This window comes from Odontesthes bonariensis, chromosome 8 (genome assembly GCF_027942865.1).
Source record: "Odontesthes bonariensis isolate fOdoBon6 chromosome 8, fOdoBon6.hap1, whole genome shotgun sequence".
Lineage (NCBI taxonomy): Eukaryota > Metazoa > Chordata > Actinopteri > Atheriniformes > Atherinopsidae > Odontesthes > Odontesthes bonariensis.
The window spans coordinates 10,449,577-10,577,005 of NC_134513.1; the positions used below are offsets into that span (position 1 = coordinate 10,449,577).

General features: G+C 39.0%; 9 protein-coding genes across 14 annotated transcripts; 3 read left to right on the top strand and 6 right to left on the bottom strand.

Annotated features, from left to right (window-relative positions):
• Nucleotides 1–734: 734 nt before the first annotated feature.
• On the top strand, nt 735–6,916 carry depdc4 (DEP domain containing 4). Its single transcript, XM_075472506.1, has 9 exons — nt 735–1,111; nt 2,169–2,592; nt 2,862–3,013; nt 3,237–3,432; nt 3,601–3,851; nt 4,008–4,150; nt 4,363–4,488; nt 4,703–4,781; nt 5,116–6,916. Exons 1-9 carry the CDS (start codon nt 1,033–1,035, stop codon nt 5,313–5,315), a joined length of 1,650 nt encoding a protein of 549 aa, XP_075328621.1. The 5' UTR covers nt 735–1,032; the 3' UTR covers nt 5,316–6,916.
• Nucleotides 6,917–7,723: 807 nt separating this feature from the next.
• Nucleotides 7,724–17,643, top strand: scyl2 (SCY1 like pseudokinase 2). Of its 2 annotated transcripts, XM_075471675.1 has the most exons (19): nt 7,724–7,866; nt 9,412–9,608; nt 9,753–9,910; nt 10,212–10,356; nt 10,599–10,748; nt 10,833–11,054; nt 11,501–11,617; nt 11,743–11,868; nt 12,157–12,333; nt 12,541–12,552; nt 12,763–12,885; nt 13,300–13,413; nt 13,609–13,741; nt 13,842–13,960; nt 14,072–14,172; nt 14,343–14,412; nt 14,538–14,615; nt 14,713–14,835; nt 14,919–17,643. In XM_075471675.1, the coding sequence occupies exons 2-19, from the start codon at nt 9,432–9,434 to the stop codon at nt 15,549–15,551; spliced, it is 2,778 nt and encodes a 925-aa protein (XP_075327790.1). In that variant the 5' UTR covers nt 7,724–7,866; nt 9,412–9,431; the 3' UTR covers nt 15,552–17,643. The 2 variants fall into 2 exon arrangements, with proteins under 2 accessions (XP_075327790.1, XP_075327791.1); XM_075471676.1 differs by lacking the exon at nt 12,541–12,552.
• Nucleotides 17,644–18,217: 574 nt separating this feature from the next.
• LOC142385287 (uncharacterized) lies at nt 18,218–21,722 on the bottom strand. Of its 3 annotated transcripts, none has more exons than XM_075471678.1 (13): nt 21,673–21,722; nt 21,549–21,568; nt 21,401–21,461; nt 21,144–21,273; nt 20,679–20,823; nt 20,483–20,603; nt 20,321–20,399; nt 20,009–20,120; nt 19,641–19,746; nt 19,465–19,546; nt 19,190–19,295; nt 18,900–19,011; nt 18,218–18,751 (listed from the first exon to the last, which is right to left on the bottom strand). In XM_075471678.1, exons 2-13 carry the CDS (start codon nt 21,549–21,551, stop codon nt 18,690–18,692), a joined length of 1,119 nt encoding a protein of 372 aa, XP_075327793.1. In that variant the 5' UTR covers nt 21,552–21,568; nt 21,673–21,722; the 3' UTR covers nt 18,218–18,689. The 3 variants fall into 3 exon arrangements, with proteins under 3 accessions (XP_075327793.1, XP_075327792.1, XP_075327794.1); XM_075471677.1 differs by having other exon boundaries at nt 21,667–21,712; XM_075471679.1 differs by having other exon boundaries at nt 19,190–19,253; nt 21,549–21,705.
• A 2,445-nt stretch (nt 21,723–24,167) lies between these two features.
• Nucleotides 24,168–28,633, bottom strand: LOC142385790 (zinc finger CCCH-type antiviral protein 1). The gene is made up of 10 exons (XM_075472507.1): nt 28,461–28,633; nt 27,643–27,740; nt 27,324–27,522; nt 26,967–27,111; nt 26,693–26,828; nt 26,444–26,564; nt 26,266–26,341; nt 25,555–25,657; nt 25,324–25,444; nt 24,168–25,099 (listed from the first exon to the last, which is right to left on the bottom strand). Exons 1-10 carry the CDS (start codon nt 28,474–28,476, stop codon nt 25,038–25,040), a joined length of 1,077 nt encoding a protein of 358 aa, XP_075328622.1. The 5' UTR covers nt 28,477–28,633; the 3' UTR covers nt 24,168–25,037.
• Nucleotides 28,634–29,467: 834 nt separating this feature from the next.
• On the top strand, nt 29,468–32,138 carry LOC142385288 (uncharacterized). 3 transcript variants are annotated; one of them, XM_075471682.1, is made up of 5 exons: nt 29,468–29,639; nt 29,988–30,081; nt 30,702–30,789; nt 30,864–30,957; nt 31,081–32,138. In XM_075471682.1, exons 1-5 carry the CDS (start codon nt 29,558–29,560, stop codon nt 31,566–31,568), a joined length of 846 nt encoding a protein of 281 aa, XP_075327797.1. In that variant the 5' UTR covers nt 29,468–29,557; the 3' UTR covers nt 31,569–32,138. The 3 variants fall into 3 exon arrangements, with proteins under 3 accessions (XP_075327797.1, XP_075327798.1, XP_075327795.1); XM_075471683.1 differs by having other exon boundaries at nt 29,468–29,803; nt 30,864–32,138; XM_075471680.1 differs by having other exon boundaries at nt 30,864–32,137.
• Nucleotides 31,872–50,115, bottom strand: epyc (epiphycan). The gene is made up of 10 exons (XM_075471684.1): nt 49,909–50,115; nt 45,888–46,041; nt 39,513–39,684; nt 38,682–39,143; nt 38,165–38,374; nt 35,633–35,761; nt 35,229–35,387; nt 34,864–35,066; nt 34,120–34,215; nt 31,872–32,961 (listed from the first exon to the last, which is right to left on the bottom strand). The coding sequence occupies exons 2-10, from the start codon at nt 46,032–46,034 to the stop codon at nt 32,791–32,793; spliced, it is 1,749 nt and encodes a 582-aa protein (XP_075327799.1). The 5' UTR covers nt 46,035–46,041; nt 49,909–50,115; the 3' UTR covers nt 31,872–32,790.
• Nucleotides 50,116–53,425: 3,310 nt separating this feature from the next.
• Nucleotides 53,426–59,086, bottom strand: kera (keratocan). Its single transcript, XM_075472508.1, has 3 exons — nt 59,002–59,086; nt 54,430–55,309; nt 53,426–54,307 (listed from the first exon to the last, which is right to left on the bottom strand). The coding sequence occupies exons 2-3, from the start codon at nt 55,289–55,291 to the stop codon at nt 54,138–54,140; spliced, it is 1,032 nt and encodes a 343-aa protein (XP_075328623.1). The 5' UTR covers nt 55,292–55,309; nt 59,002–59,086; the 3' UTR covers nt 53,426–54,137.
• Nucleotides 59,087–63,905: 4,819 nt separating this feature from the next.
• Nucleotides 63,906–68,458, bottom strand: lum (lumican). Its single transcript, XM_075471686.1, has 3 exons — nt 68,356–68,458; nt 66,584–67,462; nt 63,906–65,541 (listed from the first exon to the last, which is right to left on the bottom strand). Exons 2-3 carry the CDS (start codon nt 67,455–67,457, stop codon nt 65,387–65,389), a joined length of 1,029 nt encoding a protein of 342 aa, XP_075327801.1. The 5' UTR covers nt 67,458–67,462; nt 68,356–68,458; the 3' UTR covers nt 63,906–65,386.
• Nucleotides 68,459–80,231: 11,773 nt separating this feature from the next.
• Nucleotides 80,232–98,883, bottom strand: dcn (decorin). The gene is made up of 8 exons (XM_075471685.1): nt 98,399–98,883; nt 90,999–91,231; nt 87,524–87,636; nt 85,631–85,844; nt 84,640–84,753; nt 84,187–84,280; nt 82,659–82,797; nt 80,232–81,310 (listed from the first exon to the last, which is right to left on the bottom strand). Exons 2-8 carry the CDS (start codon nt 91,210–91,212, stop codon nt 81,110–81,112), a joined length of 1,089 nt encoding a protein of 362 aa, XP_075327800.1. The 5' UTR covers nt 91,213–91,231; nt 98,399–98,883; the 3' UTR covers nt 80,232–81,109.
• Nucleotides 98,884–127,429: the final 28,546 nt, after the last annotated feature.

The following is a 127,429-nucleotide window of genomic DNA, read 5'->3' on the forward strand; positions in this document are numbered from 1 at the left end:
AACAAATCTGGAGGAAGTAAAAACACAAATCCTGGAGAAATTGTTTTATGTAACTTATCACGAAACAAGTCTAATTCAGAACTTCCATGTTAATTTTCCTCACTAAAATATATTTTGCTCAATATTATTCTTAAGATATGATACACTTGTTAACCTTTCCTCACTTTCTTTTAAATCCTGACAAATAACAAGAGAGTAATAGCTTAAATATATTTGTTGAATACTCTTAAATGTTGTCTACCCTCAATTCAGTGTCTTTCTCTTGATAGTTATCCCCAGAGCCTTATTCTTTTTACACCACTCTGGTTATCCCTACCTGACTTTACAGGCAACATAGCTATGTGAGGCTGGGAGAGGCTATTGTTATGAGAGTGCTGCTAATCTGGTGGTGAACGTCTGGTCAGGCAGTGGCAGCAAGAGGAAGAGCAGCTCATTCAAAGTCTCCAAGAAAGAAACCATTTCTCAGCAGCTACTAACATGAACCCTGCTTGCTAAAACCTCCAACTACTGAAGCTGCACTGTTGTTGCTCTGTATACTGTGTATACTGTGTATTGTTGTACACACCTTGTACATTTTATATTCATATATTTTTATTTTTTATTTTTATCATTATATTCCTCTGTTACATGTTTGCACCTTACGCCGCAGCAAATTCCTAGTTAGTGAACACTGTTCACTAACAATGGCAATAAAATGAATTCTGATTCTGATTCTGATTTCCCACATAGTTACCAAATACCTTTCAAATAAATTTGCAGTGTAAGTAAAGAGGGGATTGAATAAACCCCAGTTTTCTATCAAAAGCTTGTATGATATTTTACCACTTACAACAGATTGGGACAGTACTGCACACTCTCCTATGAAACATAATGATAACACATTAACTAGAAAAGGATTCCTTGGGGGTTTTCATGATAAAATGAAATGGTTAGAGGAATGCTTCATGTCGCCTGTTGGAGGCAGCAGTGAGCCTCATCTCAGTTGGAGAAGGAGAACAAGAGAGCACGATGATGACATCACACTGAGACGTCATGATGGCGGTTGATTTGACTCCACGGTTTCGAAGGTTGAACAGCCAAACTAGAAGCTTTCGTAACAATATACAGCATGGTAAGACTTAATTAGATAGACATTATTGTTAAGTTTTATGTTATTTGATGTCGATTTAATCCAAATATGATCACAAAAATAAACCACAGCCTTGTTTAAAAAGAAAAAAAAAATGTAACTGCGTAATTGACAGATACGTTGGTTATCGTGCTCTCGTGAACCTTTTATAGGTGTTTAAGTACTGAAAACTCTTTACCTATCTGTGAGATGATCTAAATATCCTACAAGAGTCTCATATAGGAAACTCTTCAGGGTTATTCCTTTAAAAGTTCACTGTGTGTACAAGAGTGTATTCTGACCCTGTCGTGATTTCTTCTTTTCTGCACATTTTTCAACTCCAAATCATTTAAACTCGTCACATGGCTGCATTTGTTTTAATGGGGAAAGATGTGTCCTTACTTGATAAACAAAAATTTAAATTAAAATGAACTCCCAAATCTTTTACAAGATTCTGGAAGATACTTTGTGGCACTGAAAGAAGCATGGAGATTTCAACAAGGCCAGGATTTGTATGTAGCTCCATCACATGCATCCAAGTATTCCACTCCTTGGTTACCCAGCAAAGATGATTTGGTTCCCTTCCACTTAAATTCTCCTCAGAGCTTTTATGAGCTTATCAAACATTAAACTTACACCGAAGAAGAAAGAATAAGCACATCCTTGAGCGGTGTTTGTGACTCTTTGCCACAAAATCATGAACAGAATCAAGAAACTGTCAGTTTCTATGGATTGAGGTTTCTTGCAAGTAAAAGATTCACTGCTATACTGGTCACCAAATATTGAAAAGCCAAACTGAGTTTTTTAATTGGCTTACTTATTCTGTAGACCTTTACTAAACACTGAGAGTAAACAAGCCAGATGGGAAGAAATAAATCAATTGGCAACAAAGGGTAGGACACATTTCTGCATTTCACAGAATGACAAAACTCACGTTACCTGTGCTGATCTTTGAGGTTATGTAAACTAGTTTAAAAGCCACTTAACTTGGAGTAAGTAAATCTTAGAATTTTAACTAAGTTTAATTAGCCTTATTTGAATCCCTTTCTTCTTCAAATAGGTTTCTCAGGGCCCTTTGGAGCCACCCAGCTTTGGCACAACATCATTCTTGCCCTGCAGACTCAGGTGGAGGTGCGTCGCTGCAGGAGACACCTCCGTGTTCACGCAGAATGCTTCACAGGTTCAGACGCTGTGGATGCCGTTCTCAGTTACCTGATGCAGAACGTGGTGTTTTGCACGAGTGAGGTGTCTCGCCTCAAAGCTGCTCGACTCTGCCAGGCTCTGATGGAGGCCAAGGTGTTTGAGCCAGTGGGCACAAAACTGTTTCGCAGAGACAAGGAGGTGACCTTTGAGGACAGCAGCTGCAGCCTCTACCGCTTTCTGGAATATAAAGTAATGTACAGTTCTGCCGCAAAGGTGGGCAGTGGTGACACAGAACACATACCACAAGAAGAACTGGAGACAAAAAGGAAAAAGAGCTCAAGGTTGGTTTAATAAACTAATTTTCTTCAAGACCAAAGCCTTATTGCAGAAATAAAGCGGCACTGTAAATGACAGCAAACATTGATGATCCATGAATGTGCATGAGTTAATATTGACTTTGGTGCTATTAACTACTGTAAACTGCGTTAATTAAATGTTAGGAATAACTATTAGGTTAGCTAGGAAATAACTAGGAATAAGTAATGATGTGTAGTAACTTTTTACCCACCAAAATGCTAAATTCTGAGAGCGCTTCTTGTTTTTTGTGGAGGCTGAGTGAACTGAGGACAATATCCAATCCTCTTGCTGTCGGACCATCAGACAGGAGGGTCGAAAGGCTTCTGAAAACCATCAACCTGCAACCGTCATTCTCTGCCGCTCTGAATACATCCACCACGACTCCTGGCTTCCTGGCTAAAGCTGGTAATAAGCTCATTTAAAGAATCGTGGGAGTGGGAATAATTTTGCTGAAGACTGTATGAGAATTGTTCCGTTTGTTGTGGCTTTGTGAGACAAAACAGTCTTTGTTAGGCAAGGCAAGTTTGTTTGTAGAGCACAATTCGTACACAAGGCAATTCAAAGTTAAGTGTGGACAGATTTTAATCTCGGATATTTTTCTTTGTCGTTGTCTATCCTCTTCACTTAGTGGTGGATGAGGTGTGGGAGCGGGAGACCCTGTTGCAGCTCCTGCAGATAATAGAGCTGCCCATGTTGGACAGCATCCTGACCTCTCCTCAAAGGACTCGGCCTCAGACCTGCAGACTTCTTCCGGCCAACCAGGACTTGGTTATCTCTAACATGTGCCTGGAAAGAGAGCTGCCTGACACCCTCAACCTTCCCCAGTCAGTGCTATGATAAACCACTTTATACATTTTCCTGCAATGGGTAGAAACTGATCTTATTAAAAGCAGTTTCCTGAATTACAGAACTCGTTGCAGAAGACAAACTCTGCACCACTACAGTAAAAGAAAAGTAATATTTTGCTCTATTTCATCCCTTTTTTCCGCCAGATTGGATGCATGGCTGTCAGCTGCTGCAGATCTCTTGGAGCTGTTTCCCGATCAGCTGATAGTGGTCGCAGGGGAACAGCTCAGCCAGCAAGATTGCGATGCCTCTTTAGATGATTGCAATGCAGAGCAGATAACAAGTCAGAGGAGACTGCTCTTTGATACTATTGCCAAGTACTACAGTGGATCTGAAAAAGCCCCACTTCTCTCAGGACGCTACCTGGATATACATGCTGCTATACTGCATTTACTGGGTGAGATTTGAAAACCCAGTCTTTCACACTTGAATTTAGTTGACAAGTATGAGAACGTGCAAAACATTAAGTGGGCAGCATCTGACTGTTTCTATAAAGGTTGTTTTTTTTTTTAATATCAATCCCCACTCCCTCCCCCGGCTTGTTTATTTCCAGATGATAGGAAGACACAGGAGGCCATCAAAGCATCTCAGCTGTGTTTGCGGCTTCTGGAGACGAGCACAAGAGATGAGCTGCGGAGACTGCTGACCTTCATGGCCACAGCCGCTCAGTCAGATGCCTGTCGGCTGCAGAAGCAGGTAACACACACACACACACACACACACACACACCCCACCCCCAAAACCATGCTGCCAGTTTCAGGATCTTTGCACAATAAAATGTTCTTTTCTTTTTTTCAGCTCTATTTCTACAATTGAGCTTTATTTAGCATTTTATTCATCTTGTCTCCAATGCTGCCTCAGCAGTTTATACAGTACATCAATCTCTTGTGTTTTTGTCTTCCTCTCAGACTGACAACAGGTCTCTAGTCTGTCGCACTTTTCAGAGGGCTCTTGTTCAGAACCACGAGCTTACTCGACCGCAAACTGAAACTCTGGTACTCTTTCTTGTGGACAATCACACCGAGCTCTTCAAGGTACGCTTCTGTCCTCTTGGAATTGTTTTGCAATTTCAGTTTCACAAACATGCGTTTCTAAAGGTAGTTCATAAGTTACATACATACATTTATTAGGCCACTCTTTCTTATGGTCACTGTTATGCAAAGAGAGGCCAAACCCTATAGACCTTCTGGAATATGATTCCCTGCTTTAAATGTTTGCTTTTCCTCTCTTTTCCTGCCATGATGTCAGACTCCTACAAGCCTTATTGAAGCTGTGAGGAGAACCCTGAGGACTTTGCAGCAGGGCAAAGACCCAGACTCGATTGCTAGTAAGTTAAAGCAGCTGCGGTAAATTATTCACACACATGCTAACATCACACTGTACACAATCAGGCGAAATCCCAGCTCAGACAGCGTAAATGTACCTTCAGACATGCATAAGACTCTCTACAAATAAACATTTCTAATTATTCGCACTGCATCCTGGTTAAAAGCATAATTTAATATAGAAGTTATCTTTTACAGGCAATCTAGTCCCAACATTTAGAGAGCTAACTAAATACGCTTTAGCTGATTCATCCTCTAATTTGTTTTCTGGAGCATTGTGCATTTTTTTCCCCGTCCAGTTTCAGCCTATGAAATCCTGTTTCTTCTGTGTTGCAGCCTTCACGTTCTGCCAGCAGGTGACTCCGCAGCAGTACGAGGACCAGCGGGAGGCCACCACCCTGGAAAGCCTCAAACAACTTCTCTGTGACATTTCATCAAGTAAGAGCATGCCTGTCAAAGAGAAGAGGAAGCTGCTCAAAGAGTTTGAAAAACATCACCCCGTGGTGTTCCTCCAGCATTTTTCCAGTATTTTCTGAGACGAACTGGTACTTATCTGATTTCATAGATGCACTTCACAAAGTCGGTATGCAGCTGCAGCATTAAGAAATATATATGAAATATTAATGCTTATCTGGGCTCTAATAAAACATGCTGTTTTTGCATAAGTAATAACTGGAATACAGTCACACGTCTAATGTCTAGTATGTAGAAGGGGAATGCTGATATATGTAACCTCTCCAAATCCTGTTAAACCACACTAAGGTAATGACGGCTATGATTTTATTAGTTTATTTATGGTTAAATAAACATTTTAGTGAAGCAGCTTTAAAAACCTTTCCAAACAGACACTGAAGAGTATTGAATCTTTTTGATTGAGGCATTAATTCAGCTACAAATGTCAATGACTTTGCACTAGTTTGTAAACTTGTAATTCTACTATCTTTCATCCTGTGTCCCTTTAATGAGGGTTGCTGGAAAAAAAACAGCAGTGCTTTGGATTTTGTTGTGTTTTTTTCCCCCTCTAATTCTACATGTTTGGCTGTTTATGTTGTACATATCAATAGTAGTTGAATAGTGCCTTTTGTGTGCCATATTTTTGAAGCATTACTGTAAGAAAAGAAGCTAGAAAAAGAAGGTAAAAGGGATTACTTTTATAAAATGCGGATCTTGCTGTTTGCCTGCGGTTTAGCAGCAGCAGTTAATGAGCCGCTTGTTTACTAATCAGTTAACTTCTTCCAGTTGTAGGTGCTGTACTCAGATAAACCTAACTTGTTATGATAAAGTGGTTTTGATTGAGGTTACAATAGGGTGCTGTGCACTTTGATAAACCATTGATGAGACCAAATACCAGCTGATGGTTTTCTGCCTTGCTTTGGCAGCATCCTGTATTCAAGGAAAAGTAATGCACTAATTTGACTGACGTTTGTTGCATTAAAGGGATAGTTCGCCTCTTTTGACATGAAGCTGTACGAAGTCCCATACTTGTAATATTATTTATGAACATTTTTTTTACCCCCCGCTGCATCCTGTGAGCTGTGTTACAGCTTCTTTTAGGCAGTGATGTAAGTAGTCCGGCTAGTTGGCTGGGGCTTTTAAAATAAAGCGTTTTGCTTCTGAAAAGAATATGCATTCAAAAGAGTAATACATTTGCATCACAAAATCGTATTTTCCGAAAAAGTTACACCTCACAATAGCTTGGCACTAGGTTGCAGTATCATTGCGCACTGCCGCCTGCCGACAGCCAGAACATACAGATGCCGAACTTCACCAGATGTCAAAAGAGGCGAACTATCCCTTTAATCGCATTTCTTATGAAGACTTTCACCTTAGTTTTAATTGGAAATGTAAGTATACATTAGTATGTTAGGTTTAATGTAGCTCAGGGTTTTTGTTCTAAATTTTTACTTGAAATGGAGGCTTTGTGACTTGATTGAAAAGGTCGTAAATTTTACTGCTTGCTCTTGTTTTTGGCTACTAATTTAATCTTTGGTCAAATGTGACACCTCACCGAAATTTTGGTCGTTTTATTATCATAAAAGCACGATCATGAAAAAAATTCTTCTTTCACAATTGTCACTTTTCTCACATTTCCTATATCTTGATTGCAAACACTGAAATCATGGATTAGAATGCACTTTATGATGGTGAAAATGTAACATTGCATGTAATAAAAGTTGTTTTCTCAAACGAGGCCTTGCTATAATGTTTTAATGAATCCCAGTCCTGCTTTTCTTACCTCTTTTATGTCTTCCCCTACCCGAACCAGGGTTTGCATCCCCACCCCGCTGTGACTGCTGTGCAGTTGGTGAGAGGCTGGTTGGTTATCGCACTTACTCTAGCACTAGTTATGCTCTTAGCTGTTTGGTATTAGAAGGAAATGCACTTATGATTTCTTGTGACCTGAAGTTCTTTTGCCTACCGATGTTGAACGCACTTATTGTAAGTCGCTTTGGTTAAAAGCGTCTGCAAAATGACCGTAATGTAATGTAATGAATATATCCACAGTCCCTCAGTGGAATTTTCACGGCACACAACAACAGATGTGGGTAATGACACCAAAGAATGACAGTGGCATATTTATTTATTCCAGCTCTACTATCATTCCACATGAGTTCATCGTAGCTCTGCCAAATATTATAATAATACATTTTATTTAAAAAGTGCTTTTCTAAATACTCAAAGACACTTTACATAAAAACAACATAAAATCAACAAAACAATTTATAACAAAATAACAAAAAAAAACAATAACAAAAATATTGCCTCAATAAAAAATGTTGCTAATTGATAAATTAGTTAAAATAACTATTTAACCGATTCTTTCTGTTATTGTGTCTCATTTACGATGAGATAATGATTCTGTTGGAGAAAAAAACAACACACACATTGGAAATGAGATGACGTAGATGCACCTGACTCGATGAAAAACCCGGAAGTTGGACTTGAATTTCACTAGCGTGCTAAGCTAACTCATTTCGTATGCTACTGGAAGACATGGGGGCTGTGTTTCACAGCCTGTACTGACAGCGGTGGTACCGACAGTCTTCTTATAACAAACCTGAAAGCGAGAGCCCTTTCCGTATTAAGGTAAGTAGCGAGGATTTTTAAAATGACAGCTTTTGGAATAAAGCAATCGGTCTTTTTCGTGACACGCCGCTGTTTACTTGCGCGTTGCTGGCTAGTTAGCTTGGGTAGGTGAATACCTACCTCGTAATAAAATAGCCTTCCACTGTAGACAACATTTTGAAACAATGATGTCAGCTACATTGACAGATGACAGATTAAACGAAGATTTGAAATGGATAAATAATTGATAATTATACTCCCAGAGGTGAGCTAGTTTTGATGTTTTCGTTTAGGCTAAACAGGACGGTTAACTTAGCTAACATTAACATATTTCGCCATCAAGCATTCCAGCCAAGTTATAACGGTTAATATTTCAAACGAATGCCAATATGCGGTGCGATCCTCTTGCAGTAATCCCTTAATTTAGCATAACATGGTTAATAACCTGTTTGTAATAAGCTCTCTGAGGTCTTACGGCTAACGTGTTAACGATTGTTTTAAGCTAGGGAGGTTCCATGCAGGTGGTTTAGGTGAGCTTAATGTCTTAAAACTTATTTCTTTCAGTCGAGCACTTACCCTGAAATGTGCGTCATCATATATTCATCATATTATATGAATATTTGCTACTACTACCAAGATCTGCATCTTATGAACAGACATGTAAATTGAGTATTTATGTCGTCAGAAGACTGTACTGCTGTCAGTAACTGACAGAGGGAATATATTATTCAGTATTTCTTCAACCTGTGGATAAGATTAAAAGTTTTGCATTTGTTTTCATTGACAGCTTTTTTATTTATTTATTTTTTATTTATTTTTAGCCCTGGCCACTTTTTCAGGACATTAAGTAAACTGCAAGCAGAGATGGTGACTCAGTGTGCCACCGAGTTTCTGCTGGTTCAGTGCACCCAGCTGATTCCCTTTAGGCCAGCTGTCTGATGGTGTTCCTCCAAGCACTTCTATTTCCTTAAGTCTGGCTTTTGGAATTTATTCCATAATATACAATTTAAAACCAATTGGGGGGAAAAAAGAAGGGGATTGGGCAATGTTTGTCATCAGTTTGACAGCAAAGGGAAATGCTTCAATATGTTGTCATAGGATACATCAGCTTTACTAGCAAGAGGATTGCACAGCTTGATTTACACTCAGAGTGATTTGAATAAGGTATGCTTCATATTTATTTGCAGAACACTATGGAGAATTAGATGTTAAAAGTCTACAGCATGTGTGGTATTGTTTATTTTAGCATAATTTCAAGAGTGTGCTCGGAGTCATTTTATATTTCAACAGACGGCTTATTCTGTTTATACAGTTTTTATTCTCCTCGTCTACAATAGCGCAGACATGATGATGACAGTCACTTTGATGTGCAAATTGTCATGCGGGTGCATTAGAGTGCATGTTAAATGGATCGAAGGCTTTTGCTTTGCCAGAAGAATAAAAACTGTCTCTTTTAGGGCTTGTAAAAGCCGTTGTGTTGACATACTTGATTGACTGTGGCTCACCTCTACACATTCTTTAAACTTCTTATGTGTCCTTGTTGCTCTTCATCAATTTCTTACCTAGCTGCCAGGTTAAACCTTAACATGGAGTCCATGCTGAACAAGCTAAAAAGCACCGTCACTAAGGTGACAGCAGATGTCACCAGTGCTGTTATGGGTAACCCAGTCACGCGGGAGTTTGAAGTTGGGCGACATATTGCAAGTGGGGGTCCTGGATTGTGCTGGAGGATCTACAATGGCACCAAGAAGTCCACCAAGCAGGTGTGTGTGTTTATAACCTTCCTCTGCCCACACTGTGTCATTGTCATACGAGTTTAGACTTAAATTTAACGAGTAAATGATTTACAGCTCTGGGACTGAATACTGCTAATCTCAGCACCTTCTTGTTTGTCTGTGACTCTTCAGGAAGTGGCAGTGTTTGTGTTTGATAAGAAGATGATCGACAAATATCAGAAATTCGACAAAGACCAAACCATTGACTCGCTGAAAAGAGGGGTGCAACAGCTGACCAGACTGCGTCACCCCCGTCTCTTGACGGTGCAGCATCCTCTGGAAGAGTCGCGGTGATTAACACACACAGACACACACGTTTTCACGCCGTACCAACGACAAGACGATGAGTCACAGCTCAATGTAAAGATTTCCATTTGAGGGAGAAAGATTGCTTCATGAATCTGTGTGTGTGTGTGTGGGTGTGCATATTTGAACAAAGACGTGTCATGTTTTTTAACTCCACAGTTCTTTTTTTTAAATTTTTGTCCAAAATTCCTCAACATTCAAAGTACTTTTAAGTCTGTTGGTGTCTATGCTCACGTCTTTGATCTGTCTGTTCACTCATGTGATTTCATTATCTCTGTCCTTCAGTGACTGCTTGGCATTCTGCACAGAGCCAGTGTTTGCCAGTCTGTCCAATGTGTTGGGTCAGTGGGACAACCTGCCCGGTCCTGTGCCCAATGACATCAAAGAGTACAAACTCTATGATGTGGAGACCAAGTATGGCTTGCTACAGGTGAGAGTGCACACATCTGTGTGAGGGCTGCAGCTAAAGATTGATTTTAGTCTGTAAAATGTCTGCTAATTAGAACTGGAATTTACCTGTAGTCTATCCAACCAACAATCCCACACCCAAGTTATCATGTTTAGTGCCTGTTTAGTGAATATTGAGTTTAGTGCCAAAGTATTTGCCGTTTAATGCAGGAGATGGCCTGCATTTTTGTTCAAATTGCCGTTTTGATGTTTCTCTCTCTTCAGATCTCGGAGGGTTTGTCTTTTCTTCACAGCGGGGTTAAAATGGTCCATGGCAACCTGTGTCCAGAGAATATCATCCTCAACAAGAGTGGAGCCTGGAAGATCATGGGCTTTGACTTCAGCATCTCCTCTAACAATCCCTCTGAAGCTCAGGTAGGTACATGGTTTTTGTCAGACATTAGTATTTTCATTGTATCGTATACCTTTCACATCCTTATCTTCTTTCATTACCTTTAGCCCAAGTACACATGTAAAGAGTGGGACCCCAACCTTCCTCCTCTCTGCCTCCCCAACCCCGAGTACCTGGCCCCTGAGTACATACTGTCCGTCAGCTGTGACGCTGCCTCTGACATGTACTCTCTCGGTGTGGTCATGCATGCTGTATTCAATGAGGGCAAGCCTGTGTTCCAAGTGAACAAGCATGACATTTTTAAGAGTTTCAGCAGGCAGCTGGACCAGGTGAGTGGAAGTGTGGCTCGTGTGAAAGATGATGAGTGACTGGATAGACATAAAGGATGGTAAATCTGTCTGAAATATTAACATTTGTATGCAATTAAATGTAAATGGAGATTTGCTGTTTAGGATATTGTAATTTTAGGAATAGACTGCCGCATGCAATTGAGCAAGAGGACGTTATCGTTTCCATCCATGCCTAATTGTCTCTGTCGCCCATTCATATTTGAGTTATTTACTCTCTCAAAATGGAGGCAGAAGTCTGTATTGCCTTGATTTTAGAGGAAAATAGAAACCTCACTGAATTATTCTTGACTCCACATACTCCAGGATCAGCTGCCCTAAGCCAGTGTGGACCTATTGTTAAATATTATTATTTTTAAAGCTTCAAGTAGGTCACTAATACAAGTGTAAATGATTATATTTTTTCTTTCAATCGTCTGCAATTGTAGCTGAGCAGCATGAGTCCTGCACTGCTAAACAAGATTCCTGAAGGGGTGCGGGAACACATCAAGATGCTGCTCAGTGTCACACCAAATGTCCGGCCCGATGCGGATCAGATGACTAAGGTTCGCCGTTACGTGCATGAATACTCAAAAATATCTCGGCTCTCAAAGCGTTTTTTCAGTGTATGTGCTTGTGTTGCTCATGTCTGATAGATGACACGTTTGTTGTGTTTTTGTGTGGCATCTAGATCCCATTTTTTGACGACGTCGGTGCAGTAACCCTGCAGTACTTTGACTCCCTCTTCCAAAGGGACAACTTGCAGAAATCCCAGTTCTACAAAGGCCTTCCCAAAGTGCTGCCCCAGCTACCAAAGGTACATTCTTGGTTCCAAACTGAAATGTAGAACAGGCGAAATACATGAGTTAAGCAGTTAAAAGGAAGTTATAGCACACACATGATTGTTTTCCAGATTTGTTTACACTGAAGTGAAAAAATCTGGGATACTTAATGAGCTCGTTTTAGCTTATGTTTAGTTTAATCTAATGTTAATCAGAACATGAAATGTGCTATATTAAAAATTTGATTTGATTTTGATTTAAGGATGTCAGATATATATCTATTCTTTTTTGCCTTTAACCCATCTTTTTATCTCTTCTCACAGAGAGTTGTGGTGTATCGCATCTTGCCGGCGTTGACCTCTGAGTTTGTCAACCCCGACATGGTTCCCTTCATTTTGCCCAATGTGCTGCTGATTGCAGAGGAGTGCACCAAGGAGGAGTACATTCGCCTCATCTTGCCTGACCTCACGCCTGTTTTCAAACAGCAGGAGCCGGTCCAGGTAGAAACGCGTTGAGGCTCACCTTTACACATGCTGCACATCTCAGACAACTGGTCGTTTAAGGGAGCGAAATGTTCTACTTTAGCATGTTTTGCCATGATAGCAATACGATCAAAAGGTGTAGCCCACTGACATTGCTCAGTTGTATATAACCTGTTTTTTGTGGCTCAAATCTTCTCTGTATTTTTTCTTTCCATGCCTCTTCAGGCTAGTAATATGGTGAGTGGTCTCTCTGCTGTGAATATGCTCCAATTAAATGTCCTAGTGTATGTGTTGTGGTGTTAGTAGCATTACAAGCTGCACTAAAACCACTTGAATCATAGTCTCAGCTCACTTACCCTTTACCACCATCCCTTTTCTTAAAGATAGGCCAGTATTTTGTTGCTTTTGTTGCGTTTTTTTTGCTTATTGGGTCTCCGTGCTGTGCAGATCCTGCTGATATTCCTGCAAAAGATGGACCTGCTTCTGACGAAGACGCCGTCGGAGGACATCAAGAACAGCGTGCTGCCCATGGTCTACAGAGCTCTGGAAGCTCCTTCAGTACAGATCCAGGTATTAAGGGGAACTTTGGGATGCTGTCTGCACAAATGCTGCTTATGATGGCAGAAGTGTCATGAAATAGCTCATGAATAAACCCATGATACTACAAGATTTGTGAAAAACACAGATGCTGTTTCAAAAGCTTCTTGCATTTTAAAACCATTTTTAGTTGCTCTGTTGCTTTAGACACCCTCTGTTTGAGATTCAAACCTTCAGAGAGCAGTTGACATTTTTTTTTTTTTTTTTTTTTTTACTCCTTCTGTATATATTTAGTATTCACATGGAAACCTTGGAACTTTATTTTAACACCATCTGGTACTCTCAGTTTTAGTTTTTTTTCCGTGTTATCTTGAGACCACAGCGAGACTGGATGCTGTTCTCAGCATTGTAAAACTGTTCCATAAAATCTTATCCCTGGCTGAGCAGGAGCTGTGCCTGAACATCATTCCAACATTTGCCAACCTGATTGATTACCCATCCATGAAGAATTCCCTCATTCCCCGGATCAAATCGGCCTGCCTGCAGACCTCCTCCCTTGCTGTGAGTCTTCCATTCGTCACTTTCTGCTTTCCGGCAGGTTAAGTTTAAAGTTTAAAGTTTCCTTGCTTTTCTTTTAGTCCATCTTAAACAACTCTTCATTAATTCTTATTTTTACACCTGTAAGCCACCAACTGAATTTTCTATAATGACAATATCGTCTCAGTCTGAAATGCTTTATTTTGTATCGCTGTGTAGGTACGAGTGAACTCTCTAGTGTGTCTGGGAAAAATTTTAGAATATCTAGACAAGTGGTTTGTCATCGATGAGATCCTGCCCTTTCTACAAAAGATCCCCTCCAGAGAACCAGCAGTACTTATGGGCATTTTAGGTAAAACAAGCATTGTCCTCCAAACACTTTAAGATTTACTCAGAAAACGTTTTAGTTTACTTCAAGATTTGTTATTTGACTTGTTTCCTGCATATTTTAGGAATCTATAAGTGCACCTTCAGCCACAAGAAGCTTGGCATCCCTAAGGAGCACCTTGCCTCCAAGAGCTTGCCCCACCTAGTCTCTCTTAGTATAGACAACAACCTCAATCTTAACCAGGTACCGCACAGCCAAACGCGTGCATGTCTAACACGCTGTAATACAACACATGATAGTTTTTAATGTAAGTTTTCACTTTTCTAATCTTAGTTGCTCTATTCCCTTTTTCAGTTTAACTCTTTCATGATGGTTATCCGTGACATGCTGAGCCGCATGGAGGCTGAACACAAGGCCAAGCTGGAGCAGCTGCACATCATGCAAGAGCAGCAGAGGTTTCGGTCTAAATTTAGTTCACTCATTTTTAATTAGACAGTCGTGAACATTCATTTTTAATATCGATACAGATCACCTTGGATCTTCAGGATAATTCTAACCTCTCATAGGACTTTGAGAGGACTTGAATTATGTGTCTGATTTTGTTCACTGTTGTCTCCTATAACAGGAGTCTAAACATCTCAAATCCAGGGAACCAATCAGAGGAGACGAAGAGTCCACCTGGCTCTGATAACCAGGTAAGACCTTGATTCCACGACTGCCTTGTCTGAGATGATGTGTATGCTGACTGTACAAAACATATTCACTGAATGCATTGAAATATTCCAAGAAAGACTTTAAATCTGTCTTTTTTTGCTGTCAGATTGATGACATCTTTGGCAGCACAAGCGTTAATGGGAAAGAAACTGGATCCACTGCAACATTCTCTCAGCCTAATAGGGTGTGCTTTGTTATATCACACCTCAGTTACACACAGTTTCTTATGAAGTATGTAGTCCAGTTCATTTACACTCTCCCTGCCTTTGCACGGCTCCTAGATGTCTCTGACTTTAGAGGAGAAACAGCGATTGGCCAAGGAGCAGGAGCAGGCAGCCAAACTGAGGAGCCAACAGCCGTTGGCGCCACTGACGATCAAACCAGCCGCCAGCGCCAATGCACAGGTAAAGCCTGAAAATGTCTCCCAAAAACACATTTCATGCTCAAACGCTGTTGTATTGTGATGATGAATCTCTTAATGCTTCAGGCTAAGGATCTGACCAGCAGCCTACTCAACAACATGACATCTCTAAACAGCCTGTCATTGGCCAACACGGTACGACCAGCCCCAGTTCAAGGCACCACCATGTCTGCCTTCCCCTCCTCTGGTCCTATGGTTGGCACCATGGGCGCCCCAATGTCAAACGGTTTTAACCCAGCTATGGGCTTTCAGACAGGTGGTAGTGGGATGGGCATGAGGCCCGCAGGCCCTGGCCTCTACAGCGGAATGGCCAGCACCACCAGCACCCCGAACTTCGGAGCCCTCATACAGAATCAAGGACCAACAGGGCAGACGAGTAAAGCTCCAGACCTGTCAGCCTTGGATAATCTTTTTACACCCAGCAAGCCCAAAGTCCCTCTCAACCAAATGGGTCCCCAGCCTACACCTGGAACCAACACCCCTTGGGTCAGTCAGTTTGGTTCAGCCCAGAACACTCAGACTCAGATGCAGGGTGTGTCAGTAGGTATGGGAGGGGTGCCCTCTGGGTTTGGGATGCAAGCAAACCCTTTTTTCAACCCACAGAACTTCTCTCAACCAGCTGCTGCCCCTAGTATGAACCCAAGTGGGGTTAAACACAGCGCATCTGCGAACAACGATCTGAATGACTTATTTGGTTAAACAATTAAATAAAAAAAAGATGCCAGGTTAGTTATATTATTTTACCCACTATGGACAGAAGAGCTTTGAATTGTCACAGAAAAAGACGCTGATTGCGGAGTTCTTTCAAGGGTTTTTCTGTTTCTATTTTTTATCTCACTTGGATTTAGAGTCTTGACTTGCTCACATTCTGCTGGCAAATTAACCTGCACCTGAATTCCATTTCTACGTGACCAGAAGGACAAATGTTTAGGGTGGGAACCTCTTCTTCTATGCTGTGGTCTTTAAATGCTGGGGGTTTCCTACTGTTTTGTACTTGACATTCTTGGGAGTCCAAATGTGATCGGTTGAGTTGAAGGTCCAGCTCAGTTTTTCCTCATAAAAGGTATTGTGTTCTCATCATGAAAGGTTGAGTGGATGGAGTATTTCGCACTTCATGAACAAGATGCTTAAGTCATCCCTTAAAAATTGACAGAAAAAGCAGCTTCTATGCTTCATATCTGCTCACTTTCAGGCTTTTGTACCTTTACTGCTTTTCCAGACTATTTTAGGATTTGCTGCATGACTAGAGTGATCAGAGGCTTGGCTTAGAAACAAGTTCCACATCCACCATAGTGTCTGACTCCAGTGGGGGGGTGGGGGACTGGGACTGAGAAGACTGCAGTCACTGATTTGCATCCAGAAGGCTACTCTGGGGAGATGGACCAAAAGCGTGTATAGAAATTTAACATCCCAGCAGTTGCAGTTTAGATGGGCCAACCATGCTGCCTCTCTGAGGTACAGCTCCATGGCAACTCTTCCTCTGCAGCATTACTGACCTCCATCTTTTGTTACAAATTGAACAACCTAGTCTAGTCTTTGTTTTCCCTTTTTGGTTATGGCAAAGCTTGATTTCTTCATTACTCAGTTACTGTAAATGCAGTATGAAAAGCTTACCTGTGCAGGATCATATTGGAGTGTCATCTGTAAAGTGGCTGTTACAACAGTCCTTTCAGCAAGATGCTAAAGGCAGTGCAGAAGTCGCACATGCACTGCTTTTGCTACTGTGCCTTATGAGGGTACATATTTAAAATAAGACGGCACTCATTTGTTACACAAGAACTCATATTTCCCTCCTCACAATGAGCTTTCTGGCATCTTCTTCCCAAAGGCCTTGGTTTGTTGCATGTTACTGACCTCATCCAAAAAATATATTAGGACTTTTTTTTTCTTTTACTACTATTCCTGCTGTCCAGTCACATTTATTTCACAAGATACTACAAGGGTCTCAGAATCCTCCAGTCAGCCATTTGTTGATCAGTCTATGAGATGAGGATTACCACTATACTTTAATTCCAGAACTTTTCAGCTGAGGACCTGTACTGGTGACATACGGTAATATGAAGAGTAAATATTAAGTTATTTAAAAGTGGATCGCTCTGTCATGGTCCCGGCATTCTTTTATGTTGTTGTAATAATGGTTAAGAGGCCTTAGATAAGTCAAGTGCAATAATCCGTTTTGGTTGTTTGGGGTGCATATTGATTGGCGTCAGGTTTTCTTAATAGCAGAACATTAATGTGTACTCATTCTAAATCTTACATTTTAGAGTAGAGTAAAATCAGACCATTTGGGGGTTTTTAGATGCACCTTGCTCACATTGTATTTCTGCTGCTGCTGATTGTTAAACATGCTCAAATGTAATGTCTTTTGTCTGCATTTCTTTCTGTTTTTGTGTTGGAAAGAAAATGCCACCACGAGGTGAACCTTTCCTCTCGTCACATTGCAGTGTTACTCATTCATCTGATTCATCAGGTTCTCCCCTCCCCCCCTTTTTTGTCTTTGTTTTACATAAAAAAACTCCAAATCTGTTTGTGAATGGATGTTTTTCACTTGTTGATTGATGTGTGCATGGGGTACTCTTGATTTTGTCACTAACTGGGTTTGGTTGTGTGGAACATATCCTTGCAGAACCCCAAAGCAAATAACAAAAGCTTATTCTTCTACAAAATCATTTGTATACTACTGCTGTCGCATATATGATGTGTGAGCTGTTTTACTGTATGTGTCAAGGTGCTGGTCTCTGAGGTGGTTGAGTGAAGATCTGTAGATATATAAAAGATACAGTACACAATCGACTGTTCTCAACTGGTGGTCATTGGTTTTGTGCTCACATGATCCTGTATTATTTTGTCTTTGGATACCATTTGCAACACGGAAAGTTAACTTTAATCGATAGAAAACAGGTAGGAAGCAGCAGAATGAAATCTTTGTAAATGCATTTTAATAAACTGCATCACAGAAGACCTAAGTTACTTTACATTTTACTGAAGGAGAAGGTAACTCGCCTAAATGTCAACATTAAGTGCATAGCTTACACATCATTGCATCAACATTTCAGGATTTTGGGTGGTCGGGTGGTTGGAGCATGGACCATATTACAAATGCTGATTGCAGTGATCGCTGGTTTCAAGTCCTGACCGTCTCTCTCTATCCCGTCCATTTAAGGTTATAAAAATGCCCCAAAAAAATCACTAAGATTTCTTTTCAAACTCTTATATGCCCCCTGGTTATTTATCTTAAAAAGTAGGGAATTACTAGCCCCTAAACTAACCTGTTTTGAATCTTTACTGTAGTTCGTAGACATTAATGTCTTTAAGTTCTTTTTAGTATTTATTTTTTCAGTCGTAGGAAAAGTAATGCTAATGGCTTTTCTTTTTTTTTTTTAATGAAGCCGAAAACGGATGTCAGCTGATTACCCTACATAAACCAGGCACTTGCATCAATGGGATTCTTTCCTCATGGCATGTGCATATTCCAAAAGGATTCTGTCATCAGTGAAGCATAATAACCGCATCATGAACATGGCCCAACAAAATATTGCACAGTGTGATATTTCTTTTTTTTTTTTTTTTTTGCTCCCAGGCCGTGTACTTCAGCATAAGTGACAGAAACCTAAATTTAAAGGTAAAATGCACTGAAAACATAACATCAGCACCTTTTGTTGTTTGATAGTGAAATAACTGTCCTGTAAACCCACCAAACAGTAAAAAGAAGACGCTGCAAGTGAGAAAAAGTGCTAAATCTATCCAACATGATAGACATAATGAGAAATGCAATGATGCTACAGGTAGGATCAACATTAAGTTAACTCCCATCTTCCCAATCTGTTCGCATCTCAGTCACTGTAGAAGTCGTTTCACTGGCCTGGTGGTGTTTTTATCCAGGTTCCTCTGAGTCATGGCTACAAAAAGACACATGATATGTCAGTTTGGACCACATAGAATGATCCAATTGTACACTTAAAGTACGAGCTCCACAGATATTATGGAAAATACTTGCATAGGCTTAAATACAGATATGTTACTTGTACATCTATGTTTGCATCTCACCTGAGAAGTTAATTTCATAGCGATAGCTCATGGTGTTAAATGGCAAAGTGCCTGATGGGTTTTGTTGGTACTGGAGTTCAATGTCCTGACTGGAGATGTCGCAATGAGGTCCCTGCATGACACAGAACAACACACGTTTAAGGAAAGGCTAACTTTTGTTTGATGTGAGCATTTTACAAGGTAGGGAAGTTGGAGACTTATTTACAGATGTAGACATACGGATAATTTTACATGATTTTTCATATTTTCTCACACATGGAGAAAAAAAAAAAAAGAAAGCTGCCTCTCACTTTGGAGTAATCTTTCCATATTCCACCGATGTCTTGAAACTGCCAGTGTGGAGTCCTTCCGGAGCTGGAGAAGAGAGGATTTAAGGGTGTTACAGAAGATCCCACCCTAAAATACAATTAAGTTGTGGTCAGGGATTTCAAATTGTTATTTGAATTAAGGGGGAAAAAAAGTCAGCCTCTTGCGTAAATTGCTACTTAAGGTCTTTGAAATGTGTTTTATAGGTTCTATTTTCACCTTTTTAAATCAAAAGACAAATGAAGGACCCCCTCCGTACCTGCTGCTCTGTTGACTCCCATTGTCAGGAGTCCTCCTCACCGCCCTTGTTGTCCCGATGTCATTGTTGACTTGACGCATTGCTGTGGAAAAACAGGGTCGACAGTGTTTAAGCTTTTGGCTTCATGAGAAACGTGAACTGCGGAGCAGTCGTGTCGTTGCATGCGTGTGCGTTACTTGAAAAATCCAGCGTGTAGGAGAATTTCTTGGTCCTGAAGTGTAGTTGGCCTTGTTGGTTCAGCTGGTATTGTCTCTCAATGGCATCGCTGTCAAATGAACATATCTGCACACATGCAAACAGGCACAAATAAACCCACTTGTACACGTTGTACTTTATCTGCGGCACAGATGCTGCGCAAAATAAACATTTAAACAACCCAATACTTTTTTTTCTTTCATAGTTTGACCACTGGATGTCACTGCAGATTCTTCCTGGTTATTTGATAGGAAAATATCAACAGTGAAGATTTATTATACATTTTTGGGAGATTTTATGTAATGTTTCTGCTAAGGTGTGAACCTGCTGGATGGGCTTCAGTACTTACTTGGGACTGGTATTCTGTCCACTGCCCCTCATCTCCCATGAACTCCCATTTGTAGTGTCCATCAGAGAGCAGGAGTGGGGACGCTGCTGGCACGCCTGGGGTGGAGGGAAGGCTGCAGAGACATGGAGCGACTGTCATGCATGCTGAAACCTACATACAGAGACTTCTCATTTCACAAAGCTTTTTCTGAGGGAGGCTCTAGAAGGTTTCATTTTCTTTACTGACATTTACTTCCACTAATGTTGATCAATTTGCCTAACATGCAAACATTTAGAACTCTGAAAGCAGGAACTGCAGCATGAAAAGTCTTACCTTGCAGTGTTAAAATTGAATTTTGGACGTCTGCGTACATTCCTGCGCAAGTTTGTGTTGTGGTTTGTTTGGGTCATGGCTACAGAGAAAAACACATCAGTTAGATTGAACTAAATACAACTTTTATTGTGATTAACAACAGCTGAAATCAATAACACATACTGGAAAAATCAAGCGTGTAGCCTGTAGAGCCCACTGTGAAGCTGAGGGTTCCCCTTGGGTGCAGAGTGAAGTGTTGCTCAATGTCTTTACTACTGATCGATGAGGTCATCACGTTGGAACTCTGAGGAAGAGGACGAGAAAGGAGTTTAAAATACATTCGGGTTAAAACAAACTTACAGCGTTGCATTTTGCCCACCTGGGATCCATATTCGCGCCACAGTTGATCATCTCTGAAATACCAGCCGATGTCTTCTGTCTGGCCCTGAGGCAGGAAGCTTAGTCTCTGCACCTTCACCGCTGCATTACGAGTCTCTAACTTATCAAAGTCTATGAACACCTGCCTGTGGAGACACATTTGGATGCAGTCCGATATGTTTCATGCACTTCTTTGCATGTGCTTCCTCTAAATAAACAGCCAAACTCGTACTATGGCGGCTCAAAAAATATGGAACCACTTTACGCTTATCTATGTTTTGTTCACATCAGGCAGTTCCCATATAAATACCTACAGCTTACAAGTTAACAATCATAACATAAAGTAAGCAACTTGAATTGTAAGAAAAACTCTATATGATTAATAAACACAAGAAAAATCTCTTCAGAAACCCCCACTTTGAGTTCACAGAGGCTGAAGATAAGATAAAAATCCATCTACACTGACCCTTGGCTTGTGTTTATGGAGATTTCTTTAGCTCCGGGATGGCAGTAATGAGTCTCGATCACATGATCGTTTTCAATTCGCCGCCACTGATTGCCAAACAACATCTGCCACTCGTAGTGCTTCCCATTGACTGTGAAATACAAGGAAATGCATTTATGTATTATAATAAGTTTTTGAAGTAGTTCCTTAAAATTTTATTAAATGAGAGATGCAGTCAAACACATAATTCAGTACTGAACTTAAAACGTTATACAGACCCCCAGTGTCCTGAAAACCATACTTCGTTGAAAAAATGGATGAAATTAGAACTGCATTTTCCTGCCAACAACAAACAGAAATGCTGAACAAGTCAGAACGTCCAGCAGACAAACAATGAAGTAGCTTCATGTAGCTCGACAGACTTACCATTATCTGTGGGAAATACACTGCGACAGCAACAAACAGGAAGATTCAGATATGAAAGGTTACAGTCGGTATACTTCAGGTTCTTTCTAAAAGAAAATAGGTTGTTTAGTTCACTTACACGTACCGGATTATTAGAGATGATACTTTCAGTTTCTTTTTGTTATAACACAAGACAGAAGGGGAGGAGGAAAGGCGGGGAGACAGAGGGCACACCAAAGCAGCTGTTGTAGTTCCATATAAATCAGGATTATCTGCTTTATTATAGACTTATCATCACTTCTAGAAGGTACAGAGGCTGTTTTCTGTGCAAAAACAAATGTTTTCTACATGATTTCCGGAAATCTTCCTCAAAACAGTTTTACATGCGTGTTATATATGCCTATTTGTATGTGCAATACATTCTGAAGACATGAAAACAGGAATCTTGCTTTCACGCATGTGAGCTACTGGTCCAATAATTTACAATTAAAGTTATTCCAAACATTAACAAAGAAGATGCTGATAACATGAAAAACTGGCCTAACAGAACGTAAACATCTGAAAGTGTCACAGAAAGTCTGAGATATTAAGTGTGTTATACTTCATTACCTAGTGCCTGGCAGTGGTGTCAAAAGTACACACATTTGTTACTTAAGTAGAAGTATAGATACTGCAGTTTAAAAACACTCTGGTAAAAGTTGAAGTATCAACTTGACCTTTTTACTCAAGTAAAAGTGAAAAAGTATGTGCTCCAAAACCTACTTAAAGTATAAAAGTATAAAGTAACCTTTAAATAAAAAAAAATAAAAAATTTTTTTTTAAAAACCCACACACAAAAAGGTAGATGCCACTATATGAATTGCAAGCTTAATTTGAAAACTGATTAGTTCCACATGTGGCCCGAGACAACAATCATAAAACCATTACTGTCAAAGACAAATTCACTTAAGGAGCATGTTCTTTCTCAAACTTTATTGGAATTACACGTGAGGTAGTATTCAAGAGGTAGGTCGTGAGGTATTCATGTTCGTTCCATCAAAAAAACAAAAAAAAGTCTTACTGCCTGAAAAATTCAAAGAAAAAAGATATACACACGCACTTCCCCCCTTTCTCATAGCTGACAGTCAAGACAAAAACGTTATATGATTCATCCAATTACACTCGTTCTAACTAGGTGTGGATGGCGCCACTGATCTGTATTGGATGGTGCACATGACGTGAAATACATAAACATTAAACTGAAGCCAAGAGTTAAAAAAAACAAAAAAACTGAAGCCAAGAGTAACGAGGCTGTTTGTTTTGAAAATGTAAGGAATAGAAAGTACAGATACTTGTGTGAAAATGTAATGAGTAGAAGTAGGCAGAAAAATAAGTAATGGAGTAAAGTACAGATACCTAAAAAGTGTACTTAAAGGGGAACTCCGGGGCATTTGAAGCGCAATCCCATTGCTAGAGGTTGTCAAATACTGACAGTAGGACACAGACTGGTGCAAATCGGCGCTCCCTGTGCGGCGATTGCGCTGTTCGCTCAGCCTGTCATGCTAGCCAAATACGTGGTGGCCAAGGGGCAAATTCTAAACCTTCCACGTAAAACAACAACTTGCACACTGCAGAAACGTCACACCACTTTATAAACCATCCGACAATAAAGTCACAAGCCTTACCATCAAAACCATATGCATGGTTCTTACATTACTGGCATGGGGACGTTACAAAACTACTTTATAAACAGCATGTCACTTACCTCTTTTCGGTAGGCTCGCGGATGTGAAAGCCCAAAAGAGTCAATGGACGATACTCCCATATACAAAACAAGTATCTTCTCTAGAAAAACTGCGTTCAAGTATTTAAAACATTACAACAATATTACTGGGCATGTATTGTTGTAATGTTTTAAATACTTGAACGCAGTTTTTCTAGAGAAGATAATTGTTTTGTATATGGGAGTATCGTCCATTGACTCTTTTGGGCTTTCACATGCACGCGCATACCAACAACCGGTAAGTGACATGCTGTTTATAAAGTTGTTTTGTAACGTCCCCATGCCAGTAATGTAAGAACCATGCATATGGTTTTGATGGTAAGGCTTGTGACTTTATTGTCGGATGGTTTATAAAGTGGTGTGACGTTTCTGCAGTGTGCAAGTTGTTGTTTTACGTGGAAGGTTTAGAATTTGCCCCTTGGCCACCACGTATTTGGCTAGCATGACAGGCTGAGCGAACAGCGCAATCGCCGCACAGGGAGCGCCGATTTGCACCAGTCTGTGTCCTACTGTCAGTATTTGACAACCTCTAGCAATGAGATTGCGCTTCAAATGCCCCGGAGTTCCCCTTTAAGTACAGTAACGAAGTATTTGTTTGACACCTCTGGTGCCCTGATTTAGTTTTCAATCACACAAAAACATCAACAGAAGTTAACAAAAAAAATGTACCTAATAATTCACCCAAATGCAAGATTTGAAGGTTTTAGTCTGTTTCTGAGGGAGGACCATCAGACTTCTCAATTAATCAGTGTCCATGCCAAGCAAGGCAGCTTGAAACACTTCAGACACTGTGGTAGTGCTGAATTGATTTAAATAAAATAATTACATAGTTACAGGCCCTCTGAAGTCCAACCACTTAAGAAAACACAGTACCAAGATAACAATGTGAGGCTTTTTTTAATCCGTTAAAACAAGTATCTGGGTTAAAATACATTGCCAATGCATGTTGACTGTATTTTCTACGTTGACAGTCTGATAATATGTATGTTTTTATATTTTGGCCCCAGGCAGCCTGTATATGCCACTTGTGCACATCAAAGAAAACCACAACAGTGGTTCTTCAAATCTGCCATTTTTAATTTGGTGCATGACAGTTGTAGAATCAGTTGTAGAGTCAGCTGACGTATTATTCATACACATGATTGCAGGCATTGCTGATATACACTGGTTACAATTTTCTTTTGAATTTCATTTTTTAAATTCCCATCAAAGAAAATTGAATGAGCTACGACGCTTTACCCCCCATGTCTCAGTGCAGATCACTTTCATAGATGAGCACCAAGTAGAATATTTAAAAATGAAGGTTAAACCATTTAACACATTGTGGCACAATGTAAAAGGCATGAAATCAACATGAATCTCATATCAAATAGTAATTTAACATTCATTTTCCTTAATACATTTGCATCCTCCTGGTATGGCAGTGTGACATTAGTTGCGTGTCACTTTAAATCAAAACCAGAATTATAACTTAACCTGATAAAATGATGGAGTGCAACAATAATTCTACCATTATTATTCTATCTGGTTGAGTTCCAGATAGTCGGGCAGCAATTAGTTATGTGCTTGCTAACCCCAAAGCCTTCACCAATATCAAATATACCCTGATATTTAGAATTCAAACACAACATCAAATCAAGAGACTACCCCTAATGTAAACCAGGATTCAAATCATCCTGAGTCAGTGCAGCGAGTACGTTATTTCACAGTCCTCTGCCGTCTTCAGACTGTGAAATTATCTTTAATGCTCACACCAGCACACGTCTGATCCTGCTTGTGTGCTTGTTTTTGAGGTTGGTCTGGATCCTTCCTGCAACAAACAAGCACATGTTCCATGTTAAACAGTGTTAAACTACATCATTTGAATACATTATGAGATTCTCCCTGAGTTATGGGATAAGTTTTCTCTGTAACACACTATTTTACAGGTCAATATATTTCTAATTTCCCTCCAATAATAGCTGGTATTTTTAGCTGGTATACATTCAGTTAATTCATTTATTTTCTTATCAAAGTATTTAAAAGAAATTTAACCTCCCAAGTCCAACGTGTAGGAGTTTCCATTCACTTTGAACGTCATAGTGTCTCTTGGGTTTTGCTGGTACTTCCTCTCAATGTCATCACTGGTTATTGAGCACTCAGTCGGCGTTCCACTCTGGTGAAACAACATCATTTCATTTGTCTACATTTATCCTTGTAACTCATAAAACAAAGTTTCTGAGATAACTGTAGCACAATATAACATTCAGTCCACAGATGACCTACCCTGTGTTTGAACTCGTACCATGCTCCCCTGTTTCCTTCAAACTGCCACTGTGGTTTGGAGCCCAAAGAAACTCTCTGTAAAGCTGAGGCTGCCTGAACAGCTCTGAAACCACAACACCAAAATGTGTTTTTTAGAATGTGCCAATTCCTGTAGCGTTAGGTGTCGCTGTAATAAAGCTAGCCCATAAAGTTAGTATACATTTATAGTAGATTAGCTTAGCATGAAAATATGAGGAAACAGCTAGACTCAATGGACCGAAATCACCTGCTTTTCACTTACTTATAGAGAAATAGTTCTTTCAGTAGTGGGCAGGTATAAGTACCAGATGTGCTCGAGCTGCCAGACCAGTGTGATGGCTATTATAGTGAAAAGCATGTATTCATAAAACTGGAATTATGTTACTACAAGGTTTTCTCATTTAAACAAGTTAACTGATTTATAAAAGTTTGCTGTATTTCAGACTTATACTCAATTTCCCTCTGTGGGTTGAATGTGGAGTTCATCGTTTAAACCTTTCATATTAATTCGAAGCAGCCAGTGTCTCAGACTGTAACAGTATGGTCGACACCCAATTTTATGAATTTTACATTGCTGTGATTTTTGATTAGACTGCCCAAATAGGATTTTTACATTACAAAAACTGCCTACATTCCTGTTTATTTCTACGAGTTCAACCAGTTAACATCAAGCCTCCCGACTCCAAAACTCACCCTGTACCTGCTTGTTGCTGTCTATACAGCGGCCGTCGAGTGACTCTCCTTTTCTTTTTACCGACCTGTTGCATTGCTAACAAAAGATAAAAAGAAACAACTAGGTTAAAGAGGATGTTGAGAATGACCTCATTCTAAATTGGACATGAAAAAATTATCCTTTTTATATAATCTTCACCTGTGAATTTAATCTCAAAGGTTTCACCACCAGCGCTGAAAATAAAAGAGCTTGTTGGGTCACTCTGGTACTTCCTCTCTATGTCAGAGCTCTTTACAGGACTGGCATTTCCCTTCAAATCCTGTCAATAAAGGTTGAAAATGATTAATAAACTGACAAATAAATCTACATATAACCAGAATTTCAGTTTGTGACTGGTCGTCAGTCCAACTGGGCGTATTTGTTAACACAAAAACAAAGGCCACCTACCTTGTCCCCATACTTGATCCACTTACGCCGCAAGGTGCAGTACCAGATCCACTCAGTGTTTCCGTCATCCAAACGCCTCACTTTCAGCCGTCTCTTTCTATACACTGTGATCCTGCTAAAATCTATACTCACTGCCCTGCAGAGATAACGACAGGCAAACCAGCCTCTTTTATTTTGCTTTAGTATTTGATCAGATGCTTTTTATAATATTTTTCTGTAACCGTTCAAAGTACCATATTGGTAAAGCTTCTTGTACTCGTAGTTCAGCTCTTACCCATGTTCTGTGTTGTAGATTTTCATGCTTTTGGTGTGGGGCAGTGAGTACTGGGCCTCAATGATATGATCATTTTCAATATCTTTCCAGCCTTTTCCATCATTTAACTGCCACTGATAGTAACGGCCATCAGTAAGCTTTGGGTCTAGATGAACAAAAAAACACGTGCAACGACAGAAACACTACTCTTAGATCATTGAAGAGAATATGGACATCGGTTCAACGGGAAAATAGGAGGAAATCGCAATGCACAAACTGAATTGTGTAAAGAAAGAACTAAGACTGGTACAATTACACTATCAACAGATATCTAAATTCAACACCAGAAATACATAAAATAAAATCGAAGCTCCTCACTGCTCTCTCTTGATTGGTCCGGAGCCCTGCTGCTCGCCCCAGGTGACGCCACTTCACTGACAGAGTGACTTCGCTTACACCTGGATCCATAGCGGCAGTTTCCTTTCAGAAAATACTTGCAGGTGTGCAGGTAAGTGCAGTTCTGTCCATTCTTACAACCACCGCTGTTGTAATATTTGCAGGGCTGCGACCCGAAAACCTTAAAATAGAAATAAACATTTTTTTTCCATCATTAGAGGGGTAAATATAGGTGAATGTATTAACTGGATGTATGCAAGTTTTCTCGTGGCTTTAGTTGTCGTTGTGTAGGGAAACAAACCTCATTGTCTGACTCTAAATCAACATCCGATTGATGGTCACTGTCTGACACATAAGATAAACTAGATTCACTGTCAGAAGAGTTTTCCTCATTAGACTCTGGAAATAAAGATGAAAAACATACATAATTATTTCTTTACATATTCATGTTAGTGGGGGATGTCATCTGACAAGAACTGCATTTACACCCTGTTTTTGTTCCGCTGCTGTTTGGCTGCTTCTGTGTTGTTGTCATGAGTCTGTCACTGTGGAACCACTTTTATTGATTTATAATGCAATACCTTTCTGCGGGGATATGCTCAATGACTAATAAACAGATCATTTGATTTAGATGTTCTTACAGTACCATATAATATTTGCATGGGACCTTTAGAAACACTTCTTAAGTGAAAATTTAAACGCAAAGACCTAACTTTATGTACGCCTCTGCTGCCCCCTGCCGGTAATATAAAGTACAAACTGTTGATGAAGTGAAAATCAATCTCAAGCTTCGGCGAGGGGCAACAAAAAGAAACGAAACTGAAACAAGTTTGACCCTTTCCCACTTAAGTCGCGTCTGTGATTGAGAATTAAAATCTGAATCATCTCCATCGTTGCCCCAACATAACAGAAAAGCATTTTGGTTGGGTTGTTTCCTTATAATTATCTAAATTAATTTAGAAACACGTATTCCACAGATAAGGGTGTAAACCAGCTCAAAAGTTACAGGTGATGTAGGAAAGTAAGGCGTAAAGTCAGTAAAGAAATGACCAATGAATAAAAAGTACATTTTACCCCTAACTAGAACATAAAATGAGATTCTGTGTAAAGGTTACTTACGATGAGACGACGCCATGATCCATTTGTGCAAATAATTACTTTCGCTTTACCATCTACTTACTATTTATACACACCAGGGAATAAACTACCCTCAGAGAAGTCACGCCCTATGGCGCATTAATGTGATTTACTAAGAAACAAGAGCTACCGAGGGCCCTTAGTGCCAAACTGCTGCACGTTCAGAAAATCCGACTGACAGCTAAAAGCTCGAAGAAATTAAGTCTGAGCACATGAGGATTCAAATCCAGGTGATACCCATCAAAATCAGTGTGAAAGTGAACCATTTTTAATTATTTTATTTGGGGAAAGCAGAGCCAGTAAGTAAAAACAATTATTTAGTTTATTTCTTGATGGTTTCTTTTTATTTGGTTTGTTTTTAACTCTATTTTGCTTCGGTTTATTATACAGTACTAAGCAAAACTCTTGAGCCACCCCTCGTTTCTTTACATATTGTCAGGAAAATAGGAAACGTGTGCAAGCAAATAAATGAGAAAAAAAAACTGTACACAGCAAGGCAAAAACAAGGGTGTGCTGTTCTAATGATCTTGAAAGTCAGTATTTGATATTACCAACTTTATTCTTCAACACAGCCTGAACCTTCTTAGACGAGCTTTCTGTCATTTCTTTGCAGTCTTCAGGAATAGTGCTCCAGGCTTCTTAAAGAACATTTCAAAGCTCTTTTTTGGATGTTGGCTGCCTTTCGTTCCGTCCTCTGTCAATGATCCCACACTGCTTCAGTAATGTTGAGGTCCGGGCTTTGGGCAGGACTGGGTCAAGTCTGATGCATCTCTCTCATCTCTCCAAATAAAAAAAAACTCCCGCTAAGAGACTCAAAATCACTCAAAATACAAACAAATAAAATGAACGGACTTTTGTTTTTGGTGTAATTAGTTTAGTGGTGAAGTTTTTAGTATATTCCAAGCCAAAACACTGCATGGCGTAGGAGGCTTGTGCTGTCACTCCGTGGCCGCTGGGGGCGGTAGAGGGCTGTATTTAAAGATGGGAAGAAGAAAGTAGGGACCGTCGGAGGGAGCAAATAACAACAACCGAGCAATCTTTTCCTACGGAGGGCACTTGGCTCTCATTCTAGCGAAGAAATGGAAGTAATGGAACATCAAGATCACGCGTACACCAACGCCACTTTTCATAAAGCCAACCCCATGGAGTTCACTTATAAAAGTGAGTACAGGCGTCATAAAGTGTTTTATGAAGCCAACAACACGTTTGGAGTTATTTAGTTTAGGGTCCAAAAGAGGGCTCTTCAGAGAAAGTTCGGCAAGCAGGCTGGTGTCTTCATTCAACATTAAAAGTGACTCTTCCAGCATTTTAACCAACCTCATCTGGTAATATTGTTCATTTGTTTAAAGACTGCAAAACGTCTAAAACAAGATATTGATTGATACACATTTCACATAAAGCTTAATTCAACGCGCTTTCAGAGTCTGTCATTGTTTTTACCTTCAGAGGCTACAATTCATATCTAACCTTTTAAAAAAAAAATTATTATTAATTTTTCCACTCTTTTAGTGAGTCGTAAAGAAGTTGAAGACTTTGTGAAGCTGAGAATTTCAAACAATAACCTGTTCTCTGGAAGGAGAAACACCTCTAAGTGGGCTTGGAGGTATGTACATATGGCCGTTTCTCAATATGCGTACTTGTCTGTACTTGCGTACTCGTGTACTTCTGAAACGTCATCACTGAAGGACCAAGTACTGTTCCAATTCAAAGTACGCATCCAGACAAGTACGCTCCACATTCCCGGATGTGTGCTTTGTGGTGACTTGCTTGTGTAGACTTCAGACAGCTTGCTATCCCAGAAAGCAGTGCGGCACGAGCTTCCGTTCCAAATGCACAATGAGCGTACTTGTGTGCTTGTGTACTCAGAAGTCCGTACTTCTGTCAAGTCCATACTTGTAAGCACACGAGTACGGTCTTGCGTACTTGGGTATTGAGAATGTTTCGGGATGTGACGCTTCTTCCGCACAAGCTGCTCCGATTACGTTCCGCCTTTATCAGTCGGAGGGTCAAGTTGTTATTATAGAAAACTATGAAGAAATCAACAAAGAATTGGGGCAAAACACAGACTCCTGCTGCAGATATATTAGGAAAGGTTTATCGACCAATATAATCCCCCCCCCGGCCCCCCAAATGTTATACATATTCCAAGTTCAGACTTTCCTCGTGAGAATCACAAGTTTCTTTTTGCATTTTTTGATATCACTAAAATGATTCTGTTTTCAGAGCCATTCTGAAACATATGGGCTTCCAGCAAAAGATGACTCACTGTCAGGCATCTAAAAAATGGGAAAATATGAAGAACAGATATAAGGTACAGATTTTCTTCATGTGGAAACTAATTTCACAAAAATGTCCGTTTACTCTTTGCACTCTGTTTCCCCTCAGGAGCTAAAGAATCCTCAAGATGGGAAAAAAGTGTTTCCTGAGCTGTGGCCTTATTTCTCTCTGATGGATGATGCCATGGAGGGTCGGCTGCAAGGTAATGCCCCCATCCTCAAAGCCCTCTCCAACAATAGCAGCAATGGGGATTTCTTACCAATTTCCAGGCCTAAAAAGAGAAAGGTATCCACCATGGAGATGTCTTCTGCTTTGGATTTGATAGCTTCTGGGCCTGAGATTGAGCTTACGCTAAATGGAGTTCATGATGGAGAGGAGGTGGCGTGGCTGGACGGAAGTGAGGAGATCACACAAGAGGTGGAGGGTAAGAATATTGGGAAAGACAGTGAACCACAGTTGACGGAAAGGGAGCAGCTGTTAATGCAGAGGGAGAGGGCGGTGCTGGACAGGGAAGTCACTGCTCTGGAGCGGGACCGGGCTTTGCTGGAGAGGGAGAGGGCAATGATGGAGAGGGAGAGGGCGGCGATGGAGAGGGAAAGAGCGGTGATGGAGAGGGAGAAATTGATGATGGAGAAGGATAGAGACACTGTGCGCACTGAGCGTCTAACTCTGGAGCAGGAGAAAGCAAGGCTGGAGAGACAATTTCCACAAAAAGAAGGGACTGAGGACGGCAGCAATGTGAAGGACTCGGATGTTATGGATAGGAAAGAACGGCTCCTTTATTTGTTTGAAAAACTTGTTCAGAATTTTTAAGAAAATCAGCCATACATTCAAATGCGGTTTAATTTTTCGTTCAGCTGCAGGTACTGTCATCGTGTTGGGTTTTGGATCAAAAAGATGACCCAAAACCCATTCTAGCGGTTTGTCTTTTTGATCCCTTTCTGTTCTATCTCAGTTCTGGTTTACATGGAAGTTTTGTGGACAAAAACTGTGGGCAGTTTCCACCATGACTGCATCGTCATGGAAATCAAAGTCCACAATATCCACCACCTTTAGGTTTGTCAATAAAAACGTTGAGCCACTCCAAGTTTGGAGAGGTCTTCAAAACGACTTTATTCACTTGTGGTTATTCCATACAGAGCACACAATAGGGAGCTATTAGCATTATTCTTAACCCCATCCACAATCATAAACAACAACCCCCCCACCCAAATCAAACAATAGTCTTTAGTTGATCGACTCAGAGTTCTTGGTGTAGGCTCTTGTGCATGATTAAAACATCACTTTTGGAAGTGTATTATACCAATTATTGCAGTTCATGTAGAAAAAAAATAAAATTAAAAAAACCTTTTCAAATATATATTTTATATTACAGTACAGACTTTACAACCAATGATTGTGTTTAAATGCGTCTTTTATTGCATTAGATACTCAATTTACCTCCATTAAGCTCCAGCTTCAATAAATTTATGCCAGTATACATAACCAAAAGTGTTAGATTAGTCTTTAATATTAATATTATTTTTTATTTTTACAAAACAAACATATTCAAACAGTATATTGGTTTGCTTTTGTTACCAGTCATGGGAAGACATGTAACAGAAACATACATGCCATTTAAGGGTATTTAATAAACTGACTTGGAACCACTTGGCTTTTGAGAAAGTTCCCGTAGTCTGTGAGCGAATTTCTATGTGTGTGCACCTGCATCTGAGTGATAGTTTCAGTGTGTGTGTGTGCTGTTGTGTTGCTGGTAAAAAAATCGGATCTAGTTGAAGAAGGTAAAGTAGTGCATATGTGCTTGGTCTTCAGAATCTCCATTGTATTGTATTTGGTTTTTGGGTGACGATGAAACAAAGATTTCCACACAGTTTTGCATATGTGTCAGCAGCATGTATGACAGCTTATTGATAACACACTATTGCAACTGATGGTTTGTTTGAGTAGTGAATACGTTGTGATTCTGGATGTCAGTATGTACAAATATGTGTGCATGTGGTTGTACTTGTGTGCAAGAGTGTGGGTACATGTGTGGCTAAATGAGATCCCCGATTGGTATACGGGGCAGGCAAACGTAAGCCTGTGGGGTCCTGCTGAGGTTGATTGGGTTGCCGTCCAGACGGATGTCCTCCAGTGCATTCCTGATGTAGTTGAAATCGTTCAGGTTGCAGAACGTGTCCTCATGCATCATTTGAATGTTGTTGCGCTGCAACAGAAGAGAGAAGGATACTCAAGGAAACCTAATTATTAACTTTCATTAAAAAAAACAAGACACAACAGAAACATCGTGGAGACACTGAATCAATCCGGTTTGCAATCCCTGGCAAAAATGATGGAAGCACCACTTTTGGATGATGTTGATATAGTTTCTTTTTTTTTTTAAATGAGAAATAAGAAATACGTAACACAAATATGACACAAAACCATTTCAATTGACACCTAAACATTCTCGCTCTGTAAAAATTTGTTTATATTTTCTTGTCAGATCAAATAGAGGAAATAAATGTAATTTTTATGTAATATTTTTTTTTAAAGAAAGCCAGAATGCTCAACTATTCGATGGAAATAGCTTTGTCATATCTATGATTTGGTTATTTATTCGCTATGAATAAACCAGACTGAACGAAAACCCTCTAAACTGGGTGATTCCATCATTTTTGTGAGAGGCTGTTAAATAGAGCATGTAGAGAATGTCAGCAAATCAAAGCTTTCAGGTGATCATTTCTGGCACCTCAGGGTAACATGTGGAGCTAATAAATCTGACTGATTTATAAAAAAAAAAAAAAAAAAAAAAAAAAAAAAATCAAAATAATTGGTGTATTTTTTTTGCTCGTTCCAAATGTTTTCGTCTGACTTCAGATGAAAGTGCACCGCATACGTTGTTAATCTTCTTATTGTTCCAGTTATGTGTGTTAACAGCCAGATATAAGAGCATGAGTCTTTCTGTGTGTGTCATCACAGCAAACTGTGATCCTGGTTACATCTGCTGTAGGATTACTTATCACAAATGCAGCTTTGACAATCGAAACTGATGTGAGTCTTCTGCTGCCAAATTTAGTCAATTCAATCGTGTTGCAAATGTGTGAGAGGCAGTCAAAAATACCAGGTGTTAAACTGAGATCAAAATAAAGGTTCATTTGGAAAGCAGGCGGTAATTGAGTCAAGAGCTTCAGCCATCTGTATCTGGTGTGTAGATAGAACATTTTTGACAATAGGTGTTGTCTTTCACAATAAGGTGGCTGGTGTGATCCTGCCACAAGATGCTTTCAAAAGAAGTTTTAATCTTAAGAGAGAAAAGAACACTTTCCTTTCAGTGTTGAACAGGTTCTGGGAGTGCTAAAACAGGAGGCCAAAGTAGACGTACCTGTAGGTGTAGAGATCGCAGGCTGTGTGGTAGAGGCACTGGGATGTAATCAATGTTGTTGTCTGTTAGGTACAGGTACAGCAGGCCAGTCATATCCTGTAATGCAGTCAGGAAAAACACAGAAGTCATTAGTGGCGTTTCGATCGTACTTTTGTTACAGAATTTTTAAAATCATCTTGTCAACACAAGATCTCAGAAGACTGAGTTGGAAGTTTGTTGTCTGCTCTGCTCAGCAGCATTCTTATCCTAACTTTTGAACCTCTCACTTCTCCTAACAACATTATCTCGTTCATTCATCAGCAATAGATGAAAAGCAAAGTACTGTTATACATCTGGTAAAGGATGCAAAAAAAACCTTTGGTTCGATGAACAAGACCACTTTATGTTAATAACATTAGTATACAATTTACACAACATCAGCATTTCAGCAACAGGTACTATAATGTGTAAAGACTTCTGTAATGTTTGTGCAATAATTCTAAGCATTTAATACAGATCTTGATCTTTGAGAATTACAAAATTTCAATTATAGTTTGTTGGCTGATGTTGAATAAGGTAGTTTTGGTGTGGATCTGTTACATTTCAAACACATTTCTAGTGTGTGGAAAACTTCCATTGCGTCTTTTCCTATTATTTCAGTTCTATTATGCAATTTAATTTAATTTATTGGTAACTACACAGTTTATACCCTTCACGGTAAAGCTCTGGTGTAACTACAGCTGTCAGTAAAGAAGGTGTGCGTACCTTAAATGCCTCTTTATGAATACCCTTTGAACCAATGTTGTTGTAGCTGGCATCAATCAAGGTCATGGTCTCCGGTAGAGCTGGCAGCTGCGAGATGTGATTTTCTCTGATCACCAGTTCCTCCAGCTCAGGTAGACCCATAAATGTTCTGTCCTCAATAGACATTATCTCATTAGCAGTCAAGTCAATCTTCTTCAGCTTGTCTGGAAGGTGAGAAAACAGAATCTGAGATGCTGTGAACTTTCACGGATAGCTCACTCTAACATTACAGATAAGTTTGTGATCAAATTTTCGACATTCACCTTCATCTTTGCTTCTGAACATACCTGGTCTAATATTAATTTTCATTTAAACAGGAAACATACTCATGAAGGCGAAGTCTGACTTGTTGATCTTGGTGATTTTGTTGTAGCGAGCGTAGAAGTGAGTGGTGTCTTTGGGCAGAGGTGGTACACTATCCAGCTTCATGTCGTCACAATAGACAGAACCACCGAGGCATGTGCACAGCAAACAAGTGGGCATACCTGAAACACACGGTTAAGAAGAAGAAGAAGGAGAAGAGAAGTTGGAAGCGTTGAAATCTGAAAACAATAGAATAAAATAGTTAAGAGCCAAAATGCATGATAGTTCTTGATAAGTCTCAACCCCCCTCAAGGACAGAGTGTGCAATAAACAGGGTCATTAAAAGACAGGATCCAGGATATCAGGCTTTCCAAAGGGAAGTGTGATTTAACATCCTGCTCTATATTCAGCGCTTCTCAGTACTGACCTCGTCTGTCAACCACAGGCTCATCAGGCTCCTCTGGCTGTTCAGGCTCTGGCAACCCAGAGCTCACAGTCTCTTCTACACTGCTAGTCCCCTCCTGAGGGGTTTCTGGTGTGGTTCGAAACAGCTCCTCTTGTTAGAGACAAGATTAGGTGTTAAAAGAACAGGTTAGATCAGCATGGACACGGAACAGGAAGTCTGGCAATCAGTAGCCCACTGTTTGCCGGAGCAAGTTATTTTAGCAGTGTTAAACAAAGATTTCTGCATTTATGAATGTAGGTTAAATGAAATGGGCTTTCTGGCGTTAATGACATTAGGTGTGATTTCCAAAATAGTTACAAACAACATGATTGTTAGAACAAAAAACACAAAGAACCAAGTTAAATGGGTTTGTTGTTGTGCAGCTAGGCTACATAAAAACTGTTGACTTTTTGCAGTGAATCTTTCCTCACGTATAGCTGCTATTGTAACAGTCTGAAATCGCTGTCCAATCCATTCACACTCTCTCTGTTTTAGGCATTTACTAACTTTCTGGGCATTTCAGACCCATTGTCTCCCACCTACCCTGTTTGCTAGATAGTTCTACATTACGGGCCTGTTCCATAAATTATGTTGATAAAAAGCAGGAGTGAAAGTCCAATGCCTGACTTAACAGAACCAAAATAGTTCCATAAAGGTCAACTAAAGTTCAACCAGTTACACTCTTTCAAAACAGGCTCAAGTGATCAACCTTAATGTGTGTGAATGCTGACTTCAGCCAGCACAAGGGGTCAAAGACAGATCCAATTCAACATGGTAAACAGCAGTGGTGAAGCAACCCCGTAACCACAGGTTAACATAACGGATGCATATAATCTGAACATAACTCACGTTGCTACTTTACATTTTCTGAATCTGCTCCTGCACTATGAACAAGAAAACAAACACATTTGGAAACTGAAGGTGTGGAAACTGGATCTCATCTTACTCGCTATGATAAAATGAAATCGAGGGGACGATCAGAAAAGGACAAAAAAATTCAAAGCAACTAAAACAGATTAAAGCTTCAACATGAAGACAAAAAAAACAATGCAGAACAAAATAATTATTTGCACGAATGTCTCATATATTCGAAAAGAGAGAAATCAACCCGGCGCTCAGGTGTATCACGAACAGTCCAAAGTGGTGCTCTTGGGGTAGGGAAATCCACGATATGAAAAGAAATAAGTCCCAGGCACTCAAAAGTAGAAAAGGAAGAAGGTATAAATAAAAAGCCTTTAATGACTTTGGCTAATCATAATAAAATACCAACATGTTTCAACCACCACCGTGGTCTTCATCAGGGCAAAGCAGAAGTAGACTTCTGCTTTGCCCTGATGAAGACCACGGTGGTGGCAAAGCAGAAGTAGACTTCTGCTTTGCCCTGATGAAGACCACGGTGGTGGTTGAAACATGTTGGTATTTTATTATGATTAGCCAAAGTCATTAAAGGCTTTTTATTTATACCTTCTTTCTTTTCTACTTTTGAGTGCCTGGGACTTATTTCTTTTCATGTCTCATATATTCCTCATAATCTATTTCCTTTGAGAAATTGCTCAAAGGTGCTGTCCTCCTATGAAGATCCTTTGCAGTCTCTCTCTTCTAAGGAAATCATTGTTATAATCGCAATGTCACACGACCACTGTCATACATAACCTGCTCACGCTCTCAAACCTTGAATAAGACTTATTGTGAATTTCAAAAGCTTTGATATTGCTTACAATGTAGCCTAATCAAACATAAATGAAGGTCTATCACCAAGTTGAAATAAATATATTTTTTGTGAATTTTAATTTCTGGAGGGATAGTCTTAGTGAGAGTTACTGGTAATGTCATTGCTTTCTCTTGGTCCAAGCCTTACTCTGGTTAAGTTAAAACCTAGGCTTGGCCCAACATTTAGCATGCCCAGTATAAGTTGTCATAGAAACAGAGCTGGTCCTATGGTTTACTAGTTTTATTGAAACAAAAAGGGAAAAAAAACCAGTCTGACTAACTGAATCAAATCTGACTTATCTGGAAAACCTTATCATGGAACAGACTCCTGATCTTTCCCAGATATCTGTTCATCAACCGCCCTGATCAGACCTCTCTGTATCTTTACTACTGGTCCACCACTCACTTTTTGCCAGATTGTCTTGGAGCGCTTTGTACTTATTGTCTCATGGACTTGAACCTCACTTTTACCTGCCTCGATTAATTACCTTTTTTCTGAGCCTTGAGTGTAAGCCATTACAATTTTTCCAGACAAGGTGCTAAAGATAGAGAATTCACTGGCAATGAATATCAAACTTTGTTTCCATTTCCAAAAATCTCTACTAAATCAGTTGTCCTCTAAGTTAAGTTCTCCTTACATAAGGTGTGGGAATAACTGGTGAACAAAAGCAAGACAAGAGGGGTCCTTAGCACCTTCTTCAAGTAAAGTATTTGTTCTTTAGCATACATTTTGGTGTCTCAGATACAGACTTCAGTTAATCCTGCCTTTAAAATATCTCACAAAAGTCTAGATTGAATACTGACCTCCATCAGGTGTAGGCACAAGAGTTATCTCAGGGACCTCACTGTCTCCAGAGCCAGAGACACCAGAAGCCCCAGAGGTTCCAGAAACCTCTAAATCTCCAGAGGAAATATCCCCTGAGGCCCCTGAGATTCCTGAAGCTCCTGAGAACTCCCCAGAAGCACCAGATGCCTCTTGAGGAATAATGTCGGGAATGAGAGGCAGCTCCTCCTCTTGTTAGAGCCAAGGGTTGGGGTTAGGTGGTGAAAGTTAAGAGGGACAATCAATCAACCCATTGACCAGTCAATCATACTCACATTTTAGATAAGATAGGGTGTTAGAAAGACATGATTATGGGCAACATAAACACAATGACAGTCTGTAGCACAAATAATTAACATCAACATTTAACCACATTTAAAATAAAATCAGTTAAATGGAATTTAAGACAGGTAAACAACATGAATCACAAAGAGAATGATTATTGGCAGGTGAAAAAACAGCCACAAGCTTTACTGACTGCTCTGTAAAGGTACTAACCTCCAGATAGTAAAGTTATCCCTACTCCAGACTCATCAGAGTCCCCAGAAACCCCAGAGCTCCCAGAAGCCCCTGAGAAAGGATCTCCGGAGAACCCGGAGCCAGACTGGTCCCCAGATCCTCCAGAGCCTAGGGGCAGCTCAATGGGAATCCCAGAACCTCCGGAGGTAAAGTCCCCAGAGGCTCCGGAAGTAGCAGATCCCATGGTATCTCCAGATCCTGAGAGATCCCCTGATATCAACAGATCCCCAGAAAACAAGAACTCCCCGGATCCTTCGGAGCTGAAAAGCTCTTCTGAGGCTCCAGATATTAGAATAATGTCATCGAATTCCCCAGAGGCACTGGAGACCAGTATGTCTCCCGAGCCTCCAGATCCAGAGGCTCCAGATGCTCCAGAGATGGAGCCCTCAAAATCCCCGGACATATGAAGAATATCAGTGGGTGTCAGACGCAGCTCCACCTCTTGTTAGAGACAAGATTAGGTATCATTAAACAGATAGATGAGAATGAAACAGATCATTAATCAGCTCTGGAGATCTCAGTGACGATTAGGTTGAATAGTTGATGACAAACAGACACAGTGAACACAACACATTTAACCATTTACTGCTAGTTAAATGGATAACATGCACATGGAAAAGATGAAAATATATGACGCAGATGATGAGTTTAGAGGACAAATGATGGTTGTTTTTGGTAAATTTGAGTGAAGCTGCTTTCACAACTGTATAAGCTAAAGTAAGTGCAAGGCCCTAAAACTGAGTGCGCTCACTTATCAACTAACTTGATGCGTTTGGAAGTGCAAATCTAAATTTGCTTGCTTTTTCAGACCTTTCTGTGTCTCTGGGCCCATAAGAACGCCCGATCCCCCAGAACCCTGAGGGACAAGTTGGGGTCTTAGAGGCAGCTCTTCTTCCTCCTCCTCTTCCTCTTGCTTAATTTCTTCCAGTGAGTCCTCTGCTACAGGATAGTTATAGTCAGTTGGAGGCATTTCAATCTCTTCCTAGGAAAAATACAACAACAAGTCAGAAATATACAATATTTGGCATAAAAAAAACAATCTTAGTAATTTTTGTCACCCAGATCGACTAACTTTGACCCAGTAATAACCTGGTCAAAAACGCACTGCTCTGTTCCAAAACTGAATGAATGACTTATTTCAGTGTATTATCAGATTCCACTTGAAAGAAGTAAATTATAGACATTAATCTATTTTAATCGACATTAAGTTTTTGCACAGAGGAAAGTAAGAAAACGATAGTTGAGAGTACACAGGCTTCATAAAGTAGGGCAACATAAAATCTACAAAAGTCTCGAGAGTTAAACGTGTATCAACATTGAGTAAACCATTAAAAAACACTAACAGGACATTACATCTCAATGCAATGTAGGCTGGCAATATCAGCTGACGTGTAACATGACTTCTGCATCAAAGGGTACAAGAGCTTCAGCCTTTTATGAGACAAACACTGACAATAAAGTAGGGTATTTAATGTGATTCAAATTCCAGGAAATTACAAAACATACGATACAGCAGTTTGTTTCTTTATTGTTATATTTTTACTCAACACTTTAGTGGTACAATGATATTTCCTATGCATTGTCAGCTTCAGGATTTACCTCACAGACTAGGGCTTTTTATTTTTTTCCTTTTAAGACAGATAGTTAGAACTTAAAAGATGAGCATCTGGGACAGACTAGTGATTTGTGATTTTACAATTTCCCCTGTATCTTTTTAGTGTGTGATACATTCTCCCACTCTTTATTGTTTGTCTTTCATTTTTTTTTACTGTGCTTGAATTGATAAAAAAAAGCAAAAAGGCACATTTTTATAAGCAAAAAATGACATTTCAAGAACCAGAACCAATGGAATTCAAGACTAGTGCAAACCTTAAAACATTTCACCACTAGATGGCAGCAAACTGTCAACGATTGAAGTCGTTAAAAAGACATTCACCTGAGCTCTGATGCGATGAACACTGGGGAAGTTTTTGTTGGGGGGAAACACAAGCTGATGATCACAGAGATAGTAGTGACTAACTTATTCTCTTGCTACCATTCATTCTCATTTCCTGGATGTATATATTTATATAGAAAATCCGCCAATTTATACCAAAATACGTGTTAGAATAAAATGTGCCACAGGTAAAATCACTTGCACTTCAGACTTCTTGGGATTCAACTGGAAACTCCAGCTTAAGACTTGCTTGGTTATGAACTGAACAGTAAAGAGGAAAAACGGTTATCAACTTCATCCGAACATCCAAAGACAAAAATGATTCATACGCCTCATCTGGTCTCAAAATGTCAGATTGTGAGCAAAGGCAGAAGGCAAGCAGATGAGCATTTTCTCAAATGTTATGTTGGGAAATATATTTAGAAACAACACTACAAAACTTGATGAATTAAAGCATATAACTCCATTAAAAGCTTTAAGTATATCCATTTGATACCATATTTTTTTCCCTTTGGTGTTTTAGTGTTTGTTGAAAAATGCAGTTCTATCATCCTCCAGAGGAGGGCAATGAGCTTCCACATACTGCCACAGGTAGTACCTGACGCTCCAGATCACTCAACCCTCCAAATGAGGAATGGTCCTTGTGGAACCAAGACACACATGGTAGCTCCAAGGATCATATCTGAGTCTTTACAACTGACTTCTTCCAAAGTAAACAGATGTCCTCAAACCAAGAAGTGTCACAATAAAAGTGTATAATGATCAAAGTTAAACTAAATTGTGTATTTAGGAGTACAGAAATGTAACTGATTAAATGAACCAATGAAGCAATATTCAGCACCAAATTCTAAAGCTTTGCTGAGATACAGTTTCGGATACAACAAGGTAAGCCTTTGAAAAGTCATGCACAGAGTCAGTTCACTGCAGCTCTCCCCTTCATTTCCCCCTTTCCCCAAAAGCAAACATACATACCCGAGAGGGAAGAAGAGGTGAAAGGCTGGCAATCAAACACACAGAAAAAAAACAACAACTCTGGAAACAGCATGGGAATGTAGAATCCACAGGGACACAAGGAGAGATGCTGTATGGGAACCAAATGTTATTTTGTTGCTGTAATGTATAGTATAATAATCAGTGCATGGATTCAGCTACTAAAAGTGCTACGGCCAGATTGATGTGTGCAATAAGACCTCACACTTGCTCTTTAACTGTATCGTTTTGAAAAAATTCTCTGCAACAGTATAAATAACCCCACAGACATCACCATAATTCATTACCACGTTCAGTACAGCATGTACCCCGTTGAAGTTTTAAACTGTATTAAAGGCCGTGAGACCGTTTTGAGCTTTTTCAGCTCAGAGTGAATACTAATAAATAAAGAAATAATATAACATTTTGGAAAGTCGATTATTCTCTCTCTCCATGAAGATAAATGAAGCTTTCTACAACTTAGAGGCTATTCTTTAAATCATTGTTTTAAATAGAGAGCACTCTTTGACGATTGAAAATGTGTGTTTATGACTATTCACACACAATGATCATGGAGGGGTCTTTGTCAACATGAAGCAGATGGCTGGTAGCGAAATGATCACAGCCTGAATGTAAACAATGCAACGTCATGGACGTTCATGAAACTGCCATGAAATGTGAACTTTTAATTAATGTTCTGGGACATGATTTTCCTTTCATGCACGAGGACACAATAATAAATGCAACTAGGAATATAAACCAAAGTTCCTTCGTGACGCTGATTAAAGAGGAGGGATGATCAACTTTAACAGGTAAAAACAGTCTGTGTTTGGAGGATTAGTGTTGAAGCTGGATATGATCGTCAGCCAAGACAAACTTGAGATGCTTGCTGTTTACTCCTGTTTTCATTCATGGTAAGAGTAATTGGTAAGGTTTAGGCATATAACACCAAATCCTTAGCTTTAGGTATTAGAAACTATGTGCTAAAAATGATGTGAAAAACATTATGGCTTGCCTTTAAACAGGCACTCATATAGTCTCTACCACTAACCCAATCTCATGGCAAACTTTGAAACAGTTACATAAGCATAAGGTGAGGTGAAAGATGGCACACACCTGTCTGCCAGAGACAAGATCAAGTCCCATTCTGACCACTTTCTGTCCATACAAAACTTTATTTTGAAATGTTGTTTTTGCATTCAGCATTTCTTTATTTTTTTTGTATTCAGTTGCTGTCTCCTTATGCTTTCACTCATTGTTTTCACTGTTTTAAATGCTGGTTGGAGGATTTTGTAGTAAGCAGTTACCCCCTTACTCCACTCTGTGCTAAAACAGGGCAGATGACGCTGTGCAATATTAACCTAAGCTTACAAGCTGTGGGGTGTTCCTTCATATTTAATGAGCAGACATGTGTGTTGCATTGATCTACTCATCTGACTCTACAAAAGAGCAAAAATGGATATTTTTTCAAAAGTGCCCAACTATTTCTCTAAAGTATGCCAACAAATTCAAAGTCATCCAAATCCAATGTTATGATTGATCAATGCTACTCCGTGTTTTTTTTCCGACTGTTGCAATGACTGTTGATATATCAGATACCTTTTTTTAAAAGTGATTTTTATGGTTTTGGAGTCACTGACCGTCTTGGCTGGGACGGTCTTTGAAAAAGATTTTAAATCTCAAGAGTTTTGAGTATTCCTGTTATCTTTTTACTCAGTAAGAATATTTTAAATCTATATACAAACATTATGACAATCCCGTTTTTGGATTATGTTTGACATTTAAATATGGTATTTTTTCAAGAGACATACATGAAGGGCAATAGAAGGCACTTTAAAATATACAATAGTGACAAATTCCAGTACAATAGCAGTTTGAACAATGCAAACTGATGTGAACTTTGAACTTCTGTGTGGAAGTCACAACAGTTAGATTTAATTAAAATGTACGAGTAGAGTTAAAACTTAAAGTTCATATTAGCAGCTTTAAGTAAACCAACTTGCTCTGAAACAGATCATTTAAGCCAAGAGAAAACTGCAAGAAACACACTGAACATCTCGGTTGGACTGAAGTGTCAGAGAATCCAAAGATAGCGATTAAAGTATTGAAAAGCAGCAGACTGAAGATGATTTGTTTGGATAACAAAATGGATATGCCTTTATTTCTCTCAAAAGAAGCAAGCCCCTAAAAGAAAGAAGAGGAATACCAAACAAGAGCTGGACATGAAAAGTAATGACTCAGCATTCCAGAGGCTTGGAGCTCATTGCCGCTTCATTTCTCCCCAGAGATTTGTGTGCATGTGTGAAAAAAAAATCCATTCAATCTTCATTCCTATAAAGATTTGTCCCCTAACCTTCTTAACAAAACTAGATGCCAGTCCTTGCAAAATTATGTTTCTCAACCCTACAGTTATAAGTCATAACTGTGTTTATTTGGAGTGGATAACCTGACGAAAAGAGAAACAGATTTAAGAGAAACAGAATAAACTCCCTTAAAATCTTAGGGCAACATGCCATGTCATATAAACATGGCACCCCTCTGATAAACATTATCAAAACCATTCCTGTGCACAAAATCTTTCCCACATTGGGAAACAATATGTGTAACGTTCAGCTAAACAGCTTTACGGTGCTCTGTCATGTTGATCATGGCTTTAAAGTGGAAGTGTTTCTTGCTCTCAGTCGCTGTTCAGTTAGATTTTGGGAACAAGATGTCCTGATTCTAATATGAACAGAGAGTGATTTTAGTATTTTTTAAATCTGCTCTGAATTGTGGGATGGATCTTGGGTAACAGTGATATTGTGTGTGCAATCCACATCAGTTTTAACTTAAGATGCTGGCTCGAAGGGTACCAGCTGATAAGCTTGCGTGGATGTTTAACCCTGTGCCATCTGGACCATGCCCTGATCTAATTTCCTTGTTTGGTAACGTGAGTTTGGTTAAAGCCAGTGATTCCTGTTTACCCTGCAGGCTCACCATATCAAAGTAAACTTGAACCAGACTTAAAGGGCACTGCTGGTATCTATTTTTCATGTAAGCAAGTAAGCTTTTACATTAGTATTCTCCGTTCATCTTTGAAAAACTTCCTCGCCAAAGAGAACTTTAGAAGAATGATGGAACAAATCTCAGATTGCACTGCTGTGCTTGTATTTTCCTCATGACAGATGCCAGTTATTCATTCTGGGCCACAAGAAACACCATGATTGTGACACATGTGGAGTCACATACAGAAAACTGATTCCACAGCAGCATTGGAGGTTTCAGATGACTGACATGCTCTTGTCAAATTCCTTGGAAAAAATACACACAAATAATGCTCAGTGGTAGCTGTAGCTTTTTCTCTTTACGATCAGAACTCTGCAAAAATCAAAAAAGATTAATGTAGAAATTGATTGTAAAAATTCAGTGGCTGTGATTAACAGTCATTAATCTTGAGTTTTTTTCAACGCAGAGGAAAACAAGTCCATCTTATGGCCTTAATATTGATTGATTTCACAGCTAAAACAGCTCCAGGTGCTTGCAGGATTCTAAGGCATGGAACTTATAATGGTGGCTTGCCAAGGTAGAAAGCTGAAATATTTTGGACACGATTGCGAACAAAGCTGGAAAGCAATTTGTCTTGCTTCCAAGTTCAACTGTTGCCATCAGCAGGATCCCTCTCTGCTCAAGGACCTCAGCTCAAAACCCCACCGTTAACAGATATAACACCATCAAATGTTTGATTTGAAATACATCTGAAAAATGTGAAAAATCTGGATTTTTATGCACCATTCTTATCTGGAATTGTAGACGTGGAATATAAATGTTGATGTGATATAATTCATAGTCTCTGTCTCCACAGGTTTACAGCAGTCATTCTTTATTAAATGTGTAGCATGAAATGAACTCAAAATCTATAGTGGACATTATTCTCATAAATGTTTTGTGTAAGTGTAATGTAGCAATAAATTAAACTCTTAACCATGTGAATTTATTCAAGAGATACTTAAATACTACCCTTGGTTAAACCTACTGTAACAGTTTTGTGGCCACAATGAAACAGTTTAAAATGTAACATGTCAAAGCGTATTACATCGGAAATATACTCACAGCAATTCCCCCCGATAGTGCATTTCAGAACCACCAAAAACAAATGATCTTAAAACATTTAATTCACTTGACCTGCGAGTAAAAGCTGGCTAAATCATTTAATTGCATTATTAAAGGCTGCTGTGTTTCCAGGGAGTTTTAAAGCCTCTGGAAAGCACTTTCTCAAGTATGTGCAAACAAAATGTTCCTACCTGAGGCTCATAAATGGTCAGTTCGTCTTCATAGTCATAGTTAGCATTGTCATATGTGTCCGGGTCCACTTGTCGGGAAAACCTGGGGCTGGCCACTGCTGCTTTGAGGACAAAGAGTCCGAATACGAGCCGCACAAACATCCTCATAGTCCACCTTGACAAGAGCAGACAGTTGGAAAGTCAGAAGGAGAACTTTCATCAAAACATTTATTATTCTACATACAGTTCATACAATCGATATTGCAGGGTAATTGAACAACCTCAAGGTGAGATTCTTATTTGTAATTTTCTCATGCAACCAATAAAATACTATACTGTAAAAGTAGCAAACCTGTAAAAACTGATAAAAGTAAAATATAGAGTGTGAGAAAAGCATCTTTACGGTTGTAGCTTATTATAGTTAAGTAAAATATGTTGTCAGTGCACATCAGGGGATGCTTTCATGTCAACAGTATTGTAAGCATAACCCATTCATAGTACTGCAGACCAACTGCAGATGACTTTGGGTCCCATAACTGAGGTCATTCAACTCATTATCAAGGTGTGGACAGCTCAAAGGGATCAAAATACGAGGGCCTCTTCCATCTCTGTAGGGAGAGGCTCACTGCTCCAATGAGGAGCCATCTTAGCTCAAATCAGTGCTCCCTGTAGTGTAGTGTAGAGAGTAAAAAGTCAGAGATTACCTGATCAAGAACCAGGAGAATATTTTATTTTTATAAAAATGATATGGTGTAAAAGTTAAAGTGTGTTAAAGCTGGTCTCACTGGAATTTCTGAAATGATCACAACCAAAGCAAAGGTTCCAGGCTACAAAACATCTCTGGCTAATCAGGATCACTCCAATACATTCTTATTCTGAACTTGTTACCTACCTACTCTTATTGAAGAGCCCTTAAAGTCAGTTTTCAATGGACATAATATACCTAAACTGTCACTTTCCAACACACAGGGAATGCTGCATGTTGCCAGCTGTCTTTCCATGGTGGTAACTGAAACACAAACTGAGCTAAAAGTAAATGATAACAGGAAAACTTCATTCTGTAATGTTTGCTTATCAACAAAAATTGCACGAGGATGTTGGAGGGGAGGAGGGTAATAGACACCTGGCTTCCAAGCAAGAAACTTGTAATGAAGTCCAAGCTTCTCCATGTTGTATACTCCTTTTTTTTTTTTAGTTCCAGTCTTTGTTTTAACTTCCTTTGATATACAATTGTACTACTATGTCAAAAATGAAAATTTGCCAAAATGTTCCATGTTACCATAGTGCCATGTCTTGAGACTATCACATTACCAGCTTTGAAAACCATGCATGTACAAAAATGGATGCCTTGGGGGTACCTGCTGGATTCAAAACTGATGCAATGGTTCCTGACCAAGTGTGACAATATAACATTTTGGGTAGTGAGAACAAAATAACCTTTTTGTCCACTATTTCAGTCCAAACATATCAAAATGTCCAAATGCCAACTCAAGGTTTCAAAATATCAGCTCAACAGTGAGTTTCAAAATGGAGTCTCGATCTTTTACTTTCAATAATCTATCGATTCCTGTTCTTGGACAGGTGTGGGACTACTGTCTCATGTCATTTTGTGAAGCTGCCACAAAAACAGAGCTTACGATAACAGGCAAAAAAGGCCGTAAGTAGATAGAAGAATGGAGGGCGGATGCAAACATTGCATTCACAAGGCCTAACTTCTTGTCCAACATAGTTGTTTTTACTCTTTGTTTTTTAGGTGCAGGCACACAAATGATGTAAATTGTGTAAATGAAGGTCACGTGAAATATCAGACCTTCTTACAGTGGTGATGATGGGGCAAGACTGGCATGGTAACCAAGATAAGAAGCTTGCTGTGCTCCATCATGCCTGCATGATATCAACTTTCAGGCTGTGCTCCTTTCACATAAACATTTCTATCAAACTGGGCCGATTAAAGCAATATTTGAATTTCTGTGTTTTTGGCATTGCAGGGCTTTGATTATTTTCCTTATTAGACCAAAAACAGCCTTTGGAAAAAGCCAAATTCTTGGCAAAAAAACTAAAACCCAGACAGGAAAATCTTTCTACTTGGGTCTAAAATTAGCATGTATGATTCTCATTATGTACAAATCTACTTTACACTGCCCTGACCTAGCTGCTATTCATAATCTTGTGAATTTCGTCTGCAGCACAGTCTTCATGAGTTTAACTATTTAGTTCACGGATGTTATTCCATTGTGGGAAATGCTTTAAGCATTAGCACGTGTTAATTTTTACATATTTTTAGCAGGCTATTACATATACTGGATCTGGGGATTAATCATCTGACAGCGTCAGTGTGTCAGTATTCAAAGCAAACTAATAGCAGGTGTGGTCATGTTGCAGCTGGCCTCAGATAGAGTATCTGAAACCCAAAAAAGGGCAGAAGAGTTGAATGAGAGTCCTCTAGGCCAGGGCAGAGAAATGGAGAGCAAGGGAGCAGAAGAAGAAATGAAGAGAAAGATAGGTAGTGAGACGGAGACTAGATGTTGGCCCTCAGGGTTAGATGGAGAGAGTGAGGAGAAGGGGGAGAGCAAGTAAGTGAGAAAGAGAGAGACAGCTTTCTAAGCTAACCCGACCTCTGGGTCTTTACAGAGGGCCTTTATGAGGCCCGCTCGCTGCCTGTCTCAGCACTCAAACTCCAAATTCCACCGAGGTTTGTGGACAGGATGGCAGCGAGTTACTGCTGCAAGGAAAAGCTTCATTTAGCAACGTCAGTGCTCAAACACACACACACACACACACGCACACACACACGCACGCACGCACGCACGCACGCACGCACGCACGCACGCACGCACACACACACACACACACACACACACACACACACATCACACAATTTTGCACACACACAAAAAAACACACACACACACACACTTGGACAGATGCAATCCTCTCACAGATGAACACTTAGTCTCAACACACCTATCTTTCAGAGAGAGAAATTTGACAAACATCTGCTGCTATTTTGGGATGAGGACAGATACCGCCCCCCCTCCACAAAAAAGAGCACATTTTCAGTTTTTGTAAGCCATGAATATATCCCTGTTGATATGAGGAGGGAAGGAGTTTTTATGTCAACCAGTCCTTTCATTGTCTGCAGCGTGAACTCAGTGCACTGTGTTGGGAAGCTTGCAACTGAAATAGAATTAGACGAGGCATCCAGCAAGCTAGACTGAAAGAAGAACCATTCTGAAGACAGCACAGAGGTGTGCTTTTATACAGGCCATCACAATGTACAGTGTGTGGAAGCTGTGTATGTGTGTTGCCTCTAGACTACCTCCTTGTTATGTTTGGCTTTACGCTGGACATTCCTTATATCCAATGATTCTGGCTTTTCCTCTAAAAACTCACAGGCAAACTAGATCATGTCCCTTTGCAGCAGTTTGCAGAACAATCTAGTTAATTTGCAGCATAAAGAAGGTGTTGTGAAATTCCTCCATTAAAACAGGGAACGCAACAGTGTGACAAACAATTTGTGCATGAGATTATTCTTTAAGGGAAAACATAGGTAAAAAATGTTCAACACATGAAATCATCATCAGAGTTTCTGAAATGAGAAGAGCTTTGCTGCAAAAGTTCCCTGAAAAGCATGATAATCCTTATCATTGAAATGACTTGGAAATAAACCAAAATAAGTTTTAAAAGATACTAGATAGGTTACCACAGGTGTTACTCAACACCTGTTTGACGCTCACACCAGAATTGGACCACTAGAAGCTTACAAAATTACAAGTAATATATATATATATATATATATTTTTTTTTTCTATTAAAAAGCAAAATACAAAAACACTAAAGTACAACAAATGCATCCACATTTTAGACACCTGCAAAACTCAGCAATCCGAGGAGCTGAAATAAAACTAGTTGGAGGAACAGCTCCTTTTTAATCCCTTAGAAGCAGTAGCTTTGAATGGGCTAATCATGCACCTCTGCCTGCCTAATCCCTTGGACCACAGAGCAGCTCAGCCAGCATGAACATAGCACCAAGAATGCTTACCTCTGTCTCCTGCTTTCCCGAATGGTCCCTTCAGCCGTGATGGAGATGCTGAGGGCTCCGGGACTTGGCCAATGGTGAGAGGTCGCACAGGGTGCCTTGAAGAGGGAGGGTGTGTGCGTGAAATGTGTGAAAGGTGTGTGTATGTGTGTGAATGTGACAAGTGTCAAGGTGTGTGTGTATGTGTAGGTCTGTGCGCTCTGGCGGACCCGAGTGCCCTGCCGCTTATGTGTGAAGGTAGGCACTGAGGCTGATTGGACCAGAGCAGATTACTTTTGGTCACTCTGAGAGCACCCACCCCACACTGTACACCAGCATGCACAAACCTCCCAAACACCACACACACACACACGCACACACACACACACACACACACACACACACGCACACACACACACACACACACACACACGCACACACACACACACACACACACACACACACACACACACACACACACACACACACACGCACGCACACACACGCACACATGGACACAAACGCACACACATGGACACAAACACGCACATATGGACACAAACACGCACATATGACAGAGAACAAATGCCCCAAAATGGTAAAACCTTTTATCCATTTATTACATGACTATCCTTTACTCTTTTAAGAGTCAATTCAGACTGAAAAATTTGTCCTTCTTTTCCTGAGGTGAAACTCTGGCATGTGTTACTTTCATGTATGGGGGGGATAAACGGGACCCTTGTACACAATGGGACCTCTGTAAGGAGCCCCTGTTAGCATGGTGCTGAGAGGAAGTCCCAGCTTGGAGGAAGGCCTCTACCCTTCTTTTTGAATGAAGCAGCTTTCTCTTTGCGTCGTCATTTGCTCAATAATGTGCTAAAACTATGGATCTGGGTTCAGCCATGCTAGAAGTTTGCAGGTCTAACTTGCAGGGAAAATGATCAGATCTTGGTTATAAAACTAAGACATTCTGGGCAAGTTGTTGTTTCTTAGTTACGTTCAGATCCAGACATGCTTTCAAACAGATGCGTCAGACAGACTGACACTTTGGCATTAGTGTCCATTGTTAAAAGAAGAAAATCAGCACACACACAGGTGGCCACTCAGCTTTATTTAGCCAGGATTGTGTCTCAACCTGCCCTTCGCTTCCACTCACTCATCCTGTGGTAACTCTAGACCCTTTGATGAATGAAAGGCAAAGGACGTGGTAGAAAAGCCAGAAATCCTTCTGCACCTTCCATATAAGCCGGGATTTTCTATCCAGAGCTTTTCTCCTGCTGAGAAAAAATGGGAAAGAACTGAACCAAATTTCACTCAAAATATCATATCATCGGACAATGATTGATGGATACAAAAAGATGACAAAGAGCATTATACAGTACCTGAAAAGCCCTGCACAGCTGATCCCTTCTGTAGATGTATTCGTGTGATAACTCACCCTGAGGTTAGAAGATCTATAAGAAAAAATAATTATATGATTAAAAACCATGTTTTTGTTGTCTAATCACTTTGCTAAATGTATTATTATATTCTTTTCTCCTTAAAATGAAAGATTTCTGTCTGTTTGCCCAAAGGGTTCTTTTACACTTGAATATAAAAATGTTATCACCATGAAAGACACATAAAAGTGGAGTACAGTTTAGTGGGTGGCAAAGAAGACGAAAGTGGAGGAATTAGTGGATGCTCTTTTGTTTGTGGAAGTTGAAGTGTAGACATTTGTAAAAGAGAGGATCATACTTATCATGTAACAAAAGAACAAGCAACGACACATGAATAATCTCAGTCGAAGAAACAGACATGCAGAGGCAAACCAAATTTAAAATGGGCAAAAATTGAAAAGAAAAATATACTTTGGGGTGACTTTTCCCTGATGGAAATTGGAATGATCCTGACGTTGCCAGTTTTCTCAGGTTACAAAGTCCAGAGATATAGATGGTCTTTCTAATTGAGGCATTTGAGATGGTGCTATCTCCAATTTGACCACTACATGTCAAAAATAGTTCCACACTGTTACAATAAAACGGTTTACATACCGTAAATAGTACATAGTAGCAATAAAACCCATCCATCCATTTTCTATACCCGCTGAATCCGTCGGTCGGGTCGTAGGGGGGCTGGAGCCTATCCCAGCAGTCATTGGGTGAGAAGCAGGGTACAGCCTGGACAGGCTGCTATCACAGGGACACACAACTACACACAGGCTCACACTTACTCCTGAGGACAATTTTTTAGAGAAACCATTAACCTAACATGCATGTTTTTGGACAGTGGGAGGAAGCGGAGTACCTGGAGAGAACCCACACATACACGGGGAGAACATGCAAACTCCACACAGAAAGGCCCCAGCCGGGAGTTGAACCTGAAACCCTCTCACTGTGAGGCAACGCTGCTAACCACCACTGCTAACCACCACACCACCGTGCAGCGATGACCTGATCTTTGTATATAATTATGTGCCAGAATTTTCCAACTGGTGACAAATTAGGATGTTATTTAAGTATCCAGACTTTTTCTGCAATGCCTTGGGTGTTGTAATGCTTGTAAAGTATGGTTTGACATTGATTTGCTGAATTAGGCAAAGCCTTAATTAAAAAAAAAAGGATGGCAGAGTACATATTGGTTAGCATTAATGATGTCTCCACAGTCTTTCAAGTAACCAGTGCTGAGTCCCATGCATACAGAATTATTTTTCAGAATCTTTCCATTTCTGATATTCACTATTTACTGTAGATCTCAGTTCTCAGGTGTGATGGTGAACCACTCCAATTCTTAACTTCTGAAAGACTTAAACTATGTGGAATGCTCTCTTTTTATACCCAGTCATGTCACTGATCTGTTGCTGATTTGACACGGTGTCTTAGTGCTATTTTGAATTCAATATAGGGTTTAAATGATTCTTTGAAATCTATCTTTGTGTCAGTATAGGATGGTGCTGTAGTGGTGTTGATAAAAGTTACTGTAAATGAGCTAAAAGCCAGCAGATTTTTTAAAAATCTTTACTTAATTTTAACTTAAATTTCTTGCTTGCTGTTTACATTAAAAAAAACATGACTCAAGATAGAAAGGGTGTGTCCCCCATCTTTGCCCAGTGATAGCTGGGATAGGCTCCAGCCTCACCACAACCCTGAATTGGATTAAGTGAGTATAGAAAATGGATGAATGGGAAAGAAAATGAAAATCCAGAGCCTGATTGGGAACATGAGGGGTAAATCAATGCATGTTAATAATTTCATAACATACATTGATTCTGTCTTAACTATACAGTCCACTTAATGCGACTTCACTGTTGCTGTCAGTGTTATGTATTTGATGATAATAGACAAAAGGTTGTTATAAATAAATTGTTATAAAACACTATATCCTGGGTGATTGATTTATTATTATAGTTATTTTTAGTACCATTTTCTTTTCTTTCTACTATTTTACGATCTAAAATGCTGGATAAAAAAGACACAAAATTACATGTGAAGACATGTTCATTCTGAGAAATGTTTATTCACATTGAAGACATTTTTGAGCAATGAAATCACCTGTCCAGTTAATTCAGAAAAACAATGACCAGAATTAAAAGGTGTCTTGGCATTTTTAAACAAGAATTCACATTTCTTTTGCGTACAAAACATTAAGGAATGTTGGCCATGAATATTCACAGGATTCAACTAATTTTCCCCCAATATTAAATAAAAATAAGTTACCTACAGTAAATATGCATATTTGTAAACTAGAGAAATTTTCTTCATGTAAATAAGAACATAGACCTAGAACATGTGACCATGACTTTGGCTTCAAGCCTACAAATATAAAGTAGTCAAAGAAAAAATGAAAAATTACTTTGCATATGCATTCAAAAGATTCTGCTCCTGCTCAGTGTGGCAAATTCACACTGAGTCCTCAAAGCTCTCCACATAACATAAATACACATTATCGCTATATTCGTATTCTCTCATGCTAAATTGTTGTACATTTTTGCTCAAAACTCTACATAACTTTACATATTTCTATATCAACATAAGGCACAACTATCAGACAGGAGATTTCCACAATTAAAACATCAACCCATCAGTATAATTTCTTTTTGATTTGAATCACATTAAAAGATGTTTTCTGGATGCAATAATAAAATAAGTTGATAATTAGCATCAGATTGTTTCACAAACACAAAAATATGTATTCTTTCACAGGTCCCATCAGCATCCAAGTCTATTAATTGAGGGGAATTAGAATTTGCATGCAAAATATTGTTGATTTTCTATTCAGATGACGATAGACCTGAGGAGACGGAAGCACGTGATGACATCTCTGGGAATTGGTGGGCTAATTTCGTTGCCATCCAAACGGAGGTAACGCAGCCGAGGCACGCTTTCGTTGAGTGACTCATCCAGAGCATCGACGGAGACAGGACAGACAGTGGAACCACTCACGCCTGTAAATGAGCAAAGGGAATTAATGTTATAAGACTTGCCTCTTTGATCAAGACCCCATCCATAGAGCTACTTAAACAAGATTTCCCTCAATACATCTACACAAAACAACACTAAGACTCACTTGTAATCTTGTTGTGGTCGAGGTGAAGGTGCTCAAGGCCTGAAGAAATAATGGGAACCTCAGTCAGCTGATTGTGGGACAACTGCAAGTCCAAAATACTGGAGACATTAAACACATCTTTGGGAACTCCACCGCTGCCAAGCTTGTTGTGATTGAGCCTCAGAAACGCCATTTTGGGCAAATCTTTGAAATAACCAGCTGGGATCTGCTCAATGCTGTTGCTATCAAGGAAAAGCTGGGTGATTGTGGGTGATAATCCAAGAGGCATGCTACTCAGATGATTCTTGGCGAGATTTAACTGTACCAGACTGCTGAGACCCTTTAGGCTCACTTCGGTCACAGCATCATCCATCAGCTTATTCCCCTGAAGATCCAGGAGGGTAAGCTTATCAAGACCAGCAAAGACACCAGCAGGGATCTTGGAGATACGATTGCGAGAGAGACGTAGATGCTCCAGACTGGCTGGTAGGGGAGATGGCACAGAAGACAGGAGGTTGTCATCCATGAACAGGTGCGCCAGGTGTGTCAGTGGACTCAGGACGCTTTCTTCCACTCCTTCGCTTGGGATTTTGTTGCGGTTTAGGTTCAGCCAGCGCAGCTGTGTTGCATTCTGCAGGGCATCTGATGGAAGAGTTTCGATCAGATTGTTCTGCAAATAGAGGTACCATGTGTAAGGAGGGATTTTGGGGATGCTCTTCAGGCCTCTATTGTCACAGTAGACAGCACGAGGGAAGTTTGGGGGGCAGCGGCATTCTTTAGGGCAGGCTTGGATCTGGGCCACAAGTTCCTCATAAGGCATGTCCTGGCTGACAGCTAGTCCTACCAGGCACAAGATGCAGAGAAGGTTCTGGAGAAGGGCCATTTTACCGCTTAATCTTGGCTGGAAAGAAGGAGTAAAAGGAATTATAATGTAGTCAAACACAGCAGAATAGAACAGTACAAAATTGGTAAGAAATCCAGTGTAAAGTAATTTTGACAAGATGTTAGGTCCACAATCAAGTGACCCATAGATTGCTTTTCAGGTTCTGAGTCTGATGTGCAACTTGAGATTACTAACAGTAAACAAGTGAGGCATTGTCTGCTGTATAACTCTACATATTGTCTTTAACAGTGTACAAGTTTCATAGCAAGCATCAAATACAACTAAATCAACGAAGGGTTACTGAATGGAAACTGTGTCCCAAGTTAGCCTACGGTACCATAAGTAACCTACACTACCTCTAATGCCATTATCATTCATCTCCAGGGTCAGCTGCCAGAATGAGGTTGTCAAGTCTTCCCTCTCCTTACTTTACGTGTCAAAGGCAGGTAAAAGCTCAAGAGACAGGATGCAGAGTTGGTTCGAGTATAATTGCATTAGGCCAATCTTCAAGTTGAGTCATGAACTTTGCATGTCAACTGTTGGGAGTTGTTAAAGTGGCAAAGCCTGCCACATGTCTTTTCCCACTTGTTTTGGTTTACACAGCTGATGCAATGATGCATGCAAATAACCGTATGTGCAATTAGTAGGGATCACAGATCAAAGAAAGAGCAATTGAATTTAAAATGATCAATGAAAAATTATTAATACAAGAACTTATGTGACAAAGAGGCATAAAAAGAGGACTGAAATCCGGAGTAAGCTCTGACATCTTCTTTCCATCCATTTCTTAAGCTTCTGCTTGATTTCTGTCAGTTGCCATCTGGTGCTTATTTAAATTCTTGATGCGCTCCATGTCTGTCTGGAACTCATTCCCTGCTTTTCCTTAGATGGGAGCACTTCAAAGACAATCCCAGATCACTTCTTTGCAGAGATGTGCCTCTGGTTACAGAGGCCAAAGCTTCATGACCCTGCTTTAGAGTGCAAGATGTGCCGCAAATGCAAGTAATATAATTCCATAGAGCTTTATCACTATCATTAAAGTTGTAAGATGAACAGCAGCTACCTCCCCTGCCATTAAGACACATCAGTGTCAGCATTTATAATTAGCATTTATCTAATAAGAAACGGATGATTGTAATAAAAAAAGTTTGAATGAACTTCCTCATTGGAAAATTTCTGAAGACATGACTGACATCTCTTTTTTCCAGCAGTTTTTCTTACCTTCAGCTCTCGGAAGTTTCCCTTTGCAGTGATCTTCTTCAGCGAGTTATCAAGCGTGGTCTCAAATGACAAGGATGCAAGTGTCGCCTCCCTGTATTTGTACCACTGGCTGTTTCATTCAACGTGTGCCAGCCTATCACTTAGGATGACACCAAAGCTCCTCTTGGCCAATCAGATTCCTCTAGCCACAGAGGTCCTAATCTTCAGGAGGTGTGTAAGTTGCTAAGCCTTTTCAGCACTTGAGACATGGCCCACTTAATGCAGGTGTACCTGTTCTTATTTTGCTGATTTCCACATGTACAACCCTTCCTCTCTTTATGGCAAGATTTATCTCCACCTGCAAATCCGATGTCCTTTGGCAACCTTTGTGCTAATTCCATGCCTCTGTTGTCAACAATGTCATCAGGATTAATTACTGTAATCTACTTAGACTGACAATGTTTGCCATTGTTATGAGCATAACGCATGCAAACACAAGTCAGTATAACTGTGATATAAACTCGGTGATTATATCCGAATATACAAATGCGCTGACTTGAGTTTGAAGTAGTTCCAGCAAGAGGCCATGTCTGCCGAAACTGTAAGCAAATAATCACATGATTAATGTGGAAGGGCAAAACTTGCTCTGATTATTTTGAATAGTACAATTGTTAAATGTACTTTCATGAATTTAGCAATGTCTTTTTAATGTCAATTTACATTTAACTGATACAGAGCATCAGTACTTGGTTGAAAAATCTTCAAGAAATATAGAGTAGGGACACAGAAGGTGTTTTCAGAATAGTCCTGAGTATTTGTAACCTGTTGGTATAATTGTATGTAGTAACTTTATTTAAATCTGTTTCTATTTATTTTTGAAGGGCATCTGAGCTCAGTGTTTCAGGAGGAAGGCCAGTTGTTCAGCACTTTAGGTAGAGCATTAAGCACAAAGATGACATAGTTTAAGGTACAAGATATTTCCTGCAGACATAAGAGGTAATGGTTTTATGGGAGAGAGGTCAGACTTAAGCTGAGGAGATTTTACTGCAGGTCGGCCACGCAAATTGTTTTTGCAGGAGCTGGCTAGCGCCAGGAATAGTGACCTTTAAAGTTGCGAGCATGAGCCTGCACCAATATCTTGTGATGACGGCAAAGACTTGAGTGCAACCGGATGATCCCAGCTCACTTTAGAGGATAGGAGCCACACTTATCTGTGATCAGCCATGCAAGCCCATTAGAGCTCCTCTGGTGTATCCCTTGGTATATTTGTGTACAGTAATAATTACTCTACACATGTTTGTAATCTTGTATGATCAATTACACATCCAGATACTGGATTTGTACAAAGACAAAGATTTTTTTAGATGAATGGAGACATATTACATGTCCATTTTTTGGTCCACAAACTTTGCTGCTTAGATTTGCTCAAAATGACTCTTATTCTTAGCCAACAATCTTTTTTTTTTTCTACTGATATCCTTAATGTAAATCATGTTGTTGAATTTGATATCATAGTATTGCCTTTTTTAGCCCAAGGAAATGTTTTTTGGCATGATGCAAGTCTCTGTCTGACTGCAGATCTGTCTGCAACACAGCCAACAGCATGAATTCAACAGTGAGAATATGTTTTAACTTGGACTTCCTACCAATAAATCAGCTAAATCAGCTGCCTCATAAGCGATTTGCTGATGATATCAAGAATGAGTCAATATTTTTTTGTTTTTTAATGCCAAAAAAGAAATCCAAAGATTTCCGAAGAGCTCATTCAATCGTAATGTTTCTTTGTTTTGGTGCAAGTGAAACTGTCTCACACTAACTCGCTCATAACAAAATGATGAATCTTTCCAACCTTATTCCAAAACAAAAAGATTAAGATAAGTAAGATTTGCTGCTGAAAATGGTGAGTCAGGGCTTCACTGACTATTGACTGAAAACAAATGCTGAGTAGTATCTGCCCAACAGACTAAAATAAAACACATGCAGATGTATATGCTAGCGCTAATTTCCTGCCAGGGTCTTTTATTCTGAGTCAGCTAGTTCAGTTATACAACAGCTTGTATTTGTAGTGCATGTGTTTGCAGGATTGTTTCCAGTTATTGGCTTCCGGTTAAGCTACTTCGTGACTTTGAAACTTGTTTTGGAAGAGTGCCTTACTTTATGCAGAACAAAGGAGTGATTCAATGTTTATGGATCATTATCATGTTTTTATAGAGGGTTTGTTGTGTGGAAACAAATGATTGAAAATGATGAAAATCATTGATTTCAATGTGTAATCCTGCTGTTAGAGTGGTTTCAAACTGACTATAAAAGGTGGCTATCATGAGAAAAATATCCAAACACATGATATTTGCATTCAGCTTAATGTGTTTTCAGTCTGTTTTGGAGCAGGCAAAGGGAAAGCACATCAAAAGTATGATCAATCCAGTCAGATGTCATCTTGAAAAATGAACAGCACCTCATTTTTCAAGCAAACATAATTATTATAAAACAAAAGACCAAACCATCTTTACCTGTTTCTCTCAGCTGTGTGAGTGGTCAGTTTGCAGCCAGATGAGCGTGGGTCCACTCTGACGTGTGTCCACAGTCTCTTTTGGCCTTAGTCAGTGCAGCAACTTAGCCAGGTTAGACTTATAGTCTTGTCGGTTTGATACTTCCAAGGCTGCACCTTGTACATGGGTTGAAAAGAGAAGATGGAGCCTTTGTTGTTGGTGGGAGGACGATTGTGTGTGAGTTGGGATGTCCCTTCAGAGATTGTGTCACATGCCTTTCTGCCAGCACAGCATTTTTTCCCCCACGTCTGTTGTTTTTTCTGCTCCTTTTTTTGTTGCTGAAACTGAAGTAATCGGTTTGCTGCAACCTGCTGCCAGCCATCTTACTTAGCCATTTCACCCATGACTTTGGGGGATGGGTGCATGACCAGTTTACGGTTCGTGTCAGCTCACAGGCCTTGGGGTGTGTTATTTGGCTCACAGGTGAGAATCATGAGAGCTTTTTACTAACACACCCGCCCCACATTTCATTGAAAGCATTCCATGTTTTTACAACCAAAGGCTCTGGAGCATTTCTAAATGCAAGTAAATGCTAAAAGAATTGTTAAAATGCACTGCTTTCTTTGCAGGAGTTTCAGACTGCAGTTGATAAACAAAGGTAAGGAAGTCAGATAGAATCATGGAAAAATATAACATGAGCAAATCTGCTATGACTGCTATTACATCCGCCAAGCACAAGCATGTTTATTTGCTTATGTCAGCCAACATTCATCAAAAGCCATTGAAACACAAATATCTATACAAAGACATAAATCAAAATAGCAAGTAGACATTATTATGCTCAGTACAGTTGGTCTGAATCTGTACTTTGGTTCAGATTCTGGACCAAACTATCTGCAACACCAAATCATTGCATAGGGTATGAACCCAATTTGATACATATATTTATATATTTTTTTTTACAACAACTTAATTAAACTTTGGACCTGCAGCACACTACAAAAAAGTTTGGGCAGTGAAGCTTATACCACTTTCTTCAGACAACACTTAAAAGGCATTTTGACATGCAATTTTGTTAGGAAAAATGGTATCCAAATAAGACTTTATCATTGTTCTTATTATTAGGCATTTTGGTTGTCCCATTCTTCCAGCAGACAAGTCTTAAGGGTGGCAACAGGTCAAAGGTTATCATCCCCAAGGGATAATTTGCTGCACAGCTGGCACGTGAAAACAAATCTCACATAACCAAAATAAAAGACATCAGCAAATATCTCACAGAGCTATTCAAAGGGCTGATGGGAGTGGGAACAAAAGAGATTTTTATTCTGTTAGTCCTACATTTATCTGCAGCCAAAAAGGGGTTGGTGCAGAATTGACTGGGCCTTTTTAAGAATGCCGAGTCTGTCAGGTCACTCAGGAGAGTACTTGCAATTTCATAGCACGTTTTGACCAAGCCCAAAATTTTTTTTTATAAATGAAATCGTATGTGACATTAGCATCATTCACATCCCTTTTAGACCGGTACACAAACTGAAGTGGGTGTACTTAAACTTGATACTATTCTCAAAAGATTTCATCACCAAGAAAGTGAGTACAATGGACCTAAAATCATTAAGTGTCTTTGGTGTGGTAATGTTGGGGATGGTTACGATAATAGAATCCTTAGTGTTTCAGGATAGTGCATTCTGAAGACTGCTGATCCCCTTACTTTTCTTGTAGTGCCACTATGGGGTTAACAATAGACATGTCTTTCAGAAACAAGGGAGAGACAAAGAGAAAACAAAACAGATGCTAAAAGATATATGAGACAACGTAATGAGAAATGGAAATATCTAGGATGGATATAGCCTAAGAGAGAAGTACAAATTGTGAACTGAGAGGAAATCTGCAGTGAGAAGTTAGAAAACAGATCAGGGTGATGATGGATGAGCACAGAATGTGCACACAAATAAAGAGAGCAGCTGGAGATGGTCTAGACTGAAAGGAGATTGGAGTTGCGCTGCCAGGCTGCAACAGCTGATTGTACTTTCACTCATCGTCTCAAGCGAGTAGATTTGAGGCTTATGGCTTTATGAAGGACTTTATTGTCTAGACACAGGCAGCAAGAGCTCTACTCTGAGGATTTAAATCAGGGCAACACCAGAGGAAGAGGAGGAAATTGTTCTAATTTGGGAATCGGTATAACTTACTGTATAAAAACAAGTGAAATGTTAAAATAGCTGTTAAAGCAAACATGTTATGAGTTGTAATGGAGGTGGCAGTGAGTAGACTGCTGAATCTTTTGCATCCCGGTTGGTATCAAGTTTACAACAGTGACAGTTAAAACTGACCTTTAGATTACTCCAGGGCTTGAAGGTAGAAGGAAGTGTGATTACAGCACCTCAGAACAGATCAACGGGTATTGGCTTTATTTTCCATAAGTGGGACAAACGTAGGTTTAACTGACTTTTACTGCTGGCTCTAATTACAAACACATAGCAGGAATGAAGCAAGACATCTGGAATCAATTAGTATGAAATCTATAAAAGCCACTAATGATCATCTATGTAAATGTGTTGAAATAGAGTCTGATCAACAAACATTCATGCTCACACTCACTCTTGTGGTCAATTGTTAGGTCACCGATTCACCTATCATTAATGTTTTTAGACGGTGGCAGAGGGACGAAAAACCTTCTGCTTTTGTGAACTCTGGGTCATTATCAAAGTTTACTGGAGCACCACAGAGAACTTGTCCATCATTGAAGTTATTTAATAGACCTATACATTTCATGCTATGAAGTCTAAATGTCTGCATCTGTGTGAGAATATATTTAAGATCACAATAACAAAAAAAAACGTTTTAAATCACCCTTGTGAAAAGGTGGATGAACAAGTTTGCATTGCAATTGTCAAGGGTTTGGTGGGTTTATTTTATGGTGTCCTCTCCTATTGATGAATTATATCACATTTACTTTCTGCCTCTCCCATAATTTTTCATATTCGAAAGCTGTGACCACAACAGCAGACACATGGCAGCAACTTCTGCAGATGCACAGCTTTGTTTCAGTGTAGTTAGATTGTATTTTCACAGTTGTTGTTTTCTTAAATTCTAGTGAATTCTCCTTCACATGTTTTCTTGACCATTATTTTCTTTTGTATTTCCTTTATTTTTATTTTTGTTCAACCACAGCCAACATCTCCGTGACCCGTGCTGCTCCCTGAGCAGCTCTCCACAAGTTAAATCGTGGGCGTGGAAACAGGTGTGCTAGATCAGATCACCAGCTGCAACGAATTCCAATCAAGACCCTCAGAAATGCTTAAACGTTCCACTTTAACTCTTTCAGAAGATACACACTTTCAGTGAGCTATGCCTTGGGCCAAATCATCTATCTATTTTTGCTTTTCAGTATTTTATTCTTGCTGGTCAACCCTTTTCCTGACTCTTCCTGAGTTGAGTCTTTCTTAAGTGCAGTCAGTTCCAGCTATTTGCTCCCCCAAGAAACCCTGTAGACATCTAGCTGAATAACTCAAGTCCGTTCCCTGTTTTCTCCATTGCTCTCTTTCCCTTTAACAAACCCTCTATTTAACAAGGCTAATTTCTTCCTCACTCTAGCCCCAGCTCTACAGAATATGCAATCACAATAACCTACTTTTGTCTTCCACTTGCCCTCTATGTCTACTTTGGTTTCAAGTTACGATTGTAGCATAATTTTTATTTGAGACATCAACAGCCAGGTGAAAGCACCAAAAACAATAACCTTTTGAAATCAAAGATAACCTTAACCTTGAATGCTACAATGTGTTAAATCAACCATGTAAATGCCAAAACAGACATGCTGCATTGCACTTTTGCCAATTAGCACGAAAGTACAGTTAAACCTGAAGGAATTAAGTATTTTTGTGGTTATTTAGACAAAAACTAATAATAATTTTGATAGAAATTATGACCAGATGACAGGATCATCATGAGATGGATGAGTGATAACATTTATAAAATTTCAAGACCAATCCTTCTAAAGATTGTCAAGGATATTTACTTAAAAGAACAAATGCCACTCTTATAGTTGTGTTACTTAGATGATCACAACCAATAGGGTTTACCCTCTGTGAATAATGCATACAAACTGTGGCAAACTACGTAGTAGTGCAGTGGATATTAAATTAGATAAATGAAAATTTCCATTTGCTGTTGCCTCTAAATGAAAAAACAGTAACCCTATGGGTAACATATGTACCAGCTGCAGATATTTTTCCATTAGAACAAGGATAACCAAAGTCAAGAATTATTATCTGGGCTCTATAGATAAATTCATAAATACTAATAATAATAATAAAAAAAAAACATCCAGTAATATTTCATTTCAATTTGAATTATCACATTTTGAGATGACTTTTTACGACTTCCAGAGTTTTATGAGCACGAGTAAATCTTAAGAAAACTTTCCCTCATAATTAAAAGCAGACTACTCTGGCCCAATGTCCAGAGTGTGCCTGGTGATTTTGGTACGTCTAATCCAGTTAAGAGACTTTCATAAGAACACAAGCTTGTGTTGAGCTTCAGTTTAACCTGCTAACAAAAGTGGAGACACAAAGTGGTGGAGAAGAAAAGGTTAAGCAATGGTTTAAGAACCTTACATTTGACCACAACTGGAAGCAACAAGTACACGTTCTATCCAAACTGTCAGGGAATCTTGACTGAAAAGTAGGTCTTTCTGAGATTCCTATTATAGGCTGTTATCTAAGCTGTGGTATTAGGAAAACCCCAGCAGCCCCTGCATCCATCCAAGACCAGGGGTTTTGGTTTGACTGCACAAGCTTTCCTGAAATATGGATGTCTTAAAATGGCAACTGCAAGGATCCAATTTCTCGAGATAAAAAAAAGTGACATGCGGGGGAAACAACATGACAACAACAAAGCAGAGAGCAGATTGTTTTTTAACAGCCTGTTATTTATTTAAAATGAATATTTTGTTTATTGTTATAACCTCACATTACATCATGTGGTCTACTCTTGTCATGCTACTCCATCTGACACAAAAGCAAATGATTGTGGACATTTTGAGTTGATATAATACATCAAGTTTCTGTAATCTAATCTCCAGGAAGATAATGTTTTATACGTTGCAACTAGGAGCGTTATTACAGAATCCAGAAAAGCCACTGTTGTCAGGTTAATTATTAAAATATTTACTGACATTAATGAGGTATTAATTACAAATCATTATTTTCAAGTGTGTTTGGAAAAAAAAAGTAAGGCACCCATTTATAGGCTTCAGTAATTTTCCTGGGTACCAGGAATTAATTATATATGCATGCTTAAAAAGTGACATCATACAAATATGTTGGAAACATAGTTTATTCAGCTGTGTTTGGCTTTCTCACAGTGAATCAAAGAACAGTTACCATGTAAAAACATCACAAATTAAAAATGACCCAAACTAAATATGATAATCTAATATCATGGATAAACAATTCAATCAACATGACAATGGAGCCAAGTTGATGTAATGCTGGCATGAAGCATTTATCACTCATGGAAAACAGCGTTACAACGAAAGCACCTTAACTGCAAAAGCTGTACATTATTATCAAAAAATGGAAGCACTGGGTGCATGCAAGGGACTGTGTACAAATCAGTAATGTGGATGACAACTCGGAATTAATATTGAAACAAACTTACTCACAATGCTTCAAACGAGTTATCTCAAGGTGTAACTGAGCGGATTAAGTAATTTCAATCACAACAGTGATATCTGAAACTTCCTGCTTTAAAAAAACTGGAAAGATATTTTCACTGATTTCATCATGTGCTTTTTATCTTATTCAAAATTTTAGTCAGCGAGTCATCACGAGAGACACCAATGAATTCAAAATTGTCAGGCATGAGTTCACAACATAAAATATCTGTTCTGTTGTCATACATTTTGCTCAGGTTACACACTGAAATCTGTTTCCGTTTCCTGCTGGACCTTTGCACAGCTTAGGTTAATAACTGTCATGAAGCATGCTATACACTGGGACATACAAGACAAACAACAAAATGACTCTACTATACTGGAGAGCTCAAGCTATTGTTAACACCATTGTGCATGTATTCGGTAAATTCTAATGCAAGTTTGGAATGTTTAAAGTGTTTGGTTTTTAATTTTCATTCTTTTTGATATAAGCATGTACATTTTTATGAACAGAACTTTCTATTTACTTTTTGTATAACCTTTTTCTCTTTTCCTTTTTCATCTCCTTGCTTCTTCAACAAAAACAATATTCAGTCAGACTTTCAAATATAAGGAACAAGTATTTGGAGTGCTCATTTGAATGTGTCAATTTTATATTGTGATGAATACATTTCAGAGAAATCCAGAAGGCTTTGGGCTGAGCTGTGTTATGGCAGTAGAAAGCAGAGTTACGGATCTGATGGAAGTCCTTTATTCAAACATGACATCCACAGCTTGACGCAGGCAGTTGGAAGACTCAGGAGGCATGCTGCTGTGTGTGATGTTGTTGGCATCCAGACGCAGATGCTTCAGACGTGAGTAGTTGAGGGGTCCAATGAACTTGCAGAAACTTGCTAGGTCAAACTCTGCAGATTATCAAAAAGAGGTTGCTCATTACAAGAGTTAGTAGACAACATTATACTGCAAAATGTGAATAACTATCAGTTCCAATATGTTGGGAACATTTCAAATCATTACAGAGCAATGTATTTACATGTTGCATTCCCGAGTCCTGACATGTTAAACATTCTTGGGGAGTGACATTACTGCTCTGATAAATGGAGGCAGTTAAACCAGCGTGCCAGTAGGCTGAGCGACATCTTTGGACCAAAGTGGAAAGTGTGTTTTTTTTTCATCTGACAAACGTCTAATCAGCTTTAATTATGTCCCCCTATCCCCCTCCTCCTGATCCAGCAATGAGAGGTAGGAATAATAAGAAAATAGCACAACAGTATGGAGGTTTGTATCCTTAAGGCCTTGTAGAGCTCATTATTGTATATTTGAAAAGCCACGCCCACTTTTCAGGATTGCAATCAAATTTCAGTAAAGTAAAACCTAATTTCTAGACATTGCCCATACAGATTTTTTTTTTATAATATTATTTATTCTATCGTAGCCATTAAGGGAGCCTGCAATTATTACTTTGAGCTCTTAAAGGCCCACCTCCCTAAAAACCCAAGTTCCTCTGATTGGCTGGCTTGGTGGAAGCCAAGTTGCTTGTGAGCATTGCCTCATCCTGTTGCTGGTGAGGTTCTGACAGCAAAGTGTTGAACAACTTCTTGAATCCATCTCGACATGATATTGATCCTTATTAGAGCAGCACTAACATCAACAACCACAAATATGACAGCAGAACGTCGCTATTGGTAAATTACTTGCTAATTGTGTAAAATAGTCAGTTCGTCTGTTAATTGCAAACTTAAATCATTGTTATTTTTTTGTCTGTACCCTCCATTTTTTGAGAATATGGGACATTAACATCTGGATATCAACTATGTGTAAGAATTGGAAAAGTTGAACTCTATTTGTCCTCATTTTGTATGAAAATTTGATGCAACATATTGAAATTTATAAAAAGCACTCCCTTTTAAAGGGCACTTTTTCAAGAAAGGAAAAAATGCCACTCACTGTTGATCTCATTGGCCTGTAGGTAAAGTTGCTCTAGCTGCTCATTGATTTCGGGGATAGACTGAAGCTTGTTGAAAGAGAGGTCCAGCTCCAAAAGTGACGTCACATTGAACACTCCAGCAGGGATCCCGGAGTCCACCAGCTTGTTGTGAGAGACCCTCAGGTACCGAAGTGCAGGCAGTTTGTTCAGGTATCCTGTACTGATGCTGTCTATCTCATTGTAGTCAGCATAGAGGATTTCCAGTGAACTCGGGACTCCGGCTGGCAGCTTCTTCAGCTTGTTGTGACTTACGTCCAGGGACAGCAATTTCTTTGGTCCTTTGAAAGCTCCTGCGACAGAATCGGATGTTAATTCATTGTGCTGAAGGTTGATAGAGGTCAAATTCTCCTTGTCATTCAAGAGTCCAGAGGGAAACTTGGACAACTTGTTGTGCATCATCTTCAGCTCTTCAAGGACCTTTGAGGGAGGAACAATTGGCTCTGTAAGGTTGTTAGAGCTGAAGTGTAGCTTCTCCAGTCCTGTTAGTTTGTCAATTGTGCCTTTTTCTATCTTGCCATTTGTGATGTGGTTTTTGTCAAGTATCAGCCAGCGCAGGGTATCAGTAACATTATCAAACACTCCTGCCTTGATCTCTTCAATCAAGTTGTTCTGCAGGTACAGGTACTTGATCCCTGTTGGAACTACAGGAACAAATTTAAGCTTGCGGCTATCACAATACATGGCGCTAGGGAAAGTGATCGGGCAATCGCACTCTTGATTACAGTTTGGCCCTGATGGTCCCAGCATGGAAACAGGCCGGTAGTCATAGTCATCATACTGGCACAAGGCCAGGGTGACCAGTGTAGCCAAGAGGGGTACACGGAGAGGAATCATGGCTTCTGTGGAGCAGGGAGGGTGAGAGAAAGAAGGCAGGGAATAAGACAAAATAAGATGACCAGAACAACTAAATTTAAACTCATAACCTTTAACAGAAAAAGCAACTTCACTATCATTGAAACCACTGTTATAGTTGGAGGTCTAATGACAATGGGCATTTTGACAATGCTAGATCAGGTTCAGATAGATGCAATTCAAGTATTAATTGATTAAAATGGGCAAATAAAAGAAAAATAATCAAAGGTGCAAACTGATGGTTGAAAAAGTTGTTAAGGTTGCCCGCCAACACATCCACACTTGAGTGTATTGTATAATCAGTCAAGAGTTCATGTCAATCAAGTGGAGACGAATGAGTCCAATATTTAGTAATCAGACTTGAACCATATCATTACAGCTGCAGTATTAACCAAACTGCTTTACAGATCTTTAAATACCAAAGAAGCATTAACATAGATGTTCCTATAGTATAGTAAATATATGCATCCTGCTTGGGTTTCATCTTTTTTCGGTTAATGAATCGATCTATAAAAAGACTGCAACCTGAACTATTGTTAGATCAGTATAATGACTGTACAAAATCAAACCTGCAGCAGTCCCAGACTGATTAATTCCAGATCTATGAAATATGCGAGGAGACACTGGATCCAAGACTGACAGAATTTTTTCCAAAGTCATAAAACGGCACTGTAGATCTGTATAAACCTGTGAGGTCTAGGCAAAACTACCAAAAATACAAATCCTTATACTTCTAGTACTTATTTTTCTTTAATGCACATGTACTTTTGCCTTCTCTACTGCAGCACCAGCCCATGCCCTAAATCCTAGTGGTTCCACCCAGACAACATAACAAAAGATGAGTAATCAAACAGGAAATCTCTAAACCATGCAAGCTTACCTGTGCTTCTCTCTCTTCGTGTGCGAGGGGTGGAGGGTCAGGAGGTAAGAACAGTGTGGTGTTCAAAAAGTGGAAGTCTCTGGAGAAAAACAGAAGGAAAGAGGGGGAGGAGAGACCGGGGTTGATGGAGAGACAGAAGGGGAAAGGGGAGGGGAGGAGAGAAGGGGGTAGGATGGAAGGCTTAACAAACAGGAGTCGGGGCGTCATCAGTACAAATGTCTGGGGAAACATTGTCCAAAAACTGCTGTCAGCTAACCAAGAGCAGGTGTGACAAAGAATGGGGAATATTTCACCACATTATCTCTTGTGGCTACTTGTGATCCTGACATGCACTTTATTTGCATTCTGGTTAATGCCCATTAAACACTCCAGCAGGGATCTCAAAGTCCACCAGCCTGTTTTGATCCTGATCCTCAGGTACTGCAGTGCCGCCGCCTCTGCCTGCCCCCAAAAAATCGTCTGCTAAATCATCTGAGAGTGTTTGGAAACAAAACCTGAGCTTGAAGTTGTGTAGCATGCGCTTGGAAAAAATCTGAGAGGTTATGTGGAAAAAATGTGAAAACAATCTTTGGCAGCCATTTAACCCAGACGCCGGTTTTGAGGAAGAATAAATTAACTTTACCTCAAAAATTGCAAATCGGCCTTTGGAAAATCTGACAAAAAAAGGCTATAAAAACAGCAAGAGCAAACTTGCATAACACTTGACGCAAACATTTCTTCTCCTCCTGTTTTTGACCGGAAAAAAACATCCAACTGATCCCATATGTCTGTGTTGTGACTCGTGCTTTTCATTGCTTTACCTTTATATTTTTTTTCTTTTCATACTTAAAAGTGCTGCAATCTTTCTTTTTATGATCCAGAATTACTTAATACATATTTCATATACATATCTGTTTATTGCAGGTGAAGAAGAGGAACAGGGGAGAAAAGGGCCACATGTTTGTCCCATTTGTTGGTGGATGTCCATCACAATTTAAATGCATACTGGAACTGGCACCTGGATTGGATTGGTCGCCGTGTGGTCTGGTACTCTACTTGCATACCATTCTCAGACATACTTCTTATCATGTAGAAAACTTTCATACTTCAAACTCTCAACCAGTGCATATAACTTCTGATTTTGCACATGAAAAAAATCTCAATACAGATTATTTAAAATTTTTATTTAAAAGCATTGTTGTCATTTAATTCAAGATGAGCTGATATTTTTAATGAAATTGTAAATCTTGTAATCTTGTAATCTGTATATCTATAGATGTATCTATTTCTATAAATATATATATATGCAATTCATTTTAAACATAGACAGTTAAATATTCTATGAAATCAAAATCTTGCTGAAACTGTTGCAAAATCTGATAAGAAGTTCACAGTAACCTTCAAATATGAATATATTTTAATACATGGGGAAGGGAATGAGGCACACCATGGATGGTCAAGACAAGCCGGGCATTCCCCATGTCTCACATTCTGTTTAGGCCATAAAAAAGAAGAAAATGTTCCCTTAATGTTGACAATTTTCCTTTCCATCTGGGTATTGTGGTTTAAAACTGTGAATATGAAAATAAATGGTTTGTCATTTGAGTAAATGCAGCATCTCAAAGCCTCCATAATGACAAGGTAAACAAGCTTTGATGTTTTTGTATAGCGAGACAAATTTTTGTTTATCTTTTTTCCAAATATCTCATGCAATTCAAATTGGACCCTCTCATTTGGTCTTTGTATTTTATTTTGATCTCTGTGGGCATTCTTTTCTCTGAGTCGTTTCTCTAACTTGTTTACTTTCTTTACAGAAGTAAACTTCAGGGTGCAAATATGATTATGTCTTATTTACACATATTTAGGAAAATAAAATATTATGGTCTAGTTTAATGGTCCACTGACTTGTTTCATTGGAGGAAAAAAGTCTAGCCAATTATGACAAAGCATTTGCAACAATAAACAGCACTTTAAGCTTATAGAATTGTAATTTGGAGGAGATTTTGCAGTGATTTGACTGCAGTAACAGACAAACGCAGAGAAGGTCTTCAAGATGCTTTTTTCAACACACCTAGTGAACATGCTGAAACTTTACACATCTCGCCCTAATTCCCTGAATAAATGTTACAAAGCAGTGTACTTTAAAACAAAACAGAACTTTCCAAAACATGACAGAATATATTTGGTTTTCCTAAACCTATACAGGAAATTGCTTTGCCAAAACCTAAATCAGTAGTTTAGTAGTAGTAGTAGTAGTTTTGATGCCTAAACCAGACCAAAAGGTCACTTTTGTGGATGACCTTTAAGCAGTTTTTACATCACAGATGCTTCACAAAAATCAAATGGTGTTATTGAGAGAGTTCATTTGGCCAAACTCTGTACATGCATTTTCATTTTGATAACAAAAAATAATTCCCCACAGATGACAGGATAAAGCAATAGCTGCAGGTTATGCATTTCTGATTAGTTTCCTGCAGAAAATTGTTAATGGCAAAGATAAATGTGTGCATGTGTCATATTGCCAGGTGGTTGGTTCAGGTTTCTTTGAAAGAAACAGTTTCTGCAGGCTAGAAAACTTAAATCGTCCTGCAAACTTGGGTCATTTTACATCAGACCTTTTTTGCAAGAGTAATGTTGATTATTTTCCCAGCAGGAAAACCACAGAGGGAACCATTAATATTGCTTATGGCTCTGTTACATATTGTGTTCCAGGAAGCCTCTTCTGGGAGAGAACTAAAAAAAATCTTTAACCTGGTTCATTAAACGGAATACATCGATCATTAATGTTGTAAATAAAACTTTGCCCTGCACTTATGTCCAAAAGTCTGTTGATAACAGTCTGTTTTGAGGTAATGTAGGTAGAGTATAGATGTTTTTGTTTCTGCTAAAAACACATTTTACTGCTGCTGGATTTGTTTGTAGCTATGAAGCTGAACCAAAACAGTAAAGTTGTGGGCCATAAAACCAAGACAATCAGCCTAAAAATGCTGTAATACTCCACACAGCTGAGAGGAATTGCTGTGGGAGATGCTAACTATGTTTGGTTTCATGATAAGTGACTACTTTAACACTACACATTCTGTTGTCGCTATCGAACCTACTGGTTAGAGCCACTCAAGCACAGAAGTCACTACAAGTAGTTATGGGTGCTTTCTCTCTTTGTGGGTAATGAATGTTGGGTAATGAACCTGTATGTGGAAAATGTTTTTCTTTTTCCGTTGGTTCAGACATAGTTGACATTAGTGTCATCTCATTTGTAAATGGCTCAAAATATTTATTTCTTTGAGTTTGCCATGTTTTACCACTGTTATTGGCAGTGTTTTGCAGACTCCAACTGTTCCAGACTGTTCTTTTTAGCTGAGGCTGAAACACAGACATTTTGTCATTTTGCTAGGTTACTGTGCTTCTTTGTGAATGTGTTCTCTCATATCCTTTCCATTAAACCAGATGGTAGACATTGGCTTTTAGCAATGTTTTCTTAATACTCTGTTTGCACTAAAATGTTACTTGTATGATTCCTTAGTAACTGCCAAGAAAGAGCTTTGTCTTTGGCTTCCACTTCTGTTTTCTTTCGTAGCATCAAACAAGAAGAATAACAGAAAACTGTATTAAATGGCAAAAGCTTGCATACAACTTTTTTGTATGTTTTTGTGCAAAAGTGGAGGGAGTGTTCTCCTCCGGTCTGTGGTGTGTTGTGTTGCTCTGTGAGGGGAAGCACCGGTTAACCGGAAAACATGGAACAGGAGACTGGAACCTTGGTAAAACAGGTGAGTACTGATTAGTGGCTTTGAAGGCGAGAAACTTGAACCGACTTTCCTGAAGCTGGTTTATGGTGAAATCTTTCCTCCTGGTTCTTCTGAGAACAGAAACAGTAAACAACGTTACAAAGAATTTCCACAAAAGCAAGACTAGAAACTTGAATAACAGTGAGTACTTGACCGGTGAAGTTCATGCTAGCAGTGAACAACAATCTGGCTTCAATCTACTTAGGCATTTGTATTATTTCACTCGATAGGAAGTATTCCCAGCCAAATTCGACCGTACCCACTTTCAAATAATTTATCTCTTGCCTTTTACTCCACTTTTCTGATGAACAAGTTGACCAATCAGAGCTGACTGGGTCTTTCATGAAGGGGGGCCTTAAGGAGATGGGATTTAAAAGGGTATATATGTCAGATAAAAGGTGACAAGAAGTCCTGATGTTTTGAAATTCAATCATTATAACATGTTAAACTATTATATTCATATTTAGTATTCCAAACTAATACAACCAAAATTTGGACACTAACTATAAATTATTCAAGCCGATGTAAGAAGTCTTTATGAATAGTTTAAGGTAAAATAAAAATAAAAATGGAAAAGGCCATCAGAACTGTTTAAATTCTCCAAGAGTGAATTAAATTGATAAGATATTTAAGGGATTGAAAAGTCAGACAACAGTCTATCGTCTTGAAAATTTTTGTGGGTTATGGATTTTAGCTCTCTCCCTGGCAGTATTTTCATGAACCAGGATGATGCTGTTCCAAAATGATCTTGCTGTGGTGGCTGAAAAACACACATTCTGATATTTTGCCTTCCTAGCAGCAATGTTTTCTTGCTGGCTTTTATCACAGTTTATGTCATGATTGTGCTATTTGTCAGTTCACAGTAATTTATTAGCTAGCATTAAGTTAGAGTTTACAAGTAGCACACCCACCATAAAGGTAGCAACTCTGTTTCATTTCTTACCAAACGTAAACCCAAAAACAACTGCTGCAACTTTTACTCCCTTCAGCTCCTTTCAGACCTGTACTTCATATATCTGATGTTAACTATTTGTCTGAATGAGGACTTTCCCATCACTTTCAACATGACACAAGTCAGAACTACAGGCGGTTACATTAACCGACAAGGCACCAACAAGTTGGGATACATTAATATGGTATGAAATATGCTTTTCTGAAGTATCCTACATATTACCAATGTCTAAACTGTCCACCCTGCAGGTTTTACACGATAGCACGCTTGTAATGTTTTTTTTTAAAGCAACGTAACATTTTTGGGAAAAAAAGAAAAAAGAAAAAAACATTGTAAATGAAGCCACAGAGAATATGAGCTTACCTGTTTTAGGGACAGTCTGGAGATTAATAAAACCACTAATGTTGCATTGCTGATTCTATAAAAGGGCTTTAGAGTTACCCTTTCAAAACTCATTGGTTAGTCCTCATCCTAAAAGCTTGTTTTTTTTTGGGGAGAAAGGGGACATTGTGCTTTAGTTTGGTATGTTTAGTATCTTATGTCTATGTGCCAAAAGTTTTTCAAGAACTACATGTAAATGTTAGCCTATATATAGCTAAATATGGCATGACCTGGCTGAACAAACTAATCATAATAATCAACCTATTAATTTTTTCTTTTCAAGATGGAAAAACATCCACATATACATTTGTTAACAGCTCCGCAATTGTAAAGCTAAATTGGATAACCTTGGGCTCTGAGGATAAAAGGCACTTGAGAGGATTCAGAAATACAAATAGTCTCCTTATCCTTACAGCCAGGTCATGGTAAGATTCGAGAAACTCCCAAAAAACAATTGACATTTGAATCAGCCTCAAATCAGTAAATAAATCAGTGATAATGATGCTATTAAACTGGTTCCAATAATCCTCAATAGCAATTGTAACAGATTTCATTACAAAAGAAATGAAGCACAACAAATTCAGTCTTCACCATAATCAGGCACCCTTTTAAATATGGAAATGCCACACTTTGTAACCTTGAGTTTTTATGACAAATGCAGCTAGCGTTGCAACAGGGGGCTTCAGGGAAGGAAAGGTTTGGAGAGTACCTCTTTTTAAAAAGAAATGTTGTAAATAATTGTATAACCATGTATGGCCATACAGGGTTACGTTTGACCCAAATATCTTGCCATCATCCCCTTTAACTGCTTGTGAAGTAGGTGTTAAATTTAATGTCAAAAGATAATAAACTCATACTGTCATCTTCCTGCTTGAAATCAAGGTCAAGTTGAAATAATGCAAATAATTTAATGGTAACTCATCCACTTTCATACAAACTGCAGCAACAGAGAATTAGTAGCAGCAGTAACTAAAGAGGTGGTACTTAAATGGTTAATTTGTATGGAAGAACCAAGCCATCTTTAAATAGTTTTCATTTAAATCTTCCTTGATGTTTCTTTTTATATACAATTTTTTGTGGTTCTCTTATAATTAGACTACACTGATCCAATAGAATTTCTGCATAATTACACCTCATTTAGAGATGCTACAGAGAATGTTTTACATGATCAATTGTAAAACCTTTAGTTTGCACTAAATGAAAAGTAGTGTTCTCTGCAGTATGCATTACAATAGGCTGACTTTGAACTTCGACACGTCTTTTTTTCCTCGTGCATCACATCTGCTTCCACACGACTGATTTCTATAACTAGCAAATCAAGAATATTCATTATTGATGAAATGCAAAAGCTGAATTCTTGCACATAAAGTGCACCGCAAAACCTAATCATTCCTTCCTAAATCTTCCTTTTCATCAACGCACCCGCGCACATTCACAGCACATGTAAAGTGTAAAAATAATACTAGCACACACATACACATGCTCTGTCAGAGGTGCACAGATGGAGATCCAAGCAAGCATATTAGCAAACAGGATATTCTTGGACCTATTTGGCGCAGACACACAGAAGCTCCTAATAAAATCTCAGACAGCACCTAGACACCACCTTCTGTTCCTGCCGTGTGGTCATGTGTTAAGTACCGTGCTTAAAACAGAGACTCATCCCTGTGCAGGCCAAGTGATTCTCTCACCTTGTGTCTCATGGGCTCCCATGTGCTGCAAGAGTGACCCCGCAAACAAAATCCGTTGAGAAGATCTTGTTAACGCAGCGGCCCTTTGCTGAAATCCCCTTACATCACAGTATCACAACCTAAATTTCTTAAATTTCCCAAATTATGGGGCATAGTGTAATCCAAAACAATCGAATCGCATTGTTTTCATACAAAATGTCTCACATTCAGAAATAGCAGGGTTTAACACATTGCAATGTTGTTAGGAGGAATGGAGACTTTAAAATCACAAAGCAGACAGGTATAAAACCTGGTGTTAAAGTGTAGGCTACATTTATCTAATGTGGTTTGAACCATCCCCACAAATGTGACATCTGCTTTTGTGCAGGATCTCACTGTTCATGTCTTTTGACATGGTTAAAGAGCTCAGGTTACTTTGGTTGCATAAGCACCACAGTACAAAACGGACACTCACACCTACAAACACATGCGCAAGTGAAAGCACACACAAGCAATGAGCGTGTGTGTGCAAATGTGATTTGATGAGACGCACATAACTCAACTCAAGCTTTTCACACATGAGGTGAAGCCACCAGACACACGCCTAAACACACACAAATACTGGCAATAAGCCTAAAGCAATATGTCCAAGTACTTAGGTTCTGGAAGATAGGCGTCTGTTCAGAACATCAAGTTGTGAGCAGCTCACGCATGCATGTGTGATTCATGGAAAGAGGTCTACGGAATATAGAAAGTGCTTGTCTGATAATCACCACATGGGGGCAATAGATCGAAGTACATTCATGCTGCTGAGCTGAACTCACTCTGAGGTCTTGGGATGAGCTCCAAAGCTTAAACACTGATGCTTTGTCCCGGGCTAAAGAAATTCGAAGCCCTGAATCGCATCAGAGGGAGAGAATTCTGAGCGAGCCATAACCTTTTAAAAGTCTTGGTTATTTTTTTCCAAACATTTTCCTTTTTGGTGGGGGGAGGGATGTTTGCAGTATTTGTAATTTGATTCCCCACATGTATCATTTCAAGCACAGAAAGTAGCTTCTATAAAAATCCCAAAAGTGAGCGTCTTAGCAAATTCAGTCGTCAAGCTACATTTACCTTCAATTCTTTTTTTTATCCCTCATTTACTCCCAATTAATCCATTTCATCATATATTTACTGGATTTGTTAGTGCTTATAACTAATGAGAATGCTTGTGGATGTAAAAAATGTTAAAGGGATAATCCGGCGTAAAATGCACTTTAGATCAATTTACGGGATGTTGGGAAGTGGTGAAGTTGGATTGATATTGGATATTCGACAGATATTCACAATAAGGAAATAAGGTGTCTTTTTTTTCAAACCAATATCAAACCAACTTCACCACGGTCTTAAGCAGCAGCTGCAGCTGACACATTTCCGGAAAGGTACTGGCTTGATTAAATTCATTCTGGACTCTATATCCGACCACATGAAGACCTCCGGACACTTCGGTTTGGCTTTAGGGACCCTCTACTCACTACCACGTAACTGTTATGTTGTTTGGAGCTGTAGAAGAGGTATGAAAATAGCGTTTTGTAGCGGCGATACTTGATGCCCTCATCACTTCCAGGCTAACGATTTTTGGCTAAAAACGGTCAAATCGAAATTCTCAAAACACATCCGAATGACATGATTTTGATGTCCACTCAACGTATGTACTCCCAACATCCCGTAAATTGATCTAAAGTGCATTTTACGCCGGATTATCCCTTTAAATGCAACATGGTAGAAGAGTAGGATCTGTTTCAGATCATTACACTAGATATTTAACGAGTGACATTGCTCATATGCAAGTTGGAGGGGTGACGTCAGAGGAATGTGCACTTTCACAAATAAACCAAGGTTAGTTTCCTGTGTGTGAACATTATTTTAACAATCTATTTTGCTTTATTGTGAAAATTTATTCCACTTGCTTTTTGGTTAGGTTTATACGGAAGAGTATTAGGGCCAGGCATAAGAAAAAATATTTTTATATTTTGCCTGTCGAGAATAAAGCCGACATGTCGAGATTAAATTTGAAATGTCGAAAAATAAAGTAATTAGATGATGGACCAGAGGAGTTGACTTTTTTCTCGAAAATTCGATTTTATTCTCGACATGTCGACTTTTATCTCGACAGGCAAAATATAATTATTTTTTCTTATGCCTGGCCCTAATACTCTTCCGTAGGTTTAGGCACCAAAAGCACATGGGTAGGTTAAGTTATTCAAACTACTTGGCTAAGATAAAGATTGGCTTGACTTGAAATAGGTTCTTTCAGAACATCAGCTTTCAAGAACACCAAGGTGATCAGTGTCATCCAAGCATGAAATAACGTTCCAAGTGAAATGTGTTAACTCTGAATACCATGCTGAGTGTCACTATATTGTATTTCACACTTTGCTTTGGCATGCGACTTGGTTGACAGTATGCAAGCGGAGAACAGGTGTGCTGGAAATGATTCTTTAATGTTGTTGACTTAAGGTGACCAGTTAAAGGAGCAGCTGTGGCTCAATAAAGTGGTCCTCTTGCAGTTGGAGGTTGCTTGTTTGCTCCCCAACTTATCTAGTCTAAATTTCAGTGTCCTTCAGTGAGGTACTGAACTCAAAATGGCCTCCCAATATGCTCTCACATGGAAGTCCCTTTGGATAAAACCATCAGTTAAATGAATATGACGTAATCATTCCTCATTTTATCACGAGAACAGGTTCATGTAGGTTTTTATCTCTGCTCTCATTTGGGCATCTGTTACCTGTGGCACAGAGATATAATCACTACATAACTAAACAAGAGAAAACATCTATGAAACAGCTCTGTTATGATCCTCTCCAACAGTGATCTTTAAAGCTGAAATTAGGAGGCATTAAACGAACCAGACACTCTTCCAAGTTTTCCATTATTATCCTGTGAGATAATGGGTGAAATATTCTCGTCCTAAGAAAAAATAGATATTGAGATAACAAAATAAATTAACTCATTATCATTAATCTCAACATAACAAAATAATTGGCCCATGTTCACAAGATTATGTCATTGAAATAGATAATTAAAGCTTAAATCAGTCTCGGCTTCATAATGAGGAGTGGATGGTAAGGGCAATGCAGTTTAAAGCACTGATAATTTAATATGAATTGACTTACTTATTGACTTAGAACTGTCCAGGGATGACTTAAATGTTTTTAGGTATAAAAATGTCATAATGTGGATGAATTAAGTGTGTGGTAGGACCAGGAAAAAAGAACAGAAGCAAAGCAAAGGATTACAATTTAAGGTCTGTGGGATAAGTGTGGTAATATTTCAGCTCTGGATTACCAAATAATGTGAAAGTATAGTCAGGAAGCACATATTTATCATCGTGAAATTTAAGATGTAAGTCTCCTAAATAGCTGAAGGATTATAAGTTTGTGGTGTGCTGTGCACAGGCCAGAAATGGTCCTTATGCAAACATATATAAAACCCACAAAACCTACCAATATGAGTTGGAGGGGGTAGATGGAAGCTAGTTCATCGACAATGGGTTGTTTGTGTTTTTTTTTCTATTCTTTGTACTCACCTTGTGACTCACAACTGTGATGCCAGTGGACGATGGCTCAGTAGTTGGTCAGTTGATGCCCCATATTATCGCTTCCTCACTGTGTATAATGGAACTTGCAGGCCTGTGGGAAGTGTGCAAGTTCACTCCTCTGGGAGTTCTGGTTTCCGTCCGCAAACCATGGACATGGTGGACAGGAGACTATACTGAATGCTTTTTCTGTCTGTTTTTATTTAACGATGCATATAATATATGCTGTAAAGGTAAACAGTGCATCTTGTAATGGACTAGCGACATACCCAGAGTGTTCTCTCAGTGCAGGCCAGTATATGCTCGGAATATCTCCTGTAAACAGCCTATAAAACAAGTATTCCATTCCTGGTAATACTTATTACCATTATCCAGTGTAGTTTGCGAAAGTTGACATAGTTGAATCCCCAACGCTGTATTAATTAAAACCAAAAGAAGTAGCTAAGACACAACTATTCTTTCAGCTCCATGAAAGCCTTACCTCATGCTGAGGGTTTGGCTTTGACGAATTGTTCCCATGGTGTAATTCTATGAATGCGGAGTAAGTATCTGACCCATATTTACTCATTGACAGAGTACAGTTTCTACGGTGTGCAGTAACATCTGCAAGATGACTTATTGTTAACAGATGCCAAGAAAGAAGCACTTTGTTCAAAGAAGGTATTTGATAGAAGTGAGAATGAATTGGAATACTTTGAAGTGCCCTTCACGGTTGAAATATGTGTAAAGCCTGACTTAGTTTACTGTTTAGTTTTTTTTTTTTTTTAGATGTTATAACTATCCTGGTCAGAAGCCTTATCAAAATGAAACATCAGTTGTTTTGGCACTTCTACCTTAAAATATATATTTTTTGATTCAACAAATCTTTGTCCTTATATCTCCGACTATGGATTTAAAGTCGAAACATTTCAGCGTCTTAGGGAAGTCTCACTCTCTTTCTGCAGCACTTAAGCCTGCTGTGAGTTTTTGTTGCATATAAATGTTGAGAATTGTTTCTCACCTATTTATTAGTATAGTTTGTGCCTGGGCCTCCTCTTGTCCTTGTTCACCAGAAGCTTGCTGCCCCGTTTGCCTTTGGGCTGTTAGTACAGCCATGCTATTCAGTGGCCTGGAGCCGGTTTCTCATATTGATAATGATGCAAATTCAGGTCATTCCAACCATTAAAAGCTTTTTTTCATTAGTATTTTTATTTTCTTCAGGACACCTTAGATGGAGCCCCTGCTCCGGGGGAAAAATAAAAAGAGGAACCCATTTGTTGCAGATATATTAAGTCTGAGCTATTGGAAGTGCTAGTGCCTTTAAGCAATGAGAGATTTTTTTATACAGCATTTATATACAGCATCTATACATACAACATTCACACCAACATGGGTGCTCTGGGCACACCCTCCAATCAACTTAAGTGTTGAAAGACAGAGATGAACTGTCGGGTGAACAATGAGAGAAATACATACACACAACAACAACAAGAGAATCCAGAAAGCAACAGGTTCAAGTTGAAAGGCAAAAAATTAAGAGCATGCATATAATCTTTGGGAAAAGCTTCTTTTCAAAATATATATGGTTTATTCTACATTTTTAGAAGCTATTTTCATCTTGTTTTTATGGGAAATACACACTTGGAGAGGAACAGGTGATGGCAAGTTATGAAGAAAAGTGTAAAACTGAAGTAAGCACAAGAAATCACAATGTGATAGGAGTCACGATTGCTTTTATCTCTACTTGAATTGATTACAATGCAAATAGAAACTTGAGTTCTTTCATGGAGTGCAGTTTGGTAATGTTACACTCTGAATGCTACTCCTAGTACACAGACAATATCTAATACATTCTAGAAAACCAGTTGTTAAAGGTATTGAAATACAGGTTATCCTTGCTGCCTGCTCTACAGGCAAGCTATAGTACAATTCATTCAACGACTAAAGGTCAAAGAAGCTGATCTAACTGGGATTTGTAATCTTTTTTCCACTGAGTGAGATTTCAAATGTTTTTGGTATGGGTTCATGTCTGCATTTCAATTCATCCACTGAACGAACTGCACATATTATGCACATTAATATGTTACAACATGTATACAAGAACAAAGTTGTAAATGCTTGCTTAACAGGTCCATGAATGCTGTGCTGTGTCTGAGAGTGTCACCATAGTGTTGTGGTGTTTGCTGTAAGCTGTGTGTATAACTGACGCACCAAACTTGAAGCTATATACTGAAAATGATATGTTGTGTTAGAAGTCCACATCCACTAGAGTGTTGAATTGAGTGTACATTAATATCATTGGTGGGGTGGCAGTGTTGTAAGAGGGAGGGCGGGTCAGTGTTGTGGGGCTATGATCAAACACGCACACTTACAAAACTTTCATGCACTCATGTACAAACACACACTTTTTCGTGGAGGCACTCCAGATGCTCTACTTCTTCCTGTAGTTTCCGAGCTGGATGGCAGAGCGGTCGAAGACGCAACGGAAGGTGACTGGCTGAACTTCCCAGTAAGGCACGGGGTTGCTGAAAAGGCTGATGCCAGAGTACATGGCCTTCTTGGTGTTGAAGCCAGGAGGACAGAAGTCCTCTGTTCCCACAGCAGCAATCTTGTTGGCATGGAGGTAGACCACCTAGAGAAGGGATTAAAATAATAACAACATTTGGTTGCTGAATGAAATGTGCATGGCCATAATTTAAGTTTTTTCACACTAAAGCAAATAATGATGATGATATGTCTCAAGGCAAAACAAACAAAAGTAAATTAAATTTCTTTTTCTTTTTCAGCGTGTTTTACCAGAGACAGTGGAAAAGCATTTCCTACATGACCAACTGATGCTACTTTGGGAACAATGATAGCTTTAGATTAGAAAAATAGCTGCACTGAAAAAGCACACGAATACAGACAATGTACTGAAGCCACTCAAGATGGTATTGATACTGTCAGGATGAAAGGCTGGTCTATTGTGCTGACTTCGTAAATATTCTTCTGTGTTGAAGATTTGAGCTTGAATTGCAATTTATGTTTGTCTGTGACAACTTGGGCATCGTGTGCATATGAATATAAAGGGGGAATAACTAATCATGCAGTTAAGCACTGTGGATTTGACAGAATTGAGGAGAATAAGCAAGCCCAAAAAGCAAGAACAAAAAAACTTGAAGTGCCGTGAACTCACAGGGACAGACAATATGATACGTATTGCAGATGACAAAAAATCTTGGACTGAAAACAGCAGAGTTTGGAGAAAGGTCATTGTAAAAAATTGACCATGCATTTGATTATATATAAAGGTATTATTGTCATATTCAGACAATCCAATTTTCATTATTGAATCAATTACACCTCCTCTGCAACATCCAAATCTGTAACACAAACTGTGCACAACAACTTGTTGAAAGGTAATTCTCCGAACTCGGGGTCATATTTTTCCATAGTTTGTTTGTGTACGGCTGTTGAGACAATGCCATTAAAACTGCGGTAGACATAGAATAACATAAAAAATACGGCTTACAGGCTTTCGCTGCTATGGTTTATTAGGCTCTACAGAAAATTACACCCAGGAGGTTTTATTTAGACAAAAAGAGAGAAAGTGAAGCCAATCTAAAGACCTAGAATCGGGTCTTTTTAAACTTTTCCCTACTGGAGAAAAAAAATAAAAAATCACACCATGTAAAAAGCTACCATCTACTCAAACTAAATGAATCCATGTGACTTTGTTATGGAAGCCTTGTATGACTTCTAATCAGGCAGTGTGAACCTAAACAAACCAAATGCAAAAATGCAACAGGGTAAACATTTTCTGTGTGGTTTAGATCAGAGAAAATGAGCTGTGTGAAATCCTGTACTGTATGAGTATCAGGGCTTTGATGCTCCAAATTTATTTGCTAAATGGTTGCAATGATAACCTTGCAGTCCTGCATTAATAACCCCATACATACAAGCTGTATTTAAGTTCTAATATAAAGCAAACCAATACGTACCTGGATGTACTTATGGTCGGGCAGGCCAGAAGGAACGCTGGTCAAACCGTTGTTGTCAAGGTGCAGCTCTCGCAGGTGGGGTACGTTAGCCAGAGAGCCATTTTCCACAGAGCTGATCTCATTGTAGCTCAGACCAAGCCTGCAAGAAAAATCAGCACGTGGATGAGTCATGTGTGGTGGAAACACAAAAGCAAAAAATGCATGAGTTGCGAAACTAAGCAAGTGACATCCAAGTTAGTCTCCCACTGCCAAAATCAATGTTAACTAATTGAAAAGAGATTTAGTTGAGCGAATGAGCATGTAGAAAATTCACAGTATTGCTTTCCCAGTATATTACTCAGTTATGAGAACATGGAAAATTAAAACCATCTTATTCTAACATTGTTCTTATAATAATAAGTGCTGCTTCAGTCCTTTGTCCTTGTTGGAATGTCACTTTTAGATGTCTGGAGCTGTAGTAGAAGAGCAACACATTTATTTTGGTAATCAAATAACTACTATCGAGGCTTCAAATTTTGCTAGATTGAAAACTACTTTAGTTTGCCAGATAATAAGATAATGTCAGATAACATGAATAGAATAGGAAATATATTTTCTCTTTTTTAAAAGCATTTTTACTGTATGTGTGTCTTTAAAGGTTAAATCTTCTTTTTACTGATGAAAAGCTGAATCATCATCACAGTAGGTTGTGTAAGCCAGTCAGGACAAAGGATTATTGACTGGAGTATTCAATCAGTGTAAAGCAAATTCAAAAATGTGCATCAAAAACCCATTAAACAAGTTAGAAATGAATATCCTAAAGCAAACCTGTTTGCCCTGTAAGTACATTAAGGGCTGTTGTGAGTGATGTCAATAAGCGTCTGTCGAACATGTATGAGCAGAGAACATTTATTCCATAATTTTTAAAAGAACTTGCATATTTATTAAGGTGATTTAATAATAAATTCTCGTGTGGTGTGACAAACTCTATACATCTTCATTCCTGCTTTAAACAGGTGTCAAAATGGCTGGAATAATAACCGGAAGTGAAAGTCAAAACTGCAAAGGGAGCAAATGAAAAAGTTGTATCATCGGATGTGTTCCATAAAGAAACCAACTTTTGGGTAACACATGAACATCAGCATATTAACCATCAAGTGGGACCTTGCTGAGACGTAGGTAAGTTTTAAAATGACTCCAGCAGGAAACTGTTCTTCACTTTTTGTTTTACCTTTTTCAGTGACTGATTCCACCCGTGGTAAGTTCTCTCTCTGCCTTACTTTTTTCTCTATTTCTACTTTCTTACATTCACACATGATCCAAGGCCTCTTGATCAAGTTTAAAAAATGAAATACTTGTTTAAGGTTAGGACCTAAAATACCGCACAAGCAGCCAGGCAATGAGGCATGAATACTGTCCACATGCATTAAAAACATTACATACTTATGTATGTATTTTCTTTAGTGACTCATAAACAAACACACAAGATTTCAATATGGATTGCTGTGTTTAAAAAGAGAGAGAGAGTACGAATCATAATTCTTATTACTTGGCCAAGTTCTTCATGCCTTTTAGGCTGTCGGCTGTCACCTTGGTGATCTTGTTTCCATCCAAGTGAAGCTCAGAAAGAGAGCTGGGCAGACCTGTCAACCCACAAAAGATTAATATCAAGAAAAAGGAGATATCTTAGGTAACAGCGAGAATCTAGCCTTTAGGACATTATAAAACAACTTTTACACAGAAAACTAAAGACTTAAAAAAATTAAAGACTTCTCATGCATCATGTTACTTAATATTCCCAACCTGAAATTGCATAGTTTTGAATTACTACGCAGTGCAGTGTGTTTAGTCTTTTTCACATTGAGCCCATTGTTTCACCGTAGACCACAATCCAGTTAACCATTCTTTTGAGAGAAGATGGTTGTTTTTGGCTGAGGCTGAGTGGATATGAATCAAATCCTCCATTGTGAATTACTTGTGGAAACAGCCATGAAAACTATACCTTTGGGGATCTCTGTGATGTTAGTGTCTGCAATTCGAATGTAAGAGACCCTCTTCAGGTCAGCAAAAGCCCCAGCCTCAACGCCTGCACTCTTCAGAGGGTTGGACCCAAGCTCTAAAAGATGAAAGGAATAAAAAGAGGTAATTGGAAAATGAAAACAATCAAAAATAGAACAGCTGCCAGTATTGGATTTTTTCTATGAAGTTAATTCCTCTCCTGGTGTGCTACAATCACAAAGGGTTGATTTATGACTCTTAAGTAGGACAATAGCTTGTAGTTTCTTTCCACATTAAAGTTCCCATTTTGTCTCAGTTGAATCAAAAGACTCTCCCTATTGTGGAACAGGAAATTTTACAAGGTGGAGAGGACTTGTCAATGTAAGAGGAAAGTAGGGAAGAAAAGGAAAATAACTTTTTTTTTTAAAGGAGGGAAAAAGACAAGTAGCCATAGTTTACAGTCACACACAAACTCAAAGGAATACATTGAGTCAAGTCAATCTGCAGAGTACCATGCCACTAGCCAACTTGCTTATGGTAAGATGTGCAAGTTTTCCTTCTGAGTAAAATTCTTTGGCCAATTATAGGCTTAAATTCAACGGGTCAGAAGAAATAACATGACGCAGTGGCGTTATGGATGACTCTCCAGAATCAGCCCACATATGCTGGCCCAAATCCATATGCTGACACTGAACCAGATCTGCAAGTTGATCATTTTCGGGTCACCACACATGATTAATTCTTCTACAGAATGGGTCTAAATTTGAAAATCAGCAGCCAAAACTGGCCCAAAACCACACAACCAAACCTTGTAACCATTGCTGTATCACAACTGGCGCCAGCTCACTTTGGGTTTCAACTGTTTGTTATCCAGGTAAATAAAGTACCAGTCAAAGGTTTGGAGGCACCCATTCAGATGAATAGGTATTTGTCCAGACCTTTGGATAGTGTATATCCATTCTTAAACAAATGCAAAAAAACTTTTTTTCTCATACCCATGACGATGACATGGGCCATGCCCTGGAAGGTGGTCTTTTTGATCTTGGTGATCTCGTTCTCGTGGATGCGAAGCTCCTGCAGGCTCTTGGGCATGTTGGCGGGCATGTCCTTAAGAAAGTTCTTTGACAGGTAGAGGCGCTGCAGATTGGTCAGAGGGCTGAAGGCTTTGGGGTGGATAGTGGTGATTTTGTTGTTCACAAGAATCAGAGCCTATAAGGTGGAATAACAAGAAAGTTAGATACTACTTTTCATTGTAAAATATTTGTACTTGCTCCTTTGTTTAGTAGACCTATTGTAACATACAAAAGTTTGGTGTGGTTAAGGAACTGTACAAAAAAAGAGTTTAAGGCATTCAGTTTGGTTAAAAAAAAAAGTTAGCTCAGTATTGAATAACACTATTGTTTAACATTCTTTTCTTTTGGAATTTGAACTTTACCCCATAGTGGTTTTTGACTTATTCCGCTGAGAAATATTCATTGCTCAATGCATCATGAGGCTTAAAAACTATCCAGATGAGATTTTACAAAGATGTTTTGAACGCAGCAGCTGTTAGATTCTTCAGCCTGGTATAAGTGCTTGAGAAAATAGAGGGCCAAGTTCATGTCCACTATGAGTTATTCCTAATGCACTTTCTGCTGGAAAGCAGACAGACGGGATACAATGGGAAGTATGTAGAACATTCCCCTTAAGAGGCCAGTCACATTATAGAGGAAACAGCCCTGGCCGTAAGACAGAGGTATTTATTGCAAGTAAGAAGGCAACAGGAGTTTGGAGGTGAAAGGCTATAAGGCCTCAGGGTGAATGCTTTTCTTGCACCTGGTGACTAGGTGAGTGGTAGTGCTGGTACTCACTGTGTTACAGGCAACTGAGGAGGAGGAGGTTTGGGTTGAAGGTGGGGAAAGGCTAGGATTTTAGTCATTTCATTTTTCACCCTACTCACTGTTTGGTTAGAATTATACACCAAAAGCACTTAAATAGGTTAAGGCATTTAAGGCTACTTGGCTGGGTTTAGGGGATCTAAACTATTTGGATAGGGTTGGGAAAACTTTCTGGATAATTTCGAAATAAATATATTTTTATGACATCAACAACATGTTAGAAAACTTTTAAATGTAATTTAATTTAATTCCAAATCACAACAAATTTAATCTCAAGGCACTTCAAAGATACAGTCCAATTCAAGTCAAATATAATCCAATTCACTGTATCCAGTGACTCCAAATGGAGTTCAATCAAGTCAAACTAAGTAAAATCCATATTAGTCCAATTAATACAACCCTACCCACACGACCACTAAAAAAAAGCTGTCTCACTAAGGAAGCTAACAGATTGCACTGAAACTTCTCTCGATTCAGTCTCCTGTCCTGACTATACACAAGGCGACGGTGGATTTTACAGGTTACCAAAGTGATAAGTCCAACCCTAACTGTTTACACCGATCAGGCATAATGTCCAAAACACCAGCCAAACATTTTGTAGGTCCTCCTCATACCACCAAGGAGATATGACCACCTAGGATGTTAACAAAAACATTTGATGTGGGATCGATGTGGATTTCTTGTATACTATGAGCCCATATTAAACTATTTAGGCAGGTGGCAAGAGTCAAAGTAACAGAATATTACAAGATGAGCAGTGTCACTCACTTTAGTTGTCAGTGGTTTTAATGTTATGGCTATCTAGTGTATGCGTACAGTATATATAGATAGGTATTACATCTTCTTTGTGCTGTTCGGGGAAGCAACAGCACAAATAAAATTTGAAACATGCAGTATACAGGGTTTTCCCCATAGATATCATCATAGTTTCGTGTTGAAAATGGGCTGTGGTTAATACAATTATATAAGACTGGCACACGTGAAACTTCGTATATGTATGAAGAGTCTTACATGTAGTCCTTTAAGTTTCTTGAAATCATTCTCCTTGATCTCAGTGATCTTGTTGTTCTGCAGGTCCAGCAGGGTGGTATCATCAGGAATGTCCTCTGGAATGTCCGTCAGGCCTGATCAGGAATTTCAATGAGAAACAAATAAACTGGATATGCTGTGTAACAGTTGTCAACATACAAAAGCAATAAATTCATCAGAAGGATGAAATATGGAAGTGCGGTGTGACAGCCCTGGTTCCGGTGCAGAGAGCTCAACCTCACTCTAATCCATGCAGGATATGGATACAAAATAGGTTTCTTGGTATTAAATCTTTTTTTTCAGGCTTAAACTCTCAGATGTCTCCCAAACTTTGACTGTTGCTTATAAGCAATCTGAGAGTTATAGAACTTTGAATTTGCACATGGGGGAAATCGACCTTAAAACAAATTTCCTTTGGAGTAAGTAACAGGCGGCACACCTGGACACCAGAGTCACATGAAATTGTTTTCCTTGGACTTTAGAATGGCACACAAAACCATCTGTTCTGACTGTTTGGTTTAGTTGACTGACTTTAAGAACTGAGCAAAGACGGAGATGCACCTTCACGCATCCGTGGTGACGCGAAAAATACTCTGAGAGTCATAATAGGCAGTTTACATTTGAGAGGAAGAGGCGTAGAGTAAACTGTTTAACAAAGAAGCACACACTCTGCGTCTCTAGTCCACATACGTGTGTTTGTCTGGATTGAATTTGGCTCCAAAACTTGTGACGACTTCTGTTCAGCTCATCCAAATGTAACTTCCAACTAGGTTTGTTTTCTTGTCAACTTTTCCAACTCTGCAGTGAATGAGCCAAAAACCATCACAGCTGTTTGTGGTCACCGTCGTCATTATAGCGCCACCGCACTTTATACCTCGGCTCCAGTGCATATTCTGTTTTCATTGTTCTTTTGTAAAAATCAGACAGTCCCAGCCTTTGCTGACTGAATATTTCTTTTTGATGTGTCTCCTGTAAGCACACCAACTTGGAAATGCACAACTAATTTGGAATCCCTTTTAAAAATACATTCTCAACACTGTAAATACTTTTTAGTGGATCTATGAAAAGTTAACTGAATTTCAACTTTCACGTGACACTTTTCACGAAAATTTACCACCAATTACTGTACTAAACTGTTAAACCTCTTCTTAGCATGTATTCTGTCACATGAAACAAAGTGTATGGCTATAAAAAACCGTACAACAATAACAATAATAAGAACTGGTAATCAAGTATGAATTGTTCAAATCAAGTCTCACACTTTACATTGTAATATCAGTATTTCCAAGATAATTACATCTACATAATTTCCTCTTGTTGACACATCAAAACATGTGTTTGCCTTATAGGAGCAAGCAGGTTTGAAATTTTTGGATGGTCCCTTGGACCATCGAGTTGTTGTGAAAAGCAGGCATCTCTCGTGTACGATCACTTCTTTTAAAAGATGCGCTGCTGATGTTGCTTGTAAGAACATTCTAATACTTATCGAGAGAACACAAGGTAGTTGAGTCTTAAGTTGAATGTGGGTCTTTTTCTAGCAAATGTTGATTGATATATCACGAAGATTGAACATTTCATTTTCTATCCTGAATCTTTTTGCTGAATTTTGCTGAATGAGCAGATTCATCTATCTTACCCAGGCCTGTGTGTGATGAAACGCACATGTTTGTTCATGTGCGTGCACAAGCATGTGAGTGTGTTTGCATGCATGCCAGCAGGTCTGGGCAGCAGATGGGGGTTCAGGGCTAACCGTGTTCATGCAGGAGTGAAGAATCCAGACATGGGGCTGTCTCTTCGTGGAAAGTGCTGCTGTTAGCTACCCCGTCTAGAGCAATGATGTAATGGAACTGGTCTTTTAGTGACCATCATTCTCTCCAACTGTCTGTCTCTCTGACTACCTGACTGTGGCTTGATCGTTTGGGACTCCTGTTCATCCGACTGTCAGCAAACACTGCTTATAGTTCACCTCGGACTGCTGCTCTGAATCCATAACATCGTCGGTTTACTTAAGTCTGTTCACTCTTCTTTTATTCAAGAGCCACTCCCCTCTCCTTCAACTGTCCTTTTGAAGATTTTGCCTCTCCCTTTACAAACAACACTAGAGCCAAATAACTATCAAACCCAACTGTCCAGCAGGCACTTTTTTGTAATAGGCAAAAAAAAAACTGAAGTCAGATTTTTCTGTGACAGTGTTTGTTGGGATGACTCAAACTTTTGTTTATCCTTTACATCAGATTAGAAAAACATAGCAGATAAGCTTCATACAACAAAGATGACAATTGAGTAAACTGTTATGACTGAAGTAAAGAGTTGACTTAGTAATTGAGGTCTGTAGTCATCTGTGAACAACCTTAAGTAAGCTTTACAGAAACATGCTTTGTATGATTTGGGGTACTAGGATTTGTTCAAGACTTGAATTCCAGGCCAACCTTTAATCTTCACTGCTGTTTAAGAAAACAAATTGCCCAGAAAGACCATTTGATGCATTTGTTACAGGAAGTGAAGTAAGAGTCACAGCATCTGTAAGTGTTTAACATATCAACACTGGCTTCATGTTTTCAGGGGGACTTCACAGTAATGAGTAACACAATATACCCTTCAAATGACCCAGTAGGTTTGGGTGGAGTGGGGAAAATCAGTGACCTATTCTCCTCTTTAAAACCAGTAAAAGTACAGTAAAACTACTGCAGCCACCCGTCTGACCTCTGCATCTGATCCATCAAACATAGCTCAGTCCTTTGGAATTCAAGACAGAGCACCAGATGGAGGTCTAGGAGAAGAAAATGTTGACAAGATGGTTGTGACCATAGACTGTAAAGATTTTAATTTATGGTTGTGAAATATTCATGCACCATTAGATAAAGAAAACTATTGATAACGATGAATGCTGGCTTTTGAGAGTAAAACACAACTTGATAATAATAATTAGAAAAAAAAAGGCAGCAGGTTCTTTTAGTAGATGTGATAGCAAATAGCAAAACCAGCGAAAAGCTTGAAGGACTGCTACATTACCAGCTTGGGAAACCCTGCATGCCCAAAAGTTACTCTTTAGGTGTAACCTATGCATTTAAAACATTGAGGGTTTCCAAGAAGTAAATTAGCAACATTGTACTCTGGTAAGAGTTTTGGGTGAAAAAAGTTGAATATGTTTCAGCTTGTTCTCTTTCTGTTTGTTCGGGATGTAAATCAATGCTTAAGTTTCTTACTGGTGGTCAGATATTGGAAGCAATTTTAAGGATATCATTGGGCTTTGGATAATTGTGGTGGCCATTTTTTAATAATTTTTTTTATCAAACACCTCAAGAGAAGAATGATTGAATAATACCTCTCTACCTCTCTGTTACTTGTCTATTGACGTGTGCCATAGCCCACCTATAACCCTACAGGGAATACAGTAATAAAGAAAAAAGACCTTACACAACAGTGTGAGACATCACTGGGAGGTGTGTTATCTTACCAATGTCAGAGCACTGGACCACATGCCGGTGGCACTGGCATCTGAATGGGCATTTGGGTCCTTCAAGTACAGGAGGGAAGTCTCTCACTCCAGGGTCTGGACTCACACCTGATCCAGCGTCATCCTCCATCATGAAGTCTAAGAAGCCAGACTGACGGAATGGCAGAGCCCAGCAGGCGGTGACCAGGAGCAGAGAGAGACAGGCTGACCTCATGGTGTTGCTAGCCTGGAGCCTACAATGACACAACTTAATTGTTACATTGTGATATTCAGAAAATTATATTGGACAAAAGAATTCTAGGCTTTTAAGTCCTGCAGCAAGTCAGAAGCAGATAGTAGGATGTACTGTGAGAAAGATGGAACAAGAGAAACAAAAATCCGGCAGCAAAGTGCAAGGTGAGGGGTCCAGGGCAGAAAGGTTAAACACTTCAGTGTAACAATTTACTGAGGTTGGTCAAACAAACTGCACTGTTTTTGACAGGTGAAAGGTTGGAGAGTAGGAACTACTACACAAACAACATAGAAAATCACGTAATATTACCTTCACAAAAAGGACAACTTAGGTGTCTTCATATGGCAAAGGAATGTAGAGATAAAGGCCAAAACATACAGCTGTTTAAAAAGTGGTAATACTTTTGGTTTTGTGATATTGGCTACAACTGTTTTTCTACAATATTTTTTTGTGTGATGTACTTCAGCAACAGTTGCCATGTTCCAAATGTGACATTTAAAGTCTTAATTTCTTACTTACATGGTTTCAAACTTCATGGCTACTGATCATACAGAAGTATTGTTATAATCACGTTGGCTCAGAACAGTTGAAATGCCACTATTTAAGTCGGATTGGTTAAGTTTGTACTTTGACCTGTGATGGAACAGTACAAGAACAGAGACATGCTGCTAAGCGTAACACACAGGACTCTTACATGTAATGTTTTCCATTCCTACATCAGCACAGTCTCACAAAAAGCATGTAATGGTTATGTTTGTCCACATGTCCAATATGTAGTGGTGTCACAATAAAGGTGGCTGTACCTTAAAGTTGGAAGTCACCACTCTGCGACTCTATCTTTGTAATTGTGTATACATTACTGTCCTGTTCCTATGCAATGTGCGCCTAAACCAGAAACAGCATGTACCACTGCAACATCTGCATTAGCTTTTACAAAAATACACAGGGGGTGCATCACAAGAAATTTCATGGCTGCAACTGTACACCACTGTTTCATGTTTTCCCCTAGGCATACACAATAAATCACTTTTGCTTGCCATGTACTTTATCATTAGAGTGTGTCAAAATACACAACAAAGGAGCATGTTTCTACTGTGCAAGCGGAGTCTATGGAAGACTTCATTTCCAAACACAGCCACAATCCAGATGACACATCTATGAAATCTCTGAAACTCGAGCACAGCGCAGACCTCCACACAAACTTCTTGACCTTTGGCCCACAGACGCACGTTCATTTACAGTATACTCTCCTTCCTTCACACACATGCAGAGCCTCAAAAACCCAGCAATCTTCTGGTCATTCATAAAGCCAAAGGTTCCTTCTACCATCGTGGTGCCACAATAATTGAAGGTCTGGTTAGAGCGGCAGCTGCAGTGGACCTTGACCTGAACATCATGACCAAGATGATTAAACCTACCAAAAACCAGCAGTTGGCAGGGCCTAAAAGTGACTCTCAGCCGAATTAAATGGTCTGTGAAGATGATGCTCATGTGCTGTGTCTTCTTATATTTTGTCATTCAAATGTGTGTTACCATGTTTTGAAGTTTGAATGAAGTTAATATTTTTATGGGCATTGTGGCAATATAGAAGCACATGTTCAATTCTTTAAATGGTATAAAGAGCATGCGGGAGAGAAAATGATGTGCTGACGTAGTTTAGATCCTGGTGGGGGTTACGTCAGGTCAAGCATGGGAATCACAGTTCAGGGTGACTCAACACAAGCTGTAATTATAGTCTGTCCACAAAACAGCCACTGCTTTAACACACTGTACAGCTTCATTTCTGTAGTTACAGTGCTTGCTTACAGTATGTTCAAGCTTGAAATCACTTCCATGCACTGGGGAATTATGTTGGAGTTTCTTAATAGCTCTTTTTTTACTTTTGTTCTGTTGTTATGAAGCATACAAAAAAACTGGAAAAGCACTCAAAAGGCTGATTTCATAAGTCGGCAGTCAAAGTCTGGAAATGTGTCACATTATTTAATGTCGAGACGTAGTTTTCCATGCACTTGGAAACATGACATATGTACTGCAGTGAAACAAAAGGGCTCCAGTCTGAACATACACCAGATCCAGAGAACGGGTTGTTCCAGCATTTAATGGGCTGACTAATCTTGGCTATGCTTGGTTGTCATATCTAAGCAAAGCTGATAGCTCAGTCCAACCAAAACCTTGGCTGCAGTGCTCTGTTGTCTATCTGGATTAAGGGATGTAAGGCATTCTTGGGTCAAAAAGTGCTCATGCATGCCAGATTGGTACTATGCAGTACCACTTACCACCAATGCTTGTTGCTTCATTCGTTGCTTACCAAAGCAAATTCATCAGATTTATCATAGAGCTACCAACGCTATAAACTCCAGTCTGACATATGTAGGAGGATAAAACATTTTGAATCATTTAAATTGCCAGCGTTCCAGATCTGCTTGAAAAAACGGCTATGCATAATAAATAACAGCAGTTTTTACTGCTGATTACTGAACCTTATCTCTCTGCTTTGACCTGTGGTCACGAGCACATAAATAGACATACATGAACATGTTTATTGGTGCAACATTTCAGATGGCCCCTGTTGTGTCCTGCCATCAATCTGTCAACCTTTTCCATAAACATTTCTGCAGCTTTTAGTAGAAGCCAGACATGCAAGAGAGTGATCTCAGACAAAACTCTGTGAGAATTTAATGGCTGCAGCTTTCCTAGAAAAACAGCAGTTACAGCTTCTTTATAAGTCATAATCAAGTTTAAGAGTTGCTGATGATGAGGATAAAACAATTTGAACGAAAGCCAGGACAAAATTATGCAAAGGATTTTATAATGTATTATTGTTTGGGAAAATAACTGGCAATTTGTAACCGCAGCATAAGAATACATTTGTATATATAATACAAGTGGTATTACTATAATTGAATTTAGGGATTTTGGAGGCTGGCCAATGTAGGTATTCAGGGATTTATATCAAGAGGAAAGTGGTAAAATATAATGCATGGTGGCTCCCAAAGTCCTCCAAACAATGACAATGGTCTAAATCCAAGGCTTTCACTGCTTTCTCAGCTGGGATGTATGTATGAACACTATACAAGATTCAACCTGCTGTGCCGCAGGCATCATTTTCCTTATCACCAGTTGGCTCAGATGTGTCGACAGAGCCTGCAAGATGGCCTGTTTTATGAAGATCCCCCACTTTCCTCCCTATGTCGATGCACACACACAAACTTGACACTGGCTCATCACACAATACACGTGTATTTGCACTCAACCTACAGACCTGTCAAGACAACGTGCTGGAACATGACTGAGCCAAGAAAACTTTATGTCTCACTTCTATCGGCATTTGTGTCAAATGCGAGGCAGCTGTATGTAATGAGATAAAAAGCCATTCATCTTGGAATCTTTGCGGTTTTAAGTGTCATAGTGTCCAACAAAGCTGAAGGTGAAACATGGAAGTTTGTACCCTGCTGTTTGGAAGATATGAGGCATGGTACTGGGTCTACATTAAGTATGAAAATTACAACAGAAGGACATTTTTTTTTCCTTTTATCATTTTTTATTAGAAATGAAGGTGAAATGACAAGAATATAGTAGAAATGTTGGGTCAAACTGAACTTTCAGTACAAGTGCCAGTTTAAAAAAAATATAAATCACAATGAAATCATACTCCTTTTTCTATCCTTTTTGTGAATACTCGTTTCTGTTTTTGTTAATCTTATGAGTTACAGGGGAATTTGGTCATAGGGTATAATGTGCTGCCAGTGTTAAATCAAACATCTGTATTATTTGCATGAAAGATTCTTCCCACAGTTCATTGCATGATGTTTCAGGTTAGCATTACTTCATGGGGGAAGAATGACCAGTACCATGTTGAGATGGCTCTCTGCAAGCTTATGAAATGAAAATGGGACAGGCTTTATTCATAAGAAGTGGACTGACGCTAATCCCTAAATATTGGAAGATAATCAGTCCCCTTTTGACAGACTATGGTCCTGAAGATTGCTGTGAAGAAACTTTACCCAACCGCTGGTTTGGATTTGGAAAAGCACTTTGATGTAGTGGGAATGTTACTCTGTATTTCTCTCAGGACTCCAGTCATTACATTTCACTTCACTTAGACAACGGATGGTTTAAGGCTTCAAATGATCATTGGCTTAAGGACAGCAGACAGAACAAGGGAAGGCACTAAAAAGCTGTATAAAAAAACACACGAGGCAGATATGAAAAACTATCTTTTAAATAGATTTAAAAATCAATCATCTCACAGATAAAAACATGTTGCAACTGGTGAACTAATCATCTGTCTTCTTTCCTGAGCTCTGATTTATCATTTCATGTCTGACCAAGAAAAAAAGGGCGGAGGTTGACATTTCCTGTGGCGGCGGCATCCTTGTCACTTCTCCTGTCTACCCCTTTTGCTTCATCCCGCCCTCCACATTCCCCCCAAGTCTTGCCCTAGCATTACTAATGACTCCCAGACAGGAAGCAGAGCTTGCATGAGGGAGGAAAGTAGTTTTCTTCTCTTTGCTTTGTCACTTAGTTTCCTTTGTTCCTGCCTTTTATTGAAGCATTCAAGCTCAGAAAATCAATGAGATATCAGCAGAGATAACCAGACCAGCCAAACTACTGCAGTATAAAAACATTAGATTTGGGCATGAAGGACTATGGTGCTTTTATTTAAACAGATCAACCCATGATGAGCAAAACAATATGAACTGCACACTGACTATGATCCTCCTTTGTCTGCTACCTCACCCCTTTCCTCTAATTTTCCTCAGGCCTGTATCTGCCTCTGCAGAGCGTCTGTCGGCAATTAATCACTGGAAGGTATTTACAAGGCCACAGGACATTTAAAACACGTGTGGCCTTTTTTAACCCATCAGCAAATGTATGTGAACTCCCCTCCCACATGCTTGTATAAACACATAATGACAAAAAGCTAAAATGGAAACTGACTCAATTCAGCAGTTGTACAAGAAGTCAGTGGTCATCATTTTCAAGAAATTTCTGATATACGTGAGGGATTTTGTGAGTAAGACAATGTTCATCTGAAAATATGCAAAGAGACAACCAACAAACATTGTCAGTGCCAAAAAGCTCTTGTAATATGATTCAATCAGCCTGGTCTTCAATTTCATTGGATGTTTTTGATCAAAGGACACCCAAGACACCCCATCTGACCACCATAGTCAATGAAGTTTCTTTCTACAGCCAAAACACAAAAAAACTGTTAGAGTGGTAACTATAACTGAGGGACCATTTTATGCCTGTTGTTTGCAGTCATACTTTGAAAAAGCCAGTGAGTGGTTAAACCACATTTCAGCTGTTCCATGAGAAGAGCTGTCGGCCTGCCATCAACCTCAGTCCTATTATCAACAATCTGTGCTGCACAGACGTGGACCAACTGCCCAATCTTTTCTCTCTTTCTTCTCTTTCCATCTCCTCCACCCATTTGGTGCTGTTTTCCTTCCTTCTCCATCCTGCTCCATGGCTTATGGCATTTTTCTCCTTCTGTCTGACCTTTCAAACCTTCGCCAAAACGATTGAAAAGTGGAACCTTCTGTTATTCCAATGAACAAGTGAGGGGAAAAAGTCTTGATGGTTGATGTCTATTCAATTCCATTGTTCTTTTGCTTTGCTCTTTTTGACCTGGAGAGTTGAAGTACAGATGGAAAAAATGCAACCTGGGTGCGAATCTGGGGCCTTGTCTGCTCCAACCTTCCATTCACTCATTTCTGGTTCAGATATTAATTATCTGCTCAGCTCAACTCGAAAGTGTGAGCACTTCTGTTGTTCCAATTGCATTTTAGTACAGTGTGTGCATGTTTTACCTCCTATTTAAGGGACCACTTTTATTCTATTTAGTTTGTCTTTAGTTTCTCCCTTTCTCAGTTTCACTTCACTTCCCTCGATGCAGCTCAGCCATATTAACTTTTTTTCCCTGCTGGCAAAAAGGATGTAATGAGTTGGCTCTGAGTTGTGTAGTGGCTTGCCGGGAAGCCTTCAGACCTCTCTTTGATAGAGGAAGCTGTACCATTACAGGATTAATGGCACCGTGTGTTGCCAGGTACAACCATTTTTTCAACTCCTCTTCAAAGCATCTCACTTCAAGTTGCCCCTAGCAATTTGGGTGCTGTTCTGCTTCTGTGAAAACACAGCAGCAGATGCCACTGTGGGCAGAGGAGGTTCATATTGAAAAGAAGCAAGGCTGCATAGCAGACAGATAAGAGATTGGGGTTAAAATAATCTAGTTGCAGTCTCAAATGAACTGCTGAAATGGAAAGTGTAAGAAGCAGCAGAAACAACTTTTTTCCCAATCAAAGTCTTGACAAGAATGTAATGGAGTGGATCAATAAGAGGAAATCCTTTATATTATTTTTACTCCCCCCCCCTCCTTTATTTGCTTGCACACTGCTCAAAATGACAGAAAAAGGGTAAAAAAGAGATAAAAGAATGAAAATAAAATTGTATACAAGTGAAGAGAAAATCAATACAGGAAATTATATGTTTCCTCTTATGTTTGCAAAAGATTATTAAATCCCTTGCCAGGTATGACACTAAAATATTCATAAAAGATTGCCTGAGGAATACACATGTGGGTTACACCTAAACAAACAAAGGTCCAAACACATTCACCAAAACAAAGAAATGATAAAACTTCAGGCTGAAACTGTAAACTGAGGAAAGCATCACACAGCCCTCAGCAGTCGGGACTAACAAAAGAATACACTTTCTGGCAGCGAGGTGAGGTACCAGCATGAACAGCACCACCACACCCCCTTCCCAAGCCACTGCTCTTTTCACTGTGCTGTATGCAGATTGCACTGATTAAGGTCTCTCATCGCAAAGCCAAGAGTGCTGTGGGAACAAGACTTGGCAGCATATATGGAATATTATCACACAATCGCTGAAAATAGGGGGAAGGAGCAATATAATGCACGAAAAAGACATCAATACATGTAAATCAATGATAAAAAACATCTGATTGGAAGAATTTTTGTATCTTTAGACTTCATCTATGTTGAGAAAAATGCGTTAAATGATACAAAAATTGGTAACAACTACCTTTAGTATTGTCTGTGTGATGGAAAAGTAGTTCCCAACAACTTATCATTAACTCGTGGAACCAGTCACTATCAAAGTGATACTTTTCTTCTAACCCAGAGTTAAAGTAGTAACTTACCTGTTCACAGAAGCTAGGCAAAGAGAGAAAAAGCTGGTCAGATGAGCTTGACTCCCAAAATCCAGTCAAGTGGGGGGATGAGACTGTGAAGTGGCTGAGAGGGCCTATGGGGTAATTGGACTCGGAGCGTGTGCAGCCAAAATCAAGCAGGTGTGCTCTCTCACACCAAGGGGAGGAGAGAAAACGCAAGAGAGGAAGAGAGTAACAGAACCGAGAAGGGAGAGAGACTGAAGGAGGGTGGGGTCCAACCGCCAAGCTCCTCTCAGGACCGAGACAATTGGTGGAGAACTTCTCTCGTTCACGCTGCGTGCTCCAAAAACAGCTGGAAATGGAGAAGGGAGGAAGAAAAAGAAAGGGGAACGCGAGAGGGAAAAGGAGACAAGGACAGTGAGAAAAGAGGGAAAAAAGGAAGGAGAGGAAGAGAAAGAGACAGAAGGCTGGAGTTTAAAGCAATAGCCAGTGTTTCGGCTGGCAGCCACTCTTACTGTGACATCTGGTAATGATAGGTCCTGTGGAGCTTTGCAGAGAGTGCTGCACACAAACTCTCTTTCTCCCTCTTTCATTGTCATTCATTCACATTCAGCCTCAATACTAACTACCCACAGGACAAACAAACACACACACAAACACACACACACACACACACACACACACACACACACACACACACACACACACACAAATAAAGACACATCCGCACAGTGTTGTTAAATATACTGAGATTGATGCCTTCCCTTTGGTAGAACTTAGTGTCTTTTTCTAAACCCCTTTCCCCAAATCTTGATTTGGTCTGTTTAGGTTGCCTAATGAATCTGGATCTATTGGGCTTTACTGAACAAAAACAGAGGAAGAGGCACTCTGGGGGGGCTATGTGGGAGGTAGAGGACTCCAAGTCTTAGCCCTCTCTTTGGTTTGTTTTTCTTCCCTATCTCTAGTCAAGAATGTCAATGGACTATTATGCAAAACCCTGAACGATACTCTTACTTGCATTCCAAATGACTTTTATTGCCTTAGAATGGCAGTAGGCTGAAAAAAACAAAGATATTTGGAGCCCCATGTTTTGCTAAATTTTTGCTGCAACTGCATTACATGAACGACAGTTACTATTTATCTGACATTTTTATTCATTAGTACATGTGAGATGAATATTTCACACACTGGACCACCACACAGACCAAATGTAAAGCAAGAGTTTCACAAAAAGGGTTAAAACCAGTTGTGTCTCTTGGATACACAAGGTCTTTTTAGGCACTGGTGCCGTGGCAGTTTATTACGCCCTTCTAACAAAGTGAAAGTTTGGCATTCGAAGTAAGACCAGGGTAGAATTTCTGTCCAAAAGAGTCGGCACACTCAGTTGATTATAAGCTATTTCACTGAATAATACCCATTTTACACTAAATTAGCAAGTACATCCACTAGAACGAGCAATTGACTCTTTTTCCACTGTCAGAAGCAAAATGATTAACCCTCACTGTACACTGCTACCATTTAGTCCAGTTTTCTCTTCCAGCCTCGTTCACTATTATGGGAATGATTTTCAACTATTCTAATGCAAGGCTGTGATGGACCAATATTTGCTGATAAGAATGAATTTTTTTAAATTTTGAAGATGGAAAATGAGGATGCCAACCACCACCTAAAACCTGCAAGGTGGATCTGGATAGATAGTTAAAGTATCCACCTCTGTGTCATGTCTTCATCACAGCCAGTTGGAACTGGAGCAAATAATTACCCCTTGCCACTGCAGAGCTATCTGACATGGAAGTGAATGCAGAATATCCCTTTTCCCTATTTCGATAATTGCCATATATTAGTGGGTGTTGGTGAGCTTTCTGTCAAGTGTGAAAAAACTTGAGTGAAAACATGAAACTGGTGTCAAGAGATATAAGTAAGAGGAACCCCTTTTGAATGATACTTGCTGCACTGGTGCTGAACGTTAATGCTGGATGTTAATTGTGAGCTGCTGAGTCAACCAACATGGCTGGGGAAACCAAACTGATTTGTTCTAAATTCTCTAATGGGCATTGTTGCTTTATATTTTGGCCATGTGTGTGCTGGACTGGACCATCCAAAACAGGATCTAATCAGGTGAAGTTTTGGTTTTTTAAACTCCAGCAAACCTGACTTCATTTATCATGATGACTGGATGTCATTGATGTGGCTAAGTACTTAGAGAAACTGCGTCCTTCTGGTGCACTGAGGTCATATCAACTTCTGCATTACCCGACATTTCCATCCCCGGCCATGTGTTTCGCTGGCAGATTGCACAGCCTTTATCTGCTTCTTCTTTGAGTGGAAACAATGACAAATGGATAAAGTCTTAAAATCCCCAATCTCTGTTCTTGTATAAATCCAGAGACAGGTCAGCTTTATTGGCTTAAATAATGCCTCTTTTTTCCACATATTCAACAGTACATTTATTTGTCCCCCATCTAAAATGACTGATGATGCAATCGAAATTTGATATTTTTTAATCATATTTTAGCTCTATGAAACAAAACACAGATTTGTTAAAAACAGTTGATTTTGTTTGTAAAGAATCCAAATTACACAACATGGATCCCTTTAAAATCTTAAAGGTCAAATAAGTCTAGTGAGGTCGAGCAGCTACTGAGTGAATATCCTGTACCAACCAAACGACCATAGCTGCTGAAAATAAAACAAAACAAAACCGTGAAGGGTCAGTGTTTGATTAATCCCTTCTGACATGCTGTGGTAACAGGAACGTGCGATGTGACAGAGCAATAATGAGAAGGGCGACCTGTTCCATCTTTGGTTGTAAACTGCTTGTTCTAAAATGATGAAAACACAGCCATTTTTATTTTCACACAGTGCCATACTAATGAAAATCTACAGTACACACTGGAACTTTCATTTTGATAATCTTGATAATTTTTACCGAATGACTTTTTGCACAAGAAAGAGCTTCTAAATTCTACTGTCTCCTTCTGCTTTTCATCGAGCTCTTTCTGATTAAGCCCATAAAGGATCAACAGATCAGTGGGAAAGCAGGTTCCATCCTGTCTGGTAGTTCCTCTCATAAGTTGACTGCTTCTTCTCTGTAGAGAGCAAAGGGCAGGCCACACACGTCGTGGCCCAAAGTGTTTTTTTTTTGGGCCAATGGCCCATCCTTGTCTTTAAAAGAAACTCGGCTTTTGAATGCAAAGGTATGCTTTAGCCACCCCAGATCCATGCTGTAATCCTTGACATGGTACTCAGTACATGTACTTGAGCTCAAAGTCCTCAAAAGCAAGGAGGGAGAAGAGTGAGCATGCAAAGAGGTCAGAGGCCAAGAGGATTACAGCATGATGTGAAGTATTGGACAAACCAGGTGTCCAAAACAAACACTGAGATCATATCTGGCACATTTTTTGCTCATGAGGTTAAGGGAGGAGAGCAACCATGTCTGCATCTTTGGAAGTTGAAAGAAAGCAGACTCATAATCATAAGAGGGCAGTTTTGCAATGACATGTGACTGTCATGGAGAAGTGGACGTGTTGTAGAGATATAAACACAAACCTTCTTGTCAACAAATGGCCTCAGAAGAGTCTTTGAGCAAAATGCTAAAACTTGTTGCTGCTGACCTGCTTCAGGGGAAAAAAAAGAAGAATGTATCTATAGGGGATCAAAAGAGAGTCGCCTTAAAAGAATGAAATTATAGTATGTTGCCTGCAGGTGTTACTAAAGAAGAGACAACACAAAAGACAGAAAAGGATGTTGTAGAAAGCACAACTGGTGAGATGGAGGATCGTACACGGTTGAACAATCAAGGGATTTCAGGATTCATGTGTGTATGACCAGAGATTGAAATGTTGCATGTATTATAACTTGGCCTTACAAGAAAAGATAGTTCAGTTTGTATCACGTTGGGAGTATTATTATTTTCCCATAAATCACATCAGATATGCCAAAAACAAAACAGCAACCGGTTATCTTACTTTTAACCCCCCACATCTCTGGCCAGAAAAAGAGTCAAACCCTTTCGTCTTGCTTCAAAGAAGCAGCTGGCTGTGGCCGTTGTCTCTTATATCAGGGAGAATACTGTTTGAAATGAAGTTTTGATCTCAAGACGTTGTGAGTATTATTTCAAAATATTGTATATGTAAAATATGAATGTTTCCTTGAAGACTTTACAGTTTAGTCATTTTATATGTAGCTGTAACAAAGAGACATATTGGGTTGTGTCAGTTTATTTGCCTTTCAGACGGTTTCTACAATGAAAGTAACCTGCACCTCATGTGTCCATGATTCAACATGCAAACACTTACATATACCCAATTTTCTAGAGGTCTAATGATACATAAAACATATTTCACCCCTGTATGTTTATTGTATCTCACATAAATATCTAATTTTTCTAAATCCACTTGCACTGCAATATTTGTTAAAGAAAAAAATATATATTTCGAGCACTCCCTTCATGCACTCTCTCTTATAACTATCACAAATTGAGCAGAAAAAGTAAACATCTTAGGACCATCAAAGTCAGCTAATCACACCCTAAAGTACAATACTGTGAGAATGTTGGTGACAAAACATTAATGTTGATGTAAGAAGGCCTTAATGGTTGATGACTTTAAGTGCAGATTTGTCAGATAGAAGCCAGACATCGGGTGTGGTCTGAATAAGATATGTAGCCTTGAGACATCTAAAATAACACCTCGTCTTTTTCATACCAGTTTTCATATCAGTATTTTCTAAGTAATGTGAAAGGTTTTCTTCTGCTGAAAACTACTGAAAAATTCAGTGCTGAAAATAGATTTATCCTGCTGTATGAAACATTTTGAATACAGAAATATCACTGATGATATTCCTACTAAAATGGCTTTTGTGCGGAGTTGGGTAGATTATTTATTTGAAAGTGGAGAATGGCAGGAAAGTGCCCAGAGAGATTGGGATAATATGTTGGTAAAAGGCCACTGATCAGGAAATGCCCCATTGGAGCTCCATTTTAACCTGCAGTTCATGATTTTACAACTGCAACATCATCTAAAATAACCACAGATGAGGTATGTGTCTTGATTTTGGCTGAATTTGCATCTAAAAACAAATTTATAGATAGAGTGAGATCTGATATATCTGGCGCTGCTGCTGACTTAGCTAGCAGAGAGAGAGAGGTGTTGTTAGAGGAAAGGTCCACGTTTTAGTGAGACCACTTTGGTGGAAAAAATAACTAGATGGGTGCTTCTTTGAAAAAAAAAGAAAAAAGAAGTGACTGAGAAGAAGTTGTGAGAAAATCTGTTGCTCACTAGGTTTGCATGCTCACATTCAGTTGAGGGAGAGCATCTAAAGCAACATCAAACTTGATAGGTGGTATTATCCAGTTTCATATCTTGCCTGGAAAAGTATCAAAACGAAAGAGTCAATATTGCCTATGTGTGGCTTTGCGGTTGAACTGAACTGATGGTGGCATTTCCATGAAAAATAGCTCTTGCACAAAAGATGACAGATGTGCAACATGTAAAATCCCCAACCCTGGGAAGAAAACCTCTCTGTCATGTTCTCACTTACCGGGAATGACCTTTGTGGTCAGCTAGACAGCTAACTCAAATTTACCATAATGAGCTGAAATTATGTTTCATTTAGAGAGTCAGTGCACAGGCAGCCTTGATGTGGGCTGATTTACAAGTGAAAAGGGACTCTGAATTGCTGCATGCGTGAAACTGTATATCCAGATGGGACATAATGAAATACCCATACCAGGTTTGGATAAATTAGCTACATTTTTTGGGAGAAAACTTCACATGTTTACATTCAGCATGTCTTTCTATGGTTCATTTGTAAATATTTTAGAAGGCACAAAGTTTTCCCACTGTACCTGTTTCAAGCCTTAACCTACAACCTTCCAATACAAAGAGATTGCTTTGTCGGTCATTTGCTTGTCATTCAACTCTGAACCAACAGAAGCCTTGAAAGTGGTGAGTGCAAAACTAAACACACAAATCCCATCCCAGATTCTCTAAGTGATTCACCAGCAGTGGGATGGAGGAGATCTGTCATTCCCATCTCTGAATGGAGTATCTCAGCTGTGATGGACAAAACAGACCATGCACACACTCTGTGCTCACACTCACAAAAACAAAGTAGAGGCACTAAGGATGGCATTGACAGGCTGACAATCGGGTTCTGGGCCAGCAGTACTGTGGGAAATGACCTTGTTTGGACCAATCAAAGTGACTGTGTGTAGTGATACTCATTCATATGATAATTGCTGTAAAGGAATTCCATCGGTTTAGGTTGCTGTTTACACCCTTTTCTTTAAGTTACTCGGGGTCTCACACAAACACAGACACGCAGAGCTTAGCCCGTCTTTTTTCCAGATTTAACGGGTATTTTTCATGTTTGAGGTAAGATGAGTGCCATCCATGCTGCCAGCCTTAAATAATTACTCCACCATTAGTGGCCCAGGGAAATTTATTGCGAGTGGAATCTAACGTGCTTAAATACGAAGTGGATGATTTGAAAAATATGCTGCTAAAACTGCTTGATTTACTGAATTAAGGAATTTATTCTAAATGATTCCAACTGAATGCGGGAGAAAATGTAGATGACAGCCATGCCAGATAGTATTGAAATGATCAATGTGTACAAGTAAAAAAAATTGTGTTTTAGTAATAACGTGTAGTAATAACGTGGCCATTTTTACTGGCCTTGTGACTTTGTGTTTCCACAGTGGCAAAACTCTTTTTGGAGCAGAGAGCAAAGGGAAAGACTGAACGCTTCACACTCGGCCAAGTTTATATCGCATCTGGTAATAAAAGATAGGGACATGGTGAAATTGGCAAAACAGCCGACTGACTGGTGAAGAAATCACTATTAAAAAACTGATTAATTATTATTGCATGGTTTTAAAAAGAAGGGAAGCTTTTGGGTCATTATAGGGGGATCATTTACAAACCTAGCGTGTAGACAAATATGTGTTAATGTTCAGTCATTACTACCATCTCCCCAGTGCGCATATAAAATCATTCACACAGTTGCATTATAAATACCTAGTCAAAAATAACTGCCTGGCAGCTGAATATTATGGCATTAGGACATTGATTTAATGTTATTGCATTGTTTTAAGTGGAGAAGTGGGTTCAGGTTTGTGATCTAGAGCAATTCTGCTACGTAACATGGCCTGCTTGCAACAGAGGATCTTAAAAAAAGGGTTGAGTGGATTATTCATGTGGAACTTTTTAAACAAATTGGATTATATCACATTTAATCAGCATACTTTGACATTTTAAACCTTTATTTTGAATATAAGCTGCAGGGTTTGAGTGGGTCTTAATGCTGCCGCGTGCAGTATGCAGCCAGTCTACTTTTAAAACTGTGGACCTGGAATAACAGAATCTATCTTTTTCAGTTCAATACACGAAAGCCAAAAAAGCTAAACAGATTTTGCCACGCTGTTTAGCCTGATGATTATTCGTGAAAATAAGACTCCAAACTACATATCTGTGAAGAACATGAATACTCAAAATAGGAGTTTGTTTTCTATTGGAAGCTGACCGCCAGCCAACTCATACGTGTGCAGGAGATGTTGGAAAATTATAAAAACCGAATGGCTTTTTTATTTGATTGTAAAGATATTCAGCAATTTTAAATGCACCCTTGGAACTTAAAAAAAACAACCACAAATACTATCAGTAAAATTACCATTTCAGTGTGGTTTGACTTCAGCAGACCTTAAACTTATTAAAAGAAAAAACACCCATGCCTTGGCAGGTGTTTATACTGAGGAACACCACAAATGAACAAATACGTATTTTGTTGTTCTTTAAGGCATCTGTTTCACAAAGAAAGGACTCCATTTTATGACACTTTTCACAACCAATGGTATGAAAGACACACGCATAAAAAGGCAGTAAGAGATTGTGAAAGTGGTGCTGGGGAAGTCAAACTGACGGATTGTTTTTCTTATTGAATAACATCATTAACTTTAATTCTGTCCAGCGTGGTTTCACTTCATTGTGATCTTAACCAAATGCTTGACCAAAGCTTTTCTTCTGTTGCCTTTGTTTTTATAAACTTAAAACAACGGGTGTGCTGTTAGATGATACTGTCATTGTGGAAGAACATAGTTTTTTTTTTATTACTTGTTTCCAAAAATCTGCAGTGGAGGCACCATGAATTCTGTTCATCGATTTAGTAAAGCCCTACCTCATATATCGCTTCAACTGCTAATGTTCAGTAGGGCTTCATTAATCTCTTGAATTGGGCCTATGTTTGGTGGGCATTTTTCTTTCTTTCCATTTCAGTCTGTTTCTGATTTACAGGGCTGAGGTGAGTGGCCAAGAAGCTCTCTTGTCTGCCAACAAAGTAAATGTGACCCTTCCAGAGCAGTCTGTGCTTAATCAGATATGTTGGCTGCCAAGCTCTTTGCAGAATGGAGCTTTGAGATCTACATATCTGCATTTTCCGCCAGTCTTTAAAGTCTTGGAAACAAATGAAAGGTACTGTTAACACAGCTGCCCATAATCCCCAAAACACTGTATGTGGAAAATAATAAATGCACCGTCCAGTCATTTTGTTTATATCTAAAAGGAGTATTTGTGTTACAGTTCAGGCAATAAAACTGTGAGAAACTTAAGTGTTTTTTTGTATGCTTGTTGTTACCAAGTAAAAAAAAATATTCCTGCTCTTTTCTTATTGTGTGAATCTTCAGTCTTTTCAGAGGAGTGGTGGAACCACCCTCTGAGTCATGACTCTGCAGCGTGTCTCTGTGGCCTCTTTCACATATCAGTTGTGCCTTATAGAGAAAAAGACATTCACATTGAACTTGCTGCAGTTCTCATTATTCACACATGCCAGAGGCATCTCAGCCCTGCATCGCTGTGTCCTTACACCCATTAATCCAGCGTCGCTGAATCAGCTAGGTGACGAAAATTGAGTGGAGTGTTCCGAGATGCCAGCTTGATGTATCGGCTGCAGATCAACTTAGACTCCTGTTCCGCCTCTGTACTTTAACACATGTCAAGATGCACAAAGAAGGTGATTCAGCCACTGCATCGTGAGAGAGGCTTATGACATTTAGGTCCTTGTTGTACCTTCAAAACACTCACATCCATAACATTATTTTGTTTGTTTGTACTTTTAGGTCACAAAGACCCACAGGGGTGTCATGTAAATTACATCACTAAATATTTTTTAACTCTATCTTCACTTTTCTTTTCATTTCCAGGTCATGTTTCATGAAAAAAAAAACAGGCTCAGACAGACAACTTTATTAGAGCTAAAATATGGATTCAATTTTTTTCACTTTCACCATAGTGGACACCCTTTTGACTCATTAATTCTTCTTTGCATTACCCCATTGGTCAATCATCGGAGGAGGGCAGTCTTTGGTACTATATGATCACTTCATAACCTTATGTCATAAGAAATGTAACAAATAATAAAGTTGAACAAATCAATCACTTTTTTTTTCCTGCTTTTTTCTGCATGGAGCTTAATGCTAACAGTGGGAAAATACAGACAATTCTTGGTACATTTGTGTCTCTGTAAAGATTATTTGACATGTGCAAAGCATTTTTTTTAAATTATACTTTAAGTGCATGTTAAAGCATTTATTTTTTTCAAAATTCAGTAATAGTTTCTCTTTAGTAAGTCGTTTTAATCCATCTTGACGGAGCATATGGTATTAGGCAGCTTGCAGTCAGCATTTTGTGATCATTGGTTAACCACATAGATGGGATGGATTCTGACAGAAACACTCATGTCACATGTCCAATAAAGATAGAGCAAAGCTGTTTGGCTTCGTGAGGCAAATTCATCTCAGCATGGGATATAAATGGTTTGTACAAAGAACTGCAAAATAATAAACCCCTTTCAGTTAAAATAACATGAAAAAGTGACTCAACGGAAGCCAGAGGCAAGAAACAAAATGAAAATAAAACTAAACGTTTACGGGTAGATTGTGTGTTACGTAATTACCCCCATCCATCCCCATTTGACCTTTTTAAATTGGCTTCTTAAAACATTAAACACCTGAAAAACCTTCCGACCCAACAGTTAATTCTGATGCCTGTCTCATCAAGTTAAATGAAGTGTCCAGGCTTTGTCCACCATTTGTTTATATATTGCTCTGTCCGTTTTGCAAGACCTGGTTAATAATTCTTGACATTTCAGGTCATGTTAAATAACAGCTATCATGTGATGAGTTGCACTAATAAATATCTAATGAGACTGAAGGGAATGATGCAGTAAATGCCTGAGTGGCATTTATCATGCCAAGCTTGGACTGCATTGAGGTTATGTGAAAAGGAAGCATGTCTGGGATGAGTGAGACTTTACAGATGGACTGATTTATGGAATTTTTGTCAGATGTTTTTCGTAACTCACTGTGGCAAAGGATTTGGCAGTTCCTATTTATTTCCACTGCAATGAACTCAATGCACATAATGAACACAATGTTTGAAGGTAGCATATTTTCAAGCCACTGAAACTATGTGATTGCAGTGTCTATTTACACTAAATGCAAATTCACACCATTTTACTTTAAGTGAGAATAAGAGTACTTCAGTGGAAAAAAAAAAAAACTGCCTGCAAAATGGGTTCCGTTTTCACTGAGCAATCTAGGGCTCTCTGGTGTCATTTGTCAAACTTGAACAGTGTAAGAAATGATCAGCCTAAAGCGTGTCACTGTATTATCAGCTCAGCATGGCAGAGACGAGGACTGGTTTGTGCCTTACTGCCACTGTATATGTTGGAGTGAGTCAGAGTGTGTTTAAAGAGATCTAATGTATTGATGAAATGTGGAAAAAGAGAAGCTTCTGAGTGGTCAGAGAGTAAATGGAGTGAGCAAGGATTTACATTTAGAATATTCCCTCAGCTTGTAATGCAAAGTACAAGTTTACTGTAAAATTAAATGAGCTAGTGTCCATTTGGACTCTAAGTCATCCAATTATGTTACTTTGGAGAAAACACAGCTGCCAAATAATGAGATTAACAGATGTTGACCCTCACTCTCACACACACACCCACACATGGATGGTAGTATTAAGCAACCTCTAATGCACAAGTCCAGCAGAGTTACATCCTGTCCAGCCTGAGCAGATGTTGATGTGAAGGGGCCAGTCATTTTTTTCTTTAAATGTCAAGTATCTTCAGTATCTAGCAGCATAGCACAAAAACAGCATTGCGTAAAACAGAGTACCTCCAACATTACATGGCCAAAGAGCCGTTTATATACAAGCTGTCAACAAGACGAGGCCAAAATGTTCCTAAATGTGAACAACAGCACGTCAGCTTGTTTAGAAACTGATTGTACCAAATATACCAGAGGGTTGGCAGAGAAAGGTCTATGCAAGCAACAAAATGACTAAAGCAAAGAATTACAAGAGAATGGAAAATAAGGCAGCATTACCCTTGTGTTAACATCATAGATGCCTTATACACATATGTTCCACTGGTATATGCCGTAAGTAACCCTGTATTGCTCCAGTTGCTACTTGATTTTGACAAACATTTCGATAAGGGAATAGATCAAATCATAGATGTTATGATGACTATAAATAAGTTCCCCTCTGTGAAATATCAACTTTTTCACCTTGTTAATATGTTCATATGGTGTTTATATTCTTGTGGTTACGAGACATATCACTAGCAAAATCAGACATGAACATTATGGGTGAGGATTTAATGTTGAATGATTGCCAGCTAGGTGGGGCTCTAGCAAGTTATAGGAGACGCTAGCACAAACAAGGTGGAGAAGTTAGTTGATGTGTTTTCCTTGGGTTGTTCAAATTGCAAATGTGACATGTTGTGTTCATGGCTGTGATTGCCTTTAATCAGTGAATTGGTGCAAATGAATTAAGTTAAAGTGGCAACCACGTTTTATGTGGAAAGCCCATGATTCTGGCACACAATAAGTGAGAGTTTACAGCCCTGATCAATATTTTATTGCTGATTGTTCTTTACAGTATGAGAGTAGCAGAGTGAATTCTGGAGTTGGAGGAGAGTTGAGAAAGTGTTGAGAAGTGATGTGGGTGGAACTTATTTGCATATTCATAGACGTTCGAAAATCATACAATATAAAGGAATGACAAAAGATTTTGGATAATTCAGTTTTCAGGAAAACAGACGAGTTCTTAGGGGAACTGTCATGAACTGCTGGAATGGGACTTTAACATTGTGGGAAGAGAACAAAAGAGTGAAGAGAAAGTTCTCATTTCCAGAATCCCAAATGCTTTCAGTTTTGTCAACAAATGGAGCTTCTTTGATATGCATATGATTGAGGCACAAGCTTTGTGTGTGCACAAATACTGCAAACAGATTTCCCCCTTCGCATAAACTGATATTTATAAAGAATCTATGATGAGAATGTGTGAGCCTCTCACGTACTTCAGACCACTCTTGCACGTGTTTTCCAGAACAAAAGAGGTTTTACATGGTGAAGTGGAAATGAGGAATAAGGCATTTATCTTCATTTACATTCATTCATGGCTATAGACGGGAGTAGAAATCTTATGCTCTCATTTTTCCAGTGACACATTATTGTTTTTCTACATTTTAATCAGAAATCAACAGAGAATTATGTCTGGCCCCATCTGGATGGTGTTCTTTGGCATCAGTGCCACCATATATAGGCAACAGCAATATTCAACAGTACTTTTTGAATTTGTTACCTTGTTTTTCACTTAGTTTTGCATTGCAGATTGGTTAAGGCTTATGAAAGATCATGTTTTTGTTTTTGTTTTTTTAACTTGAAAAGCATCTTTAACTTTGGAAATTCTGTGTGTCGGGCAACAAAAAAATCTAAACCCTATTTAGTTTCTTATACTGTTTTTCCCCCAAAATAACCTGTTTGAACAGGTTTTTAAATACAGGTACATCTGCTAAATCAAGCTGATTAAGTCTTTAACATTATTGCTCTATAGGCTAAAAACTTACAGGTCTAGTATATCTTTCAGAGAGCAGGCGGGTCACTATGAGAGCAGAAGAGATAGCATATCATTGTATCCCGCAGGCTATATTTCAGCTAAATCTGGAATAATCGGGCTACTTACTACTTTTGACTGGACCATGGACGTCAGTACCACACTGCAGGACAGAAAATAAGTTTCCAGCCCTTGGAAAAGAAAAACAATGTCATCCTATTTTGTCCACAAGATTTTTTTACAATCATCTTCAGAGGCTCCATGCGACATATTATGGTTGGTAGATGCACACTTTTGTGAGGAAAATAAGAGCTGTGCCCATTTTCGTTGGGCACATTAGCGTGCATACCTGGGTCTTGGGCTCCCATTAATGCTGAGCTGAGCTGGAGGCGATTAAAACCTGTGTCTGCTGCAGAGTAATTTTACTTGGGACTGAACGCCGGTTAAACACAGAAAAGTTAGATGTTAGTGGGTGTTAGCGGGTCTTTTGACTGGTGTAAAAAGAGTTTTACAGACTGATTTTTAATAGGTCCTGCCAAAGCAGCGATACCGTATATGACATGTGTACAGGTATGTGGGATTTATTTATACGTCAGACTGATTCTTTAAACTTATTGCCCAACTGGCCTGTTTCTATCCATTGAAATTAGGGAGCAGCCGTTGCTTTTTGCTTGTTTGTATTTGCTTTTGTTTTCTTTAGTTTTTTGTCTTTTTTTCAAATCTTTTCATCTTTGTCACGTTCATGGGGTTTTCCCCATATTTTTGGTTTTGTGTTTATTATGCTTAATCACATCTTATTTTAAGTCATGTTTAGTTAAGTTTGCCATTGCCATGTTTTGTTTTCGTCACAGTTTAGTATTTGGAATCCGGCTCAGCTGCGCTTTTTGTTAAAACCTTTTTGGGAATAAACTAAGTTTTTCTTTCTACCTCTGGAGTCCGTGTCCTGCCACACCCAGCCTTTCTGACAATCTTGAATTATCTCACATATCAAATCCATGGCAGAAAAAGTTTCCAGGGTTGTATTCAAGACCTTCTTAGATGTTTGTGTAGCCTCAGCTTTGGTATTTCAGTGGGAACCTTGAACTTCATTTTATGTGTGTTTGCCATGACAAAGTGTTCATGCCTGGTGATTGCAAACACAAGTAATTCCCCACTGATTCATATCTCTGACACAATCGAGCATTTATACAGTTGGCTAAATTTTCAACAGATCCATTGGAAAATTCTTAATAAACATTTTGAACTGTGATACCACACACTGGAAAAGTCATAATCTAGTCATGATTAAAGTCTCACAGCATGGATAAATAACATTAGCTTTTATCAAATTTGAAGAAAGCAGCAACATTTAGTTACAGTTCTGTTTGAACCAAGATGAAACTTTACGTTACCCTTATGTCCATAAGTAAACTTAGATGTGGTGCCTTTGGCCTGGGTAGTCCCTCATAAGCATCAGTGTCCACACCCTGCTTTGGCAGGAACATCATGTGTCAGGGCTTTTGGTAAATGGAAGACTGTACATCTTTTCTCAAAGTGAATGTTTCTCAGATGACTTTTGACAATTACACAAAGTGAAAGTGTTTTGTCTCTTCACCAAATGAAACGCTTCCTTTGTGTACTTTGGAGGGCTACTTTGCTTCCAGGCAGAATGTTTTTCACATTCCATCCACATTTGTCATTACATTTGCCAAAGGAATAGCAGTCCTACGTCCCTTTTTAGCCTTTACGTTTATTTAATCAGGGTATGTGGTTGGAACCTGCAGGTTGTTACAGAACCATCTTTAAAGGGGAGGAAGTGAACAAAAGCACACAGTGGAGACAGTTGTCTTTGCTGTCAGCTACTTCTGTGAATACAATTTATACATCACCTCACCACAATTGACAGAAGGAAAATATTGTTTGTATTTTTTGGTTGAGGAGTGAGAATTCCTTCTCTCATCTGTTTTTATGTGATATCGCATGCTTACTTTCAATCTGATTTCCTTAGGATATGGCTTTATAGCTTTGCTATGATATCACTGTCTCAGTTATTGCAGCACATACATTCATGTACAGAAATTCCAAAAGTCACATGAGATAAAAATGGAAATGGTGGGATACCTTTATGTTCCATGTGAGTGTATTTCAGGTAGAAGGAACAGTTTGTACAGAAACACAAGGGAACACTCACTCAAAGATGGAAACTGCTTTTGAGTACTTTTCATCTGCAAGACATGTGTTAAGATCAACTTCAAAACAATGATGATTTTTTTTTTGCTTTTAAAAGAGGGGGTTGCAGTACGGAGACAAATGTGTTTTTGAGGCCAGTTAGGTGTTGTATATATCTGTTCTCTTCCAGACTCTTGGTAATTAATCTGTGCTTAAACGCAGACCATATTTGCATGGAGTTGTGGTCAAACTGTTCTACATAGTTCTCATGAAGCTTTCCAAAGAGCTGCAACTGCTCCAAAACTTGAAAAAGACCATGTGTGTTTCAGTGTAGGACCAAATCAAATTTCTCGAACGCACTCAATCAGCACCAGTGTATGGCAGGGAATCAGGAGGCTCAGAAGCCAGCGGCTGAGGTAACATTATTGGGCCCAGCATTTTTGAAACAGAACTTCTGCCTGACTGGTTGAATCTGGATTTTTTAGCTCTCAAAAGACCAGCAGGCCAGACAATCATTCGGTTGCTTTTGGATGAGTGTGAGTTTACTTTTAAGTCTGCCCCCATTCTTTCCACATACTTCACATTTTCTCGTCCAGGTTTGTGTGGCTCTGTAGAGTCTATCCTGTCTGAAGTCTGCAGCTGGAGGAAAGATCCACACAAGCACAAAGGTGGACTCACGACCACGTGTCCAACTTTAAACTTTATAAGTAGCCCTGGCAGCCCTAACCTAATCTAAAAAAATATGAGCCTTTCTAGCAAGTATCATTCTTAAACTATTATGTTTTTCCCATGTTATCCCCATTCAGATGTCTGCATTATGGGAACCCTTGACCATAGACTTTGAGGTTATGGATGGCAGCGGAGCAGACTCGGAAAACATCATGTTTTTATTAAAATTCAAGGAAACTGGAAAATGTACAAGAGGTGGTTAGAGCAAAAATGCACTCAGATGTAGAGAGCATTGAGAGAAGTACAGCTTTTATATTCTCATGAAGTTGGGACACTATGTAAAATGTAAACAGAATGGAAAAACAGAATGTAATGATTTGTAAATCTCATAAAAAAAGTGTTTTATTCATAAAAGAACACAGAAAACATATCAAATGTTCAAAGTGAGACATTTTACTATTACTATTACATGAAAAATATCAAATCATCTTGAATTTGATGGCTCAACACGTCAGAAAAGTTGGTCCAGGACCATGTTACTGGATCTATAGAAGAGGAATGTTGTCCTGATGACAAGCCACACGGTTCCACTCTTCTTTAGACGATAAGACAGATTTTAATGACATACATTTGGATTCACCTGACCAAAGAAAACGTTTCTACTTGGCCTCAGTCTGTTTTGAATGAACTTTGGCCCAGAGAAGATGGCATTGTTTCTGTTCACGTATGGCTTCTTGTATTCATGATCAGGCTTTAACCTGTATTTATGGATGGCACGGTGTGCTGAGTCCCACGCAGTGACTTTGACAGAATAATGTCAGTTTTCAATGCAGTGCTACCTGAGGGCCTGAAGATAGCTGAATCTTTTGATGATATAATGGGCTGTAGATGATGGCATCTTCAAAGTCTTCACAATTTTACGTTAAGAAAAATTCTGGACTTATGCCGCAATTTGGAGATACTGTTGTTTTGGTGGATTGCCGAATCTCTGCCCATCTTCTTTTTTTCTTTTTTTTACCCAGTGATTGTCATGGTTTGTGATTTTGTGGATTTATTCTTATTTCTTTTTTAGTCATGTTTTTTTTTTAAATTAGGATTTCTGCTCTTCATATCCGTCTTTTGCTCTTAGTTATTCCTTGGTTCCTATTCTTATTGGGTTGGATGGACGTTAGTTTTTGTTGTTGTATTTTGCTACATTCTTCAAGTTGTTTTACTTGTAGTCATTGTTTTTTGTTCGGTTCTTTTTAAATGTTTGGGTGGTATTTGCCTCCTTTCTGTCCCCCCCCCCCCCCCCCCTCTCTTTTCTGTATATTGTCCTTAGTTTGGCTCGTCATTTGTCTTCTATTGCCCTTATGGTGTTTCCACATTGCCATTTCACCTCCCGCTCCATTTTCCTGAATTACACATCTGCACCGACTCATCTCAGTATCTTTGGGGGTTTTTGGTCTCATTTTTTTCTTAGAGACCTGGCCAGATCCTTGTCATACTGTAAATCAAGTCATTTGTTGATTTCAGATTCTGTTTCCATCTTACTCTGTTCTTTATTTTTGGATGTCTGTTTTTTTAGATTACCTCTGGGATTGCCTCTTTAAAAGCGATTGTTTTTGTTAAGTAAAGTTTTTAATTCCTAATCTGGCTGCCTGTACAGTGCTGCATTTGGGGCCTCATGTCACAATGGATTTTGACAGCGTGGGAAGAATCCATTAACAGTGATTTGAATGTTCACTAAAATAATTTATACATAGAACATGAAAAGAACACATAGATATACTTGTATTCAGAAGGTTTATTCAACTTGTGAAAATTGTTCTATATTGTCTGGTGGAGCTTGGTCAAATATAAACAAATACAAACAACCAAATCTCATGAAAGAATGAGTCATGAGATTGTAAGGTTTGAAAATTGTCCACTTTTTTACGTTTTCTCTCATTTTCAAGCACAGACATAGCTAAAGTTTCAATTAGTCAGTATGTTGATGTTCTATGTCCCAATAAACATTTCCTTTTGATGATGTTCACACTCCAAGCTTCAACAACAATAAATACCCACATATATTTATAAGAAAGATGGAGAAAGGCACAAAATCCATGGATTTTTTTAAGACACTGAAGACTTTCATCATAGAGTTTGTTAGTTTAAGAGTCCTCAAACTACAATCTACAACTTATTCAGCAGTCATTGCACTTGTTTTTGCTTTTTTCACTTTAATGGCCACTTTTCTACTTCACTCTTAGTGAGGGTTAGGGGTTGGGGATAAGAAATAATGTACATGATTAGGTCTACATGTTACAAAAAACGTTGTTAGAGAACAATAAAAATACTTATGATTTACATGTTTAATGTTCAAATTCTTAGCAATTATTGTCATGTCAAGTTAAAAGCTGCTCAACAGTAAACAACAACTGATAGGAATATGTTGCCATGTCACAACCATAGATTGTTGCTCAACTATGTGTTGGACATGTGAACAAATATACCTATAACATGTTTTCTGGTGGGGACTGCACGGTGGTGTGCATTGGGTGCATTTCAGGGAACTTGGTGCTTTTGGGGGATTTTGTCCATTCTAGGGATTGAATATGTCAACTTCTGTCACTAAAGTTAAATCTGCTTAGAATCAATCACAAAGATTCAAGAAAACCAGCCCCTGATATAAAGCAGATGATGTATTCTTTTTATTTTTTTAAACCGATGTATGATTAAATAACTGTCTTTTTTTTTTTATCAGAACAACAATAAGATAATTTTTCATAGTCTCAAGTGCAGAGTGTATGTTTCACTCACTGCAAGAAATAAATGTCAGCAGAAAAATGATTCAGTGATTCACTGAGGACCAGTCTTAGACATCCAGGTTACACTCTGGGGTGTTTTCTCATAATCCCTTGTAGCGTTCCCCATTTCAGACACTCTGATAGCCTTGGAGAAGAAAAATTGGCAGATGCTAAACTTGGCTATTGCATTTTCACACAAAACATGGAAGTCATATCTTATTTGAATAACATGCAGTGTCAGTGAGCTGTTGTACAACTCAAAATGTCTGGCAACAGATCATTGTTTTGCAATATTTGGCGCAAACACATGACTGGTCCATAAATATTCATTATTTTTAAATGCACACTGACTGGAATCATGCAGGTTTTAATCAGAAGGCTGTTCTGTTCTGTAGATCATCCCAAATTTAAACCATGCTTCACTTTCAATGAGAAAAAAAAGATCCTGCAAAAAATCTGACAGGATGAAGGATACCTTTTTTTCCCCCAGTGCAAGACATTCTCCACTGATCAAGCCTGCTGTTGATATTAGATATCACACATTTGATGCATCTCTGTCCTCAAAAGTTGTTATTTCTGGAAACTTTTCTCCCAGATGACAAGTTAAATGGATTATGTTTTTGCCAAGAGTTGTTTCAGTCTCTGCTGATGCAGCAGTGATTACTCACTCCAGTCTCTCCAGAAATGTGTAATAGGTACATTTTGGTCTCTTCCCATCTCCAAAATGTAGCACTTACAGTCCACGGCTGTACTGTTTTGAAATTACAACGTATCCCTAGCATGTCGTTTTGTATGGGACAGCGTCCACGAGACATGAGAATCCTAAACCATAAGTAGTGAAATATGTAATCCCAAACCATGTATAATTTACTAACCTTAACTGTGTATTTTGAAACCCCAACCATTTGCACATGAGAGTGAAGCAGAAAAGTGGAAAAGATTTCTCTCAAACTCATATTTCTTGAGACTGATTTCTCTCATCACCCTTTTTTTTATAAGCATTTGTAGCTTGTTATGTAGCAAGATATGGATTGTCTATATTTTGACAGATATAGGAAAACGTGGAACGTGTTTGTCATGTTGTAGATAACGTCCAACATCGATGTTTATCTAGATGTAAATGTAATGTAAATGTATTTTATTTATACAGCCCTTTACAAACAATCGTTACGATGTACCAAAGTGCTTTACAGTAGGTAATAAATAAAGAGAACAATAAGTAAAAACAATAAAATACAACAAAATCAAATAAGATAAAATAAGATAAAAGTGTCATCATACTACTGGGTATTAAAAGCAATCCTAGGGGCGGTCGGTGGCGTAGTGGGTTAAGCAGCCGCCCCATGTACAGAGGCTACAGTCCTCGCTGCAGCTGGCCCCGGTTCAAGTCCCGCACCGGACGGCCCTGTGCTGCATGTCTTCCCCATCTCTCTGCCCCCTGCTTCATGTCTCTCTCCAACTGTCCTCTCATTAAAGGCATAAAAAGCAATCCTAAATAAGTAGGTTTTTAGCCTAGATTTGAAGAGGCCCAAGTCAGAAATAAGACGCAGCTTACGGGGAGCTTATTCCAGAACCTGGGGGCAGCGACAGAAAAGGCTCCTTCACCCCAGTGTTTGTATTTTGACCTGGGCACTTCCAGAAGAAAGGAGACCAGTCGAGGTGTGGTTGTTGAACCAATTTTTGAGCCTTTATCGTTAAACTGCTATGGTTTTGTGTTGTTTGACTTTAAGAGTTTGAGGTGAGGTCTCTAAAGAGGGATCAAAGTCGTCATGACCTTCGTGTACAGTCGGGGTCGCAGTGCAAAGTTAAAAAAGATAAATGAGCCATTTCCTTGCCAAAACACAATCCAACAGAACAAAACCATAATATATAGCTCTAAAATGTTCTAATGACATGTTAAAATAAACATTTTTGGACTATAAGCCCTGTCCTGTAATCTGTCTTAACATAATGGAGGGCAACAATTCAGGCAACAGTGCAATAGTTGTTAAAACAGAATTTAATTATTTCATGAAATGTTTGTGTGTCTTTCTACTTTCTTGTTATAATTTCCAAAATTATATTATGTTGATGTTGTTGTGCTTTGCACCCTCATCATAAAACAGATGATATTGATTAGTAGGCTGAATGCCCTAGCAGTAGCAAAATATTACACACATGTACATATCATTAAAAGGAACTTTAAAGCATTAAAAAGTTTTAAGCAAACATAACCTCAGAATAGTTAATCATCACAGTCATTGCAGGCTGAACGGGGACTGAATGAAAGAATCAAACATGACATTTACTACCAGACATATCTGCCTTTTAATATGTTTAAAATGTCCTTAAATCTGTTGTTTAGGAAACTGGCTCCTAAAGATTTAGGTAGTTTTGTGGGTTATTCCAAGCAAAGGGAGAAGAATACTTAACCCCCCCCCCCATCAGACACTGGATGATAAATGTGGTCCAACTCAAATAGCTAATCTCAAGCCTTGTAATACTCCATGCCATAAAGATGGAACTGCACAGATGTGTGCTGCCAAAAAAAGAAGCTTCTAAGATATTGCAATGGGAGAAGCTGCTAACAGTAATATTGAAGAAGAATTTAAACTAAGTTTCACCTATTTCGCTGAATCAGAGACATAACGTGACTTTCTGGACAGTTTCCTCAGTATGTTTTGACGCAACTGAGCTGCAGCGAGACTGAGTTAATTTCCTGCTTGTGTCCTTGTTTCTTTCATCATAAATCCTGGGTAAAATGTAGTCTGTATGTGAACATTCTTTCACTGTCTTCAAATAGTTGGGCAGAAACTTTTACTTTTTAAGATCATTTCATTTTTTGTTTGGGTGGATTTCCTGAAGACAAATTCTACTAAATTTGTAAACTATTTTAGGGTTTTAGAGAAATTGCCAACAAAAATATCGGATGGATCACTTTTAAATTTGACACTCTCTCTCCCCTCAGGACAAATTTGAAACTGCCGTGGCCTGTTGGCTTTGGGATTTGTTTTAGATGTTAGGTTAGCTGTTTGGTTTCTTAAATTTGTGATGGCAGATCCTGAATAGACTTAGAGGCAAGGATCTGGAATGGCCTACAATAACAACCCTATAATGGGTGTATTGGACTGGGAGTACTCTGACAAAACATAAGTACAAACAAGATTTTCAATAAATAAAACAGGAAACAACAAAAGAGCCTGTGAGAATCATCGTGGAACTTATGTCATGTTCTGTTATCCCCTAGTTGGGATCATCATGGTTTTATGTTTATGTGTTGTTGTTGTTTTTCTTTTTATACCACTGTTCTGAGTTTAGTTGTTATTTTCTTTTTGTTCCATGCTCTGTTCCAGCTGGCTTTACTTCCTGTTTTATATTGCAGAACCTGTGTTCCAATTGTCCACTATGGCCTAGCACATATTGAGTCAAACATTTAGTATCGCTGTTCAATTTTTCAATTGAAAGTTTTCATTCATTCATTCGTGATGTGGTACCCCAAAAGTAGTACATTACAACCTCTACGCTAAAATCATAGTAATAGACCATGATGCATTGCACCCCAGAGCGAGGAGCTAACAGAGCATGCTGATGTTAGCTACCACATGCAAGCACTAATGTGTGCAGCTCCTCACTGTGATCTTCTTACCCACTGGAATGCATGTTCAACAAATACTCAGGCATCTCAACTATAACATGGCTTATCTCTTTTTCTGCTTCAGACGAAGAACTTCAGAAATTCTAAGTAATGTGTACTGGAAGTCGAAATAAAGCTCACTGTTGTTTACCAATATTTTTTAGGTTTTGACATTTGTTAGTTGTGGGTAACATAAATTCATTATTAGTTTAACAATTGATATCAAGCTACAGCTGTAGCTAGTGCTTGTGTAGTTGGATATAATGCAGTTAAAGAGAATTACAAGTGATGAAGTCTGTTGTGTGGAGAGAATTTATAGGTACATCATTATTGTCAGTCTCACTTGGTGAAGGAAAGAAACCATTCCTAATGTTTTTTGACAAACTATAGCTTTGTGTGTCTACATAAATTACTTTGCTCCACTTCCTATAGCTTTAAAAAAAAAAAAAAAATCAAAGTATCCATTGCCCTTGTTTTTCCCCCTTTCCTTTGTCTGCCTTACATCCCCTGCTGCCCACATTAAAGCTAAACAGATCAGAGAAAGAAACCACTTCTAATTTACCACCTTGTTGCCAGTGCTACTAATTCACTTTATCGTTATCAAATTAGAGGTTAAACAGGAAGTGGAGCAAACTCATTGGTAGATGTTCAAGTGCTGGAATGATTTTCCCCATCAGATGACAGCTGTAAAGCCCTTGTTTTATATTTGGGCCATGCTATGAGGCGCTGGTCCTGAAAAATGTTAGCAAGTGGATTTGCAGAGTTCTAAGAGGGCATTTCCCATTTCCCTACGTCCCCTTTGATGACTCAGCTTTTTCTGCCTTACATTCTGCTCAATGACATTCAAAACAGACTGCAGTAAAATGGGAGTGGGGGAATGATTGCTTAGGTAATGTCTACTGCTTAGCATGAAAAACACTCTGTTCTAGCTGCCGTACTCAGGAAACTTGGACAAGAGAGAGTTTTATTTTTGTAAAGTGCCTACTGTCACTGTCTGTCTTCTTAGTTCTCCATTCTCAGGCTCTTTGAACAATGTTTTGTTATTAGTGACCTAATTTCCCTCACGCTAACTTGTCTAGACTCTTACTCTGATGGTTACCATGGACTAAGGCAACACAAGAGGGTGGAGAAGCAGAAGGAGTGCTTCCCAGGAGTGACCTGGTTTATAGATTTTGTGTGTCCTCTGCTTGAGGCAGACAAAAAGCAAGTGTACTTTAGATTTATTCCTTCAGATGTAACAGGTAGAGAAAGATGAACAAAGTTATTTGCTTAATAAGGATTAAATGTTCATCCATAATTAACAATTATTAGAAGTGCCAAGTAAAATGCCAATAAGACCTGTATGTGGATTAGACTTGTTTTCATTCACCTGAGGGTGTGAATTCTTTGGCCTGCCAGTGTAAATCCATACATTTTCAGGGTTAGGGTTACGTGTATTTCAGGTGGCTTTTCAGAGTGACAGGCCAACATCTAAACTCTCAGGTCATTACACAAATCTTTGAGTCTTGTTCTGCATTCAACAGTGTTTATATATATATATATATATATATTTGTTTTGAAATACAAAAGTACAACTAACAGTTTTTTAAAATTTTATCTCAGTTATAGAGCTTTGCTTGCTTTATTCAGTCCATTTTATGTTAATGCAATCTTTACAGTGAAGCTGATAAATAATATACAAATGCAGACAAAGACAATTAACAGCTCAAGCACAAACAGGGAGGTAATTTTAGCTTATTGGCAATAGCTTTGAAGTCACAGAGGAAGGATTGGGCTTGAGATGCATCAGAAAATTACTGGGGTGAGTTAAGTATGGACAACAGCTCCAGAGAGGCAAAGACAGGATAAAAAAATACACATATAATCAGTAGTTATTTCAAAGCTAGTTCAACATAAAATTAAGTTCTGCAAATCTAAACAATGTACATTTAGACAGCATGAATTAAGATAGATGGATATCAAAGTAATATATTTCATATGCTATAAATTCAATGGTTTTTAATTTCCCCTTCACTTCAAATCTTATTTGTTTACTAATTACTTAAATGGTGTGGAGCATCCATAGGTGGATCCCTTAATGTTGAAATTTCAACAAGTATATGGACAGAGGGATCCAGTGTAATGGAGCATTTGGTTTTTGCAGTCGAAAACAATGCTTCATTTAGTAATTGAAGAAAATAACCTGCACAATCTAGAACAGTATCATCTGCATAAGATGTATTTGGCTAATCACACCAGTAGCCAGTAGATAGTATAAACTATTTATACAGAAGTCTAATAGTATTAATGTAAATAGTTTTCACAAGCAGGGAAATTGAGTCTTGTGTATTTGTCTTTCTGAGTTAACCATGTGATATGGTCACCTGGGCTGGATAAAGCAGGTATATTACAGACTAGAACTTGGTCACTTTCAGTTTTAGCCACATCTTCAAAGAAAATCACATTCAGGGTCCCAGGGGGGCTGGAGTCTATCCCAGATGCCATCGGGCGGGCGAGAGGTTGTGTACACCCTGGTCAGGTTGCCACTCCATCGCAGGGCAAAAACAGAAACTAATGAGACAAACATCCATGAACATTCACGCTGCCTCAAAGGGTCAATCTGGAATCCAAATGAACCTAACATGCATATTTTTGGACGGTGGGAGGAATCTGGAGTATTCAATACCTTTACATTTTTATGGTAACTAGAAATGTATATATATCAAGTGCGACTGCATAGAAATACAGTGTTCTTTGTAAAAAATTATTTGCAGCATGGACCTGTCTGTTATTGGTAAAAAATTGAAGCAACATGAAACAAAACAAACAGTTGAGATGTGTAAGAAACAAGATAGGAAAAAATGGTTCACTTTTAAAACTACTCAGTTCCCACAAATCATTAAAATGTTGAAAACTTGAAAAGTGGGTTAAGATGTAAGAAAAAGTTAAAACATAAATACAATGACAGGTGCAGATAGAAGAGAAAAAAGGATCAAAAGATCACTCTTAGGTAAGAGACCCCTGGTTGGCTCTTTGCACGTGCCATAATTGCTGTTTGTGAGTCCAAGCGCAAACAGTTTCAAACAAATGGTCCAGCAGCAGGAAATGCTGAAAGCTAAACAGGCTTTGGCTTAATGGTAAACAGCCATCATATTTAATGCAAGAAGACTGTGAGCTGGCAGCCTTATTTTGTGTAAACTCAATTGTCTTCCAGTGTCTCAAGTCTGAAATGGAACGTTTGAATAACTCCTAGCAGTATTAATGACTTGGCAGGTCTGACCGTCGTGCATTTATTCCCTGAACACAAACAGTTTGAAAATTAATATCACACCATTATATTTCATTACTCCCTGTAGCCTTGAAAATGAGGTTTTATTCGGGTGTATTGAGTGAGTGTTCAACGTTCTCCATTACTGGAAATGGTGTTTCACTCTCGGCATTAAAATAAATGAAGACAAGATTAAGGGATATTTTCAGTGGTGCAAAAAAAGGGAGGGAAAAATAGAGGAAAAAGCAGAATTATATCCATACAGAGACTCGAAAAGGATTTAGAATTTTCTCTGAAAACATAACAAATGAATGTTTTTAGATATCATTAACTATCCAAGTCCATGTGGTGCTGCTTTAAAAAAAGTTGCCTTCTTTCCCCAGAAGAAAATTCACAGGCCCCCTTGTGGAGAAACACATGTGCATAGAGTGTCTGCATGCTCATGTAAGTGTACAAGCTGTACCTTGATAGCTCTCTATATGCAGTGCAGTAAATTTAGACGATACATAGCAGTACGTTCTGCATATTTGCATGGTCTAATGCAAAATTTGTGAACTGTGTGACTCTACAGTTCACGTGTGTGCTGTCTTTTCTGCTCCAGACCAGTTTGTGTGTCTAGAGGTCCCTTTGGCTCCCATGGTTTCTCTCTCAATCCCCTCCTCCCTAACATTCTACCCTCCCTCTTTTCCTCTAGCCTTCTCCTTCTTATCCCGTTCTCTCGCCTAACTGAAGCGCCACCTCTCTTTCACTCTTGATAAAGGAATTTGCTCTGACTCTGGGAAGACATTTTAACATTTCACAAGTGCTTAAACATCAACAAGATGAGAATCAGGAGTGGGGTCACAGTGATCAATCGTATTCTCAGAGTTTGGGCTCATGATTAAGCTTTGCTTTGGTTTATTTTGAAGTCGGTGGGGAGAGTTAGTTTTAGGTTGGGGTTAGGAGATGCATGGTTTCAATGAGAAGTTTTCTTGGTGCTATACAGCAAGATAAATGATGTGTGTGCGTGTGTGGGCAAGAGAGTAAAACAGAGACACATGGACAAAGATCCCAGCGCACAAAAGAACCTCATTTTCATACACCAGCAATAGTGTGAGCTGTTAATCTTAACCTTTGCTGAAAGATATTCACTTCTTCACTTCATTTATGTGTCCTGTAAAGTTCCTTTAGTTGCTCATGAAACTTTTTATATAAAAGTCAAGATGTCGATGAAGTATTTTTTTTTCGTTTAAGAGCTATTGAAACAAGCATGCAAACAGAAACAAATGATCTGATATCTTTGAGCTTCTGATGCATTGAAGGAAGCTCTAAGTTTTATAAAGATGAAAGCCAGAGCAATAGTTGAATCATACCACAGCTTAGTTGGCCTGTCTATCCGTCTGGCTGGATCGCATGTAGGGTGTGGTTTAATATCCTGTTCCCTCTTCTTTTTTGTCTTCCTATTCTCTCTTTTCGTGGTCTGATTCCTGTAGGATTTTAATGAATGTGGTCAGCAGTGGACCAAAAGAATCACGGAGGGGTTCAGATTTTGTATTTTCAGCTGCAGCACTTATACTTTTGTAAGACCCAGACAAACAACCACATACCATAGATGCTAATGCCAGGAAATACAACTGGATGCACCCTAAAGAGCTTCGTCATCTGCCTCCAGGGACAGCAGTACTGGTTGATTAATGGTGCCGTGGTTTCGGGTCAAACTCTCCACCTTATTAATCATGTTAAAATGATAAAGAATCATGTGCAACAGGCTTTCTTAAGAGAGGATGCAGATAAGCAAGCACTCTTAATACTACTAAGCCTACACATTTCCTGCTTGGATAAGCTTGACTATCAAACAGCACAGGATACAGCAGCACACATATAAATTCAGCCATCTGCCAAACTGCTTAAATGAGCACATGAGCTCAGACTCTGTCAAGGGAGCAGTTCGAATGATCATTATGTCTCCCACAGAAATACACCAGACAACTGTAAAAACAAATATGTTTGCAGGTACGGTATTCACAAAGGTATGCAAATATGTATACATGGATTTGATCATAGAATAAGTTGAAGAAATAATGTGTGCACAAAGAAGGGAGAGAGAAAAAGAAGGGAGGAGGGTTTCTCAGGTAGACGAGGTGTTACAATACGGGGTCAGGGTCCTGCTGGACTGTAGGGAGGTGCTGGTGAGCTCCCTTCCCCAGCCAAAGTTTTTCCCTTCTGGACACGCGCTGCATGAGCCGGTGGAGCCGAGATCCATCCTTCCAGCCCTCCCTCCTCTCTCCATCTCCCTCTTGCCCCCTCCTCCTGCTCTCCTTTCCCAGGCCCTGTGGGTGCAGTGCCACGTTGCTCAATGAACTATTAGACTGAGGGACAAGAGAGAAAAGTGCTGAGCATCTCAACGTGGGCTACTGTGTCTCCATTTTTGCTAACTTTCTTGCTATTCATCTGTTGGAAGAAATTATTTAATACTCATCCCTATGTTTTCATGGCATGTGGTCATATTGAACCCTCTCACATGATTGCAAAAAAAGATAAACAAGAGGGATTTTTTCCTGGGAAAACTTCTGACTCATGCCAGTGGATATGTGTGTATGTGTGAAAGCTTCCAGTTTGGTGTGAGCTGTGAATATAACAGTTTTCCACACAAGATGAACTTCCCAAAGCGTATGCATTTAAACTGCCACAGTTTTTTTTATTTGGCCGCTGGAAATGAGCCAAATTCTAAAGCTTTCTCTATAGAGGTTTATAGACCTCAAACAGAGCTGCTCTCATCAGATATCTTCCTGTACATTAATGCCATCTAGTGGCAGTTTTGCAAATTAATTATTTACATTTTTCGAACCATATCTCTTTACAGAGGCATATGCATGGAAGCGGTTTAGGAAAAATATTTAGTTAGCCAAGGTACACATTGTTTAAGATTGTGAAATTCCATGAACAATAATGCAATTATGTGCTAGATTTATGTTTTTATTTCTTGTTACTTCATTCAGTAGTCCAACACATTATTTTGCACTTCATCCCAACTACATTTTCACCTTGCACACCGAATTTGCTAACAGGCTACAAAGGATTGGGTTTCAAAAACAGACATTTCAGGCATGTTTTTTTTTTTGCATACAATTATGTAACCATCCGTGGGATGTTGTTTGTTCCACACTGTCAATAATCATTGCCATCCTTTGACATTTCACAGATCTTGAAGAGTTTAATGACATTCCTGTCCTTGTGTGAATTCCCCGCCAGCTTTGCCACAGCAAAAACGTGCCTTTAAAGGAGCCACTTTGACTAAATTGTGGGATAGTTCATTTATCAACATGTAAAAACTGAAGGGATTGTGGCACAAACAAAGGCAAATCCTGCTCAAGCAAAGCTCAAACACAAACATTTAAACATGTTGTGAAGGACCTCTGTAGAAAAGATTGGGCAAATTATGTCAGACATAAACATCCCCTTGGCCGTCTGTCTCGATTGATAATGACATTTTTTTCAGACTTAACTGAGCCTGACAAATAACCATCATTCAATATTTGGATGGCCTCTCCTTGTTTCTGAGGTAGGGTAGCTAGCTGGGTATTTTTTCAGTAGGTGCATTAATGTAAAAAGAAAATCACTGGCTTGTTTACCTGCAATTTAGCATGGTTCTGTTAAACTCTGTTGGAGAGGATGAACACTGTTTTTATAAAATACATTCCTTCATTCTGTGTTTTGTTTATGGTGGTGGATAACACT

Coding starts and splice junctions, on each gene's coding strand:
- depdc4 (XM_075472506.1), top strand. CDS start 1,033: ATGATGGCGGTTGATTTGACTCCACGGTTTCGAAGGTTGAACAGCCAA. Junction 2,593..2,861: donor AAAAGGAAAAAGAGCTCAAG/GTTGGTTTAATA, acceptor TTTTTTGTGGAG/GCTGAGTGAACTGAGGACAA. Junction 3,433..3,600: donor GACACCCTCAACCTTCCCCA/GTCAGTGCTATG, acceptor TTTTTCCGCCAG/ATTGGATGCATGGCTGTCAG.
- scyl2 (XM_075471675.1), top strand. CDS start 9,432: ATGGAGTCCATGCTGAACAAGCTAAAAAGCACCGTCACTAAGGTGACA. Junction 10,357..10,598: donor CCAAGTATGGCTTGCTACAG/GTGAGAGTGCAC, acceptor CTCTCTCTTCAG/ATCTCGGAGGGTTTGTCTTT. Junction 11,869..12,156: donor TGCTGCCCCAGCTACCAAAG/GTACATTCTTGG, acceptor CTCTTCTCACAG/AGAGTTGTGGTGTATCGCAT.
- LOC142385287 (XM_075471678.1), bottom strand. Junction 20,824..21,143: donor TCCATAAACACAAGCCAAGG/GTCAGTGTAGAT, acceptor GTGTCTCCACAG/GCAGGTGTTCATAGACTTTG. Junction 20,121..20,320: donor TTCAATTTTAACACTGCAAG/GTAAGACTTTTC, acceptor ATGTCTCTGCAG/CCTTCCCTCCACCCCAGGCG.
- LOC142385790 (XM_075472507.1), bottom strand. Junction 25,658..26,265: donor CAGCAACAAGCAGGTACAGG/GTGAGTTTTGGA, acceptor TTGTGGTTTCAG/AGCTGTTCAGGCAGCCTCAG. Junction 25,445..25,554: donor GGTACGAGTTCAAACACAGG/GTAGGTCATCTG, acceptor TTGTTTCACCAG/AGTGGAACGCCGACTGAGTG.
- LOC142385288 (XM_075471680.1), top strand. CDS start 29,558: ATGGAAGTAATGGAACATCAAGATCACGCGTACACCAACGCCACTTTT. Junction 29,640..29,987: donor CATGGAGTTCACTTATAAAA/GTGAGTACAGGC, acceptor CCACTCTTTTAG/TGAGTCGTAAAGAAGTTGAA. Junction 30,082..30,701: donor ACCTCTAAGTGGGCTTGGAG/GTATGTACATAT, acceptor TTCTGTTTTCAG/AGCCATTCTGAAACATATGG.
- epyc (XM_075471684.1), bottom strand. CDS start 46,034: ATGAGGATGTTTGTGCGGCTCGTATTCGGACTCTTTGTCCTCAAAGCA. Junction 35,067..35,228: donor GTCAGACTTCGCCTTCATGA/GTATGTTTCCTG, acceptor CTCACCTTCCAG/ACAAGCTGAAGAAGATTGAC. Junction 32,962..34,119: donor TGCGATCTCTACACCTACAG/GTACGTCTACTT, acceptor CTTCTGTTGCAG/CGCAACAACATTCAAATGAT.
- kera (XM_075472508.1), bottom strand. CDS start 55,291: ATGGCCCTTCTCCAGAACCTTCTCTGCATCTTGTGCCTGGTAGGACTA. Junction 54,308..54,429: donor CGACCACAACAAGATTACAA/GTGAGTCTTAGT, acceptor GCTCATTTACAG/GCGTGAGTGGTTCCACTGTC.
- lum (XM_075471686.1), bottom strand. CDS start 67,457: ATGATTCCTCTCCGTGTACCCCTCTTGGCTACACTGGTCACCCTGGCC. Junction 65,542..66,583: donor ACAGGCCAATGAGATCAACA/GTGAGTGGCATT, acceptor GATAATCTGCAG/AGTTTGACCTAGCAAGTTTC.
- dcn (XM_075471685.1), bottom strand. CDS start 91,212: ATGAGGTCAGCCTGTCTCTCTCTGCTCCTGGTCACCGCCTGCTGGGCT. Junction 85,845..87,523: donor AGAAACTTAAAGGACTACAT/GTAAGACTCTTC, acceptor TCCACCTTATAG/GCTCTGATTCTTGTGAACAA. Junction 84,281..84,639: donor CATCACAGAGATCCCCAAAG/GTATAGTTTTCA, acceptor GTGGGTTGACAG/GTCTGCCCAGCTCTCTTTCT.